Source organism: Bos javanicus, chromosome 19 (assembly GCF_032452875.1).
Source record: "Bos javanicus breed banteng chromosome 19, ARS-OSU_banteng_1.0, whole genome shotgun sequence".
NCBI classification, from domain to species: domain Eukaryota; kingdom Metazoa; phylum Chordata; class Mammalia; order Artiodactyla; family Bovidae; genus Bos; species Bos javanicus.
Genome location: NC_083886.1, coordinates 40,466,381 through 40,607,353, shown reverse-complemented (window position 1 = coordinate 40,607,353; position 140,973 = coordinate 40,466,381). Strand labels below are relative to the sequence as shown.

The window sequence follows — 140,973 nt, the reverse complement described above, 5'->3', positions numbered from 1 at the left end:
GAGGGCTGGTGAGAGCAGACACAGTGGGGTCACCTGGGCTGCTCAGACCTCGTCTGGACAATTGGAGCCGTTCTGAAGGCCACCAGCTAACAGGAGTGGTGACAACATGAGGCTGACCCAGCAGACGGCAGTGCAGGTAGCCCAGGGCTGAAGCAAGCCCACAGATGGAGGGACTTGAGGTGTCGGGCTGAGGGAGAAGATTTGGGTTCAGGAGCCTTCATTCTGGCCCCAAGGGAGAAGTCATGACCCACCCCCGGTCCCTCTGAGGGCCGTGGGCACAGACTCTGGCTCACTTTAAGGAAGGAGGGGTCCCACAAGGTATCTGGTGCCTTAGACATAATGAGGTCTCTGTTTCTGGAGGTATCCAAGTCCCGGCTGGATTGCATTCCTGAAATATGGAGGACTTGCAGTTTGGTGTTGGCACAGCCTGTGGCAGGGGCTGGGGGGGTGTGTCTGCACCAAATTGAGGTATAGGGGAGGGCTGTGGAAAAGTGGAACCTCCTTCCCATCCTGGGCTTCAGGGGCCCTGGGGCTGTCCTGCTCCCTGCCCCTCATCCTCTTTCAGCCCTGTCCTGGGGAAGGGTTCATGCTCTTCTGCTGTGTGGTCTCCCCAGAAAGGATGGTGTTGAGGGTCTCTGTGCTTCACTAGGGAGGGTGCTGTCCGAGTCCTCCTTCTTAGGAAGCTAGACAGACTGAGGGGATATAAGGAGTTCTGGCCCAGGGGCTGAGACGAAGACTCAGGGATGAATCAGCAGGGCATCGAGGAGGGAAGGGGGATCCCGGCTGAGAACCCCACTGTCGAGACCAGGGCTTCTCCATTTACCAGCTCTGACCGTGGGCAAGTCACCCCTTCCTGAGTCTCTGCTTTCTCGTCTGTAAAATCGGGGAGAGCAACCTCACAAGGTGTGTCTGAGCACTGAATGAAGAGTGGCTATCAGAGCCCCTTGGGGACCGCCCTGAGTGTATGCCGGTGGGAGGCTGGGTATCAGGAGTGCTGTCTTTCACGGTTGGTCCGTTTCCCCCAGAGCACCCAGCAAGCCTGGTGCTGAGTTCACATCTCGTCACTCCACACGGATGGGTGGATTTAACTGAGATGGGAGGTTGGAGTTTTCGAGTCTTTTGCAGATGGAAGGCGAGACCGTGCATTTCTTCCCTGCCTTCCAGCTCATGCGCCACCTTCCCAGATGCTGCTCTGGTGGACGGTTCAGTCTAGACACCAGGGAGAACTGAAAGATGCCCCTGGAATCTGAGCAGGCCTCCAGGTCAGTGAGGACCCAGCAGGCAGGCAGGAAACCCTGAGTCTCCTCCTGCCTTCTCAGGCTCCGCCTCTTCCATCCTCCAGAGTCTTTCCGGTACTAACCTCAGCGTCCCTGGGGAGGGAACCTGATGGGATGCACACTTGCTGTTTGTTCTCTGCGGGCCTTCAGGGCAGCAGAGTAACTACCTTGTGAGGTGAGGGCTGAAACTCGCAGTCCTGTCCTTCGCGCTCCGGCAGCAGGTGGAAGTGGGTCCAAGGCCCGCCAGCTCCTTGCAGGAGGCTGAGAACCTGTAGAGGGAGACAGGGCTGGGCGTGCCAGATCTGGAAGCGGCCTCTCGGTCCTTGGCATTGCCTGGCTGGGTAAACACTGGTGAGAGTGGAGTGGCTTTTATGTCAAGACGAAATGTAAATGCTTTCAGAGACCCTGAACTTGGCAATGCAAGAGAAGGGCCATGGAAATCGTGTCTCTGGGAAAGGGTAGCTGGATTCAGGATGGCAAATGGGGTTCCCAGTGTCTCTCAGTCCGAACTGGAGATGCCTCAGACTAACACCCGAGGGAGCTCCCACGTGCAGTGAATCTGTCAGGGGATGGTAAATGTACACGATGTGTGTGCGGGCACCGTGCCCTGTCTGCCTGCATGGCATCCAAGATGGCACAGTGGTGGGTCAGGGTGGCGGCTCTGTGGTGACCCAGAACTGGCTGGGCCCAGGCGTGCCCTTCTGTGTGTGGATGCCTGTGGTGGGTGCAGGGGAGCCCCTGTTGACTGGGCACGTGTCTGTGAGCCTGTGCTGGGCATGTCGGCCTGCACCACGGGGCACAGGCATTGACAAGTGGAAGCGTGGCCTGTGGTTGGAGACTGCAGACACCAGGACCCCGTTGTCCTGGTGGCTGAGGGAGCTGTCTGGATGCTGGGGTGTGGGGCTGGGAACAGCTCCCCGAGAGAACCTGACCCCACAAATGGCGATGTCTCAGAGGAGGATGTGGAAGGATCCAGCCGGGCTGGGGCTCCTGTCCAACATTTGTGAGACCCTCGAGGAAGCCTGGGTGTTGATGACACTTCCCTCTGGGGAGCTGGGGTGTATGGTGGGGCTTCCACTCCCTTGCCTCCAACAGATTGGGGTCCCTCTTCCTGGGAACAGGATGCCTCCCTCTGGGCTTGCTTTCAGCCCGAGGCAGCTTCAGGTCCCCTCACCCACACCCGCTGCCCAGGCCTTAGCACCCTGAGGTTCGAGTTCCCCTGCAGGGGATGGAGGGTGCTCTGGCAGCCTCCCCAGAGCAGTGGCAGAGCTGGAGCACAGGCGTCTGCTTTCCCGCCTCCCCCCACCTCCCTCCCTTCCTCCCTGCCTGTGTTCCTCTCCGCTGCCTCTCCAAGGAGATGTGGGGCTGACAGGACACCTTCCCTGGGCGCGTGATGGTGGTGGAGACGCCAGGCAGGAGTTAGCTTGTTAGCGCGGGCTGTGTGGGCACACGCCAGGGCTGTTCCCAGCTTCTCCAGCGAGGGCTTCAGACTAGGGGTGACGTGCTCCCCTCTGCATCCCTGCCCCCGCCCTTCCTGGGGAAACCAATTAGCCAGATCTTCATCAGCTAAAAATGCAACCCCCTACCATCCTGGTTGTGATAATGACTGTGGAGTGAAAGGAAATCACGGGATCGTGCAGATCAGGAAGGGCCTGTCCCCCGCCCACACCCTGGCCGATGCCTTTGTGCAGTGTACAACCTGCACACCCGTCTGAGTGTTAACAGTTTTTTAAAAAAACAAAAACAAATGAAATGACTGAGGCTCCAAGAGGCTGCTAACATTCTGAAGGTTACACAGCCAGACAGTGGCAGAGCTGGTTTGAACAGAGCTCTTTCTCCTCCAAGTCGAGGGATTTTTGGTCATGCCATAGCTTCACCTGCAGTGGGGGAGGGTTGCATATGTGAAATTCTGAGCAGGAGGCTGGCTTGTCAGCTCTTTCGCCAGGAGGGAGTCTTGTCTGAGGAGTATGATTCAGGTGCCACATGGGGACCCTGGTTTCTGTGCAGTGAGCAGCTGCTGGGCTGGGATGGGCACCTGAGGGGTGGCTGGACTGTGCCCCATGGCCTTTCTCTCTCTGGGGCCTGGGGTGCCATGGCATTTTCCTCCTTGCTGCTGATTTCTCCTAAGGAGCTTGTTAGTCTTGCCCTCCTGGGGTCTGGGGCCTGGAGAAGGGATCCCCTGGCCATTGCTTTCTGGGAAGTGGCAGAGAGGGGTGGGAAAGTCCTTGTCCCTGGGGGCCAGGATGCTCAGGTTCCATTCCTGCTCTGCTTCCAGCTCCTGTGTGACTCAGGTTCATTCTTGGTGCCTCGGTTTCCTTCCCCTTGAGAGGCATTTGGCTGGAGTGAAGGCAGGCGCAGGCAGGGCTTAGCTGAACAGTCTCGAGACATCACTCTGCTTTGCTAAGAGAGAAGAGCCGTCACCTCGCCAGGGAGAGGGCTGTCCTACGGTTGTGGGGAGTCATGGAGAGAGGGCAGCAGGTCGAAGGGGACAAGGACTCCACGGCCACGCAGAGCCAGGGCACTGGCAGAGATGGCACTGAGGCCAAGCCTGGCATCTTTGACTGTCCCCAGGCCCCACCCCACTTCTAAGGTGGCCTGTGAGTCTCTTCACCCCACCTAATTCTGTCCTGTAAGACCACCCAGTCTGGGTAGGGGAGGGGGTGCCTCTGCCTTCAAGGAGGCCCCAGTCTAAGGGGGAGACGAGGGCCTTGCCCTGAGGGAGCTTCTAATCCAAAGAGGTAAATGGGGGCCCTATCTAGTGCCCCCAAAGAGGAGGCCCAGGTCTTGGCCAGTCTAAGGGGAGACAAAGCTCTGTCCTAGGCGAGCCCCTAGTCTGATGGGGGAGACAGGGGCCCTGCTCTGGGGTGTCCCCAGTCTAAGAGGGGGACACAAAGGCTCTCAGTCTGAGGGAGGAGGCATGGGCCCTGCCCTGCGATGTGCCCAGTTGGAGGGAAGAAGCCCTGCCCTGCGGCGCTCCTGGTCTTAGCAAATGGACAGGGTCACAGGACAGAGTCGGCCTGTGGAAGGGTGGGAGGGAAGAGTTGGCTCAGGGAGCCTCTGGCTGGGGCAGTGCCCACCCCACCCCCAGGGAGTCCAACACCCTCCCTCTCTCAGATGCCCTCTCCCTGGGGAAAGTTCCAGAAGCCCTGCTGGGAGCAGCCGAGACCCAGGCAGGTGAGCTCTCCCTCCCCCAGGCCTGACAGGTCCTTTAATTAGATTCCGACTCGTTTACCAACTAAGTGGCCTTCGGTGGGTTTTAAATCTGTGCAAATTGGTTCGTGTTTTTCTGCCTGCATGAAGCTGTGACTGACGGTGCCCTACACCCGCCCCTGCCTCCTGGCTCCCTCCCGGGCAGACTCTGTGGTCCCACCCCGCTACCCCCTAGAGTCTAGATGCCCAGCTTCCCTCGGGGCTGGGGAGCGGGAGAGCAGGGTTCCCTGAGCAAGGGGTTAAAATAGTCCAGGGGGTTCACAGTCCTCTTCCTCCTCTCCCCCCAGCCTGGGGAAGGGAGTCCACATAGTTAACTCACTCAGCCTCCCCTGTCCTTGGTTTCCCTGCTGTACTGCCCAGAGAATCGACCCGATCTAGGCCCTTCTCCACGGTGGCTCTGTAGGTCAGTGCTGGGAGGTGGGGAGGGGGCATCCGTGTCTCCAGCCAAGGACCATCCTGCCTCTGATACCCTCTCGCCTTGCACCCGTCCCCCAGCACTGCCCTGCCTTGGGGAATTGGTCCATCATGGGGATGGTCTCCACCTGGCCTCTTCCCACTTCTGTGTCTCCCTTCCCAACACCTCAGGAACAAGGGAACTGCCTTCCCTGGGGGCCCAGCGATGACAGCTTGCCTGGCCTTGCCCCCGTGCTCCCGGGTCCCAGGGAGTCACCTTTATTGTCTGACCATCGCCCGCATGCTCTTAAGCCCTCTCCCTTTCCTCCCAGGCCTCTCTGCCATGGGATCCCCTCCCTCTTCTTCTTTGTCATCCCTCCTGGCCCAGGCAGAGTCTCCTGAGGAGGCCTGACCTTCAGGGGAGTGGGGCTGGGTTGGTGGGGAATGGGGCAACACGGCAGGGGCAGGTGTGAGGGTTCATGCCAGGAGCTGGACGTGAAGCCCTGTCCTTAATCCTCTCCCCCTGATGCCTGTTCCTCCCTCCGCCCGCCCCCACCTCCAAGGCTCTGGTTGGAGTGACGGGGAGACTCAACAGGGTGCTGGGCATTAGCAATTTGGGGGGATATTACACAGGAATGTTTACAGAAAGGCAATTGCCCGGAAAATGACTTTGGTTGCTGTGGTATGGGGCGGAAAAGATGGTTTTAGAAAACAGACACAGATGGGCTTCTGCTCCAAGGACCCACAGACAGACAGCTGACTGAGGGCCGTGGGCACACAGGGGGCCAGAGCCAGGGGCGCCTGGAGACTGAGGGGTCAGCTTCTTCACCAAGGAAGGGGTGGAAAGGGATGATCCCTTCACCTCACCCAGGTTCTTGAAGCCTCTGCCAAGCTTGACCTTTGTCCTTTGTCCTCTGGCCTCTGACCTCCCAGCACAGTGCTCTTCCTGACTGCGCAGCCAGCCACTCAGCAGGATGGAATTGTCAGGCACAATCGATGGTGGCAGTTGCCTCAGGGCTCCTCCTGGGTGACTTGGGCTCCTCTTGCTTTGGCTGAAGATGGTGGGACTTGTGCTGCACGTATTCAAGTGTGTGTGTGTACGCGGACGGGGCACTTTGGGGTCTGAGCCAGGCCTTCCACCTTTCTGGCAATCTCCATGCACCACCCCCACCCCCTTCCCCACTGCTTGCCCTGCCTGGCGACCTCACTGGGATCTAGTCCCAGGCCCTCTGGACTCCCTGAGCTGGTGCCCAGGCCACAGTTGGGGTCACGCTTGTGAGACCTCAGGTCCCCACGGGAGGGGACTTGTCCAGCCCTCCCAATCTCTGGGGAGAAGGACCCAGAGACCTAAACTCTGGTCCTCCCAGCAGGGGCCCCAGTGAGACCCTTCTCTTTTCTGTAGCTCCTGGCTTTGTTCTTCCCTCTATTTCCTCCCCTTCCTCTTTCTTCTTCCCTCTCCCTCCCCCCTCCCCTTCTCCACACTCTCTTCCTCTGAAGATGATGTCATGTGTAAATGTTGCCCAGTGGCAGCCAGAGGACAGAGCGATGGTGACATCTGGGGTAAAGATGCAAGGTGGGGAGGGGCTGGATGGCTTATGAGACAGTGTCACTGAAACCTTGGGATCTTAATTCTCATCATGAGTTACAGTGATCTCATGTGAAAGAATGCAGTGAGGATAAAAATAAATTGGGCTCATAAATAAACGTGGAATTTGGAATTGGTGGAGCAAATAACAATGTCGCTCTCTTCCCAAGCACCTGCGCCTTTATCCGCAGCTGGCCACTGGGGGGCGCCCACTGCTCCCTGGTCATCCCAGCCTCCAGACAGGTTCACTTCCCCATTGCCCAGGCAGGGAAGGCAGAGCTAAGGGAGGCGACAGCACCCCCCTTCTCCACTTTCCCTTTCCCCTCATACTGAGCTGGATTCCACTAGTCCTGGGCATCTTTCCTGTAGCTTGAATCTCTGACTCAAAAATTATAGCTGGCCTTGCGTACTGAGGATCCTTGGAGAGATGGCAAGACCTCCGACTTATCTCTCTGACTCCCCCAACCCCCCTGCTTCAGGGGCTGTCTGTCCCAAGGCCCCTTCCAGCAGTGTACCCCAGCTCTGCTTCCCCATCCAGGGTCACCCACTTTTCTCCTGCATCCCCTGTCTCTCCACCCTGCCCCAGTAGAATCCAGTCTGCTTACCGCCTTCAGGCCTCCCTGTCCCATCTGCCTCCACAGATCCCCCCACCCACAAGACCCTTGCCCAGATAGATCCTTCAGCAGCCTCTGCCGGTGAACAGAAGCATCGATCTGCTCAGGGCCGCTGCTACCCAGAGCCACTGCTTGCTAGATTGGAATTGATCTCCTTGGCTTTTCACCGAGCTGCTCTGTCTGGGGAGGGTCAGGGCCACTTGAGGCCTTGGTGGTGGCTGGAGCAGGCCCAGGGCAATGGGAAGGCTGCCCTGCTGTCCCACAGCCCACATGCCAGAAATGTCTTTAGTTCAAAATGTGCTTTCTCCTCATCGTCTTGCCAGCTTCTCACCCACTGCCCAGGAGGGGGGTTTAGAGATGTTGTCCCCATTTTACAGACCAGTACCCTCAGGCTCTGAGAGAGAAGAGGCTTTTAGAATGGAGAACTAAAAGAATGGCTAACCTGGGACCCCTCAGAGGAAGAGCTGACTCTAAACCCAGGAGGTCTCTGGTCTGGGCTTTTGTTCTCCCAGTGTTCCGACCTCGGGCGCCCGGGGCTGGCTCAGATAAATTCTTGCCTGAGCCCTCCGTGCCCCCAAGGGCCTCTTTATCCCCAGGCAACAGGATGGTGCCCCAACCAAGAATCCCAGGCCAGTTGTCTCAGTCTACTGGGGCCCCACAGAGCGGAGAGAACTCTGCGCAGAGCAGGGAGCTAGGACTCCTGGGTCAGCAGGTACCTCAGCTCTTTCCCTGAGTTTCTTTGTTAAAGAAAGCCAAGGATCTTGCAGGTTCTTAGTTTTCAAAAGAGCCTAAAGATTTCAAATCAAAGCCCCACCTCCCCTCAGAGACAGCCCATTGTCTCTCCTACTTCCTCCTCTCTCCCTGCCACCCTCTAGAATCCAGGTCCTGCCTCACCCATGGCCCTGCGTGCACCTGCCGGTGTTCGGGCACTTGAGGCTGAGCCCTGTGGTGGAGGAGGCAGGGAGGAGTTGGTCCTTGCTCCACTGTCTCTGGGCCTGCTCAGCGGCCTCCTCCCTACCCCAGTGCCATCCACTCCTGTGAGGATTACGGGGCTGTAGTCATCAATAGGGCTGTGGGCACACGTTCACTGTCTGGAGCCTCTGCCTCCCTGCTGCCTGCTCTGGCAGCCTGGACCCCTCCCTGCCAGCCCCACCTTGGCCCCTTTAATCGACCTGGGAGAGCCTGGGTGACCCTGGACCTCCCCACCCTCCCTGCTTCTCTCAGGCTGGCATACCGCCTGCCCTACCCCCAGGAGCCAGGGAAGGACACTGGCATAGAAGCCAGGGAAGGATGCTGGCACAGCTCCTCAGGAGCTGGCACAGAGGGTGCAGGTGGGCATGAGGAGCTCTTCTGAGTCCAGGGGCGTGGAAGGGCAGGAGAGCAGATGAGAACTGACCTTTCCCAGTGCACCTAGGTATCCAGAGCCCTAGGCGGCACGGCGAGCCTGGCTGGCTGGCACAGGCAGGGGGTGGGGGGCACCCTCTGGCTCAGGCACGCTCAAGCTGGGCTTGAAAGCTGGGCTTCCAGCAATGAGGCTGTGGGCAGAGTCCACCCCACACTGGGCAAAGGAAGATAACAAAGTATACAGGGTGCTCCACCATGGTGGGTCTCTTCCAGCTCAGTTGTGTCCCATGAGGTAGCGATCCTCCAGCTGATGGTGAGGGTGAGTGGAAGACAGAGTTTAAGGGTCATGGGAGGCAACCCCCTGACTCCAGTTGGGGCTATTTTTCCAGCACCCAGAGCAGCCCCCCATCCCGGCCATCCTTCTTCTGGATAATTTTCAGGTCACTTCTTTTCAGCCATATTCACTGGCCACCATGGGTTGCCACTAGCTCCTCAAGAGCAAGGGCTGGGTCCCCATCAAGATGGCCCTGGGGCTCCCAGCCTCAGTCAGGTGCCAGCTTCAGGAATTTCTTCACTACCAGGGAACCTTCATACTGTATTAATGCAAACTCAATTTGTTCTTTGTTAACTCACTTTGAACTTAATGCATTCACTTAAAAGGAAATCTTAGCTCACTGCCATCCCAAGGAATGATACCCATGAAATCAGGAGTTGGGCTTTCTTGTTTTTTCTTTTTTAATCCTTGAAAATAACAGTATAACTATTAAGCTCTGAAACAGCATTCCTCCCATAGTCATCTCTTGAGTGGACCTCACTTTGGGGAGCACAACCGAGGGACAGACGTCCTGGGGGAGGGAGGGACCCCAGACCCAGCGCCAGGGTAGGGAGACAGCAGATAAACAAGGAGTGTCAATGGTATCATTGTCCCATCAGCAAACAGTTGTCGTCTGGCCAGGAAGGCGTGGTGAGAAGGGGTGAGGTGACTCTAATAAATATTGGAGCCAAATCTGGCCTCTACCACTTACTGCAGCTTTGGGCATGTCATTGCCCTTCATTGACCTCAATAGTCCCATCTCTGAAATGGGATTACGGTAATACCCCCACAGCGGTGCAGCGAGGTGTGAAGGCCATGATAAGTGATCGGTCAGACCCTTGGAAACTTCAGAGCTCTGGGTCTATGGGGGCCATTCTTCCCTTGGTTTTGGTGGGAGGTGCTGGGTCGACTGGGGCTACCGGAGATGTACATGCCTCGGCCACATCCAGGGAGGAGTGTATGTGTGTGTTGGGCGAGGAGTGGCTTTCTCTGGAATATGGCTGAATGTCCTCTTGCCTCCTGCGGTGGACAGGAGGGGCCTGAGGAACAGTGGATGTGTGGAGGGAGGGGGCCAAGAGAAGTTGCACTGGAGGGAACCTGGTCGGGTCCCAGAATCCTCAGCGCCCCCCACTTGTGCCCGCTTCGGCTTCTGTGAGTTAGCCCCTGCGTTGGGCTGCCTGTGTCTGCTATGGTGCTTGATGCTTCCCGACCGAGGCTACCCTGAGGGTTTCACCTTTGAGACTAGTGGATTGTGAGGCTGGGGGTATGCCGGGAAAACCGTATTTGTCTGCTAAGTGGGTGATTTCTGGAAACGAGGGAGGGCAAATGCGTGTTATGACCAGGAATATGGCTCAAGTAAGCCCCAGCAGGTCCTCCCATCCCTGGTGTGGGTGACACCTTGGAACCACCGTCCCTGCTGGGCTATGGGAAGGTCAGCATGGAGGCTGGAGGGTGCGAGACTGCAGAACTGGGCCTGCGGAGGCCAGGGGAGGACTCAGGGCTGGTGGGCAAGTAGGGACGGGCTTCAGAGTTCTGCATGGAGACCTCAACCCCCGGCCTTCTCTTTCTTTCGCTTCTGTACTGTCCTTTGTCCCCTGTGCGTCCCTTATAGGTCTTGGACTTGTGTGTGTTGGGAGGGAGACTGAAGGAAGGGCGGGGAGGGGAGGGTCCCAGCGGGGAAAGCTTGAGCTGTTCTGTCTGCTTTCTTTGAGTTTGTCCCCAGTCCATCTCTCACTGTCTTCTCTGTGCCCAGCCTCTCCTGTCTGTCTGTCTGTCTGTCTCGGGGTGGGCGGGGAAGGGGGTCCCCAGCCCCAGACCCTGGACCTGCATCTTCTTGGAAGTGTGATTTTTGCCCTCACTCCCCCTGCCCCATTGTTCCCTCGTCCTGGCCCTTTTCCAAGCCAACCCCCAGCCTAAAGACTCGTGTGTCCTAGACATGCTAGTCTGAGGGAGGAGGTTGGCCTCCACCCCACTCCCAGGAGGATGCTCTTGAAAGAAAGACAGTACAGGCTCCTTTCCACAGTTTGCAGGAAGCATCTGAAAGGAACCCTGCTTCCCTCCCCTGTTCACCCCAGCTTAAGGAAGGAGGAAGGGGATGTGTGGCTGGAGAGGTGCCCAGGACCCCTGCTCCCAACCCCTCCTTGGCTCCTAAGGCCAGCCCCTAACCCGCATCATTATCCTCCAAACCCTGCAGAAGAGCAGGAAGCTGGACACTGCCTTTGCCCTCCAGCCTTCTTGGAGCCCCCGTTCTGCCTTTTCTGTTCCTAGTGCCTGTCGGGCAGCCCCTGCTTCACCCCAGGTGCCTCTTGCCGCCCCCCTTAGGTCAGCCCCTCCTCGCAGTGACCCCAGTGAGGGATGGGCAGTCCCAGGACGAGCATGCACCGTGACCCCGCCGAACCCCCTCTCCCCCCTCGCAGATCCAGAGCGGAGCAGCCCCCCCATGCTGTCTGCAGACGATGCCGAGTACCCGCGGGAGTACCGGACCCTGGGGGGCGGGGGCGGCGGGGGCAGCGGGGGCCGGCGCTTCTCCAACGTGGGGCTGGTGCACACGTCCGAGCGGCGGCACACGGTGATCGCCGCCCAGAGCCTGGAGGCGCTCAGCGGGCTCCAGAAGGCCGATGCCGACCGCAAGCGCGATGCCTTCATGGATCACCTGAAGAGCAAGTACCCGCAGCATGCCCTAGCCCTTCGGGGTCAGCAAGACAGGATGCGGGAGCAGGTGAGTGGGGCCGGCCGCGGGCTGGGGAGGGGGTCTGCCTTGTGCGGTCCTGCCGCCAGGCTCATCCTGATTCTGAGACGCCTCTGGGGCAGAGGGAGGGACGCCGAAATCTGCTGGTTGGCTCTTGGGAGCCTGAGGAGGAAAGGGATGGGGGCTCAGGGCCCAGACCTCTGCCTGCAGTCTTGGAATTTGGAGCATGGGACTGGGCAGAGAAAGCCCAGCCTCCAACTGGGGCTGGTAGGCTGAGCAGAGGAAGGCTGTCTGGGAGGTCAAGAGAGTGGTGGGGAGGAAGAGGGGACAGCCTCCAGGACTGACTGTTCTGAGCCTGAGGGTCCATCTGGCGCTGCAGTACCTTGGGGTGGGCACCTCTGTGATATGGCTCCTAAGGGAAGGTCAGACCTTGGGAGGAGTTTCAGAAGGCTGGGTGGGCTGTGCCCCAACAGAGCCCAGAATTCCTGGCGCCTTTCCCTCCTCCCCCATTCTTCACCCTGTTCCTTCCTCCAAGACTTGCTGTGTGAGTTTGAGCTAGAGGACTCCCCACTCTGTGCCTTGTTTCTCTCCTGTCATCAGTAAATCTTAGAGGGGAGTCAGGACTCCAGCTTCCCTGGTCCAGGACTTGCCTCCTTCTATATGAGGTGCGATGCTTCCTTTGTAAAGCTCTCCCAGATCCTTGGTTTCTGGATGCATCTCTGCATCCGAGTAAAGCCTTCTTGTCTGCAAGTAAGGCCTGTCTTGTCTTGGCCTTCTACTTACAGTCCCACATCAGTGTGGGGCCTCGACAGCTGCTTCATGCTGGTTGTTGAGACTCAGCTGGGAAAAGGAGTGGAGGGGAGGGGAGTTGTTCCCATCAGCACACCAGCATCCTTTCAGTCAGGCCTTGGGGTGTCAGTCTCTGCTCCCACAGCCGACTAGCTCTGTCCCCCTTTCCAAGTACTGCTGGGCGTGGCTGGGTAGGAGGAAGACTGTGCCCACCTCCATCTTCACTGCAGGGAACAAGGATACATTGGAGCATATCTGGTACTTTATCTGCCTCTCATATCACCTCCAGTTCTGTCCAGCCGTTATCTTTTTCCATCTCCAGAGCCCTCCCGGGAACAGAGTTACAACTGGGATAAGGGAAAGTTGCAGATGAAGGAGATCAGGCCTTCCCCCTCAGGGGTCCCTCGCAGCGGATTCCTTCTGTTGCTCTGGCTTAGGAGGAGGGGGCAGGGCCCTTTGTGATCTAGATGGGGTGAAACTTAAATATAGGGAGCACAGTCAGTCAGAAGAGGGTTTGGAGGAAGGGAGATCAGGTGGAGAGCCCTGGTCAGGGAAGGCTTCGTGAAGGAAGAGGTACTTAAACTAGGCTTAGAAGGATGGAAAGGGTCTGAATGGTCATGGGGGAAGAGAACAGTTTTAGGAGGTAGGAAGATGGGAGGTGAGTATAGATCTGAGTTGCTTTGGGGACTGGCATAGAGGTCCAACAGGCTGATGCAGAAAGCTCAGGGTGGGAAGCCGTGGGAGGTGTGGGGGCCAGATGGTGGAGACTAGGAGGGCCATGGTTGTTTTTAGATGGTGAATAGGAGGGGGAGTGGCTGGAGGCAGGGCAGGAAAGGAGGAAGAGAGTGTATTAGGGAGGATGAAGGGAAAGGGATGGGGTGGGGCTGGGGTGGAAGGAAGATGAGCAACGCTTGTTTGCTGTCTGGACCCAGAAGGCAAAGACAGAAAAACCTGGGTGACAGGGAGATGTTGGTGGTGCTTAGAGGGAAATAAGATGGTTGGGAGGGAAACATTTGGGAGGATGAGGGACTGGAAGAGGGGAGATGAGTTAGAGGGGGCAAAGAGGTGTTTCACAGGGATGTCTGTTAGGCACTGAATATACAACTCAAGACTCTAGAAAAGGGGTTGAGGTGGGCCGAAATGGAAGTGGGACCTGGGGTAAGTGTAGTCACCAAGGCAGAATGGAGTCTGAGAAGAGAGGGCCCAGGATGGATGGGGAGAAGGGACCAGGAATGTCCTATATCCCCAAGGAAGGGGAGGAAGGCCCAGCAGGAGGGCCCCCTGCACTTCTGAAGTCTGGAAACAGCCATTGGGACCAGCCAGGATCTCTGGATCCATAGGGTATAGAGAACTCCTTTCTCGAGCTATGATGATGTAACGGCTAGTGTCAGGGATTGGAGGTGGTGAGGAAACAGGATCCTGGGCTGCAGACCTGTCTGGGGAGGTCTGGCCAGAAAAAAACATGGAGACAGACTGGATGGCAGCCTCAAGGGGCAGCAGGCCTGGGAGAGAGGATGTGGGCATGTCTAAGGGCCTCCTATGTGCCTGGCACAGTCACTGGCACAGGGCAGGCACTCAGTAAATACTTAGTAAATGAATCGAAGCACAGCCGCCCGCAGATTCATGCCTTTGTTCCTTCACTCTTTCATTCCCTGCCGTGCACGCAAGTGGGTAGGACTTACAGATGTTTCACGTGTATCTAGGGCTCAGTGCCTAAGCCTAGCTGGGGCTCTGTACATGTTTGTGGGGTGACCGAGTGAGAGGTGGATGACTTTGAGGATGCTGAGGGGGAAGAGGGCCTGGAGGAACCAGGAAGGGATGGGTTTCCAGTCTCCCGTGTGGTGTGGGAGAAGAAAGCAGCCTCCCTGAGATGGCAGGGAGGAAAGCCGTGCTGCAGGGCCAGAGGTACACTGGGGTGAGGCCCCTCCTTCCCATATCTGGCTTCAGCCAGGAGGGAGTGAAGAGCTGGAAGAGGGAAGAGGTGAGGGGCAGCTCCCTTGCAGAATGTCCAGAGAGGCAGTGAAGAATTGATGAAGAGGACTTCAGGAGTATCTGCTGGGGAAGTCTTTGACCTGGGCTCAGAGAGCCCCCAGCCTGACTGGAGAGAAAGCCCCGGAAACAGATGGAGGGGATGTAGACTTGGTAAGGGACTAGCCAGCGTCACAGGGTCTCTCTGCAGTGTGAGCTCAGTGCCAAACCTGCCCCAGGAACTTCCCTCCCCGCCCCATCACAGTCCCCCAGCGGCTCCTGCCCGCTCCCCCTAATGGGGTGTCCCCCCCTTCGCACACACAGGTTGGCGGCTGGACCGTGGACCCCGTGTGCCTCCTCAGCTCCCTCTGCTCCCACCTCCATGGCGACTCCGCCCCCTCCGGGGCTGGCCAGCCGGCCCAGGTGAGTCACCCGTCTCCTCCCACCCCCCAAACCCACGGCAGACTTGGGCTTTGGGGAGATTTTTTTCGAAAGGGGAGATCCAGGATTTTAATTTTGCACCCCTTTCTCTTATGTGGAGCCCGCATTTTCAGAAGACTCCAATGCCCTGTACTCTCCCTTGATAGTCTAATTCCTCCCGTTCCCTCCCCAAAGGAAAAGGGAAAGTGTTAGTTGCTCAGTTGTGTGTGATTCTTTGCGACCCCATGGACTGTAGCCCACCAGGCTTCTCTGTCCGTGGAATTTTCCAGGCAAGAATACTGGAGTGGGTTGCCATTTCCTTCTCCAGTTACCTCCCCGAACCTGTGCCAAAGCTTGGCTCTGGGGAAGGAATTTTTTTGAAGGGGAATAGGTTAAAAAAAAAATTTTTTTTTTAATTCTTCTCTCTTTTAAACAGAAGTATATCTCTCCTACCCTCCCCCACTGGTTTTCAGGAATCTCTTTTGCCCAATTCCCACCCCCACTGCAGACCATCTCATTTCGCTATCCCCACCCGCCCTCCATCTCTGAGTAGACCCAGCCTTTCCCTGATGTCTCATCAGCAGGAAGTCCTTCATGATGTCTCTCTCCCACCCTTCTTGCTATGTCCGATGCTTAATTTCAAAATTTGAAGACAACCTTGGCATCTAGCCACTTGTTCTGAACTGATTGCCTGGTTCTTCATCAAGCCTCAGTTTCCCCTATGGGAAGATGGACAGGGACACCCTGAGACAGTATCTTAAGGGCTCAGCCTTGCAGCTCAGCCCTGGACATTTCTGTGGGAGAAAAACAGGCATCTGAAACCCCAGAGGGGAGGAGGGACCAGACAGTCAGAGTTGCAACAGGCCACGGGCAGCCCTGAGGAGGCCTTGACTTGAGGGTTGCAGAGGAGGTACTGTGGCAGAGAATCTAAGAGGGAATCGTTTCTCTTCTTTGTGCATCCTGCTTCCTTCCCCATGGAGAAGGGCAGGAAGTCGAATTTTTCAATGAGAATGAGGAGAAGGAAAAATGTGACAGCCTAGGAAACGGTTCCAGAGCAGGGACTCTTAGCTGTGTGTAACTCAAGTCTAGCATGAGATTGGCATGCTTGGCATCATTCACAGGGCACCCAGCTCATTGCCCTTCCCAGCTCTTGGCCCAGTATTGACTGAACTTAGGGACCAGAGATGTGTCTGCCCCCAAGGCTACACAGCAAGTGGAATGGGCTCATCTAGAGTGGTCACATGTGCGATGGAGGTCAGACTGGGACAGGGATGGGGATGAGGTGTGAGCCCCAAATGGAGCAGATGAAATGTCTTGAGTTGGAGTGATGGAGGGAAGTGAGGCTGGATTTGGTGAACTTGATGTCCCAGGTTATGGGGCCCCAGGCCTGTCCGCATCTGGAATCTACTCTGTTGGAAGGAAGGGGAGAGCTTGAAGGGGTCTTCACCCCAGGGCTTTGAAGTACAGAGAATAGTGGCTGTGAACGGGATCTTGTCATCACTTTATACCTAGTCCTTATCGAACTTCTCTTTCCGAATGGCTGTGTCTGAGGCCCCTTTTTGTGAAGTGCAGGACCAGAGACGTTCAGCAAATGCCAGAGTCACACAGTCGGGCAGGATCAGACGTCACCGAGGACATTTAGGCACCCTAGGTCGCCCAGGCTTGGCTGGGAATTGAATCACTGGAGAAGTAGAAGGGTCACGGTGCACCGCGGAGACCCTGGTGGGGAGAGGCTGTAAGCTCAGAGGGTGGCGGGTCCGGAGACGGGCCACTCTCCTCCCCGCTACCATAGGCCAGATCGTTAGGGGTGGAGGCCTGAAGACGACCCTGGAAGGGGACCGAAGGCCGGACTCCAAGTCGCAGCCCCTCCCCCGCTTCCACTAAGCTGTCTAACCTCCCTCTCTCCTGCTGCAACCCGAGTCCCGGGCGGCGGGCCGGCGTATCGGGTGACCGCGGCGACGCAGCCACCAGCCTCCGCCGTTCCTCGGCGGGGCTGCGCCGGCGGGGCCGCGCCGGGGAGGGGGCCGGAGAGAGGATGTGCACGGCGGCGCGCCGTGCCGCGCCAGGTGGAGTCGCGGTTACCGGGGCGACCGGGGCCCGGGCCGGCTCGGCGGCGGCGGCTCTCGCATTGCAGCAAAGGGCACCGGCGGCGGCGGCTGCGGAGGCGGCCGGGGGAGGGGAGAGTCCGGGTGGGTGGGAGTAGGGGACCGCCCTCCCTCCCCTCGTCCGACGCGCGACCTGGGGCTGGGGGCCCCCGCGCATACACCTGTGGCCGCAGGTAAGGGGGAGCGGCTGCGGGGGCCGGGGTCGCCGCCTCGGGTTCCGCGGGGCGGGGGCGCGGAGACCGGAAGCCCTCCCACCCGGTTCGGAGGGGTGGTCTGGGGCTGGGGGCGTGCAGGCCGCTGAGGTTCCCGATCCCTGAGAAACGCCCCCTCCCCTCTGCCATCGCGTTCACCGCTTTCCGCAGGGGACCGGCCCCTACCCCGAAATGCGGCTGGCGCCGCCTCCCCCAGCCTCAGAAAGTCATGACCTTTTCGGGGTGCTCCCTCGCCTCCGGCTCAGCGCCGGTCCCGCAGCACCACCTCCCCCGCCCCCCACCCACACTCTGCACCGGGAAGGGGTAGGAGGCCGCCGGGTTCACAGGGGAGTCGGGCACGTGCGTCGCGGTGAGAGGCTGGAGACCTCGGGGGGGGCGTTAAGGAGCCCCAGCCTGGGGCGGAGTCGGGGGGCAAGTGTTTACGCGGACGCGAGTTCACTGGAGTTGAGAGGTGGGTGTGTGCGCTGCACGGAGGATCCAAGGGACTGGAACTAGGGTGCGACCCATAGGGTCCCATCCCTCTCCGGAGGCTGCGTCGTCGTCGGGGCTTGAGGTCAGGGAGGGGTCATGTACTCACCTAGCCTACAGGGGACGTCTGCCCAGGGGAGGGGAGAGACCTCAGCTGGCAGGGCTGAGGCTCCCAGGGGACACGGCCCCGCCCTCCCAGGGCAAGAGATGGGGAGAAAGGACCAGCTGCAGGGGGAGGGAAGAACCACTCCCCCCCAAGGGTGCCTAGGGTGGAGGAGGCAGGGTGTTAACTCCTTAGCTCCCCACCTTCTCCCCCCCCCACCCCCGCAGGAAAGAAGTTGGTTCCTCTTCTCACCTGGGAGTTTGAGGACCCCCTGGCACTGCTTCTTGGGTCTCCAGGAAGCTCCCATCCCATATTACTGAAAGCCTGGTCCCTACAGAGTAGATGGTTGACTTCCATGTTATCCTCATAGAGCCCTTCTCACGACCCTCAAGTGGTTTTCCTATGCAGCCCTTTTTCCCACAGTCTCACTGTCCTCTGGAAAGGTGAGACACCCCCTTTCTGAGTCTGGGGGAGGGAGACAGCTTTACCCTTGGGTTGGGGAGCCAGATCTTCCTGGGCCCTTCCTGCCCTCTGTCCTCGTTCCAGGGGTTTCTGGTGCTGGGCAATTCCCAGGGAAAAGACCTAGAAGGCTGAGCAGTGCAGAGTGCCAGGAGATGGAGAGTGGTGCCAGGGAAGAGTACGCAGAGATACACCACCCCACCCCCCTGCCCATGGCTGGTCCTGAGTTCTTGGCAATGATTTGTGGCCAAATATTTGTTGAGAGGCCCTCTTATACCAGGCACCCTATGGGCCAGGGCAGGAGGAGCTGACAGCCAGGAAGAGGGTGAAGAGGAAAGGGTGCTGGTGACTGGACAAGGAGAGCCCTACTTTTGCAAAGGAGCTGCCTCTGCTCCTCTCAGTCACCCAAGGCTGTCCCAGGGGTTTATACCCTGGAAAGAGCCAGACAGGGATGCACGACATCCCCAAGGCCCTCTCCCTACCACGGTTTTCCTCTCCAAGGACACTGAGTTGCCAGGAGACTGTGTCTCACCCTGGTGGGCACAACCTGAGAGGGCCATCCTCCCCACTCTCCAGAGGTGACAGAGGGGCAGCATTCTGCGTGCCCTACCAGCCAGCGCCCCGAGTCCCGGGACTCTGGTCCCAGCCTCACTCCAAGTTCACCAAGCACAAAGACAGCAACTCTTCCCTCTACCCGCTAGTGGGGCTTGGCTGGCCCGTCCTGTGGCACTGGTGCCACCCAGTCCTCTCCCCTGGCCCAGCTAGTGATCTCTCCAGGTCTGAGTGCCCCAGGGATGTGCCTAGCATAGCCTGAGGCAGGCCCATGTTGGGGGCACAGCTAGCATGGCTGTAGCCAGGACCCATCCCTCTTCTGCTCCCAGAGATGTGAGGTGGGCACCAGTTGCATACTGAGCCTGGTATGTTGACTTTTGGGGCTGGGTGGGGGAGGGGCATTTTCTGCTTCTTTTGAATCAGGACACATGATTGTCCTACCTGACACATGATATCTGGGACATCATAGGCCTGGTACAGTGGCTGAGGTGGTCAGAGGCACCATGACCCAGCTAGTTGGGGGAGGGAGGCATGTGACTCTCTTTGTGTGTGTGCATAGTATGTGTGTGTGTGTGTGTGCGCACGTTGCTTTGTGTGTCTCTGCAGTCGCTGTGTATGCGTATGCATATGTGTGAGTGGGCATCCATGTCTCTGTGTGTTTCTGTGACTTCCTAGGGGCTAGGGCTGGGGGGGGTGCCTCTGTGATTCTGCTTGTAGAAATGTGTGTGAGCAGGTCAGTGTCTGGTGTGGGGTGGGGGTGGGAATAGGCGGTGCATGTTTGTATGGATGGGGTTGGTCCACCTATGGGTATCTCTGTCTCTGAGTTTCTGTTTGTTTCTGACTGTGGCCGGCCCTTCTCCAAGTGTTTGTGTCCCTTTGTGGGTGTGTCTGTTGCTCTGGGTGTGTTTGTGGTGATGTCCTCATGGGAGGTTGTCTGAGAGTCTGTGCGCAGCTCCGTGGGTGGTCTGCACACGGGGGACGTGCAGCTGGATGAGGGACGGCGGCCTTCTCTGCAGAGCCGTCCATCACCACTGGGGCTGCAGACATGACTCTCATCATAAACCTTCCCCTGCCCTCTGCCTGGCTCTGCCTCCCCGCCCCAGTCTTGATCACATGTCCACTCCCTCTGCTCCTCCTTCCCTTCCCCAGGCCACAGGCAGCTGTGGCTAGAGCCTGTTACTCCAGCCCTTCGCCCCCACCTCCACTCAACACCCATGGGTGGCATGTGTCCATAGATGGTTCTAGATATTGGCTAGGGCACAGACTTCGTTGTCCCCTTCCTCTGCCAGGCATGTGATTATTTTTTTGCATCTCTTGGAGGCAATGCTGGGGGGAAGGGTGGGGGTGTGGCCCAAATGGGATGGTTCTGGTGAGTAACCCTCTTCATCCCAGCCCTAGTGGCATCATCCCCACCCTAAAGGTCAGAAGCCTCCTCCCAGCAGGATCCCTCTCCAGCTCCTCCCTGCCTTAAAGTATTCAGGTCCACAGGACACCCCACCGTGGTGCCCTCTGCCATCAGGGACCCTTGGTGTCCCTCTCCTCTGCCAGCGGCTCTGAGGCCTAGGGAATCTCATCTGCTGGTGCCAGGCACCCCAGGGCCAGGCCATCTGCTGCCTCTGTCTCCCTGCTGAGGCTGGCACCGGTCAGCAGGGTGTCCTCAGCTTTGCCAAGAACCAGCCCAGCCTCCGGGCCACTCCTCCCTTGTCCTTAGCCGTCTGGAGAGGCCTTCTGGTCTCCGGAGAAGGCAGGGTGACTCTAGGTTATTGTGAATGAGGAGAAACCTAACACACCCATTCTGGGGGAGCAAGGAGCCCTACTCTCTCATCTGTCCGTCCACAGGACATCGCCGACGATCCCTTGCTGCCCGTGGCTTCCCATCCATTGCCCAGGGCTGTGGGTTGATGGGCATCTGTCCACTTTCCCTGAAACCTGGGTCCATCATGTCACACAGGCCTCCTTGCCCTGGCCTTGGCTCCCTGCCTCCCTCTTCCAGTCCCTGCCCCGTCAACCTTCCTGCGGTCCACTTCCCATCCCACCTGGGTTCACTCAAATGCTTTCTGCTTGTCCACCTCGTTAAGTCTAAATTCTTTCGCTCAGCATTTAAGGGTGCCCTTCTAGCCCCAGCCCCTTTGCAGCTTAATATGCTACTTTCCCGGGCTCTGCCCCAACCAAACTGGACTGTCTCCTCAACACACCCAGCACATGCCTGCCCCAGGCCCTCTGCCCATGCCCTTCCTCCCAACCTCCAGCTGCTCATTTAAGCCCCAGCTCCAATGCCACCTCTTTCGGGAAGTTTCCCCTCAGCTGGCACAACCAGATGCCATTTCTCTCATCCCGCAGCTCTGATTCATCTCTGCCAGCATCTCACGTGCTCTCATATCATGGTCATCTGCATCTTTTCCTGCCTGTAACTCTCTGAGGACTGTTACCGTGACTAGATTGCGTGACTTAGAAACATCTGGACTGGTTCTCCCCTCCCCCACTAGCAGGCCTGGAGCCTGCTCAGGGCCATCCCTGGTCTCCAAAGAGAGTGGGATGTACTAGGCATGGCTGCCTTCCTGTTCCTGGGAGGGTGGAGGGCCCAGGGCTGAATGCTGAGTGCCAAGGATCTCTAACCTACCCCTGGCCCTACTCTCCCCTCCCAGCCCCCACATAACCATCTCTTCTCTTATTTCCATCAGCAGCCAAACTACTGGAGTTTCAAGGTCAGTGGTGGTGCTTCTGCTTCCGTGACAACTGCATGTGCTGTCCTGCCCTCCCCCCTCCCTGCACATGCTTTGCACAGGGGTGTGCGTCTGCAGGGGGCCGTCTGGTGTGGGTGGTGGGCCTTGGGGCTGCAGGCTGCGGCTGCTGCTTTGAGAGAGCCTGGGTTTGCCTGCCAGGGGCTTGTGGAGCCAGTGTGGCAGTTTGGGCCACCCCTACTGGGAATCTGGGTGGGGGGTGCTCAGGCTTACCCTGAGACACAAGGGCATTTGGGAATGAGATAGGTATTTCCCCCTGCTTGGAGAGACAGCTGGCTCCGAGGGAGGGCCTTGGATCCCATGATCTTATTGAGGGCCTTGTCTTCTGAACTCAGACTTCATTTTCCAAGCCTGGAGGAGGAAGGCCCCTCCAGACGGGAGGCCCCGTGACTACAATAGGTCCCTCATCCCTTTCTTACTTTCCACTATGGAGAGAGCTGGTCATGCCAGGCAAGAGACTCACAGCCCTGCACCGCCCCCCCCAAACCTGTTGCCCAAGTGGAGGACTGAGCTCAAGGATGGTGCTCTCCTGCCTCCTCTGGAGAGTTCGGACCATGCACAGCTGGAAATCTGTGCCCTCCAAGGACATCCTGCTGACCCCTGGGGGAGCACACTCTGGGACCTCCCCATCTTCTTTGGCACCAGAGTTAGAACTGAACTATGTTAGCCTGCTGCTTGCATCCTGGAGTCCCCAGTTCCTCAAATCCTGGGCATCATGACAGGGGTGGGAGGTATACATTCCAGACTCTCCCAGTGCCATCTTGCTCCAAACATCTTGTTTGCATGCATCCTCCCAAAGGGAAGTTCTTGAATCAGAGAACCACAGAAGTGTAGATTCGTGGGGTCAGGCATTATAGGCTTTTTGTAGGAAGCAGTAGCGCATAGTGGCTCAGTGCATGTGGCCGAGGGCCAAACTGCCGGGTGGTGAATTCCAGTCTGCTACTAACTAGCTGAGTGACCTGGGCAAGTTACATAAATTCCCTGAGCCTTGGTTTCTCTTCCATAAAATGGAGCAGTATCTACGTCATAGAGTTGATGTAAAGTGAAGGGACAAGAGACTGCATGTCCTAAATACAATGCCTGGCTCATGGGGAGCCTTACTTTGTTAGCTGTTAGCATCATGGATGCTGACATGATTCTCCACTCAGAATCACCTTGGGAACCTGTCAAAAACCTCGAACCCCAGGCTCTAACCTCCAGAGATTCAGATTCAGTGAATGTGAGCCCTGGAGAGAGTGTTTTTAAAAGCTCCCAAGTGATTCTGCCCCCATATGTGGACAGCCTTTGGGAACCTCAGATCCTGGTCTGATCACCCCTGCTCAAGGTTCCCTCCGTCTGATGTCTGACTAGGAGTCATCAGGTCCTCCCTGGAGCATCTCCAAGGACCAGTGCTCACTGCTTCCCATCTTTGGGAAGCCCTTTCCTGTCTTTGCGGAGCTCTGTTTGAATTACTATTTTGTTCTCTTCCCATCTCCCTTGTAGTCAGGAAGTCCTTCTGGATGTCTCACTTTTTCTCTGCTCTGTTGTCCCGGCTCAGGGCTGGAGAGAAGCGCTATTGCACTTTCTCTTTTCTCAAGAGTGTTTTCTACAAAGGCTGTGAGAATGGAATAAGAGCCCAGAAGACCAGGATGGAGACTGGAACTGGTGGGGCAGGGAATGTGGGTGTGTCTTCTCCCAGGGTTCCCTGGGCAAGGGGCTGCCTTCTCAGTCCCTAGGATCCCTACTCCCCTTCATTCTGGCTCCTGTTCCATCTTCTTATTGGCAACTCATTTGTGTCCCCCTGAGGTGCTGTGGCCACCCCCTACTCTTCATCCTCGCTAGCTGCCTCATCTTGCCTGAATTCTGTAGCCCCTCATCCACACTAGCCTGGCAACCACTGACCTTCCAGTTGCCTGGCAACCTCATGACCACCAGACCAGGCCTGGTTCCCCACACTGTGAGGAAAGAGAGGGGCACAGGCCAGCCCTGGTGATCAGCCTAGAACTGGACTGCAGACTCCAAAGTCTGGGCCCAGGCATCCCCCAAGTGGGCCCAGTTCCTACGCAGCCTCCCTCCTCCCCAGACCCATGCCCACCCACTGATCAAAGCATTATGCTTGAAGCTGGATGCCCACTAATGTCCCCATATCTGACCTGCAGCATCCCCAAGCTCTGAGGCCACTTTGGGGACCGCTGGGCACATTGCTCATCAGAAGAAGATGCTTTCTCTTTTGAGAGTGCTAATCCGATTGGAACATTAAATTGAGTTAATAGGAAGATGGAGATGAATTAGGGGTTAATCAGGATTTACGGAAGGGGGGAGCTGAGGAGGAGAATAATTCCTTTTTAGAGACACTTTTACTGTTTGTTTGTTTTTATAAAAATGAGGGCTTCCCTGGTGGTACAGTGGTTGAGAATCCACCTTCCATTGCAGGGGACGCAGGTCTGATCCCTGGTTGGGGAACTAAGATCCTGCCTGCTGCAGGGCAAGTAAGCGGGCATGCCGCAACTACTGAGCCCAAGAGCTGTAACTAGAGAGCTCCAAGCGCTGTAATGAGAGATACCCCATGCTGCAAAGACCCAACACAGCCAAATAAATAAATATTTTTAAAAGACACTAGAATTATAAAAAACAAAAAATATAAAAATTATATATTCTGATTGTATAAAGTTCACACAGCCAGGCAATGTATAAAGTAAAGAGAAAGGTGTGTCTCAGCCCCAAGATAACCAGTGTTAATGGTTTTGAATGATTTGTGGTTGTTAAAAATTATTTTATAAAAAGAATACAACTGGGCAACACGGTCTTTTTCTTGATAACATGTATATGCGATACGTCTCATATATATATAATGTTGCATAACAGAATGATGTAGATCTGATTCATTATCTTTCTCCCTTAAATAAATGAGTTTCTGACAGCAACCAGGTTTGAGGGGAGGAGCTGGGGCAGACTGGAAGGAGCTGTGGCTGAATGAGAGCTCCAGCCCTTCAGCCAAAAGTAGATTCTTGAAGTACAATTGAAATCAGGGTGTCCCCTCTCCTAAAGAGAGGGTATCGAACTGTCCCTGGGGCAGGGGATGGTCATTGGGTGACACCCTTCCCTAGCCCCAGGCAGATATCACCCTCGGCTGTAGCTTCAGGACAAGGGCTGCTATGATGAACTGGAGGAGGCCTTTCTGGGCGGCTAGCCAGGCACGTTGGCCATGTGGCAGCATGTGCCATGCAGGGAGGGGCTGAGGCCTGACACTTAGGCCATGTGCTTGTGTGGGCTGAGCATGTGCACTGCATGTACTAAGCAGGTAGTCTGAAACTGGGGTCCAACTGGTTTGGGGGGTTTTGGGGTGGTTCTTCCAGTCACCCTAGGTCGAGGACATTGTGCCCAGCTCTGTGAGGGGCCATGCCTCCCAGAACTGGGATCCCAGGGCCCCTAGCTCTCTGCTTTCTTCCTGGACCCTGTTTCCCACCCCCACCCCAACCCTCTGAACTCCATGAAGGATAAATTCATCACTCACAAAACCGCCGCTTAATTAATGTCTGGAACTAATGCCCCAATTTGCTCAACGATTCTGCTGCTCACCTCGGTGACAAATTTGTGTTGTTGTTCTTTGGAAGCTTAAAATAGCAGGCGTGCCCATGGCTCCCTGCTCAGATGGTTTCTTGTCTGGCTTCCCAGGGTGCCTGAGTCCTTTGCCCAGTCCTTACCTGCTGGGTATCCTGGGGAGACCAAGGCCCCAGGAGTTTGGGGAACTCTCCTGCAGTCACACAAGTCTGAAATCCAGGAGACTCTCCTGTGTGTGTGTGTGTGTCTCTCTCTGGCTAGTTGGGGCTCCCCAGGCCGGGATGGGGGCAATGGGCAGAGCAAAAGGGGCTCATGCCTGCTTTGTCTCGCCCCACCCCATCCCCGCAGACCCGCAGCTCACGCCACACTCAGGGAGCCCAGCCTGGGCTGGCCGACCAGGCGGCCAAGCTGTCGTACGCCTCGGCCGAGTCACTGGAGACCATGTCAGAGGCCGAGCTCCCCCTAGGCTTCAGTAGGATGAACCGCTTCCGACAGAGCCTGCCCCTCTCCCGCTCAGCCAGCCAGACCAAGCTGCGCTCACCAGGTACTGCCTGTCCATCTTCCCTCCTGGCCACTGGCTCCTCCCTCTGTTCTGCTCATCCCGGCATCCTCTCCCTCCCCTTGACCGCTTCATCTCTCCTCAACCACCTTTCTAGGGAGACTCTGGCTCCCCTCCCCCATCCCCATCTTCCCGCCCACCCCTCCTCCTCCAATCTCCTCCCCTCAGGGCCTCTCCCTCCTCAGCTGCTCTCTCACCCGCCTTCTCCACCTCTCTTCCCTCACTTCTCTCTGCCTCCGCACCCCCTTCCCTGTCCCTCTCTCCCTCTCTAAGCCTCCCCTCTCCCACCCCCTTCAGCAGCCCCCCATTCCTTCATTCCCCGCTTCCCTCATCTCTCCCCCTCACTCTCAGTTTCTGCCCCAACTGCTTCGGCCCGCAATTCCATTTCCTCGCCCGGACTCCAACCTGCCTGGGGTGCCTTGAGAGGCCGGCAGCATGAGGAGTGCCTGGGTGCACCTGCACTCCGGGGCGGCGTCCGGCCTCAGACCCTGCCTCTGCGGGACCAGCGGGACTCCCGAAGGTTCCCCGAGCCGCCGGGGTGGTGGCGGTGGCGGCCCCGACACCAAGGGTGGCGTCTCCTTTGCAGGGGTGCTGTTCCTGCAGTTCGGGGAGGAGACTCGGCGCGTGCACATCACGCACGAGGTTAGCAGCCTGGACACGCTGCACGCACTCATCGCGCACATGTTCCCGCAGAAGCTCACCATGGGCATGCTGAAGTCGCCCAACACAGCCATCCTTATCAAAGATGAGGCTCGCAACGTCTTCTACGAGCTGGAGGACGTCCGGTGGGCGTGGCCCCGGGGGGAATGGGGTGGGCTCCCCGTTACTCCTCCTCCGAGGGGGGTCTCGAAGCCACAGGTCATTCCCCAGCCGCCTCCTCACCTAGCCTCAGCCCCCTTTACCTCTCTTCCCGGAGCCCTACCAGCCCGCCCCTTCTTCGGTCATCTCGGCCCCACCGCCTTCCCTTTAACTCATCCACCCCTGCTGGTTGGCCTTGGCTTGAGCTAAACTGAAAACAGTTCGTGAGGCCGAGGTAAACGGGGTAGAAGATGCTGGTTGTGTGTTGGTGGCAGGCAGCCTGAGATCTACTGAGCAAGGAGTTAAGGGGTTGGAGCTTGCGGCCCCTCTTGCCACCCCTCTCCCCTTTGCCTGGAGGTGCCCCCTCTCATCGCAGGGCTGGGGGATGGTGACCCTCTGCACCCCTTCCTCCCCCCAGGGACATCCAGGATCGCAGTATTATCAAGATCTATAGGAAGGAGCCACTCTACGCCGCTTTCCCTGGCTCACACCTCACCAACGGGGACCTTCGGGTATGGCTGGGGTGGCCCAGGGCATGGAGGAGGTTGGGCAGATAGGTCCAGGAGCAGTCTAGCCACTTGTCACCAGGGACCAGGGCCAGCTTTGGAGAAGGGAACGTGGAGGCTGAAGCAGAGGATGGCCTTCATTAATTGTGGAGTCCTGGAGGTGTCCCTCCCCTCATCTGCCGCTTTCCCTCTGGTCAGATCAGGATTTCTCAAATCTGCCTCTAAATATCCTAGGAGACCGCTCTCAGGAACCGCCCCTTCCTTCTTTGCTTTCCATCCCCCACCATGGGGTGAGCTGGAGATTGCTCCTCTCTCTGTTGCCTGGCCCTCTGCCACTTCTTCCTCCGTCTTGGGAGCCCTGACGGGAAAGGGGTCGAAGATGCAGTAGGAGGGTGGAAAGGCAGAGAACAGAAGGGACTTCCTCAGCGTCTCGAGGGCGGGAGGAGCTGCCGGCTCCTTAAGCGGGAGGCAAGGGATCCCCTTTGTGACCGGCTCGTGGGGTTCCGGGATTGTCTTCTGCACAGAGAGAGATGGTGTATGCGTCTCGGGAGTCGTCGCCCACGCGGCGCCTCAACAACCTGTCGCCGGCGCCACACCTGGCCTCAGGCTCGCCGCCGCCGGGGCTACCATCGGGGCTGCCGTCGGGCTCGCCGTCGCGCTCGCGCCTCTCGTACGCCGGGGGGCGCCCGCCCTCCTACGCCGGCAGCCCGGTGCACCACGCGGCTGAGCGGCTGGGAGGCGCCCCCGCAGCCCCGGGAGTTAGCCCGAGCCCCAGCGCCATCCTGGAGCGGCGCGATGTGAAGCCGGACGAGGACCTGGCGGGCAAGGCGGGCGGCATGGTGCTGGTGAAGGGCGAAGGCCTCTACGCCGACCCCTACGGGCTGCTCCACGAGGGCCGCCTGAGCCTGGCCGCGGCCGCCGGCGACCCGTTCGCCTACCCGGGCGCCGGAGGCCTGTACAAGCGCGGCTCGGTGCGCTCGCTCAGCACCTACTCGGCCGCCGCGCTGCAGTCCGACCTGGAGGACTCGCTGTACAAGGCAGCGGGCGGCGGCCCGCTCTACGGCGACGGCTACGGCTTCCGCCTGCCGCCCTCGTCGCCGCAGAAGCTGGCCGACGTGACCGCTCCCCCCGGCGGGCCCCCGCCGCCGCACAGCCCCTACTCGGGGCCGCCCAGCCGCGGCTCGCCGGTGCGCCAGTCCTTCCGCAAAGACTCGGGCTCCTCGTCGGTCTTCGCCGAGAGCCCCGGAGGCAAGACCCGCAGCACCGGGGGCTCCTCGACGGCCGGAGCGCCCCCTCCTGAGCTCTTCCCCGGGCCTGGGGAGCGCCCGCTCGTTGGGTTCGGGCCGCCTGCGCCAGCCAAGGACACTGAAACCAGGTGAGGGAGCTAGCGAGGCTCGGGGCTGCACGGTGGGGAGAGGGGAGACGGCAGAGTCTGTCTGAGACCCGGGAGTCCTTCTAGACCCGGAGTATCCTTGAGGGGTCACCGGAGTATCTTGGCTGCGGCAGGGCAGGCATTTCATCTGCCAGCCCCAAGGGATCGATGAGAGGGCCCCAGACAAGGGGCCTGGAGACCTGGGTTTGCATCTGGTCCCTGAGCCTTAGTTTCCCCAACTAGAGTTGAGGCTAGAGCACAACTCTTTATTTAATGCCTTTCCTGCTCAGGCACAAAACGTGCCACCATGAGAGCTGTCCAGCACAAGGCCGGCTGAAGTCCACTGGGGAGGGGGTGCTTGTAAGAAGTGGGGATGAGAGAGGCACATTTCTTTAAGTAGCCTCCGAGTTGGGGAACTCTTGCCTATCATCCAGCTTCTTGCTAAGGGTGCAAGGCTGGAGGAGGTAACCATGGCACTGACCTGCCCCCCTCTGCCCTCAAGCAGCACCACTGAGAGGTGAGGAGAAATGATACATTCACATAGCTTTCTTGTGGCCTGTGTGCCAGGCACTGCACTGGGCACTGTTTATGCCAAATTGGGCAAACCCAGCTCCTGCCCTGTCTAGTGGGGAAGACACAGTGAAAAAAAAACAAACAAGAAAAACTTGTTCTTCCCTTGGGAGGGTGTACTCCTAAGGTAGTTGGGTACTCTGGGATGACTTCAGAGAAGAGGAAGGGAGAAGGGCGTGCCTAGCAAGGGGAATACATGTGCAGAGGTCCAGAGAGGCCTGGGTGGGGCCCATTAGGGAGCTAGTGATGAAGAGATGAGTCTGGAGAGGGAGAGGGTGACTGTCAAATGGGGAAGGGCATTTCCAAAGTTATGTGTGTGGGAGGGCTGTAGACTTGATCCTTAGGTGTTGAGGCCCTTTGAATTGTCTGTGTGCTGAGGAGGAAATGGTTTTCCTCTAATTATCAATCTTAGGAGAGGGGGACTGGGCAGGAGGGACCCCATGCCCAGCGATGGGGTTGATCAAGGCTACTGTCTTCCCTAGGGAGCGCATGGAGGCCATGGAGAAGCAAATTGCCAGCCTCACAGGCCTGGTGCAGAGTGCCCTACTGCGAGGTTCAGAGCCTGAGACCCCCAGGTGAGGTTCTTTTCCCAACACCACTGCCAAAGGCCTGTGGTTGGGGCAAGAGGAAGGGAAAGTGAGCAGCAAGAGCCCTGGGCTCAGCTCTGCCCATGTCTCATCATGGTGCTGGGGGTGAATCCCTTCCTTTCTTGGGGACGCCATCCTGAGACCAGGGGACTGGAGGAGTTTACGTTAAAGTCTTACCCAGCTTTGACGGTTGGGGCCAGCCTGGACCCCATGATGGCCATCTTTTCCCTGTACCACAGTGAGAAGATCGAAGGCTCCAATGGAGCAGCCACCCCCTCAGCACGTGAGTGACCCTTTCTCCCTCCCCCAGAGGTGCTTGCCCTCTATTAGCCTCTCTGGTCTTTCCCTAGTCTGTAAAGGGGCTACAACACCAGGCTTCAATGGGTAAATGAGTAGTCACCTTAGCCCAAGATGTCTCGCCTGGTGCTTTGCTCTCCTCAGAAAGGCTGACGACCACTGGTTGGGGCAGGGAGTCAGAGCCACGCTTCTCCCTGGGTACTGTGTGGGGCCACGAGTGGGAAAGAACTTACCCCGATCTCTCCCAGCTCACGATTTATTCCCTTTCTCCCATCTTTGTGGTCCCTGTCTGCAGCCTGTGGGTCGGGCAGCCGGAGCAGCGGGGCCACTCCAGTGTCCGGCCCTCCCCCGCCTCCGGCCAGCAGCACCCCTGCGGGGCAGCCCACTGCCATCAACCGTTTGCAGATGCAGCTGCACCTGCGTGGCCTACAAAATAGCACGAATGACCTGCGCAGCCAGCTTCAGCAATTGCGGAAGCTCCAGGTACCACCACCTCTCCGGGGCCCCGCCCCCTCAAACCCCGCCCTACCAGAACCCACCTTCTTGCCGAAACTCCTTCCCTAGAGTCTGCCCTATCCCGAGTCCCTCGCCGTTTACTGGGCTGCTCTCCGAAACCTTCCTCGAACTCCCGTCACCTCGCTGAATCTCTATTCCCTCACCAAGCCACTACCCCTGGCCCGTGTCCCCCTCAGCGTGCCCTCTTTCCCTTTCCCTGAATCCTTCCCGCCCTCCTGGAGCCCCAGCGTACCCCACTGAGCCCCCTCCTCCTGTCAGTATCCCTCAGAGCAGTCCCAGCTCCTTCCCTTCTCCGATTCTTTTTCCCCCTCCCCTCCCTTGGGCGGAAGCCTTTCCCCCAGATCCCCTCAGGGCTACCTTCCTGAGCCCATACAGCCTTCCCCAGCCTGACCTGCTTAGCAGATGGTCCTACCAGTCAGGAGCCTGGCATCCCTGTGCCCGCTCCTCGAGAGTGCCCCAGGGCCCATCAGGTGAGAATAATGAGTAGAGACAGGCTGGAGAAGGGGCAGAGAGTTGCCATCTGGGCAATGGGTAAGATCTCGGCTACCCCCACCATTGCCTCAACTCGGCCTTAGAACTAGGTTCAAGTGTTAGTTATGTTCCGGTCCCAGCCAAGGAAACTCTGTCAAACCACAGTGCTTGAGTCCTTCATCGAAGCCACAGCCCTGCAGTCCCAAGGTGGGCAGGGCCCTGTTAGGGTCATCTCTTGCCCTCAAATATCCCTTACCCCATTCTCCGGCCTCTATATTTCCCCAGAAACCTTGTCCTCTTCCCTCGACCCCTTCGCTGCAGCTAACTGCCACAGCCAAGCAGCCGCACCTTCCGCACTGCCCAACTTGGCACTCCTGTCTCCCTCCACCATCCCCAAGCCATTCTCCTCCTGCCTCTATGCTTCCCCAGAAAGTAACCCTCGGCCTGTGACCCCTACCACCCCACCCTTTCGCTGCTGCTCACGGCCGCAGCCGAGCAGCAGTATCGTTCGTGGAGTTCGCCCCGCGGTCGGGCTGTCCTCTGCCCGCCTCCTCCCAGCCCTCTCCCCGCAGCGCGCCTCCATTCTCTCCCACCCCCGTCCACCGGCCCATCTGCGTCCCGCAGCTACAGAACCTGGAGTCGCTGCGCGCGCTGCTGAAGGGCACGGAGGCGGAGCTGAGCATGCGCGTGTCGGAGGCGGCGCGGCGGCAGGAGGACCCGCTGCAGCGGCAGCGCACCCTGGTGGAGGAGGAGCGGCTGCGCTACCTCAACGACGAGGAGCTCATTACCCAGCAGCTCAAGTGAGGCTGGGCGCAGCGGCTGCGGGGAGGGCTGGGAGTGCGGCCTCGGTGGCCTGCAACCTGGTATCACTGCTGCTGCTAAGTCACTTCAGTCGTGTCCGACACGGGGAGGCACAACTCCCTTCTTTCTGACTCCCAGGTGTCGTGGCTCTGTTCTGAAGCCTGATTTTCATCTCCTCTGTGGTCTGATGTCTCTGTGACCCACAAATCTTTGACCATCTGGCAGGAGTCCTATTTTCTTTTATTCTGGCTTGATGTCTGCTTTTGCTGTGGTCTTACTCCCTAATGGTCCAAGGTCTGGCTTCCCCGTCGTCTGCAGCCTTACTCTCATGTTTCCAGATGCCCAATTTCACTTCTGTCCTCTGCCTGCTTTCGTTCTGGCCTGTGATCCTTGCATACTGATCCTCGAGTAGAGTGTTCCAGTGGGCCAGCTTGGTCACCGTTGCCACCCTCACCCGCTCTTAGACCAGATACAGCCAAGGAGAACCCTCCTCCCCTCCTACTGCTGCTGAAACAGGGCTCCAGGAACAGAGAACACCCCGCCCCCAAAGACTTAGACATGGAAGGGTTAACAGAAGACAGTCCTCTGATCCAAATTTAGTAAATAGCTGTCTGGCCAAGATTCGATTGTCTGGCACCATTGCAAGGAGAGGCTGCCTTCCGCTGTCCATCCACTGAGTGAGCAGCTCCAGCCCCCTGCAGCTTTCCCTGGTCAGTCCCTGGGTCTGAGACAGAGACCCTGCTCCTCTGCCTAGTCTCCCTCTTGGCAGCACAGGGCATGAGGGGCCCAAGCTCCAGCTCCAGCTCTGAGCAGCTGGGCAATCAGAGCAGTTTCTGCCCTTCCCCGTGCTTCAGCTTCGTCACCTGTGCCCAAGGTTAAGCTTTTCACAATTCTTTCCAGAGGGGGCTTTGGCTCCTACGGGTCAACTACTCAGAACCAAGGAAGACTGCTCAGAGGAACCCGGCTTCCTCACCAAACTCATAATTGGCTGTATCACTTGCAAGGGGCTCCTTGAGAAGGGTCCCTGCTCCTCAGCCTCGAGCCCACACAGCCTGGAGCCCACACAGCCTGGAGGTCCATGTGCATTTCAGTGATGCACAGGGCAAGATTGCCATGACCCCTTGTGGTTGAGATGAAAGAAGGGGCCATCCCACTTGGAAATAAGCTGGTGTGGCAGTCAACTGCATCACCCCTGCTGTGAAAGCTGAGTGACAGCTCCGGTCAGATCTCCAAGTAGACGGATGGCTACCACCCCCTGCCCCCGCACCCAGGGAATTCCATTTACCTAACTTACCTGTCCTCTTTTCCCCCTTTTTTATTCAGCACAGAGGAACTGGATTGGAATTTTCAAAGGGAACTGTACTGAGACATTAAAGGAAAATAAAAGGAAATATAAAAGTACAGAGGAGGCAGGAAGGATGAAAGAATGTATTTATGCTCCTGTCATATGAGTGTCTGGTCCTCAGCTTCCTGGGGCCTCAGTTCTCCAGGAATACACAGTCTCTCTATGCGTTGCCCTGCTATCAAACCCATTGCTCTGACTGCTCACTTTAGAGAGCTTGGGGGCTGATACATAGCTTCTGGCAGGGTTCTCCATCTACTTCGAAGGTGGCTTTTTGGGGGGAATCTGGACTGGTGCTGCAGTGGCTTTGGCTTGACTGGGAGGGGCCTCCCTGCCTAATTTCCTGCTGGCCCATCCTTACCCCCTCCTTAGCTTACCAGCCTCTGTCCACTTCCTCAGCTTCACTCTACCCTTTCCTTTTGCCCTGGCATCTTGCTGGAAGTTACAGCTGATTCTGTGCTCCACTCAGCTTGGTTTACTCACGTGTAGCTCTAGTCAAGCACGTTGTCTAGATGTTGCCCTTAGAGGCAGCCTCCACTGACTGAGACCTTTGACCTTTGGAGTGTAACATGGCCCAGCCCAGCACCAACTTTATAGGCATGTGACCCGTTATTCACACAGGGCACCATGCTTGTGAGGGCCCGTACTTGGTTCAATGCTCTGCTGATATTATCTTGAAATTCTTAATTTTTATACTAGGGGCAAAATCTTTATTTTGCTTTGGGCCACCCCACATTTTGTAGCTGGTTCTGCCCTGATCCTCACCTCTCAACTGTTCCAGAACTAAAGCTGGGTCTGGAAAGCCCCACCACTTTCTGATCCCAATGTCTAGACTTGCGCTGGTTTGGACTTTCTTACAGAGCCTGCTCAGGTTATGGGCCCCCAAACTTTGGCAGAGTGCACGATCAGAAGACTGAGGTGCTAATTGAGCCTAAGGGGGGCTTAGTGGCTTTCCTCCCTGCAGTCACTCAGGGACCCAGGCTAATGCCTTCCAATAAGGCACGTCTTCAATATGTGCCTTCCAAGATTACCCACAGGGTCATTTTCAGCCAACAGGAAGGGGAAACGAGTGCAGAGGAGCCTACATGGGAGGATTTTAGGATGCCAGACCTGGAAACAGCATGTACCACTTCCACTCATATTCCATTGGCTAGACCTTATTTGAATGGCACTTCTACATGCAAAGGAGGCTGGGGAATGTAGTTTAGTATCTGAGCTACTTGTTGTTTAGTTGCTAAGTTGCGTCTGACTCTTTGTGACCCCATATGCAGCACATCAGGTTTCTCTGTCTTTCACCATCTCCTGGAGTTTGCTCAAACTCATGTCCATTGAGTCGGTGATGCCATCCAACCATCTCATCCTCTGTTATCCCCTTCTCCTCCTGCCCTCAATCTTTCCCAACATCAGGGCCTCTTCCATTGAGTAGGTTCTTTGCATCAGGTGGCCAAAGGACTGGAGCTTCAGCTTCAGCATCTGTCCTTCCAATGAATATTCAGGATTGATTTCCTTTAGGATTGACTGGTTTGATCTCCTTGCAGTCTAAAGGATTCTCAAGAGTCTTCTCCAATACCACAGTTCAAAAGCATCAATTCTTCGATGCTCAGCCTTCTTTATGGTTCAACTCTCACATCCATATGTGACTACTGGAACAACCATAGCTTTGACTAGACGGACCTTGGTTGGCAAAGTGATGTCTCTGTTTTTAAATATGCTGTCTAGGTTTGTCATAGCTTTTCTTCCAAGGAGCAAGCATCTTTTAATTTCGTGGCTGCAATCACCATCCGCAATGATTTTGGAGCCAAGAAAATAAAGTCTGTCACTGTTTCCACTTTTTCTCCATCTATTTGCCATGAAGTGATGGGACCAGGTGCCATGATCTTAGTTTTTTCTATGTTGAGTTTTAAGCCAGCTTTTTCACTCTCTATCAAGGGATTCCCTGATAGCTCAGCTGGTAAAGAATCCACCTTCAATGTGGAAAACCTGGATTTGGTCCCTGTGTTGGGAAGATACTCTGGAGAAAGGAAAGGGTACCCACTCCAGTATTTTGCCCTGGAGAATTCTATGAACTGTATAGTCCAGGGGGTTGCAGAGAGTCGGACATGACTGAGTGACTTTCACTTTTCACTGTCCTCTTTTACCCTCATCAAGAGGCTCTTCACTTTCTGCCATTAGTGTGGTATCATCTGCATATCTGAGGTGTTGGTATTTCTCTCAGAAATCTTGATTCCAGCTTGTGATTCACCCAACCCAACATTTTACATGATGTATACTCTGCAAATAAGTTAAATAAGTGGGGTGACAGTATACAGCCTTGATGTACTCCTTTCCCAATTTTGAACCAGTCCATTGTTCCATGTCCAGTTCTAACTGTTTCTTCTTGGCCTGAATACAGGTTTCTCAGGAGACAGATAAGGTGGTCTGGTATTCTCATCTCTTTAAGAATTTTCCACAGTTTGTTGTGATCCATGCAATCAAAGGCTATAGTGTAGTTAATGAAGCAGAAGTAGATTTTTTTTTTAAATTCCCTTGCTTTTTCTATAATGCAGTGGATGTTGGCAGTTTGATCTCTGGTTCCTTTACCTTTTATCTGGAAGTTCTCGGTTCATGTACTGTTAACGTCTAGCATGAAGGATTTTGAGCATAACTTTGCTAACATGTGAAATGAGCTGAATCATACAGCAGTTTGAAAATTCTTTGGCATTGTCTTTCTCTGGAATTAGAGTGAAAACTGACCTTTCCCAGTCCTGTGGCCATTGGTGAGTCTTCCAAATTTGCTGGCATATTGAGTGCAGCACTTTAACAGCATCATCTTTTAGAATTTGAAATAGCCCAACTGGAGCTATTTGTTCCACTAGCTTTGTTCATAGTAATGCTTCCTAAGACCCACTTGACTTTGCACTCCAGGGTGTCTGGCTCTAGGTGAGTGCCCACACCATTGTGGTTATCTGGGTAATTAAGGCTTTTATGTATAATTCTTCTGTGTATTCTTGCCACCTCTTGTTAATCTCTTTTACTTCTGTTAGGTCTTTGCTGTTTCTGTCTTTTATTGTGTCCATCTTTGCATGAAATGTTCCTTTGGTATCTCTAGTTTTCTTGGAGAGATCTCTAGTCTTTCCCATTCTATTGTTTTCCTCTGTTTCTTACTCTGAGCTACTATTTGTATGTAAACTGGAGGTAATAATGGTTCCCACTCCCAGGATTTGTTGTGAGGATAAAGTGAGGGGCTGAATGTGCGCCTGGCACGCTGTAGGCACTTAGTACAAGATCCCTCTTTAACTGGTGGTGCTGACGCACAGGATTTTGGCCTTGGCTCCAGTGTGGTCTGTTTTTTCACCCACTAGTTGGATGAAGATATATAAAGCATGCTGATAAGATTTGTTGATGACACAGAGCTTTGAGGGGGAGCAAATCTGTTGGATGGTAGAACTGAGATTCAAAAGTTGTTCCTCCCTGGATTGTTGAGCTGATTTCCAACAGATGGGATTTGACAGGAATGTATGTGACGTCCTGCATGTGGGTCAGGGATATCAGTGACTCAGGTGCGGGACTGGGATGACCTACCTGGGCAGTAATTCCTTCTTTCACTTATTCATTCCTTCCAGAATTACTTACCAGACCTCTGTTCTGCTCCAGGCACCATGCCAGGTGCTGGGAATCAGAGATGAATCAGAAAGACAGGGTATCTTATTTTCTGCCTAGAGCTGCTTAGCCTAGCAAACAGGAGCTCCAGGCAGGAAGCAGACCCCTAACACCAAGTGTAAGGGGAGAGTTTCCCACTGGGACCTGGGGATGTGTGGGAGTTAGTCACACGTGTGCGCAGGGGGTGGGGAGGTGGTGGTAATGGAGTGTTCCGGGCAGAGGAAATGGCATTATAGAAGTCCAGGGAGAGGGACTTTCCTGGTGGTCTCGTGGATGAGGTCCACACTCCCAGTGCAGGGGGCCTGGGCTTGATCCTTGGTCAACACAACTAAGCCTGCATGCCGCAATGGAGACCTAGCGTGGCAAACAAGAATGACCAACAGGGAGAGCAGCACATACAAGGACCTCAGGGAAATTCTGGATGGTTGGAAATAGAAGCAAACCAGATGGGGAGGAAGTGGATGTGGCTAGAGAGGAAATAAGAGCAGCCCCCAGGGACTGACCCCATGCATTAGCTCATTTAATTGCTTTTAGCTCATTTAATCCTCATAGTGGCCCCAGGAGGGAGGAACTCTTACCATCCCCATTTTTGGGGGATGAGGAAGCTGAGATCTGGAGACAGTCGGTAACTTCTCCAAGATCTCTTCTGGGTCAGGCAGAGTGCGGGTTGGAATGTGGATCTGTCTGACTCCAGACCCAAATTTTCAGCTACTACCCCCATGCCCTTTGTGGCTGCACTTAAAGAGTTTGGATTTTAGCCTCAGAATGTCGAGATCCATTTCGGGTTCAACACAGGCGGTGGTGACTTGGTCTGATTTACATTTCAGAAAGATGTAGGGTGTTAAAATGACACAAGCTCAGCATAAGCCATCTGAAAATAGGAAGCAGCTTTGTCATTGAGGGAAAGAGGCTGAGTGTCTGGATCATTTGAGAAAAGGTGGACGCCTCCCCAAAAAAGCACACGCACCTGCCTCCAGTTCTTTGAAAAGCTGCCAATTTCTCTGCTGTGTCCTTGGCTAATGAGAATCAGAGGGTGTGAGTCCTAGGGAGGGAGATTCTGGCTGATACTGCTAAAGATGAGAACTTCAACACAGGGACCTGGGGCACCTGTTACGGAGTGTTTCTGAAGTCTCATCTCTGAGGTCTGGCTCTCTGATTTCACTTTGGCTTGTGGCCTGGTGGATGGCTTTTAATTTTGATCTGACCAGTGGCCTGATTTGTTTCCAGCTGTTCAGTTTCAGGGGGCTGGGCTGGGGCCAGAGGGGCTGAAAAGGTCTTTCTGTGACTGCAGTGACCTGGAGAAGTCGGTGGAGAAGATCCAGAGGGATGTGTCCCACAACCACCGACTGGTGCCCGGGCCCGAGCTGGAAGAGAAGGCGCTGGTGCTGAAGCAGCTTGGGGAGACACTGACCGAACTCAAGGGTGAGCCTGGGGGCACCCCCAGCCCCACCCCAGGCATTGCACCCCCACCCCACTGCCTGTCCTCCCAGCTGTCCAGAGCTGCTCTCTCCTCCCGCTCACTCCTTCCCTTCGCCTCAGCTCACTTCCCAGGCCTGCAAAGCAAGATGCGGGTAGTGCTGCGTGTGGAGGTGGAGGCAGTGAAGTTCCTGAAGGAGGAGCCCCAGCGCCTGGATGGGCTACTCAAGCGGTGCCGGGGGGTCACGGACACCCTGGCCCAGATCCGAAGGTCATTCTATCCCTGACCTCCTATCTCTGACCTGCGATTTCCCATGGGGTCACACACCGGGCCCAGATCCCTTATCCCAACTCCCCGCAGAGGTCAGCGGTGTGCTGGCTGGCTCTGCACTTTGACCTGTCACCCCTTGCATGTTGCAGGCTTGGCGCTCCCATTTCCCAGATGCAGTCACCCCTCCCCAGGCCCTTCCATCTGTTCGGCAAGATCCCAGAGCCCCCCTCACACCCCGCCTCCTCCATGCCAGGCTTCCCTCCCAGGGAGCCACGACCCTGCTGACCTCACAGCTGCTCCCAACTCTCCCACCCCAGGCAAGTGGACGAGGGTGTGTGGCCACCCCCCAGCAACCTCCTGAGTCAGTCCCCCAAGAAGATGACGGCTGAGACGGACTTCAACAAGAGCTTAGACTTCGAAATGCCACCCCCTAGCCCTCCGCTGAACCTCCATGAGCTGAGTGGGCCAACCGAGGGGGCCCCTCCAGCCCCCAAGGCGGGCAACCCCACCAAAGGCCTGGACACTCCTGGCAAGAGAAGCATGGACAAGGCTGTGTCTGTTGAGGTGCTGGGCGCGGGATGGGGGGGCTGGGGCTAGGCTCACACATTCTCACCACCGACCTACGTTGGCCAGTGCCGACACGTGGGACTTGTTCCTGGGGAACAAGGCAATCTGAGAAGCATACTGAGGGTGACATCAGTCCTGCTAGTCAGGGAAGCATATCATAAACCTGTGATAATCAAGGCAGTACAAGAAAAGATTATGTGCTCAATGAAACAGAATAGAATGTCTAAAAGCAGGTCTAAATTTCTCCTGAGAGTACTTGGTTATGAAGGTGGCATTCCAGGCTCGCAGCAAAGGCATGTAATACTCAAGAGAAGCCCGAGGCTCGGATCAAATGGGAGGCTTCCTTTGCATACCTTGCATGTGTGGCTGAGGCCCCAGAAGTCCAGGAGCAGGGCAGCTGCTTCAGTGCTGACTGTTGGCCCTCCTCTCAAGGCTGCTGAGCGGGACTGGGAGGAGAAGCGGGCAGCCCTGACCCAGTACAGCGCCAAGGACATCAACCGGCTGCTGGAGGAGACACAGGCGGAGCTGCTGAAGGCCATCCCTGACCTAGACTGTGCGAGCAAGGCCCACCCAGGCCCAGCCCCCACCCCGGACCACAAACCCCCCAAGACCCCCCACGGCCAGAAGGCAGCCCCCCGAACGGAGCCCAGTGGGAGGAGAGGTTCAGGTATGGGGCAGGTAGGGGGTTGCAAAGAGCCCAGAGGAGGGGAGCCCCAGCCTCAGGAACTCTCAGGTTGATGAGGGAGGTGCTTGGGAGTGAAAATCTTTGTGGGTGGGCTATTAGAGAAACGGGGTGCTGGCCTGACCCTTGGCCACTCAGGAAAGATGGGATAGTGCAGGACTGCATCCAGGGATTTTCCCACAGCTGCTGAGAGGACCACACTGGGAGGATGAGAAAGTTCAGGCAGAGGGTTGTGCCCCTGCACGTTTTGTCCAAGCATGTGTGGCAGGAGCCAGGCTGTGCTGAGATGGGGTGCAGCCCTGAGGGATGCAGATGGGGTTCCTGTGCTCCCCAAGCCTGTGAGCTCACAGGGGAAGCAGAAACCCAAATAGGAAACAGCAGATGTCACTCATTCATTTATTCATTCTTGCCACTTGTATATTTGTTAAGTGCCCATTGTGTGCCAGGGCTTTCCCCGTGGCGCTAGTGGTAAAGAACCTGCCTGCCAATGCAGAAGACATAAGAGATACAGGTTCGATCCCTGGGTCCAGAAGATCCCCTGGAGAAGGGCATGGCAACCTACTCCAGTATTCTTACCTGGAGAATCCCATAGATAGAGGATCTTGGTGGGCTACGGTCCACAGGGTTGCAAAGAGTCAGACACGATTGAAGTGACTTAGTGTGCACGCACACGTGTGCTAGGTGCTGGGGATAAGGAGATGACTACTTTCAAGGAGCTGAAAATGTAGTAGGAGAATAATACTAACATCTGTGTTTATCAGGCACTTACTTTGTGGCAAGAACAACCCCAAATGCTTTCTATGTATTAATTTTTATAATTTTGCAACAAGTCCAGAAGGTGGATATAGTAATTATTCCCATTTTACAGATGAGGACACTAAGGCTCAGTGTGGTTAAGTAATCTGTCCCAGGCCATACCCAGTGTGTAAACCAGAAACAGGAGGCAGGTGCTAAATGCTGTTCTGCAGGAGACCCTGAGAGGGCAGGAAGTCCGTCCCATGGGAGGGGGCTTTTCACTGGAGTCTTGCATTTCCCTGGCCAGTGAGAGAGGGCATTCCAGGGAGAAACATCATGTACCAATGCCTGGAGGTATGTGTTTGGTGTTGCTCAGCTGGGTCCAGGCCTGAGAGTAGCAAGCAGAGCTGAAGCTGAAAGGTTGGCAGGCACAGAGGTTTGGGGTTGTGGGGAATCACTGGGGGATCAAAGGAAGAACTGGGGGCAGGGAGAGCCTGGTGGGCAGGGTCAGACTCTTGCAATAGTACTAACTACTCTCTCTTGATGGAGGAAGGATGAAGATCTGTGCCAGGGCGGAGCTGAGGGGTGGGCGGGAAAGTGGTGGATTAGAGTAGCGATTCTCAAACTTGAATGTGCACGTGAAATCACCCAGGATCTGCTGGCATGTGGATTCTGACTCAGCAGCTCGGGTGGGGCCTGAGCTTCTGCATTTCCAACAAGCTCCCAGGTGCTTCCAGTGCTGTTGTTCCCTGGACCAGGCTTTGAGTAGAAGGGATGAGTGCTGTAAGCGGAAGAGTGACAGGGCTTGGGGCTGGATTGCACAGGGACGTAGGAGAGGAGGAGGGGCCTGTGTCCCTTCCCTGAGATTTCCCCTCTCCTCCTCCCTGGAGGAGGAAGCCAGGTTTACCCTAACCTTGGAGTCAGATGTGGCGCACAGACTCCAGGGTTATGGGTCCCCTGACCCCCAGCCCCTTGGCTGCCCGCAGATGAGCTGACAGTGCCCCGATACCGCACCGAGAAGCCCTCCAAGTCCCCACCGCCACCCCCTCCCCGCCGGAGCTTCCCCTCCTCCCATGGCCTGACCACCACACGCACTGGAGAGGTCGTGGTCACCAGCAAGAAGGATTCGGCCTTCATCAAGGTACCACCCCCCACCTTGGGTAGGGGACAGGTACATGGGGTTGAGTGGGAGGGATGCCTGAGAGGACCTCTGGAGACCCTCTGGAGTGTTCCCCTCCCTCAGAGGAAGTGGAAGGAAAAAAGGAGGCTGGCTGGTGGGGACTCTGCTTCTGGCTTGCGCTTCCTCCATGGGAAGGGGCCTGGTAGATGATGCGGAGCTGGGTGGGCAGGTGGGAGATGGTCTGGAAGGGATAGGACCTAAGAGGTGAGCTGGCTGGAGGCAGACAGAGCCTGGTCTAATGAGGCCCGGGCCTTGCAGAAGGCCGAATCCGAGGAGCTGGAGGTGCAGAAGCCCCAGGTGAAGCTGCGCCGGACTGTGTCCGAGGTGGCCCGCCCGGCCTCCACGCCCCCAATCATGGCCTCTGCCATCAAGGATGAGGACGATGAGGACCGCATCATCGCAGAGCTGGAGGTGGGTCAGGGGTCCCCAGGTCATCAGCCAGGAGCCCCCCTTTTCCCCACCATGTGGATCTCAGGGTGGGGTGCTCAGGCTAGGATGAGGGGCTGGATTCCCGGCTCGCCACTGAGGCTGGTTCCGGACTCTGTCCTTCTTGCCCCAGTTTCTTCTTCACTGTAATGGGGGAGGGGGTGTAAATCCCTCCCTGCATGTTTGAGTTTTTTATTGCAATCTCTGAGACCCCCGACTGCCCTGACGCCTCCTCTGCTCTGCGACCCCATCCCCTAGTATTCTGAGAACGAAGCTCTAACATCCTCCATCCGTGTGCCTTGAGCCCCTCTCAGCGCTGTAAGTCCCCAGACTCAAGTGTTCTCAGCGCCCCTCCCCGAGAGGCTGGAGACCTGGACGACCAGGGCCTCTGGGAAGAGATAACTCGCAGGGCAGAGTGACCAGTGGCCATGATGAGGGGTCAAGGAGTGAGGCTAGGGTCCCTGTGCCCGCCCAGGCCACCCCTCCTTCCTGTACCCCCTCCTCCAAACCTGCCCCCACCTTCTGCTCCCCAGGTGTTTGAGAGAAGCTCAGTGTCTCCCCTCCCCCCCACGCCCCGCCGCCAGCCGATCCCCACCTTGCTGTCCCCCCCGGACCTGGGCCCCCCCAGGGCCTCAGCCCCGGGCCCCACATGGAAGGTAACGGGCTGCCCCCACCTCTCACAGCGCTCTCTCTGCCTGTGCCTCCACGCTTCCTCTCCTCACTTCTCACGCTAACCCGCCAGAATGTGTCACGTGCCCGAGTCCCGCCGCTGCCACAGCCTCACCCCGTGGCCCACCCCTCCCCGCTCCAAGGACAGGACCCTTCCTTCCCTCTCGAGACTCCAGCAGCCTGGCATCTGGTGGCCCCTGGGGTCTGCATTTCCTTACAGGCTTGATTCCGAGCCTGGCCCCTGGTGGCTTGAGTATTTAATTCTGATCTACAGCCAGAGTTTTAGGTCTGGCTCGAAGCCCAGGTTCTGCGTGGGTCCAAGACTGGAGTTTGGATCTGGCTTGCTACATGACTTTAGGCCCAACTCAAAACCTGACTTCGTCTTGAACTCTTGCCCCTGCCCCCATCTCCCCACTCTGCTGCCTGTGCCAGGCGGGGGCTCTGTTTCTCCCCCTAGAATCTATGCCTTGTGCTGGGGGCCAGGACACCCAGGAGGAAGGCTCATTTACAGCCTCTCTCTCCACCCCATGGCCCCACCTGGTCACAGAGCTTGGAATGGAAGAAATCCATGCGCTTCCTTGGCTGCTGGTTCCGTCCTTCAGCATTGGGAAGTTCTACCTTCACTCTAACTCCAGTCCTTGCTGCTGTCCTGCTGCACTTATTTCCTTTTTATTCTTCCTTGGGAATTTGCGGGTGACCTGCTGTCTGCACCCCAGGGGACTTGCTTGGGGAGGGGGAGTCGGGGGGCAGTGGTCTGAGCATCTCTCCCTCTGCCCAGTCAGGTTGGAGCAGGAGGGCCTCTGGTCTGGGGAGGCACACACGTGGTCACCTGTCTTGTGTGGCTCTCTGGGCCCACAGTGCTGGCTTCCACCTGATCTCTAGCCTGGCTTGAGGCCTGGTGGTGCTTTGGCTCCCTGGCAGGGGGAGCAGATGGGCAGTGAACAGGTAGACAGGCTGTCTGGGCATGGATGGGCATGGAGCAGCCCAAGGAGCCGCCTGGGGGTGAGTGGTGTGGCAGGGCTGCGCTGGGCCAGCTGTGCCCTCAGCACCTGGGCACGCTGCACCCAGCCACTACTCCTTTCTGGCCCTGGAAGCTCCTGAAGGGGCCCAGCGGGCAGAGCCCCTCCACTGGCCCTTCGGGCTGGCTGCCCCCTGCATCCGGAGGCGCTGGCAGGCAGTGGAGCCGGGTGGGCGTGGGCCGCCCTCACTGACTTCCCACTCTGCACCTTCCACATCCAGGTAAGCAGGCGGCAGAGCTGGGTGGGTTCCCTTGGGAGGGGGGCTGGGGGGTCCCTGCTGCCCCCCACGTATCTCCCCATGGCTCATTTTAGTGGCAAGAGCACTGGACTTGGAGTCAGACTTCCTGGGTTCAAGTCCTGGCTCTGCCACTAGCTAGCTGTGGGTAAGTGACCTTGAGTAAATTACAGGACACCCCCTCACACACCTGTTTCCTCATCTGTAAAGTGGTGAAAATAGCCATTTCATGGGGAACAGAAAGGATTAAAGATGAAGGCATATGTGGCAGTTCCTGGTATAAGACTCTGCTCAGAATTAGACCAGAGTTTACTCAGCTGTGGTAGGGTGATTGGGGGCCTCTCTCTGTGCCCCCATAAAAGCCAGAGCCAGGGACGCTCACACAGAGGCGGGTGCTCTAGCTTTGCCCAAGCTGGTGCAGCAGAGGACTTGGCCGAGCCCTGCCCACTGTGGCTGTGAAGCCCTCAGAGAAAGCTCCAGAGGTAGGGGGTGGGGACGAGGAATCTCTGGCCTAAGATGAGGATGTCAGACCCGTTCTCCGAGGTCAGAGGCCAACACCCAGTCTCCACCCTCATGGGGCTGCGGGTCTCGGACATTCAGTTCTATGTAACAGATAGCTAACATCTATCAAACACGTACACCGTGCCAGGCACTGTTCCAAGCACATGCCCACGTGAGCTCATTTCATCCTCCACCAGCCTTGTGTCATTGTTACCCCATCGCATAGACGGGCAAACTCCGGGCAGTAACCATGAGACCTGCTCCCAGAATTTAACATAGCTGCTGAGAAGTAAACATGTAGAGTGGGACTTCCAGGTGGTCCTAGTGGTAAATAGCCCACCTACCAATGCAGGAAACGTAAGAAGCTTGGGTTCAATCCCTGGGTCGGGAAGATCCCCTGGAGGACGGCATGGCAACCCACTCCAGTGTTCTTGCCTGGAGAATCCTCATGGACAGAGGAGCCTGGCGGGCAACCAGTCCATAGGGCCACAAAGAGTCGAACACAACTGAAGTGACTTAGCACGCACGCATCTGTGCCTCTAAGTAAACTGGCATCTCTGCCGGGAGGTGGAGACGATAGGGTGTGGTGAAAAGAGGCCTGCGGTCTAGTCCAGCGTTGTCTCTCACTTGTTGGGTGAACTCAGTCGGAACCCTCCCCTGCCTCAGTTTCCCAATCTGCGACAGGAAGGGACTGGGCTCACCCACATGCACCCTGCTCCCAGCGCGGGGGTGTTTGGTTACAGGGATCACACCCTCCCTCATCTCTCTTCTTCCTTCAGGCTGCCGCAGGCCCGAGGCCCTTCTCTGTTCCCCGGATCGTCTTGACGGAATGTGCTCCCATCCCTCCTTCCCCACCAGAGACCAGGCTTGAGGAACCCGGGCTTAGAACAACCCCCACCCCACGACCCCGGACTCTGGCCAGCGGCCTCCTGGGCCGGGATAATCCACCGGCCCCGCCAGGGATGGTGGCTGCGGCTTCCCAGGCCTGGAACAGCCCGATGCTAGAGAAGGAAGGGGCGGCCCTGAAGACACTGGTGACAGGCGACTGCAGCCCAGAAAGGGGAGGAGCTGGGATCCCCAGTCCCTGGGGACCTGCCCCAGAGCGGACCCAAGAACCCTCCACTGCGGAGACCCCCCCAGAGGAGACCCACAAGGACTCTGGACACCACACCCCACCCTGCAGTGGGGAGCGCAAGGCTCAGTGTGCTGCCATCACCCAGCGGATGGACAGCCTGCAGGAGACACTCCAGGAGCTGGAAGCCACTCTGAGCCAGATGGGCATGGCCTCTGCCACGGGGCCCCCTGGCAGCCCCCCACCTCTGCCCCCTGGTCCCCAGGTGGCTGCCTGCCACTCCAGTCTGTCTGTCTTCAGAGCAGGAGGGAGTCGGGGGCTGCAGGAGCACCATGCCAGCCCCCCTCCTCCTACTAGCCTCTCTCAGCCCCACCGCCCTCCTGGGAGCCTGGTGCCAGGCTGGGTTTACAGGCAGAGCCCCTGGCAGGCTGGGAAGCTGGCCTGCCCGGGGATCAGCCTAACCAGCCCTGTTGGGGACCAGGGCCTCTCCCCTTTGCTCTGTATCTGTAAACCAACAAATAAAGTTCTTTCCCCCTTTTCCATCCCCACACTCCCCTCCTCCTCTCCTGTCTGACTTTCTCTGTCTCTGTGGTTTCTCTGCCTGCGCTTCTGGATCCCCAAAGCCCTTCTGGGCAGGCCTGGTCCCTGTAGTTGTTCAAGGGGGCTGGACTGGTCCATCTCTAGGGAGACTTCGCCCCTATCCTCCCATTCAAAGGAAAATGTGGGCCTGGGGCTGCCAATCCTACTTTGTTGGCAATTATAAAGACCCCTGGGCTTTCCTAATAGTGCAGTTGGTAAAGAATCCACCTGCAACGCAAGAGGCCCAAGTTCGATTCCTTGGTCGGGAAGATCTGCTGGCGAAGGGATAGGCTACCCACTCCTGTATTCTTGGGCTTCCCTTGTGGCTCAGCTGGTAAAGAATCCGCCTGCAATGCAGGAGACCTGGATTCAATCTTTGGGTTGGAAAGATCCCCTGGAGAAGGGAAAGGCTACCCACTCCAGTATTCTGGCCTGGGGAATTCCATGGACAGTATAGTCCTTGGGGTCACAAAGAGTCAGCCGCAACTGAGCAACTTTCACTTTCACTTTCATAAAGACCTCTCTCCCACATCTCGGATATGTTCTCCAGGGCCCAAGATGGAGCCCCTTGCCAGGAGTGGGAATGATGCCAGGGACCTTTACTTTAAAAACAATTCCCCCAGAAGGGCACCAGCTGCCCCTGGGCCACTCAAGGAAACCACCAAAGAGCTCTCACTTGGGAGTTCTGGGAATCTGACTGGGGTTCTGTCCTCTCCCCTGTGGGGAAGCCTTAACCCTGGCCTCAGAGAGTGGGCCTGAGTCCTGGATGGGGGTATGAAGCCGGGGAGGGCTCTCCAGGTCTCAGAGGGCCTACTGTACCTAGGGCGCCTGTGTGATCCCATCTCCAGCTCTGACCCTGTTCCTCTTCGTGCAGAGCGGCGGTGGCAGCGTGCCCCCCATGAAGGTGGTGACTCCAGGGGCCTCTCGGCTGAAGACGGCCCAGGGCCAGGCAGGCAGCCCCGACAAAGGCAAGCATGGCAAGCAGAGGGCCGAGTACATGAGGATCCAGGCCCAGCAGCAGGTAAGCCTGGGCGCCTCGGGGGCAGGGCCGCGGCCCCACGCAGCCCCCACCCCCACCTCACCTCCAGCCTCCAGCAGTCAGTTCTGTACACTCCTGCTGGGCCTGGCTGTCTCCTGCCAGTATTCCTGTGCCCACCATCCTGCGGCTGTCCAGGGAGGTCCTACCGGTCAGGACTACCCCACTGGTCCCTCAAACCATTTTCTCCTTCCTCTCTCCAGTACCAGTGCTCAGGATCTGGTTGAGAACATAGCCAGATCACTGATCACTCCTCTTGCAGAAGGCCCCTCACTCAGGGCCAGAGAGGACCATCTCCCCAGCTGCTCCTGGACAAGGCGGAGTGAGCGGACCCCAATGCCTGGGCCCTTCTAAGGCCGGTTCCCTGGGGTGTGGGAGGGGGCCTTTATTCCTGGTCTTCCTGCCACTCCTCCCCCTCCTCTGCCTCCTCCCCTCTGCTCTCAGATCCCACCTGCTCCTTGGCCCTCTGCTCTCAACTCAGCCTCCCTCTTAGTTTTTAGGCCACCTCCCAACTGAGGGAGAAGCCAGTCTTGCATCTCCTTTTCAGCCTTGTGCTTGGGTTGTAGTGGGGTGCATAGGAGTGGTGTGCCCTCTTTCAGATTAAAGGATGGTATGTAGAGGTGGCAACCTCACCCTTGGCCCACCTGTGGCCTGATCAGAAGATGCAGGGTGGTCCCCGGGCCTAGATGTCAGGAAAGACCTGTAGTTCATTCATGTGGTTCAGTATTTCCAAGCAGTTCCTATATTCTAAGTGCTGGGTGGGAGTGGGGGAAGGAAATGTCCAGATGCTATGACTTGAAGAAGGTTCTAGGCTCAGAGGTAGAAGGTTAGAGATGGGTAAATCCAGTCACCTCCTTGACAGACCAGGGGACAGCTCAGAAAAGGAAGGGAATTTCCCAAGGGCCCACAGCAAGGTGGCATCAGAGCCAGGACTGGGACCCCAGGATCTCAAAGCTCTTCCACCACACAGCTCTGCAGCCACCTTGGGCACACAGGCCTGCGGGTTCTCTCAGAGTCCAGTGGAGATGGGCCAGCCAGGCCCCTCACTAGCTCCCCGCTGGCCCGCTGTCTTCCTCGCGAGTCCCCAGACACACCCCAGCCCTTCTTCATGTCACCGCCTTGTTCCTGTGTCCTGTCCAGGCTGGTCTCTCCTCGGGGTCTAGAACCGCAGCTGACATTCTGCCAGACACACATTCGCCCACTGCACACTCCCCACTCTAAGGAAGGGCCTTATTATTCCCATTTGACAGATGAGGAAACTGACGCTTTACCCAAAGTCACACGGCTGACAAACGGTGGAGGGGGTTTCAAATCCAGACTGCCTGACACCTCTGTCTCTCACCCTCCGCCCCTCCTGCCCCTCTACCCTGACACACATTTGCCTCAGTTTCTTCAGCGGGCATCTCCCTCCTCTGTAATTAGGTTCCCCAACTCCCCCGGCACCCAGCTCCTCTGCCTGCTGCCCTCTCTCCTGCCCCTCCAGTCACTTCCATCGCCTCTCCTCCATTCATTCCTCGGCCCGGGCCCACTCTGAGCCTCATGCCTGGGCTCTGGTGGCCTCTTCATCACTCTGCAGTCTGCTCACCTCTCTGCAGCCTGTTGGGCATACAGTCTGCCCCCCACACACTCATGGGACCCTCTTCTCCTTGGCATCCCCCTCCCTTGTCAGCCCTCACCCGCCTCCTGGCTCCTTTCTGGGAGACTCTCCTGTGCCCACCTCTTCACTCCTCTGTGCCCACCTTCCTCCTCAGCTTCTTCTCACAGCACACACTCCTCTCCTTGGGCACCAGCTGCCATCTCTTCTGGCCCAGGTCTCTCTTCTGAGCTCAAGCCTGCCCCCTTGCTCTCCCCTCAGGAAAGTCACCTGCCCCAGGCATCCACCCATGCCCCGATTGAGGGGGGGGTCTCCTGAGCTACCCCCTCCCTCAGGGACACAGTGGTTCTGTCTTCCCACATGACTGGTCTGGCTGTTTATCTCTCCCTTTCACTTCTCTAGTAAATGCTTTTTCTTTTAAAAAAAAAAAAAAAAGCATCTTCTCTCTAATGAAGTATTACATGTTTCTTGTAGAGGTGTTTTAGTAAAGAGACATCATAAAGAGTCGGAAACAAATCACCCCTTGCGTCAGTATCCAGTGCAAGCCTTCCTGTTTCCTGTGAATTCTGTGACCTCTCTCCTATCCTCCCAGACCCGCGGGGTGGGGAGGGCTATTTTAAAATGCTGATTGGGTTGTATCACTGCCCCAGCTTACCACCTGTGCCCTGCAGCCCCAGCTGGATTTGAAAAAAATCAAAACTCCCTCACTGACTGCCCTGACGCTTCACCTCCGTTCGTTCCAGGGCCCTGCATCACCTGGCCTTCCGTCCTCCAGCTGGGGCACTGCTCCTCCCAGCTCCGTTTGTGACCCTGGTCAAAGTCCTCTGCCTTCTGCAGGCTCTTTTCTCATCTGTACAATGGGGACAAGAACCCAGGGGCAGTCTTCTGAGCTCCTGTAATACTGGGTGTGGAAAATAGCTTCGAAAGCCACCGAGTGCTCTCCAAAGAGAAGGAGTCACCGCTGTGCTCACCTGTACTGTCCCTTTGGCAGGGCCAGGGGCTGGGCAGAGTCCTCTCCCTCACTTGTTGTTCTAACACTAGGAGCTCCAAGCTGCCTTGGCAGTGATGAAAGGGAGAGGAATAGAAGCGCCAGGACCAGACACAGAAATTGGGGTAGAAGAGTGGAGAAAGGGGTACAACTGTGCCTGGTATTACAGAGAAATCAGGGGGAATGATTGAGGAAAAGTGCCTGGATGTCGTGCTCAAGGGAGTGGGATGGACTTTTCTGATGGTCGAGTGGTTAAGAATCTGCCTGCCGATACAGGGGACATGGGTTCGATCTCTGGTCTGGAAGATTCCACATGCCTCAGGGTGACTGAGCCCATGCTCCACAACTATTGATCTTGCACTCTAGAGCCCATGTTCCTCAACAAGAGAAACCACCTCAATGAGAAGTCCAAGCGCTGCAACTAAGAGTAGCCGTCACTCGTTGCAACTGGAGAAAGCTAGTGAGACAGACCCAGTGCTGTCTAAAATAAATACATACATTAAAAAAAAAAGATTCAGGGGTGGGATAAGAACCAGATTCCCAGGGGACGAGGATCAAGGGCTTGGTGTGGACATGAGAACTGAACACCCCTTCTTCTACTTGGGCTAAGCAGGCTGCTGAATATTGTGTATCTCCTTGGATGACTCCAGTGACGAGGCTATAATGAAGTGAACAAGAGGAGATGTTGAGGCACTCAGGGACCAGTGAGAGCTGGAAGCTGGACCTCCCTGGGGAGAGGGACCTGGGGGTGTACAGTTTAGGGAGTCCTGTGAGAGGTGAACAATAGGCGCTATAGTTACAGGGGGCACAGCATGCCTGCAACCCACACCGAGTGGGGAGGGAGTAGAGAAGAAACGTTACCCCCTCTCTCTTCCCACCCCGTCCTAACCCCCATTGGCCAAACTCAACAAGAGGCCAGTCAGCCAAGGGCTGGCCGGGTTGACCAAACTGGCTGCAGAGCAGAAATCAGATTTGGGGATGTTAAGTAAAATAGAAAATAGCACTCCTTTCCTGTACCAATTTTAAGCATGTATGTCTTATTTAATGCTCAGAACAACTTTATATCTCATATGTGTGTTAACCACTTTATCACTGCTACATCCCTACAGCACCTAGAATAGTTCTCAGCACATGCAGGCACTCAGTAAATATTTGTTGGCTAGGTGAATGAGTGGTTGGATGAATGAATGAATTTGCCAGTGATCAGGCCCAATCCAAATGGAACTAGAAAATGCAGACTTGAAATATTAATATACTGATGATATAATAATAACAGCTACCATTTATTGCCTGCGTCCTGAGTGCAGGCACTGGGTCCTGGGCTCTGTGTACAGCATCTCAACCTGATTCTGATGCTGTAGAGTCTGTTATCCTTGCTTAGCAGGTGAGAACATGAAGATCCAGGGAGATAGCTGCCAGAGGTCGCACAGTTAGGAAGTGGCAGAGCTGGGACTTAGAGCCAGAGTTGCCGGGGACAAGTCCTAATGCCGGATTTTCTGCTGCTTTGGCGGGAAGCATAACTTCGTGGGCGCCAGCAAGCCTTGGAGAGCTGCCACTCATGATGGGGATGCTGTTGACGAGAACGTCAGGGGAGCAATTTTGGCCTCACTTGTGGCAGTTTGAGTAGTTTTAGCCACAAATAATAGAAACTCCAATTCAAAATGGCTTAAACAGCAAGGAAAAGTTTTATCAGAACAAGAAGCAGGGAGGCTCCAGGGTTGGGGAATTCATATACTCAAGGACATCAGGACCTGGGTTCCTTCCGTATTTTGGTTCTGTTGGCCCATCCTTCCACCCCCCACCCCCAACACAGCTGCCTTCATTTCAGGGCTGTAAGTATACAGATCATTTCTTTTTTAAAGCTTGACTTTAAATAATTTATTTAATTTTTTTATTTTGACTGCTGGGTCTTGGTCATTGCAAGGGCTTTCTCCAGTTGCAGCGAGTCAGGGCTACTCTCTAATTGCAGTGTGCGGGCTTCTCATCGTGGTGGCTTATCTCGTTGCAGAACACGGGCTCTAGGCACATGGGCTTCAGTAGTTGTGGCACACGGGTTTAATTGCCCCGTGTCTTGTGGGATCTTCCCAGGCCAGGGATTGAACTGGTGTCCCCTGCATTACAAGGCAGATTCTCAACCATCAGACCACCAGGGAAGCCCCACAGATCATTTTAGAAACAGGAGAACCTTTCCCAGAGACTCCCAACTGATCTCCCCTCTCTTCTTATTGCCCACCCCTAGATCAGTCACTGGCTAGAAGGGAACAGCCTGAACTGCCATTGGTTCTATTCCCCCTTGGGCTAGAGGAAGCCCTGCCTCTTCTGGCAACCCAGTGCCTGATTCAGGCAAATAATAAGGAAGAAGGGCATGTGGGCCGGGGACAGTGGCACTGGGAATGACCCTGGAGGAGGCACCAACTGGGTTGGCAGCATCAAGATGATCTATTATTACAAGGGTAATGGTACTCAGTCATGTCTGACTCTTTGCCTCCATGGACTGTAGCCTATCAGGCTCCTCTGTCCATGGAATTTTCCAGGCAAGAATACCCTAGTGGGTTGCCATATCCTATTCCAGGGGATCTTCCCAACCCAGGGATCAAACCCTAGTCTATTGCATCTCCTGCACTGGCAGGCAGAATTTTTACTCTTAGCTACCTGGGAAGCCCCAAGATAACCTATACTTGCGTGGGAATCTGCGTCTCATAGCCTGGAGGGACAGGTCAGCATGCTGAGGGTGCCTGGAGAGGGCTAGACTCTGGCCCACAGGAAGGGGAGGGGTGTGGAGTTCAACCCTTTGGGTAGATCTGGCTAATGGTTCCAGTTTCCCCCAGCTAAAAGCTGACCATCTGTGTATGAGGTTTCTGCCTGTCACAAAGGCAAAGCTCTTTCTCTAGACATAATTAAGAGCAACAGGGGAAGACTGGCTGGCGACAGGGAAGCAATGAAAACCTTCAGAGGCAGCAGCTGTATCAGTTGGGAACTCTGAGCAGCACGGGACAGGGTCAGTGGGCACAGTTGGACACGTTCCCTCAGTTTCAGAAAAGTGGTGGGCACTCTCCTGGAGGGGAAGATGGCCTGAGAGGATGTTACAAAACAGATGCTCACTGAGCAAGTAGAAGAGGTGTCCATGCAAAGCAGGGGTGTCCACGTAAGCTGGTGACCGCTGCTGCTCCCTAGAGCTTAAAGGCCTTGCACCAGCTATGGGAGAACAGGGAGGGGACATCTTCCCAATGAGGACACTTCACCTGAGTGAACGCAGGAGTCAGGGGGCAGCACAAGCTGGGAGGGAGGTGTTCGAGAGACCAAAGTTTGGGACAGAGTGAAGCTCTTGACAAATGCTAAAGGGAAGGAATGGGGAAAGCTCGTAACTAGAGAGGCAAGCTGAGATCAAAGAGGACAGTCAGGAGGGAACCAACAGCTGACTTGGGACGCAGGGGGATGTGAAGAGACTCAGGAGGAAGGGGACCTGCCCCCTTGCCCACCTGGGTTAGGGAGAAAAAACTCTAAATGGTAAATGGTGGGAGAGGAGGGGCGAGACTGGAGCCTACAGTAAGTGACAAGGGAGTAATAGATCCACCCAAAAGGTTGAACCCCACACCCCTCCTCTTCCTGTGGTTGTCTTTAAATGAGTCCATCTCCAGGCCGGGGTACCGGGACCCCTCCAACACAGGCCATGCCAGGCACATGGGTTCCACAAAGGGCTGGATGATTTGAAGGATGTGGGGGCTGTGGGCCTGGAACCCTTCTGAGAAAGGAGTGAGCAGCCACAGTCAGGATAAAAGGAGATAGAAGACCCAAACAGTGAACTCATGCCTGGATTTTCATAAAGGGGAAAATGTAGACCGCAGACCACAGTGTGGTGAGCAAAATCCAGAGATAGTTCGCTGTGCACATGTGGGAAGAAATGTGATCAGCAACCTCAAGGGTAGGTTCACTGTCAGCCAGTCAGATGCCTGTGGTCACTTCCCTTCCCGGTGGCAGGGGGCACCTTGCTTTCCACCCCCACCCCCCCCACAAGGCATCTGATAGAGGCTGCCAAGCAGCCGGATAATTATGTAGGTCGAGGAGCAGTGGCGTGGCCATGCCCAGGCGGGACCTGCAGGACGTCTCTGGCAGTGTGCCACAGCTCTCTGCTTCGAGTCCTCGTCCCTCTTTTCTTTAATCAGGGCACTTTGGTTATCACACCGCTGCTGCTGCTAAGTCACTTTAGTCGTGTCCGACTCTGTGAAACCCCATAGACGGCAGCCCAGTAGTAGCTAAGGAAGGCTGGGAGGGACAGTGGATACAACCACAGGGAGAAAACCTAGTCTGTGTTACCCTAACCCAGTGATCTCAGAGTTAACTGTGCGGCAGGATCACTTGTGGCGCTGGCCTAAAATGCAGATGCCTGAGCTCACAGGACAGATGGATCCTGGGGCAGGGTCCAGGAATCTGAATTTGTAATTCATCCCCTCTAGGAGATGCAGATGGGTCTAGAACCCTCTCACATCTCCAGGACCAATGTAGGTGCCAGGGGTCTGCTGGAGGTGGGGAGGGGGCACAGCTGTTTCTAACTATCAGAGGTGACCTGTGAGTGCCAGACACGTCATGAGGGGGTGGCTCCCCATTACCCACAAGGCACAGCTCAAAGTTGGAGGAACACTTGTGGGGCAGGAGGTGGGGGTGGGCGTGGGGGTCCTGAGGGTTCCAGGAGGACAAGTTCACTCTTCAGCTTCCACCAGAAGACCTCCTGCTGAAGTTGGAAGGGGCCCTGGTTGGGCTGCTTCTCCCCTCCTGCCTCCCCTTTGGCAGCTAATGTTTCATGTCTTCCTTCCCTTCCTTGCCCTCCCCCCGTCCCCACCTGGTCTGGTTCTGCTCCCTGTCCTGCTCCCCATTCTGGTCCTGGGCTGGCCTTCCTTGTGCTTCTCTGGTCTCTCTTCTGCCTTCTGTCTTTCCTGTCAGTAACTGTGGACTTAACCACCCACCCCAGGCCCTTTGTTCCAACCCCGTGTTCCCCTTTCTACCCCTGCTCTGGCACCTTCCTCCCCTGTCTCAGAGGACCACTCTCTCCAGATGTTCCTCTGGTTTCTGGTTTTTGCAGTTAATTTTCTCTTGGATTTGTGGAAATTTTTCATTTTTTAAAACTGTAGGGTAGGATAAATTGGGAGATTGAGATTGACATATAAACACTACTATGTATTAAAGATTGGGATTCCCTGGTGGATCAGATGGTAAAGCGTCTGCCTGCAATGCGGGAGACCCGGGTTCAATCCCTGAGTCGGGAAGAAACCCTGGAGAAGGAAATGGCAACCCACTCCAGTACTCTTGCCTAGAAAATTCCATGGATAGAGGAGCCTGGTGGCCTACAGTCCATGGTGTCGCAAAGAGTTGGATACGACTGAGAGACTTCACTTTCTCTCACTTTCTATGTATAAAACAGATAACTGAGAACCTAAAACAACTAACTGGGGGCCAGCACAAAGGCTCCCCTTCTTCTCTCTGACCCCAACCTCTGCTTTTGTTCTAGGCCACTAAACCATCTAAAGAGATGAGTGGTTCGAATGAGACCTCAAGCCCAGTCTCAGAAAAGCCTTCGGCTTCCAGAACCTCCATCCCCGTATTGACTTCCTTTGGCGCGAGGAATTCTTCCATCTCCTTCTAGAAGCTTCCTTATAACCCCAGCCCAGCCTGCCCTCCTCCCCCTTCCCTGCCATATCTCTCTCTCCTCTGCTTCCCTTCGTTTCCACCTCATTGTCCAGAATCTCTGAAGGGTTTGCCATGGATGCGGCCCTCTCAGCTCTCTCTGACCATCCCCTGTTGGTGTTTTTGGTTTTTTGAATGATTCACTTTTGTCTTTTTTTTTTTTTAAGGAAAGAAAAAAAAGCAAACCAGTAAAACTAAAGACCAAAACACACCACCTTCCCTTGATTTCCTATTCCAAAATGGCGCACTTCCTGTCATTGTCCTTCCCCTGTCTCTTTCCCCACACTCCCTCCCAGGTTCATCCTGAAGTTCCTGCACCCTTGCCCTCCCTTCTCACTCTCCCCCCACACTTCCCAAGAGCACTCCAAACAAACTCTGAGCCATGGAGACTTGGAGCAGCAAGACACCCCCTTTTCCCCTTTCTCAGAAACCTTCCTGGAGGAAAACCTGGACATTGGATCAACCCCAAAATCAGGCTAGAAAATTGGACGTAAGGAGACTTTGGCCCTGGAGGCGCCCCACCTGCCCACCCTCGGGACATGACTGAATTCTGCTGCTTCTCTGCTCCCATCCACTCATGCCTGGGTGGGCCTGGAGTCAAGACAGGTGGGCTGGAGGGGGAGGCCAGAGTCAGAGGGGCCTCAGGGTGGTGTGATGCCACTGAATCTGTGTGTCCCTGGAGAGGAGCTGGCTTCCCGGAACCACCTCCCTGCGGTGAGGAGCTGCCTGGCCCATGCCAGTGGGAGGAACGGGGCACCTTTGGACTGCTGGCTGTGGACGGTGGGTTGAGCAGACAGCCTGATGCTGGGGACACTGCCTTGGGAGAGGGCAGCCCCGAGGAGGGGTAAATCTGGTACTTTTAGTTTCCTAATTTAGCACTTTAAATGACATTAACTTATTTAATGGGGTGGGATGGACAAGAATGAAGGGCCTAGCAAATTAGACTTAGAGGCCTAGAGGGTGGGAAGGGTCTGGTTGTAAGGGAAGTGGGGGCAATAGAGAAGGGGTTGGTGGGGGGCAGCGAGGACAGCTCTGACCCCACAGGTGGGCTGACTTGACCTTTAACCATCCTCTCTGAGATTTGAGGGTTTTCAGGGAAGGCGTTAGAGGGTTTAAAATGGGGAGCTAGTGACCCTGGTGAGATTCTCAAGGGTCCTCGAGGCCTGACCAGCCAGCCAGTGCCCCCAACCTCCGGCCCATGGGCCCCTGCCTTGCAGAGGCTGTGGGCAGTGAGGCTTTTGGTTGGGGTCCTGAGAAGGGGAGGGAGAGATCAGTTTTGGCTTTCAGCAAACCCCGCCACCCGCAGGGCACAGTGAGGGGCCAGCAGGGAGATTCTGTGGGTGGGGGAGGAGGAGGATGGAGAGAGGTCCCCAGGGAGCAGGATTCCTGTTTGGAGCACAAAGTGGAGTAAGCACAGGGGAGGAGGGGGTTGGAATTAGTCACCCCCCGCAGAAAGCACAGAGAGGGGAGCCATTGAAGGAGCAGAACCTTCTGGGGCCTGGCGCCTGAGGAGAGCCAGGGGGAGCTGTTGAGGGTTGGGGAGGGAGGGGACACTGGGTTGTGTTACTTCATTTTCTTTTTTTGTTGTTGTTTTTGTTGGTTCATCCTTGTTTTCTAGCTTTGGATCATTTTTGTACAAAGGCAAGCAAGCCTTTTTGAAAAATAACAAAAGAAGAGGAAAAAAAAATCCCTCCCCCCAAAATAATAACCCTGGAAAATAGAAAAAAAAAAAAAGGACCTCATAAATGATGCAATTACTTTTAATTGCAGGCAACTCTTTACATTTAAGTGAAGTGTCTTAACATTTTATATTGTTTTAAAAATATATTTACATATTATATATATATATATAATATACGTAATATAAATATATATAAATATTTAAAAAAGAAAAAAAAAAAAGAAAACCACAGCACTCTCCCTGGCCGCTCTTTTGGCGGGGGAGGGGGCTGGAGGGTGGGCGCATCGGCCTGGTTTCTGTGGTCCAGTGAAATGGTTTGGTTTGATTCGGCTGTACAGAGACCCCCTGACTTAGGAGGAGAGGGGGAGTGGTGCCCCCTCCTCCCTCCACTCCATTGCCCTTTGCTTGCTACTTTTCCCTTGCCCCGCCTCCACCCTCAGCCCTGTGCCCTGAATGTTTGCCCCACCGTCATTGTCCTGAGTTGAATGTCCCTTTGTGGGGGAGGGGAAGGGGGCGTGTCCATCCATGAGGGGGCAAATGGAAGGAGTCGTGTGCCCCACCCCACCCGCTGCTAATGCGGAGCCCAGTGGAATTCGTACCTTTTACTTTGGTGCCAGCACATTTATAGGAGGAGTTGTGCGCAACTTGTGTGTGTGTGTGTGTGTGTGTGTATCCACTGGCACTAGTCCATTTATCGGTGTGCAGAGGAAAGGAAGCATGAACACGCACAGACATGACCTCCCGCATGTGTGTGCAGGGAGGCATGCCCACAGTGGTGCGTGTAACCAGCCTGGGCATTGGCACATGCGCACGTGCACCTTGGCATGGAGAAGCCTGGTGTGTAAGAACGTGTGTAGTATGTGTGTGCAGACGTGGCAGCTGTGAGACCTGTATGTGCACATGGAGGTGCGTGCGTGCATGTGTGTGTAGACCCCAAGTGTAGAAGCGCCTGAGTGTGTGTTCCCTCATCCCTGCACCACTGGTTCTGGCTCCCCTCACAAGCCCCCAGCCCCTGGGCCCTCTCAAAGTCCCCAGCACGTCAAAGCCCCCCCAGCTGCATGCGCCTCACTGCTCTGTCCATCAGTGTGTGCTTGACCAAGAAAAACCAAGACGTCTGGGGGGACCCCTGTACCTGGTCCCCCCAGCCCCTGCCCACTGTGCTGTGTTACTCGCATGGGGGGTTTCTCTCCCACCCCTTCCACAATATGCTGTTTCCCCAGGAGCCTCAGGCCTGAGGCTCTGCGAGGGGTCCCAGGTGGGACCCCCCCAGGGCGAGCCCGGCTCACACCCCACCCTGTCCCCCGTAGGGCCCATGTTGGTGTAGCAGTGATGGCTTCTGTGGGTATTCTGTGACCTCTGTCAGTGTAACTTGACAATTTCTAAATGGAAAAGGGTTGCTGTGTTTTCTCTGTCTCTTTTTTAATGTCCCTTTTCTTCCCCCACTTTCCTGCTCTCTTTCCTTTTTGGTTTTTCTAGCTGAGTGTTTGGGGCTTAAATAAAACTTGTTTCTTTTTCCTCTCCTGGATCTCCTTCCTAGAGGCTGCTGTCTCATTATTTCTCATCTTCACCCTGGAAGATGCTGGGGCGGGCGAGGGGAGGGGGAATTCCTGGCAGCCAACTGCCTTACGACTTAGCGGGCAGAAGGCTTAGCAGGCAGAGCGCAAAGTGGGAGAGGTGGAATCAGGGCCCAGGTTGGGGGGCTGTTGCTGCCCGCAAGAGCCCTTGAGAGCCAACATCTGGACGCTGGAGAGGAACACCGCTAACTCCTGGGGTGCCAGCCCTCCACCATCAGCGAGGATGCTATGGCATCACTGGCACCGGCAGGCGACAAAGCCAGGCGTGTTAGGCGTCTTCCCGACCATCATGCAGCACAGGCAGCATTGGAGTCCAGCTCTGCCTGACTCCAAAACCAATGCCTTCCCCCCAGAACTGAGTCCAGTCTGCTTACCTCCAGCTGTTCCCTGGATCGGGCCTCAGCCTCCTGCCCTTTGGGTGAGCTGACCCTTTAATGGTCTCCATCCATCCTGTCAAGAACATCAGCTTTCAAACTGTTTTTTTCAGCTGTATCTCAGTAGGAAATCCATTTTACATCTCAGTGATTTAGACATGTCCACACGTACACAAACATCCACATATTTAGTGAAATAGCACCCGCTGTATACCTCCCTGGTGGCTCAGATGGTAAAGCGTCTGTCTGCGATGCGGGAGACCCGGGTTCGATCCCTGGGTTGGGAAGATCCCTTGGAGAAGGAAATGGCAATCCACTCCAGTACTATTGCCTGGAAAATCGTAAACATTTGGTCACAGCCCACTCTGGATTTCATGACCCTTGAAAGGGTCAAAACCCACAGTTTGCAAAATACTAGTCTGAAGATTTAGCCTCAGTCACATTGCATTTCTGCTTTGTCCTCCTCAAAGGCCACTGGTTCCTCTTACACCATGGTCGCCTCTGAAATTGGAAGACCCCTGACAGGAGATTTACCCTAGATGCTGGTTGGCTGGGGTCCTGGACCCTGACCCTATAGCCAGCAAGCTGCCTGAACCCTTCCAGGCTACCACATCAGAGTCTAGCCTGCCCTGCCATCAAGTGGGCCAGCCAGCTGACCTGCTTTGGTTTTTCAGGTTTCCCTGGAATTCTGAAGGCTGTGCCACTGTCCCAGTGTATTCTAATCATCCTTGAGGTTACACTTCTAGGAATTCTCCAGCGTGGCCAAGACCTGGGGTATTATTGGGTCACCTGTACCTCCTCCCGTAAAACCATCCCTTCCATCCCATGAGATAATTACAGTGGCCTAAGAACCACCCTTTTCCAGGCCTCGCTGGAACCCAGTCACACTTAGGTTGAGGATGTGCTTGCTGTCTTCAGGGAATGCCCTCTCCCTGGGTCACCCACCTGCCATGTAGCCCTTGAGGTCTGACTGAAAGTCAGACCCCACCCCTTTTGTCCTTTTTAAAAGGCAGCAGATCTTGCCTTCTCTCTCCCATCCTATTTCCAGCAAGCTGGGCAAGTAGCCAAAATCCCTTCATCTTCCAGAATCACCCCCATTCACCAACAGTTCAAGATCAAGTCATAAATGGGACCATCAGTGCATAGCAGGAGTTAGGCCAGGCATTTCATTCGTCCTTCAAATACCTCCCAGCTGTCTACTCCTGGCTGGGCACTGCTTACTGATTCACTGGGCCTATGACTCAGCACCTAGGAGGAGACCCAGCCAAAACAGAGGTTTCTGAGCAAAATCATGACAGACAGTGAGCCGTGCCCCAGGAAGGCAAGCAGGCCTGCAAAGGCGGTGGCTGAGTAATGAAGACCACCTCTGAGAGTGTGACCAGAGGCCCTGAGGTCACACTGAGGGCAGGTCTTCAGAATCGACAAGGGGATTGTCTGGGAGCTGGTGGCTGGGTGTCCCCCACAGAAGACCCTGAGGTAGGAAGTTATCTGTGGGTTCTAGAAAATGAATGAAACCCAAGTAGATTGAGAATTGGCAAGGGGGCACAACATCACAGGAGGTCTTGGTCTTGGACAAATGTAGCAAGGAAGGTGAATTTCTTCTCAGGCCATTGAACCAATAGGAGGGTCAAGTCAGAAGGTGACATGATCTGACACTGTTTTTCAGAGTTTACCTATGGCTGTGGTGTGATGAGGTAGGGTGAGGGCGGGGTGCAGATGATGGCTACCCGAACTCATTCACAGTGAACAATCTGATGGCTGAGGGAGGGGAACTGAGTCTTAGAGACTTTGTAGCTATAGAGTGATGGAGCTAAGACTCAAACCCATGACCCATCTCTCCTGTTAGCCATGCTTTCTTGGTGCTTTTAGTACTCATCATTACACATATTACGGACTTCCCAGGTGGCTCAGTGGGTAAAGAGTCCATCTGCAATGGAGGCAATGCAGGAGACGCAGGTTCAATCCCTGGGTCGGGAAGATCCCCTGGAGACAGACATGGCAACCCTGTCTAGTATATATGCCTGGAGAATCCTATGGGCAGAGGAGCCTGGCTGGCCACAGTCCGTGGTTGCAAAGAGTTGGACACGATTAAAGCAGCTGAGCACACAAACACACGGATTAAGTGTTCATTTAATCCTTACCATATGGGCTATTGGTGTCATTACCTCCTGTCTACTGATGGGGAGAGTGACTGAGCAAAGGATTTGACTGACCTCAGGTTGGTCTCAGAGCCAGATTCTAATTGATAGTAGAAAGGGGGCTTCTTTACCAATAGGAACCTGGGAAGTCCACATATTTTCTCCCTCAGCATCTGCACATCTCTGAGTCCCCTGGGAATGTTCTTCCTCTTTGATCTCTGAGTGGCTTAGTTGTTAAGTCACTCAGTCATATCCGACTCTTTGCGACCCCGTGGACTGTAGCCCACCAGGCTCCTCCGTCCGTGGGATTCTCCAGGCAAGAATACTGGAGTGGGTTGCAATTTCCTTCTCCAGGGGATCTTCCTGACCCAGGGATCGAACCCAGGTCTCCTGCATTGCAGGCAGACGCTTTAATCTCTGAGCCACCAGGGAAGCCCCTGAGTGGCTTAAGTGACCCTAAACTCACAGGGCAGCAAAGCATCCTTTACTGTGCCAGGGCCTTGGGCCCAAGGCCACCGTACCCATTAGCTGACATAGGCTCCCTCAATATTCTCTAATGCCGACTGGTTGACAGCACTCTTAACGGCATCTGGCAAGAAGCTCCACCCCATATCCCTGGCCACGTGCCAGGAATTTCACTCAAATCCACAGACTCTGCTTCAGCTCACACCCACCACTGTAGTCCTTCCACCTGCCCATGTCAGAGAAAAATCCTTATTCCTTTAATTCAACCCAAACAGATTTGGAGTTTTCCTATGAAGTATATGCCTAGCCTCATGCCAGTAGCACAGTGTCTTGACTGGTGATAAGTTTTGAAGTTGGGAACTTTCTTTTTCAAGATTGTTTTGATAGTTCTACGTCCCTCTCATTTCCATAGGAATTTTAGGATCAGTTTGTCAATTTCTGCCCAAAAAGACCAAAAAAATGGGGATTTTAATAGGCAGTGTGTTAAATCTTCCAACTTAACAACATAAGATCTAAAACATGGAATATCCATTTATTAAGATCTTTTAAAATTTCTTTCAATGATATTTTCATTTCCTTGGTATAAGTTTTGCACTTCTTTTATTAAATCTATTCCTACGTATTTTATTATTTTTGATGCTATTATAAATAGAATTGTTTCCTTAATTTCATTTTTAGATTGTTCATCACTTATAAAGTGGGGTGAGTGATAAAGACTTCTTTATTGAGGTACAATTGACATACAACGTTGTGTCAGTTTCAGGCATACAACGTAATGATGCAATATTTGTGTATACTGTAAAACGATCCCCACAGTAAGTCTAGTTAACATCTCTCACCATCCATAGTTAGAGAAAATTTTATTCTTGTGATGAGAATTCTTAAGATTTTCTCTCTTAGTAAAGATTTACTCTTTTGCTTTCAACTATGCAGTACAACAGTATAATTAACTATAGTTGCCACACTGTACATTACATCCCCGGGACTGACTTAAAATATAACTGAAAGCTCGTACCTTTCGACTCCCTTCTCCCATCTCACCCCATTCCAACCCCCGCTTCTGTCAACCACCATTTGTTCTCTGAGATTTTTTTTCATTCCACATGTAATGAGCGCATATGGTATTTGTTGTTTCTATCTGACTTGTCTCATGCAGCACAATGTCCTCAAGATCTATCCATGTTGTGGCAAATGGCAAGATTTCTTTCTTTCTATGGCTGAATAATATTTCATTTTATGTATATACAATGATTTATCTATTTATGGTATTTGGGCTATTTCCACCTTTTGGTTATGATGAACAATACTGCTATAAACATTCAGGCACAAGTTTCTGTTGGGACATATGTTTTCATTCCTATTGAGTATAAAGTTGGATGTGGAATTGCTGGATCATATGGTAATTTTATGTTTAATGTTTTGAGGAACCACCAAACTAGTTTTCATAGTAGCTGTATGTTTTGCACTGCCTCCAGCAATGTTCCAGGGTTCCGATTTCTCCATATCTTCAGCAACACTTGTTATTTTCTATTTTCTTGATTTAATCTATCCTGGTGAGTGTGAAATGGTATCTCATTGTGGTTGTGATTTGCATTTTTTAAATGACAAATGAAAATAGAAAAAAAGAAAATTAATTAAAAATTATAAAACTAGAAGTTAGTTATTGGAAAAGATTGACAAAACTGATAAATACCTAGTTAGACTGACCAAGAAAAAAAACTAAATATTTGTCAGTTTTGTTCCTGGTGGGCCAGTGGGCGGTGAATTCTGAGGTTTGGGGGAGAAAGGCTGAGCGGCCTGTGTTTTATCAAGAGGCCATCCTGCGTAGGCCGCTCTTCTGGGCCCCGGGGTTGGGGAGAGTCTGCGTGGTGGAGAAAAGCCTGGGCCCTAGAGTTCTTGAGAATCTTGGAACCTAAAGAGAAAGAGGGGTACAGATCCCTCTAACAGTGACCAGGAGAAGGCAGTGGCACCCCACTCCAGTACTCTTGCCTGGAAAATCCCATGGACGGAGGAGCCTGGTAGGCTGCAGTCCATGGGGTTGCGGAGAGTCGGACACGACTGAGCGACTTCACTTTCACTTTCACTCCAAGAACCAGCTTTTAGTTTTATTGGTTTTCTCTTTTTTTAAATATTTTCTGCTTCATTTATTTCCATTCTTTATTATTTCCACCCTTTGGCTTGTTTTGGGTTTAGTTTGCTTTTCTTTTTCTAGTTTCTTAAGATGCAAGGTTACGGTGTTGATTTGAAATCTCTCTTTGCCAGTATGACATTTACAGCTATAAAGTTCCCTTACAGAGCTAATTTAGCTGCATCCCGTAAGCTTTGACATGCTGTGCTTTTGCTTTCATTTATCTTAAAGTATTTCTAATTTTCCCTGTGATTTCTTGTTTGACTCATTAGATATTTAAGAGTGTGCTTTTATATTGCCACGTTTGTGAACTTCCCCAAACCTTCTGTTGCTAACTTCTAACTTAATTCCCTTGTGTTTGGAGAACAAACTCTGTGTGATTTCAATCCTTTTAAATTCATTAAAATTTAAATTGTAATTTAAATGTTCTGGGCATGTTTTATGGCCTAGCTTTTGGTCTATCCTGAAGAATGTTCCATGCACACTTGAGGAAAATGTATATTCTGTTGTTGTTGGGTGGAAGCTTCTTTGGAGATTGTTAGATCTAGTTGATTCATAGTATTGTTCACATTTTCTACTTCCTTATTGATCTTCTGTCCAGTTGTTCTAGTCATTATTGAAAGCAACAATGTCCGACTATTCTTTTGATTTTTGTTTGCTTGTTGGTCATGCCACACAACTTGAGGGGCCAAGGACTGAACCTGTGCCCTTGGCAGTGAAAGCATGGAGCTCTAACCACTGGAATTTTCTCCAACTATTGCTTCGAATTGTCTACTTTCCTTTCAATTCTGTTAGTTTCTGCTTCAGGTTCTGTTGTTAGAAGCATATATTGTTGTTGTTCAGTCACTCAGTCATGTCCCAGTCTTTGCGACCCCATGGACTGCAGCATCCCAGGCTTCCCTGTCCTTCACCATCTCCCAGAGCTTGCTCAAACTTATGTCCATTGAGTCGGTGATGCCCTCCAACCATCTCATCCTCTGTTGTCCCCTTCTCCTCTCACCTTCAATCTTTTCCAGCATCAGGGTCTTTTCTAATGAGTCAACTCTTTGCCTCAGGTGGCCAAAGTACTGGAGCTTCAGCTTCAGTATCAGTCCTTCAAATGAATATTCAGGATTGATTTCCTTTAGGACTGACTGGTTTCATCTCCTTGCAGTCCAAGGGACTCTCAAGAGTCTTCTCCAATGCCACAGTTCAAAAACATTGATTCTTCGGCGTTCAGCTTTCTTCATAGTCCAACTCTCACATCCATACATGCTACTGGAAAAACCATAGATGGACTATACGGACCTTTGTTGGCAAAGTAATGTCTCTGCTTTTTAATACGCTGTCTATGTCATAGCTTTTCTTCCAAGTAGTATGCATCTCATAATTTCATGGCTGCAGTCGCCATCTGCAGTGATTTGGGAACCCAAGAAAATAAAGTCTGTCACTGCTCCCATTGTTATCATATCTATTTGTCATGAAGTGATGGGACCAGATGCCATGATCTTCATTTTTTGAAGATCATTTTTTGAAGCATATATATTTATAATCATTTTATCTTCTTGGTAGACTGACCCTTTTATTCTTATAAAACATCCTTCTTGTCTCTAGCAATGATTTTTTATCTTTAAAGCCTATTTTATCTCATACCTGTATAACCACTCTGGCTCTCCTTCATAACTCTTTTCATCATTTCGTATCTTTTTCCATTCTTTCACTTTCAACTATTTTGTGTCTTTGAATCTAAAGTAGCAGTTTTGTGAACAGCATGTAGTTGGAGCATGTTTTTTAATCAATTCTGCCAATCTCTGTCTTTTGATTAGGGTGTTTACTCCACTTACGTTCAATATAATTACTGATAAGGTAGGATTTATGCCATTTTGCTGTTTTTCATGTCTTATGTTTTTGTTGTTTTTCCAGTCCTTGAATCCTTCTCTTTTTTGTGTGAAACATATTTTCTAGTGTACCTTTTTAATTCGCTGTTTTTTCATTTATAATATTTTGAGAGAGTTATTTTCTTAGTGGTTTCCCTGGGGGTTACAATTAGTATCTTAAGTTAAAACAGATTAGATTAATACTAACTTAATTTTCATAACATGCAAAAGCTTTGCTTCGTTATAACTCCATTCCCTCCTGACTCCTTTATGCTTTTATTATCATAAAAATTTGATCTTTATACATTATAAGCCTGTCAAAACAGTTTTGTAATTATCATCTTATGCAACTACCTTTAAACAATAGGGAGTTAAGGACAAACAATAGAAGAATTACAAATAAAGATGTTTATGGGAATTCCCTGGCAGTCCAGTGGTTAGGACTTCCTGCGGAGTCCTCCAATGGAAATTGTACAGGGCATAAATTCGATCCCTAGTTGGGGAACTAAAATTCCACAAGCCATGTGACATGGCCAAAAAATAAATAAATTAATTAATTAAAATGTTTATACTGCCTTTTATAATGCCTACATGTTCCCTTTAATGGTGTCCTTTATGTTTTCGTATGGATTCAAGTTACCATCTAGTGTATTTCATTTCAGCTCACCGGACTCCATTATTTCTCATAGGGCAGACCTGCTAATGAGAAATTGCCTGCTTTTCTACTGGAGATGTCTTCATTTCTCTCTGGTTTTGAAGGAAAGCACAGGGTTTTGATCTGTCATTGTTTAGTTGCTAAGTCGTGTCCGACTCTTTTGTGACCCTCTGCTCGTGGGATTTTCCAGGCAAGAATGCTGGAGTGGGTTGCCATTTCCTTCTCCAGGAGATCCTCCTGGCCCAGCGACCAAAGCTGTCTCCTGCATTGGCAGGCGGATTCTTTACCACGGAGCCACCAGAGAAACCCGGTTTTCGATCTATTCTCCCGCAAAGCCTACTATAGCATGAAGGAAGCCCAGTGGGCAGCAACCCTGACCTTATGGCTTTCTGGGCTTAGATTTATCCTGCCTTTACCGCTTATTAGCTGTGTGACCCTGGACAAGTATGTCATCTCTCTCTGTCTAAAGTTTCCTCACATATACAAATGGAGACAACAGTGTTGTGACCATAGCTCCAAAGAGTTTTGGAGGATTAATTAAGGACATATAAAGCCCTTGGGGGCTGGTGTGGGCCCACAATAATACTAGCTCTTAGCCCATGTGCCAATCAAAAACAACCTCTGGGACAGAGGTGGAAGAAGGAAGCAGATTTCAGTGAGCCACTAAGCTCTTCCCAGTTCCAAGGCTCCTCCCTAGGTTCTCTTTGATGACTGGCATCTGTTTTTCCTACAGATGGCTACTAGCATCATCAGAGGCAGCCTGAAGCTGGCAGGAGCAACTATAGAGACATGACATGGAAGAAAGCCCATCCCAGGTTGTAAGCTTACATATGTGAATAAGACAAAGGGCGATGACAGCTGGCCAGCAGGGAGGACCCTGGGCTTTCCCAAAGCCTCCTCTCTGCTGGCCAGCACCTGTGGACCATTCTGAAGGTCCAGACAGCCCTGAGAAGGAAGGTGCCTGTGCCCTTCCTGGTCTCTGCAGGAAAAGAGAGCAGGTGCGTGAAAATCTTCTGCAGTGATGAGGGTCAGCACCCTTCCGTCTTATCTTCTGTGCCCAAGTCATTGCTCAAGCCAGTCTTCCAGGACACCTCCAAGCTACCAGGAAGCAGAGGTTTGTCTCCACTAAGTCACCACCTGGCCCGGCCCCACTGCCCCCGCTCCGTGGGCCAGGTACCTCACTTTCAACCCCTCCCAGCCCCACTCTGTCCCTCTCCTCCCTCCCAAACAAGTGAGACAGCTGACTCGTGCCTCAAGGAAGGCCATTTATTTCCAAGATATAGACTATACTGTTCAGACAGGACTTTTCAGAAGCAGGAAATCTTAGTTGTTGCCTAGAGAGGTGTGTCAAGGACACAGTGAAAGGAGACATGCGGACGTCGGGCGGAGGCTTATTCAACACTGTTACAACACTTTTTTAAATGAGCAAAACATCTTTAAAAATCCTTATAAATTCTTTATAATATGTTACACATTTAGAGACAATATTTACAATAAAGGATGAGGGAGGGAGGATCAAGAAATCTACTTTACAGCAAATCTTTGCATAAAACAAGAGGACCGATAGATGTGGCAGTGGGTTCACAACCCCCTGGGCTTCCCTGGGATGAGTGAGGACGTGGGTGGAGAGGCCTGTGATCTGAGATCTATTTACAGCTGTTGGGGGAAGAGAGCGCTGGGTCCTGCCCTTCCTGAAGGAGCAGCCCAGCGCAGATCCCATCCATCTATCTGTGTGTGTGTGAGTGAGTGAATGAGAGTGTGAGAGACAGACAGACACCAAGGATGTTTTCTACCCTCCCTCTTAAAGGGAAGAAGGTGGGGCCCGTGTGCCTGAGCTGTGGAAGGAGCAGGCACAGCTGGAAGAACAAAAAGCGGCAAGAGGTCTAGCAGGGGGACTCTGGACCCTCCCCATGGTCTGGGGCACAGGCAGCTCCCCACGGTCGTAATGTAAAGATTGGGAAAAGGTTGGTGTGGGGAGTAACCCTGGTGTCAGTCCTGCCTCTGTGGAAGGGCCCCACCCGCCTTCTCTGGCTCTGACAAGCAGCAGGGGAGCAGGATCCCGTGTGCAGGGAAGACAGGGAGCCCTGATGGGGGCGGGGGAGGAAAGGGGCAGGAGTGGCAGGAGTTGCTACTGGAAACACTTGGACAATGAGAACACACACTCGCACACACCACCCCGCCCCCACGGACACTACCGCCCCACCTCATCTCCCCCAATATACATACACACGCACCCCGCCTTAGCTGGCAGCTAGGGGCTAATGCGGGCGGGGAGGACAGAGGAAAGGCGTGAGGAGCCAGCATCACCCAGTGTCTTCTCCTTAGTCTGAGCCTTAGGGGCTCCCTATCCACACCCCATGGGCCGATAAGGGTCCCTAAGTGCAGACACAAGGGCCCAGAAGGGCACACTTATCCAGGGGACAGAGACCCTCACAGCCCTGCACGGAGTCCCAGTGGCCTAACCCTTCTCGGTCTCCTCAGGCTCGGAGCCCCTGCCTTCCACTCACACTCCGTGTCCAGCCCCGGCTTCTCCTCTGGCCACTCCCGACCAATTCCAGCGCACAAACCAGAGACACGGCCTCAGCGCCCCCCACTTGCACCCGGATGCTCCCATGGGCGACTAGAGAAGGGGTGCAGGCAAAGACGACTCCTGGGAAACCGGGGCGGGGAGGGGGGTGACCGGCGCGGGCGGTGTCACAGACACTGATGGAGGCGGGAGGCGGCCGAGCGCCGCGGGGGCTGGCTCTGCGGGGCTCCCGGGTCCCCGGGCGCGGGCGGCAGAGAGGCGGCGGTCGACGGGGCCCGCGCCTTGGTGGACTCCAGGCTGCTGAGGCCCGAGTCCTTGTTGTCGCTGTGCGCCCGCGGGCCCGCGGACACCGGAGGACCCCCGCCTCCCAGCTCCTTCCACTCGTTGAAGTTGAGGTCGGTCAGGGGGCTCTGCACAACCACTGTGTGGCGGCGCCAGCTGCTCCGGCGCCGCCGCGTCTCGGGGGACAGCGGCCGCCGCAGCCGCACGGCCAGCATGTCGTCGGCGGTGCCGCGGAGGCGCAGCCGCAGCGCCTCGAGGCGCGAGGGCCGCGAGCCCAGAGCCGCCGCCGCCGCCACGGCCGCCGGGGGGCGCAGCGACTCCTGGCTGCTAGAGGAGGCGGAGCCCGGCAGCCCGGCGGCCGCGCCCGCGCCCTCGCCGTCCGCGCGGCTCCGGGCCAGGCGGCGCCGCGCCAGGGTGTCGCCGGGCATCAGGTGGTGCGAGCTGAACGAGGGCCGGCGCGCCGGGCGCCCCCCGGACCCCACGCCGCCCTCCGTGTCCGTCTCCACGTGGCTCAGCTCGCTGCGCTCGTCGTCCGCCTCGTCCCCCGCGCCCGCCCGCCGGCCCCCGTTGCCCGAGCACACGCTGCGGTCCATGGTAGACAGGGTGGAGTAGCCCGAGACGATCGAGCGCGTGTCCGCGGCCGGCCGCTCCTCCGGCGCCGCCGGGGGCTGAGGCGTCCGGGGGCCTCGGGGGCGGCGGCTCCCGGCCGCTGCCCCTCCGGCCGGTCCTGGGCCCGCGGCGCCGGCGCCCCCGCCTCAGGCTTGTGCGCTTCCTGCTCCGAGTCGTCGTCTGTGCTGCTGCCCAGTCCCCGCGCCTCCCGCCGCTTCTTCCGCTTGCGGTTGACCGCCGAGATGAAGGAGATCGCCAGCATCTCCCGGGTGTACGGCTCCTTCTTGGGGGCCCATGAGCCCTGTGCGGGAGACAGGTCAATGTGCCGGGGGCGGCCTCCAAGCTCCAGACCCTACATCCCGACCCCCCACCACAGCACCTAATCTTGACAGGGCCAAGCCAAGCCCAGCCCAGCACCCGCACCGTCTGCTGTTCCCCGCCCCGGCCCCCAACCCCGGACGGAGGTCCCAACCAGATCCGCTCTAGAGCCTACCACCCCCGCCCCCTCAACTCTGAAGCCTCCTTGGCGCCTCCTCTGGTCTTAATCCAGACTCGGCTTTTTCCTGCGAGCTGGGGGCTGGTTTCTCACCTCGCCCCAACTTTCATTCCATTCTCCACATCCAGTGTGGCATAAATCCTTTTAAACTCAAGCTCTACTAATAACAGACTCTAAACAGCAAAATTACACTTGACAGTTTGAACCCATTTCACGTATACTATCCTGGGTTATGATACCAGAGCCTGCACCTTTCTCTGACCATAACTCTTCCTTCCCTTCCTCTCCACTCAGTCTCACCAGGAAACCTGCCTTTCCACCTACTCAGTAGGAACAGCCTCTCTGTGGCAACCCACCCAAGTTCATGTCCCTTCCCACCACACCCTAAGCATTTCTGTGGTCCCACCAGCACCCCGCTGGTGGCTCAGATGGTAAAGAATCTGCCTGCGATGCAGGAGACCCAGGTTGGATCCCTGGGTCAGGAAGATCCCCTGGAAAAGGGAATGGCACCCACTCCAGTATTCTTGCCTGGAGAATTCCACAAACAGAGGGCTACAGTCCATGGAGTCACAAAAAGTCGGAAAGGACTGAGTGACTAACATTTTCACTTTTTTTCCCCACCAGCTCTCCACCTCCACAATCCCCAACTCCAGATCAATCCAACCACCAGTTCTGCTGCCAAAAGTGGCTTAAGAATCCTGCACAACCTGATGGTTTGGATTGAAGCCACTTCCAAATTGTGATTTACAGCTGCAACGTGGGCAACTTTCTGCCACTGTTCTCACTGCTGAGCCTGTGGGTGGTTTTTGGTCCTGGCCTTCCATGATCCCCTAGCAGAGCCCAAGCTGCCCATCACTGCCTCCTCCACCTGGTTTTTAATCCTGCCTTTCTGGCCTCTCCTCTGTCTCCTGGGAGGCTCGTTTTCCTCTTCCTACCCCTTAAGAAGCCATGCTCTCAGGGCTCTGTTCTCAGCCCCTTTTTTCTTCTCTCTCCCTGGGAATATCCTGCCCCCGAGGTCTCCCTCTCCAACACCAAATTCTTTATTTCTCGAGCTCCATCCAGAACTCCTCTTCTAACTGCAAATCTGCCTCTACCAAGGGGTCTGCCAACACCTGAAACTCACCTACCTGGAGCCACATTACATTCCCTACCCCTGCCCTAGACTGCCAACATTCATGTCCTTACCTCAGGTGACTCTGACTCCTCCTTCTCCCCTCCTCCCTCTAGATTCTCCAGAAATGACTCCCAAAGTGGTTCATCCCATTATCCTGTGTTCAGACCCTCACTCTGCCTTTTCTAGACCTTTCTGCCCTCTCCAAAGAGGATTCCCTGCCTCCACCCTTGCCTCATCCTAGCTCCTCCTCCTCAAGAGCAGTCAGTCCTTCTAAGGCAAGGCAAGAATCTGACTGCCTCCGGCCTCTGCAGGACGAGACCCCCATGAGGATAAAGCACAGACACAGGGCCCTCACAACCTGCCTGAGGCCCCTCTGCCCTGACCCCAACTGAACACAGCCGTCACTCAGGCGGTTCAGACCCTTCCCTTGATAGGTCTTGCACTTTAACACTGGCAGCCCTTAGTTGTGCCCCGCTCCCCACCCTATTTATGGGATGAACTCTTAAGTCCACCTACTAGGCGCAGTGCAAACACAGCATCCTCTGTACAGCAGCCTCCCACCCAGCTCTCCCTTTGGCTGAGCTGGGAAATCCCTTCTCTACCTGTTACATAGACCTTTGAAAATACACATACAGCAGCTCTTTCTCACATCAGAATAGCTTTGTTTCCACATCATCTGTATCAAACCCTGAGTCCTTTGAGAGCAAGGTCGCGTGGCTCATGTTTGCATCCATGACTCCTAGTACAGTGCCTGTCACATAAGAGGCACTCGAGAAATGTTAAGTGATTAAACAAATAGGTGAACGAACGTAGGAAGCTCAGTAGAAGCAGATGCTGGGACTGGTCCCCTGCTGGGCTGGAATGAATGACCTGCCCTGCCACCCGTCTCACAGGCCACCTTCTGTTGCAGCCACAGTATAACAGGCACACCTCAGAGATACTGCAGACTCAGTTCCAGACTGCAGCAATAAGGCAAATACCTCAATAAAGCGAGTCACATGAATTTTTTGGTTTCGCAAAGCATATGAAAGTTATGTTCACACAGCAGTCTATTAAGTGTGCACTAGCACCATGTCTAAAAAAGTGTACGTAGCTTAATTTAAAAATACTTCATTGCTGAAAAACACTAAACAATACCTGTGCCTTCAGGGAGTCATAATCTTTTTGGAAAAGTAACATCAAAGATCACTGATCACAGAACACCATAACGAATATAATTACCATGAAAAAGTTTGAAACAGCACAAGAATTATCCAAGTGTGAACAGAGACACAAAGTGAGCAAATACTGTTGGAAAAATGGTGTCAACAGACTTGCTCAACATAGTGTTGCCACAAACGTTCAATCTGTTTTAAAAAAAAAATAAGTGTAGTAGCCGTAAAGCACAAAGGAAAGTGTAAGAAAATGAGGTCAGCCTGCAGGGGACGGAGACACAGCGCTGCCTCCCATGACCGCCGCCCTCTCTCATATCAGTTAGCTCTGAGAAAACCGGAGTCTGTCAGGGATTCAGGATTCACAGGCCTGCGGCTCCTGGGCCGCGGCTGCCCACATTGTGTGACTCTAGAAGGCACCGCCTAAAGCTGTGTGAGTTGCAGCACTGCTACAACCAGCGTGAGGCGCGTGGGGGCCTCTTCCCTGGCCTTCCTTCCTGGCCTGTGCTCTCTGGGAGACGTGAGAGACCGCTGGGCTCATCTGATCAAATTACACTCTCATCCTGGCGAGTTACAGAAGCAATGAGGTCAGAACGGCCACTTCTAGGGAATACAGAGGTCAGGAGGTTCACATATAGGTTGAGGGGTCAGTCCAAAAGAGGCTACAGGAAACCAGGGGTCTGGCATGAGCAAGGGGTGGAGGTGACAAGGAACTAAATTCAGGTCACTATAATTAATTTGCTCCCTGCCATAGAAGTCTTGTGATGGAGTGAGCTCCCTGTCGCCAGAGGTGTGTAAGCAGAGGCTCTATGGAGAGGTTACAGTGGACTTCTGCACTAGACTAGAGCAGCCTTCCTTCCTTCTGGGCTTTCATCTGACATATAATGAACTAATGAATATTTATTATAAATAATGAATATATAATATATGTATATATATGTTGATATATAATGAATATAATGATTAGATAACATAATGTGCTTGGTGTCAGGCACACTGATTTTTCTGGGACTCAGCCAGTGCTTAGAGATCCAGAAAGAAATAAGCCCAGTTTGACCAGACAACATTTAGCTGATTTCACCGACTACTATGGACAGAACTGTTCCCCACCCCCAAATTCATATGTTGAAGCCCTAAGCCCCCAGTGTTATGGTACTTGGGGCATTGGGGAGGTAATTTTATATGCGGTCATGAGGGTGGGGCCCTTATGGCTGCATTAGTGCCCTTATAAGCAGAGAAACCAGAGAGCTTGCTCTTCGTCTCACATGCACACCTGTTCACTTTCTCTTTGCCATATGAGTACATGGTGAGAAAGCAGCCATCTACGAGCCAGTTCTCACCAGAAACTGACCGTGCTAACACCTTGATCTTGGACTTCTAGTCTCCAGAACTGTGAGAAAATAAATTTGTTTACACACCCCTGGCCTTCAAGCTCTAACCTAACAGTTGAGCAGGGCTCATCTGGGGCAGGCATCCTTGCCCTACTGGGCAGGCTCTGGAACAGGCAACTAGCTGCCTATGAGACCTGGTTCAGAGAACCAGCTTAGGCTTCATTGTTTTAAATGTCATTGATTTCTGTTCTTATCTTTATTATTTCCCTTCATTTGCTTTGGGCTCTGCAAAGACCTTAAAAACAATCATTATATAACTCATAGTTGTTGTTAACCCCATTTACGAGGGTAGGTATTATCCTCATAAATAGTATGAGGAAGCTGAGGATCTTAAAGAAGTTAAACCACTTGCCTAATGTCCCAAAGCTACCAAGTGGTGGAGCCAGGACATGGGCCCACAACTGTCTGTGCTCCTAACCAGTAGGCAACACTGCCTCGGGCCACCAAACTCCCAAGCCAGAGCCTCTACTTCATCAATTATCTCCCCAAGCACTGCCAAGGTGAGCGAACTCAGCTTACCCTGGACACTCAGGTGTTTCCCACCTTCCTTCCCAGTGACTAGCAATCTTCTTCAAGTTTCTAATCACAACTCTCCCAATTGTTGTGACCAAAAAGCAAGTGGGCTGGCTTGTACAGGGACATAACTTTCAGAATTGCTGTGGCACTTACCTTAGACTTGGCTGAACTACAGGTGGTGGAACCTGTTGGTAAGAAACAAAGGAAAAATGAAAGTTGGATTGGGCAAGAGAAGGCTGATTCTTGTGAACACAATTCCCTCTCCTCAACGGCTTCAGAAACCAGGGAGTTCAGAACCCTGAGCTCTCCCCAGGTCCTGGGAGCGCGGTGGACTTCTGATGTCATTTCCTGGGGGATAAGGATGGAGTGGAGAAGGATGTCAATCACCACTTCCTTTTGAAGCAGGAAGTGACATCAGGCCCCTGGACCTGCATTTGCCCAGGGTTAAGGGCAAGGCGGACTTTTCTTTGGCCTCTCCCCTCCCCTCCTGTCCCTGTTACTCTGAAGCACTAGAGAGAAAACGCCAAACATCAGATGCAGTTCACAGAAACCACCACAATACACAGCAAATCACAGATGCTCTGGAAAAATGGAGACCACACAGTGCACAGAGAGGGGCGCTCTATACCTACCCTCACCCCCCGACTTCAGGGACATGAGAGGGCAGAGGGACCATGTGAATGATGGGGCACAGGGCAGACAGGAAATGGGCAGGGCAGGAGGTAGGGAGGGCTGGTGATTACAGCCTGGAAAGCGTCTACCTCCAGACCAGAGGTCAGGCTGTCCTCAGGGGCAAAGGCCCTGTTTACTATCAGAGTTATGAAGGAATGTGGGTTCCAGTCCCTTATTAACACTGGGGTGGGGAAGGACCCAGAAATAAGTCTTGCAGTGCAGTCCCCAGGACTGGGGAAGGAGCAGGCCCACCCAAGGATCTCTGGGGGTCTGAAGGGGGGCAGGTGCGGTTAATCCACACTCTCCAGCAAGCAAGTTAGATGCCTCCTCCCCAGCCCTCCCCTGCACACAGTGAGAGCAGATGGGCTGACCACACAGCGACACACACGGGCAGGAGAGTGGCAGCAGGTGATTAGAAGAGACGGGGGGCTCCTCTCGGCCATCCCCACCCCCACGTCCTCTGGCCCCCTCCCCAGCCTGCCTCTTGCAACTAGGGGTGCTGTGGTATGCCTCTGTCAGAGACGCAAGGGGGGAGGTCACCCACAGAGTGGGGAGTTAGTGGCTAGAGCCAGAAGGCTACCCTCTTGTCCCTGGACTCCTCTACTATGACAGCCAGACCCCTGGGAGCAGGACTAGGGGCTGAGTGACCAGGGGCTCTGATTTCGGGAGCAGGAAGAGCCAGCCTTCAGAGGCGGCCGATGCAGGAGCTATAGATGCAGAGAGGCTTCTGGGGTGGCATCACTGAAGTCTGGAGATGCTGGGTCCCACTACCAGCCAAGCCTACTCCACCCAGATAATCAGAAGTGGCCAAGCTCAGCACAGAGAGAAAGCCATAGAGTAGGAGGGCCGGGGGGCTGTGGAGGGCAGCCATGTGGTGCCCAGGCTTCCTGGCAAGGGGCCCCGACTTGGCTCTAACAAGTGCTTCCTTCCTCCTGAGAAGGGGCTTTCCGATGGGAGGCCGGTACGCTGTTAACAAGCGTGGGGAGCTGGACTGTAGGGGAGAGGTCCTCACCGCCCTGGACAGCTCTGCCTGTCCCTTGCCCCATGCCTGCCCAGCCTTCTTATAATCACCCGCCACTGTTAGTGACCGAGGTCGCAATGCCACACTGTACCCTTTAAATCTCCAACAGGTCCGCTGGAGGAAGGAAGGGAGGAGAAGAGAAGAGCAGGATCCAGGGGATGGGGGGAGAGCACAGGGAGAAGAGGGAAGAGGGGAGGAGGGGTGCAAGGAGAAAAGGAAGAAAAATTAAAAAGAGGCACGTGCCCAGGACACAGCCCTCAAGAAACAAAAAGCTCAGGAAAGAAACCGGTGAAAACAAAGGTCCTACCCAACCCAGGGCAGCCGAGGAGGCGGAAGCCCCCGCCACAGCCCAGCCCAGTGGTGGGGCAGGGAGGGGCCCCGTGGGGCAGGAGCAGGGCAGCTGGGCGCCTGGCCAGGCATCTGGGACCCTCAGGAATGCAGATCCCATGGCCTCTTCACCCCTTCCTGGGCCCGTGCTCTCACCTGAGCCTGGCTCTCCAGGTGGCACTGTCCTGCCAATGTTAGGCAGGAGGTACTCGATGTTTGGCACTGACTGAGGCTCCTTGTCATCCACGGGAGTCTGCAAACAGGAGAAGGGTCAGGCCCACAGCCTCAGATGGGTGACTGCAAACCCCTTGGAACGGGAAACCCTGAAGACAGGGCGCAGGTCTCCTCCATCAGACTGGGGCTCACCGGCTCAGGGAGTGTTCCCTCATCAGCCAGGGACTCCAGGGCAGTCCTACATGTCCCCGCCTTCCCAGCACCTTGGCTGAACCCTAAAGGCCCAGCTGCTCCCTCCACTGAGGGTAGGATCTGTGTCTCCTCCATTAGACTGGACCTTCCTAAGCCCTCTGTCCTCCTCATAAGATTGGAGGGCAGGGTCTGTCTTTGCTACTGGACTCAGATTCCTTAGGGCATGGCCTCCATCTCCCCCTCAGACTTGGGGCTCATGAAAGTGAGGGCTATATCTCTCATCAGACTGGAGGCTCCTGAGGAGAGGGCCTATGCTTCCTCCAACAGACTGGGATGTCCTAAGGGCAGGAACCTTCTCCTGCTTCAGACTTCCTGCCCACCCCACCCACCTGGGATGAGGGCCCACCACCAACCTGACCCCACCCCACGGCCCCTCTGCATCACTCACTCTCTCTCCCTTGTCCTCGCTGTCGCTGAAGAACCAGTCTGACTGCAGAGGAGACAAAAGGAAGTGATGGAATCAGCGTGGGAAGGAGCTGAGGGAAGACAGGGAGACAAGAGCTCCCAAACTGCTCGGTTCAGAGGACCCACTCAGGCACCTGATGGAAAAGTTGGGACCCAGTGTGGAAAGGAAACACAGCCTGGACTGGGAGAGGGTCCGAGTACAGAGAGATGCCCGGCTCAGGACAGCTTCTCTCTGCCTGTTTTTCACCACGCACAGTCCCTGCGCATCACCACAGCCACTCCCTATGGCAAACCAGAAGAGAGGGGTGCAGCAGCGCCATCTAGTGCCAGCGAGTTCCGCTGCAGGGAGAAGGCCAGCCCCCGCGGCTGTAGCTGTGTGTATCCCACCCCAGGCTGGGGTGGGTGCCCCAACCCCAGATAAGGGTGCCCCAGATAACAGGGTTGGTGCCCCCAACCCCAGATAAGGCAAGTGCCTACAGTGAGGTGTCAGGAGGTTCCCCGAGGGTCAGGCAGGCAAGGGTGTTCTCATACATGCCAAACAGAATAGAAAATAAAAATCCCACTCAAATATATTTTGATGATAACACCCTAAAAGTTTTCTGAAAACCAAAAACATTGCTTACATGTGAACAGGTATCAGCCTTAACTAGAACTTTCAGCAGCAACAGATACAAGATGACATGAAAGTAATATTTTTTGATGTGTTTCTGAACTAAAATTTAAGAGATTTTTAATCTAGAATTTTATATCTTGCTAAACTCTCATTTAAATTTGAGTGTGAAATAAAGCTATTCTAACATCAGAAAGTTTGCTACATGAAGATTCTCTTAGCTGACCTCATGAGCAAGTAAATAAATAAATCCAGGAAAGAATAGGAAGTTCTAAGAAGTAAAGATGGATAATAGTGTAGAAAAGTCAATTGTTATCAAACTAAGCAATGATTGCACACATACATATACAAACAGGCACCAAGTATACCCGTGACAATGTGGACTTCAAATTCATAGGGAGGAACTAGTGACAGGTGAAAATATACTAAGATACTCGACTCTTAGATGTGGTGGAAGGAAGACGTGGACACTGATAAACTTTAGAAATTGATAGTAAAAATTCAACATGACTACAGGCTTTTTGCAATTGTATCATTCAACATAAGTATGGGTTTTATAAATTGTGTGAGTTTTATATCAGGAAAATAAAATCAACCCATACAAAGGTAGGAAAGACCCAAAAAAGCAAATAAAATGAAAATGTAGTAGACAGGAGATGCCATTTAAGATGGCAGAAATAAGTCCTGACAGTACAGAAATTACAAAAAGTAAATGAGCTAAGCTCACTAACTGAAAGTTAAAACACAGGGAGTATTATTTATATTTATGGATATCTTTATACTTAAAATTAGCATGTAGAAGGTGGATTGAAAAGACATGTGTTAGCCTATTTTAGAGTGGTAATTATTGGGGGCTGCAGAGTGGGCTTTGGAATGAAGGGAGGAAACAAGGAGACTTGCAAAGTTGATTATGACCTTGGGTCACGAACTTCAGTTATTATTCATCATAATCAGGCATATGATTAACTCAAATAAGCAGCGCAGAACAGGAACAAGGAAGAGACAGAGGAAAAAAGAGATGACGAGGGGGAAACGCAAGATCTAGAGTCAGTCACTCAGGGCTCCAGTTCACCTGAGGTAAACCACCTCTCTGAGTCTACTTACTTATCTTTAAAATGGGCATGATACATGAGTATCTACTTTGAGAACTGTGCTGCGGATTAAAATAAAATACCGTATGGCCGTTATCGAAAAGACAAGAAATAACAAGTGTTGGCGAGGATGTGGCAAAAACCCTTGTGCGGTGCTGGTGGGAATGTAAAGTGGTGCAGCCACTGTGGAAAACAGTATGGAGGCTTCTCAAAGAATTACAAATAGAATTACCATATGACCCAGAAAACTCACTTCTGGGTATTTATCTGAAGGAAATGAAAACATATACGCACCTCCCTGTTTGTTGCAGCCTCATTTACCATAGCCAAGACACGGAAGCAACCTAAGTGTCCATCAATGGATGAATGCATAAAGAAAATGCAGTCTATATGCCCAGTGGAATATTATCCAACAGTAAAAAAGAAGGAAACCTTGCCATTTGAAGCAATACGGATGGACCCTGAGGGCATTACGCTAAGTGAAATTCAAAGTCAGGCAGAGAAAGACAAATACTGTAAGATCTCACTTACATGTGGAATTTGAAAAAAAATAATCCAGGCTCATAGATACAGACAACTGATTGTTGGCTGCAGGGGAAAAGGGATGGGGAGGTGACTGAAATGGGCAAAGGTGGTCAAAAGATATAAACTTCCAATTGTAAAATGAATAAATAAGTCGTGAGGATGTAATCATGGTGACTACAGCTAATAATACTGCATCGTATATTTCAAAGATGCTAAGAGAGTAGATCTTAAAAGGCTTCATCAAAGAAAAAATTTTCTATGTATGGTGTTGGACATTAGCTAGACTTTTCGTGCTGATCATTTCACAATCTATACAAATATTGAACCATCATTTTGTATACTTGAAACTAATATGTCAATACATCTCAATTTTTTAAAAAAGCAAAAAAGAAATACTGTATGTAAAGCATTTAGTACAACAAATAGTGTATAATAAATGTTAGCTATTACTAAAAGGTGCAGTCCCTAGAGACAGACTGTCTAGAAGGAGCCCTAAAAACCCAGCCTCTAACTCAGGTTTAAGAGTACCTGAAAGTGCTCTGAGAACCCGGAAGGCTACAGGAAGCTTCTGGACGTCTACGGGAAGCTGCCGGGTGGCCCGTGGTTCTCTGGAAGAATTCACACTAGCTCAGGCCACCCTGCTTTTGCACATGCCGTTCCCTCTGCCTGGAATGCTCATTTTCCCTTCTCTGCCTGGCTAACCCTAGTGCCTTTCAGGAACTCCCTGACTCTGGTTGCAGCCCTGCACCCAGGGCTGGGCTGGGTCCTTCCATGTGGCTTCCCTGGATATAGCCCAGAAGTGCTGCCTTCACTGGGCAGCATGCCTTCAGGGCAGGGTCTGAGCTCCATTCACCTCTGTGCTGCCAGCACCTGCATTTGTATCTGGTATGGAACAATGACAATGGTGGTGATGATGGCAATGGTGATCAATAAGCTAACCCTTGTATAACACTTACTACCTGCCAGGCACCATTCTAAGTGCCTTACAGATAATAACTCATGCAACCCTCACAATAACACTGCAAGACAAACAGGTGAGGAAACAGAGGCACAAAAAAGGTAACTAACTTGTCCAAGGCCCCACAGCATATAAGGGGCAGAACCAGGGTGCAACCTCAGGCAGACTGGCTCCAGGGGCAGTATCCTGAGCCCCTGCATCAGTACTTCTCAACTGGGGTGACTGTGCCCCTCCAAGGGGGCATTTGGTGACATCTGGAGACACTTTCAATTGTCACAAGTGGAGGGAGCCTACTGGCATCTGGCCAAGAGATGCCACGAAACATATTATCAGCCACAGGACAGCCCCCAACAAACAATGGTCTGGCCCCAAAGGTCACTAGTGCCGGGTTGAGAAGTTCCAGTGCACGCACAGTAGGAGTCACCACGTTTGCTGAGTGAATAAATGAACAAATGCCTCAGCATGGTCTTTGTTTCGGTTTTAGCTAGCTTAGTAATCATGAGTATGAGCTGGCTGGTGACTTGCTGCCGGGTGGCTGAACACTTAGGTTTGGTTATAACTCGGCCATATCTTGCTGTGGGACCCTGAGCAAGTCACCATTCCTCTTCAAGCCTCGGTTTCTACTCTCTGTACAATGCAAGGTCAGGTCTCATAACTTAAGGCCCCTTCCAGCTCTGCTGTCCAAAAATTCCATGGAACACAGAACCCCCGGGGCAGGGAGGCAGGGGTGGTCACAGCTGAACCTCCCAGTGGGACGGGAGGTCATGTCACCCACGAACTCCAACCACCTACTCACTGGCCAGGGGCTCAGAGCCAGAGCAACTGCTGCCACAAATTCTGCCCTGCCTGGGCTCGGGACTACACTGGGATTACCCTGGCTCAAGAGTCTCTGTGCTAGACAGACTGGCCAACTTGGGTGGGTGGGCTCAGTGGGCTCAGTGTGAATGAACAGGCAGCTCACTTTCTTGACAATTGACAATCATCCAGGGCTGATTACTTTAATGCCAACAGGGCAGAAAATGGAGAGGTACATGTTTGGTCATTCCCCAGAAATGATTTCCTCAGTGGGAATGCCCAGACTGGCATAACCTCAACAACAAATCATTCATTCATTCATTCAACCAATACTGAGGGTTCACTCTATGCCAGGCACAGGGTCAGTGCTGGGGTTACACCTATGAAGGAGACCAATGTACTCCACCTCCCCCACCCTACCCAGAAAAGATGCTGCCACTGGCTGGGGATGTCCCCCTGAGACCCTAGGGTAGGGGAAGTGGACACACTTTGGGCCTCCCATCTCCCTGAAGGTCCTGACACTCCAGCTGACCAAGGCTTTGGGCTTCTTTGGACTTTGCTAGGAGTCAGGGGGCCAGTCTCCCTCTCTTCCTCACTACCTTCCCCACCAAGCATACACTCATGGGGGCTCCATGGGTTCCTCGTTTGGAGAGCTGAACTTTTCCAAGGGAGGAAAGCTTCCCCATACCAAGGCCTCATCAGGATCTCTGACACTGCCCAGCAGCCTTGGCCTCCCCAACAGCTCTGGAGTGGGCCTCCGGGCTGGTGGTCCCAATGTTAGAGTGAGAACAGGCCTCGACACACCCTCCTATGGCTCAGAGCTCTGACACCCAGTGAAGGAAGGAAAGGAGCAGGCAAGGCCAGCCAGCATGACCAAAGTGTACCCACAGCCTCACTCGGCTAACTCTGACCACCTCGCTCACTCAAAAGCCAGCTCTAGGGTGGACCCAGGAGTCGGCCCTCCCATTCAGTGGGGAGTAAAGCAGAGGAGTTGGTCAGACAGACCTGCCTTCAAATCCTGAGGCTGCTACTTAATAGCTGTGTGATCTTGAAGAAATCGCTTTTCCTCTCTGAGCCCCAGTTTCCTCATCTGTAACAGGAGTAACATGACCTGGCTTATTCCCTTCCCTAAAGTGTCTATGAGGTGGGGGAGCTGAAGTTCCTTTCCCTTGTTTGTTGTTTGTTATGTATATGTATGTGCTCAGTTGTGTCTGACTCTTTGCAACCCCGTGGACTGTAGCCTTCCAGGCTCCTCTGTCCGTCGGATTTTCCAGGCAAGACTACTGGAGTGGGTTGCCGTTTCCTACTGCAGGGGATCTTCCTAACCGAGGAGTCGAAACCACATCTCCTGCATTGGCAGGTAGATTCTTTACTACTGAGCCACCAGGGAAGCAAACCCTTTTTTTGACCAGTTGCCCATCTTATTTCTCCTGGCAGGAGGGTTTTGATTCCATTCTTTGTGGGTTAAACCACAGGTCCCACCAAGATTTGGAAATGGAAAAATCAATGATTCATAAAAACATCTCTGAGTGCCCCTAGAAGGGGGCAGTGCTGCCCTGGGTTTGGCGCTTAAAAAAAAGAAAAAAAAAAAAAAAAAGCCTCCTGCGCCTTCTGCTGGCCATTCTGGGTTCTCATCCTGTGGTGGATAATAAGACTCCTTAGAAACCACAGGCTCTTGTGGGGCCTCCAGGCAGCCTTAAGGAGGAAGGTGACCAGCCCAAGACACGGAGACCACGCAGCCAGATCCTGCCCCAGCCCATCATCCGCCCTGCCCCATCTGCCTCCCATTCCCCAGGGAATCGCCATTTTTCCCTTAAAGTCTCAGTGGGCCTGCAGGGAGAGTGCTGTCCCATCTGTCTGCCCAGTTCTGCTTGGACATCTCTCCCGTGGGTCACCTTCTGAAGGCACCCCGCTTCTTTCAACCCTTCTGCCCTCCAACCCAGCAGCAGCTCTCCCTGACCTTTCTCCTCCCTCTGTCCCGCACACACATCCTGGAAACTCAGCGGCTCCTGGTTGTCCCGCTGGGGACAGGCATTCAGGATTCATACCTGCCTGGCCTTAAAATGCAGGCTACTGCTTCTGAAGGGCCTCCTGCACCCCTGGAGCATTTTCCACATCTTTCCCTGGGCACACCCACCCCGGCGAGCAGGAGCCAGGGCCCAGGGAGGCCGCTTACGTGCTGGATCAGCGTCTCTACAATCTTGTAGCGGTCAGGCATGTGGGTCACCATATCTGCCATGTTGTCCTCAGACGTCCTCACCAGCGTCGGCCCGAAGACCAGGGCCAAGTTCCGGGGCTCCATCTGGGCAGGGGAGGGAAGCGGATCAGTGTTAGTCTCCCTGTGAGCTTTGACCTCCAGGCCCCTGGGCCTCCCTGACTCTGGGCCCCTCTGGCCCCCAGCCCGACCACATCCTGAGCTGGTCCTGGCCTGGGGCCATGTGCCTCCTTGCTGGGCATGGAGGTGCCTGGTAAGTAGAGAATAGGCCCCACTCAACCCCAGGCCCAGCTCTCACGGGCAGTTCCCCACCTGCACACCCGTACTGTCTAGCAATGGGAGAGGCCAGAGTGAAGACCCACTGGACGTCCCAAGGGTGTTTTGGACTGGCAGGAATCCTGTATGTCCCCTCATTCTACCCCCCTGCGGAACTAGAAGATATAGGGGTTTGCTTACGAAAACGCAACGCAAGGGACCCAAGCTCAGTCAGAGGGTAGATTCCACCAGACACAGAGTCTGAGGCTCTCCGCCTCTGAAGACCCTCAGAAATTCAGGAGCCGGCTCAGGAAGAAGTACTGGCCAGTATGTGGGGGCAGCGGGACAGAAGGACCCCCTAGGTCGGAGGGCGGGGCCAGTGAAGCCTGAGGTTACCTGACCTGGAGGAGCTTACTGAATAGAATACGCTGAGGAGACCCCACTAGGCTTCCCTCCCCCACACTTCAAACTGGAGCTGGACCCACCTTGTTTTTCTCCGAGTGGTCGGCAATGGTCTTCAGATGACTCACGAGGAATTTGAGTGTTTCATAGTAGTGCCCTGGGAGATCCCGGATCTGGGTGGGAGAAGGAAGGGGCATGGGACCAGGCTGTGATGGCTTCCGCCTCCCCACTGCCCCTCAAAGGGGCTCCGCTGCCATATCTCAGGGGGTCTGGAACCCACTCTCTAACTGTCCCCCGGGGATAGACAGAGGAACTGAGGCCCTGAGGAGAGAAGGGCTTGCCGAGGTCACGGGGGAAGCTGGTGGCACTGGGCTTGGGCTGCTGGGGCCGCAGCGCTCGCCTGTCCAGTCTGCCCTTCGCCCAGCAGCAGCCCCCCTCCTTACCAGCTTCCGCAGCGTCTTCAAGCGCTCCCTCGAGTCTTCAATGCGATTGGCCTCGATGAAGTCGTTGTATTTGTCTAGAACAGTGAGGATTCTTTAGAGAGGGGGGCTTCCGGGCTGAGGAGGCCCTGCGGGGAGGTCATGTTTGTGCTGAGGTTGTTCAGCTGGTGGGAGGGGGGCTCCAGGGCCCTAAGTTCATGTGACCAAACCCACCGCAGCTGCCCTCAGGGGTGCGCCTGACCTGGAGAAGCCCAGGCGTGCTCGTTTGGGAAGAAGTGAGACCTCAGCTGCCTGTTGACCCTGGAGAAGGGGTCCCTGCCCCAGGCTCCAGGACAAGGACACCACGAGGTTAGAAGACAGGTTACCTAGAAAGAGGGAGGGCCCTTTCAGCCTCCAAACACCACTCCCCATCTGTATCAGGGTTCCCCCATCTCCCCTCAGAAGAAGTCCACGGGGAACTTTAAAAAAGGGAACGTGGTAAGTTCATCCTGAAATACACCTGGATGAGAGAATGTGCAAAGACAGCCAAGAATATTCTCCAAGGGAAGAATGATGAGGGAGGACCTGCCAGTGAGAAACTGACACGGACTAAAACCATCGTACAGCTCAGGCAACGTGACGCTGATGGAAAGGGGAAGAAGGGTCAGAACTGAAAGGAGGGAGACAGGCCCTGTGGATCTACAGGAAAAAGTGTGTCTGACTCTTCGCGACCCTCTGGACTGCAGCCCACCAGGCTCCTCTGTCCATGGGATTCTCCTGGCAAGAACACTGGAGTGGGTTGCCATGCCCTTCTCCAGGGGATCTTCAAGTCAGTGGGGAAGGATGGTGGTGTCGATAATGTCCTGCGGACTATTAGCTATCTTGTCGGGAAAATAAATCCATTTCTAGCTCATGTAATACACAAACAAATCTAACTGCATTACAGAGTCAAAAATAATACTTATTCAAGTATTGGGAAAAATAAGAAAATATTTTTATAATCATAAGGTATTCCTAAACACTCATGTTTACGTATGTATCTCAGCACAGAATCCATTAAAGGTTAATCTCCTAGTAATGACAGAAGTGAAAATGAAAACAACAGTGAGATGCCATTTCCCCTCTCTGATCAGCAAAACTTTAAAATATTAATAACATCATCCAGTGTGATGGGGACGTGGGAAAGTATCTTACACCACCAGCGGCAGTGTGAGCTTGGGTCAGCTCCTCGGCATGCAACTTGACTTTAGCTTTCAAAAATGCTTTCCAGGACTCTGACCCAGCGAGTCCATGTCTAAGAATCTACCTCTGGGATCCTGGTCCAGGCATGCAGGGACACAGTCAAGAAAAATCATTATAACGTGTATTGAAATAGCAAAAATGTGAAGGCAATCTAAATATCCATCAGTAGGAGAGTGATTGAGCTTCTCAGGTGGCTCAGTGGTAAAGAATCTGCCTGCCAAGCAGGAGACATGGGTTCGATCCCTGGGTTGGGAAGATCCCCTGGAGAAGGAAATAGCAACCCACTGCAGAATCCTTGGCTGGGAAATCCCAAGGACAGAGGAGCTTGGTGGGCTACAGTCCATGGGGTACCAAACAGTCAGACACGACTCACCAACTAAACAACAACAAGGGGAGTGATTAGACAATTTACTGTCTATTCAGGCTGGGAAACACTATGTGGTTGATTTAAAAGGAAAACAAGGTCGAGCTCTTTGTACTGACACGAATGAATCTCAAAATTAACGAGCCTCCTTCTGCTGAGAACCACGCAAGCAGCGGAGCCACTCGCTCACAGGACTCCTGACAACTGGCTGTGTCTGTCTTGTCCCAGCTCATGTCGGTGACAGCAGATTGGGATCCTGAAGCCAGCCATGGCAGGAGTATCTATACTGTAGAAACTGGAAAGTGCTATCATCGCAGCTTTATTCCTTTCAGAGCCAGATGAAACAGCTACCAGCATCACCCAACTGCAAGCCCTATGTAGGCACGTGTGTCTTTGTCACACGTGTGAGAGGAAAAAGGAAAGTGAAAGTCGCTCAGTCGTGTCCAACTCTTTGCGACCCAGGCCAGAATACTGGAGTGGGTAGCCTTTCCCTTTTCCAGGAGATCTTCCCAACCCAGGGATCGAACCCAGGTCTCCCACACTGCAGGAGGATTCTTTATCAGCTGAGTCACAAGAGAAACCCCGTGTAACAGGGTCTGGAAGCAAACACGGTGCACTGTTAACAAGGAGCTCAGCAAACGGCCAAGAGCTTGGCTCTGGGGACAGATGCCTGGGGTTGAATTCTGGCTCTGACACTTACAACCTCTGTGACCTCGGGCAAGTCACTTAACCTCTCTGTGCAGCAGCTCCCTCATCTATGGGGTGGAAATAATAGTACCTCCTCATGGATTTGTAGGGAGTAGTGCCTGGCACATGGTGAATGCCCAGAAAATGTTAGGATAACCTCTGTGGACAGGAAACGGGAAGATGACTGTGTTCACTTTATTTATATCGGTACTGATGAAGTTTTTTACAAGCATGTGTTTCTTTTGTATTAAACCCCCAAAGTAAAACCACACACTCAATTTAAAAAGCAGTCAGGATGCAGCATAGATAGGTACTCCCTCCCCCTTCCATCCTCCACGTCCGCCCCCAACTCACCATCAGTGAAAAGAGGCTCAGGTAGCTTTCGGAAGAAGGACTTGAGCAGGCTGCTGATCACGTTGAGGTCTTGCCAGCGCTGGGGAGGGGGCAAAGACATAAGGCTATAGTCAGGCCCCACCCCGGTGCCCACGTCTCCATGCTGGTCCAGCCCTAGAGCCCAGTCCAGCCTGGTTCTGGCCTTCTCTGGGATCTACTGATACCATACCCAGCTCTGCCCAGACCAAGGGTCACTGGGCTAAGAATACCCACTACAGCAGAACAGAGTCCCCAGCCAGGTCCAAGCCCCTTGAGCCCCTAGCCCCAGTGCCCCTGCTCCAGCCAGCCCAGCGGGCTTGGACATTTGTCCCTCCACAGAAAGAACATCCCTTCCCTGGTGCAGGCACTGTGGGGGACAGAAGTGAGCAAAACCCACCCCCACATGAGCCTGCCCACTGGACCTGCTGGTGCCAACTCCTGCTGGTCTAAATCACGAATTCTCAAGAAGGGACGTTGGAACTGTTTGGTTTTCACACCTGGGGCACGCCACTGGCATCGAGCGGACAGAAGCCTGGGGTGCTGCTAAACTTCCTCCAGTGCACAAGACAACCTCCCACAAGAAAAGAGTTATTCTGCCGAAGTGTCAAGGTTGAGAAACTGGGCTAAACAAATGGTTGTTGAACACAAGAATGAAGAATAGCCAGGTCAGTGTCCCTTCTGTGCACCAGGGGGCGCCAACACCCAATGCAAAGTCCTTCCTGGATAGGAACTGCTCAGAATAACACATGTTCAGAAAGCAACAAAATCCTGGAGCAAAGACACACAACTCAGCAATATAGTACTCATTACAATGGGTCCATAGCTCAACACTTTTTTCTTCTTAACTGATAGTGAATTGAATTTCCATCGACAAGCCCAGTCCAACGGGTTGCTCCATGACATCCTCTTTCCTGTCCTACACCTCAGGTCTGCCAGGGACAGATACCACCAGTCCGCAGCTCAAACTTCTGGCTCCTTTCCTACCCCTCCTTCTTCCCTCTCGTGCAGCCAAGTCCTAGAGCTGCTCCCACCCTCCTCATCCCCCTGGGACCACTGAGTCCTCCTGACCCCCTCTCCCACAAGATGGGTAATTTCTTCCCTAGACATCCTGCTCTGGGCCTCCTTAGTTTACATCCACTCAAGTGAAGTGAAAGGTCCTTAGTTGTGTCCAGCTCTTTGCGACCCCATGGACTATATAGTCCATGGAATTCTCCAGGCCAGAATACTGGAGTGGGTAGCCCTTCTCTTCTCCAGGGGAATCTTCCCAACCCAGGGATCAAACCAGGGTCTCCCACATTGCAGGCGGATTCTTCACCAGCTGAGCCACCAGAGAAGCCCACACACCTATTAGGCATACGCTAAAGCCCTGCTTCTCAAACCCTACTCTCATCTATGCCTCCCCAACTGAAGAACCATCCAAGGCTCCCCACTGTCCATTAGCTCAAGGTCAAAGGCTTTAGTGAAGCCACCAAAAGCCCTCTGTCCTCGGCCCTGGGCCTCACCCTCCCCACTGCCAAGCCCAAGAGGTGGGTCCACTCTCTGTTCTGACACTCAGATCCCTCTCTGGGATACACAATCTGGTCCCTAATGAGAACCAGCCTTTTCTCTTGTCCACTATTTCACATGCACTCATCTTGTCTCCCGAGCTCCTTCCCAAGGGCAGAAAGACTGTCTTATGTCTTCACATACAGCTTCAGAGTATGTGACTCATAGGACTTTCCTGCCCAAATTCATGGTTTTCTGAAACATCTTTTCCAGCAGAGTATCTTTTGTCCAGTAAAATGATCCAAGAAAACCCAATGTGAAAAAAATCGACATTAAAGAAAACAGACAGAAGGACTTCCCTGGTGGTCCAGTGGTGCAGAGTCCGCCTGGCCATTCGGGGGAGAGTGGGTTTGATCCCTGGTCCAGGAGGATTCCACATGACACGGGGCAACGAAGCCTGTGTGCCATGGCTGCTGAGCCCACGTGCTGCCACTACTGAAGCCAATGCTACTAAAGCCTGAATTCCCGAGGGTCCCTGCTCCGCAACGAGAGAAGCCCCTGCAACGAGAAGCCTGCATACCACAAGGAGGAGCCCCTGTTGGCGGCAACTAGGGAAAGCTCACCCAAAGCAACGAAGACCCAGCACAGCCAAAGATGAATAAAAAGAGACAGAGCAAAGCAGGTTACTCTAGTTCAGGCAGGGACGCAGGTCCTGACCTGCCCTCAGCCTCCCACAGCACCTCTGGGGAACCTTAGGATTCTGGGAAACACTGGCCCTACTGCAAACTCTTTTTTTAAATGGAAATGTTTATTTGGATATTTCCCCCAGTTTTATTGTGATATAATTGACATTTAAACTGCTGCAAACTCTTTTTTTTTTTTTTGGCTTAAACAACAGAAATTTCTTTTCTCACAACTCTGGAAGCTGGGAACTCTAAGATCCAGGTGCCGGCCCGTTCAGTTTTTGGTGAGGGCTCTCTTCCTGGTTTGCAGGCAGTCACCTTCTTGCTGTGTCCTTATGAGGTGGAGACGGTGAAGAGAGGGGCTCTTCGGTGTCTCCTTCCACAAGGACACTCACCCTATCATATCACAGCCTGACTTTATTTCCCCATAATTACCTCCCAATAGGCCCTACTCCCAATACAGTCATGTTGGCAGTTTGGGCTTCAATGTATGAATTTTGGGAGGACATAATTCAGCTCACGGCACAAGAGAAAGGGAAGATGATAGAGTAGAATTCTGGAGGAAATACCAAAACAGGATTGTGAACACAGAGACATTAATGTTTCTCTCTATAGCTGAAGAGGACAAGTTGTAATGAAAGCACAGAAACATTTTTAGACAAGACAGACATTTTGGGAGTTTGCATTAGATGGCCTTGACCTCTGGAAGGCTGCACTCTTCCTCCCCAGGCTGCTGTTACCCACCTTTCAGAGTTATTTGACATTTACTTTATATACTCTGTCCAGGATTTTTAGATGTAATCACTAGGAAAAACTGGTCAGAGTGTGCTTTCTCTATCTTAACTGAACCAGAGTCCTTCTATGTAATTTTTTTCCTGCTTTAAACACATCTTATCATGAAAATTGAGATCTAATTGATGTTCAGTATTATATAAGTTTCAGGTGTATAGCATGTGTGTGCCAAGTTGCTTCAGTCATGTCCAACTCTTCGTGACCCCATGGACTGTAGCCTACCAGGTTTCTCTGTCCATGGGATTCTCCAGGCAAGAATACTGGAGTGGGTTGCCATGCCCTCCTCCAGGGGATCTTCCTGACCCAGGGATCAAACTTTCATCTCTTACGTCTCCTGCATTGGCAGGTGGGTTCTTTACCACTAGCGCCACCTGGGAAGCCCCCAGGTGTATAGCATCAGTTCAGTCCAGTCGCTCAGCCGTGTCCGACTCTTTGCCACCCCATGAATCGCAGCACGCCAGGCCTCCCTGTCCATCACCAAATCCCGGAGTTCACTCAAATTCACATCCGTCGAGTCAGTGATGCCATCCAGCCATCTCATCCTCTGTCGCCCCCTTCTCCTCCTGCCCCCAATCCCTCCCAGCATCAGAGTCTTTTCCAATGAGTCAACTCTTCGCATGAGGTGGCCAAAGTACTGGAGTTTCAGCTTTAGCATCATTCCTTCCAAAGAAATCCCAGGGCTGATCTCCTTCAGAATGGACTGGTTGGATCTCCTTGCAGTCCAAGGGACTCTCAAGAGTCTTCTCCAACACCACAGTTCAAAAGCATCAAGTCTTCGGCGCTCAGCCTTCTTCACAGTCCAACTCTCACATCCATACATGACCACAGGAAAAACCATAGCCTTGACTAGATGGACCTTTGTTGGCAAAGTAATGTCTCTGCTTTTGAATATGCTATCTAGGTCGGTCATAACTTTCCTTCCAAGGAGTAAGCGTCTTTTAATTTCCTGGCTGCAGTCACCATCTGCAGTGACTTTGGTGTATAGCACAGTGATTCACAATTTTTGAAGGTTATATTCCATTGTTATTATAACATGCTTCAAACTCTTAAGTGTGGTTGTCAGATCCCTTCACAAGCTAGTCTTGTCTCATCTGATCAGCCACCCACATTGCTGGCCACTCCAGCAAACACCATATACTCCCTTTCTTTTAACCAGGGGTCTGCAAACCATGACCCAAATGTCAAATCCAGCCAATGACCTGTTTTTGTGTGGCCCTCGAGGTAAGAATGGGGTTTGCATTTTTAAAATGTTGTGAAGAAGGGCTTCCCTGGTGGCTCAGTGGTAAAGAATCCACCTGCCAATGCAGAAGACGTGGGTTCAACCCCTGATCCGGGACGATCCCACGTGCTGTGGTTCAAATAAACCCATGTGCCACAACTATTGAGCCTATGCTCTAGAGCCCAGGAGCTGCAATTCCTGGGCCCATGAGTCCTAGACCGTGCGACGCAACGAGAGAAGTCACACACTAAGAAGCCCACACTCCACGACTAGAAAGTAGCCCCCACTCGCTGCGACTCGAGAAGAGCCTGGGCGGCGATGAAGACCCAACACAGCCAAAAATAAGTAAATAAACAAATAAACATTGTGGAGCTGAAGAAGGAAGAGAACAAGGAGGAGGAGGGTGTACAACAGACCACATAACCAAAGCCTGGAACACCTGCCTCCTGGCCCTTTACAGAGACGGCATGGTGACTGCCAGCAAGCCTCCAGGGCCACGCCTTTCCCCAGACCATTTCCCTGCCTGGAGGGCCCTTTCCTGGCTTTCCTGAATTCTTCTTATCCTCCAGGCCCAAAAACCTGTCACCCGCCAGCCTCTGCTTCAGAGCTCCCAGGCCCTGACCGCATCCACCTGTTGGGCTGCAGCCGGGTTGAGGCCCATCCCTGCGGCTGGTCTGCAAAGGCAAGTCTCGTCATGCCCATCTTGGTGCCTTGGCCCAGTGCCAGGCACATCACAGGGTACAATGAACACACCACATTGGCCCCCTTCCATGGACCAACCCCCGAGTCAGACTCACCTCATCCTGCAGGTTGATGTCCCCGGGGCCACGGTTGAGCTGTTCCTGCAGGCTGGACACCACTGCATTGTTGCCTGGGACTCGGTAAATGCCCGTGGACTCCAGCCCCCGTGCCTCCACAATTCGACAGCACGCGGCCACGATCAAGGGGACACGCTGGAGACACAGGCAAGGCAGGGGTGTTAGGGAGGTAAGAACAGCATTCTCCGGGAAAGGATACTTGCAAATGATATGACTGATCAATGAGGGATTAACAGCCAAAATACATAAACAGCTCATACAACTCAACATCAACAATACAAACAACCTGAGAAGTCCCTAGCGGTCCAGCAGTTAGGACTCCATGCATCCCCTGCTGGGGACCCAGGTTTGATCCCTGGTTGGGGAACTAAGATCCTCCAGGCCACAGGTCAAGGCCAAAAACAATACAGATGACCCAATTAAAAAATGGGCAGAAAAACTGAACAGACATTTTTCTAAAGAGGAAATGCAAACGGCCAACAGGCACACGAAAAGATGCTCAACACCGCCAGTCATCAGGGAAATGCAAATCAAAACCACAGTGAGATACCGCCTCAGACCTGTCAGAATGGTTGCATCAAAAAGACCACAAAGGACGAAAGCTGGCGAGGATGAGAAGAAAGGGGAACCCTTGTACACTCTTGGTGGGAATGTAAATTGAAGCAGCCGTTGTGGAAAACAGCATGGAGATTTCTCAAAACACTGAAAATAGAGTTACTATACGACCCAGCGCTGAAGAATTGATGCTTTTGAACTGTGGTGTTGGAGGAGACTCTTGAGATTCCCTTGGACTGCAAGGGGATCCAACCAGTCCATCCTAAAGGAAATCAGTCCTGAATATTCATTGGAAGGACTGATGCTGAAGCTGAAACTCCAATACTTTGGCCACCTGATGCAAAGAACTAACTCATTGGAAAAGACCCTGATGCTGGGAAAGATTAAAGGCGAAGGAGAAGGGGATAACAGAGGATGAGATGGCTGGATGGCATCATCGCCTCAAAGGACATGAGTTTGAGCAAACTCTGGGATTTCGTGATGGACATGGAGACCTGGTGTACTGCAGTCCATTGCGTCACAAAGAGTCAGAGATGACTGAGCGACTGAACTGAACTGAACTGACTGATGACCCAGCAATTCCACTCCTGGATATATATCCAGAAAAAATAAACCACACTAATTTGAAAAGATACATGCACCCCAATGTTCACAGCAGCATTATTTAAAGCTGCCAAGATACGGAAGCAACCTAAATGTCCATCAACAGATGAATGGATAAAGAAGATGCGGTACATGTACACAACGTAATACTGCTGCTGCTGCTGCTAAGTCGCTTCAGTCGTGTCCGACTCTGTGCGACCCCATAGACGGCAGCCCACCTGGCTCTGCCGTCCCTGGGATTCTCCAGGCAAGAACACTGGAGTGGGCTGCCATTTCCTTCTCCACTGCGTGAAAGTGAAAAGTGAAAGTGAAGTTGCTCAGTCGCATCCGACTCATAGGGACCCCATGGACTGTAGCCTACCAGGCTCCTCCATCCATGGGATTCTCCAGGCAAGAGCCCTGGAGTGGGGTGCCATTGCCTTCTCCACTACATAGTCATAAAAAAGAATAAAATTTTGCCATTTGCAGCAATATGGATGGACTTGGAAAGCATGATGCTCTGTGAAATAAGTCAGAGAAAGGCAAGTACTGTATATCCCTTATATGTGGAATCTAAAAAATAAAATAGTGAATATAACAACAACAAAAAAGCAGGCTCAGATATGTAGAGAACAAAGCAGTGGTTATCAGTAGGGAGAGCAAAGCGGGCAGCGGCAAGACAGGGGTAGGGGATTCGAGGTACAAACTAGTGGGTATAAAATAAGCTACAAGGATATATTGCACAACACAGGGAGCATAGCCAATATTCCATAATAATGATAAATGGAGCATAACCTTAAAAAATTGTGAATCACTACATTGTACACCTATAATTTACATAATATTGTACAACAACTATACTTCAATGAAATACAATTTAAAAAAGAACAGTATTCTCCACCAGTGGGCCAGAGGTGGGAAGGACAAGATGGGGGCAGAGAAAGGGCAGAACCCCATGGAGGGTAGTTACTAAAGGCTCTCGCTGCCTCCAATCTGGGAGCCAGAAATCACACCAAAGCTTTGCCATGGTCTGGGAAGGAGCACCAGCTGGGAATCAGGGACTCTGACTCAGCTCTGTGCTCCCTCCCTGAGCGGCTTCCCCAGCTGTGTCCATAAGATGAGGTGGAGAGCTGGTTCCAAGGTCCCTGGCAGCTCTGACCCTCTGTGCCTCAGTCGCCCCACTCCCCTCTGGCCCTGGAGCACGGCAGGAGCCCACCTGGTTCTCCGTAGCTGGCTGGCACTCCTCCAGTCGGACACCAAATGCCCTGGGCGCCGCCTTCTTGTTCTTCTTGATGATGCTGATGCCCCAGGGGGTTTTGGAGGTGGAGACACTGTCATCTGGGGCTGGAGGAGGAAGAGAGCCCGGGTGAGCTAGGGGCCCAGGGAGGGGCAGCAGCCACACTCGGTCACAGACACTTGTACATCACGTTCACACACTGGACGTAAGGGGACTCCTTCAGAAAGGCAACCAGGATGCTGAGGGCTGATGGGAAATTATACTATCCCAACAGAGAAGGCCAAAGTCATGAGGGTGTTCACCCTGGGGAAGAGAGGCCTCAGAGTAATAGGGGACTTCTGTATGGGCTCAGGGGCTGACAACAAAATGGGCGCCACAGATTCTGGTACAACCAAAGAAAGAACTTTCTAATGGTCAAAAGCGTGTGAAGATGGAAAAGGCTGCCTCCTGCTCCTGAAGGACACAAGCAGAGATTGGAGGACCACCCAGCTGGGATGTCCTGGAGGGAAATCAGGCTCCAGGCCCTTCCACCCCTGAGACCCTCAGAGCCCCCAGCCCCTCACAGGCATACACACATGGGCAGATGCATGAGGATAACCACGGCACACACCCACATGCATACCACCCCCTTAGCAGCCACCTTCCTACCCTTGCTCCCTGCAGGCTGGTCCTGAGTTCTGAAGCCACGTGCCGTACTCTGTTTGAGGAACTCAGACTTGAGTCCCCCCAGGCCACGAGAGCCTTTGGGGGAAGAATCAGCTTTGGGCCCAGAGCTATGGCTGTGTAGGAAGAGGGGAGAGGTCTTCACTGGGGTGGCCCAGCATGCCACCTGCCCTGGCCTCCCATCTCTTCGGACCTCTCCTCCATCCCCAAGACCATTCCCCCTATGCCCTTCTGGGGACTGGAGGCCTCAATGCCCCTCTGCCCTCCCTGCCCCCAAGAGAGGGCGATTCAGGGCTGCCCTCAAGTCTGGAGATGGGCCAGGAGAATGACCTCTGCCTGGGGTGTCCCCCACCCCACGGCCAGGACAAGGACTGGGCCTCACCTCACTTTGCGATAATCATTAAGCTTCTTGCTGATCAGAGCTTGGTTGGCACAGCCGGGGTCCTGGAGGAAGGAAAGAGAAAGCAGACCCCATCAGTGCCCATGGCCAACCCACCAGGACTTCTCCCTGGCCCTTGCCTCAGCTTTGCCTCCCCTCTCCTCCATCTGCCAGCTGGAGGGGACAGACCCCAGAGCAAGAAAGACCAGGGCCGGACTCTCAAGCACCCCCTCACCAGCCGTGTGACCTTGGGTAATCCACTTAACCTCTCTGAGCCTCAGTCTCCTCCTTGGAGAGATAATATGGCAACCTCAGGGTTGGGGTGCAGAATTATGCATGTGGCATTCATCACAGTTCTGGCAAGGCACAGCCCAGCTGCCCCAGGAGGGGCAGCTGTTGCAATAATGCAGGGACTTGGGACCCCCAGCTCATACCCTGTTGGGGACAGCCCCAGCCAGTCCCCGCAGAGAAGGGCCCTAAATTTCAGGTGCTTTTCTCCCTGCAGCGAGGACATTGTCCTGGGGCAGCAGAGCCTGGCTCAGTGAGATGGTGGGCCTCGGTGAGCACTAGGACCCCCTCCTGTGGTCAGAGCAGGTGAACGCTGGACCAGGGCCCAAGCCCACCATCCTCTTGGCAGAGGCCAGCCCCCAGCTCCCAGCCCAGGACCCCCACAGAACTGCAGGTGTACAGAGGCACACTTGTGCAGCCACCTGGGAGCTGGAGTGAGTCGAGGCAGATACTCCAGCCAGGCCCCTGGCGTGCAGCGCCACCGTGGAGGGGGCGCCATTTAAAACTTCTCCTGGATTCCCTGCCAAAGCCCTTGGCTCAGCCCCTGCTGCCTGCTGCCAAAGGCCAATCCCCTTGGCCTCCTCCCAAGGTCAATGTGTTTTTGCCTCTGCAGAAAGGCCAGCCCTGGCAGGGGGTCCCCTACAGCTCTGGCCCAGGGGGACCTCTTTCTGTAATACATTTCACAGGAGATCCCCCTGCCTCCCGAAGCTCCACCAAGAGGCTGAGGTTTGGCCTGGACCTGACCTCTCTGTGCCAGAGCCTGCCCAAGGCAGTCATAACAACAATGATAATAATAATAATTACTGTCACTCTGACAGCTATTATTGTTACTGCCAGTCATGGAATACTAAGGACGCCAGGCCCTCTGTGAGCCACTGGCCCATGCATCCTCTCTTCACACCAAACCCTGGGCGGGCAGAGTCGCCAGGTATACTCCTGTTGGCCCATTTTATGCAAGAGGGGACTAAGGCTCCGAGCGGGGAAGGGAGGAGCCCGGCCGGTGAGAGGGGCCCGGGGCCTGCCCTGCCCTCCCTGGCCCGCCTGGGGCCGGGCCGGGCCCTCACCTCGCCCTCGGCCCTGCTGTTCTCTCGGATCGCTCTGATCCAGCCCAGCATGTCATCCCGGTCCTCAGCCTGAAAGAGATATTCACAGAAGTCAGCGGTGGTCAGCCGGAACACGTGCCTCCTCTTGGTCTCGCTGTAGGAGATGTCCACCAGGCAGGAGCCGATGCAGACGGGCGCCGCCTCGTCCTCACCTGCGACGGCCGCCGCCGCCCCCGCCGCCGCCGGCCCGGGCTCCCGCCGCTCCTTGCTCAGCGAGAGCGAGCGCGCCCGCAGCGCGGCGTACACCCGCTTCCACTGGCGCAGGCCGCCGCCCGCTTTCTGCAGGGAGACACGGGGAGGGGGAGAGAGGGGAGGGGGGCGGGGTGAGAGGCTGGGCCTGCCCTCCCCGCCCCAGAGCCCGAGGGGGCCCTAGGAGCTGCAGGCGGTGGACAGCGGTGGGCACCCCACCCCACTGCCCGCCGGGAGCCCCCTGCTCTGCGCCACTCCCGCCGGCGCCTGGGGCGGCCTCCCGCACGCAGTCCCCCACCTCTCTCAGCCTCGCAGCGGCCGGGACACCCCTATCCATCGTTCTCAGTGCCCTCAAAGGGTCCCCAATCTTCTCTTCAAGTGCTAGCATCGGCGCTCCGGCGGCATCGGCAATGCCCCCGGAGAACCGGCAGGGGGCTCCAGAGGGCAATCAGACCCCCCACCCCACCAAGCAGGACCCACCTTCCGCACAATCCTCCTAAAGCCATTCAGGGGCCACATTCTGCTTCCCTTAGCCGGCAAAGCTTGTCAGAAGCTGTCAACCACGCTTGCTCTCCCTGCTTCTCTGCCTCTCACTCAAGACTCCACTCCCTCTCCTCTTCCTGGGAAGCTGCCCCCCAGGCCACCTGGGCTCAGTACTGCCAAAGCTTGTGGCAGCGTCCAGGCCCTTCTCAGCCCTTTGCTTGGCCTCTTGGTGGTATAGGACCCAGCCAGCAGTCATTCCTTCCCTCCCCAAACTCTCTCTTGGCATCCAGGATCCTGTGGTTTCTAGTTTTCCTCCTAATTTCACTGACTCCTTTTCTACTCCTCCACCCCGCCCCTCATCAACCAACATCCCCTACATCAGCAGTTCTCAACCAGGAGATGTTTGTCTGGAGACATTTTCAGTTGTCACGCCTGGGGAAGTGCTATGGCACCTAGTGGGCAGAGGCAGACTGAGGATGCTGCTAAGCATGCTGATGCCAGGCCAACCCCACAGCAAAAACTCATCTGGCCCAAAATGCCAACAATGCTGAGCTGAGAGTCCTTGCCCTAAAGGAGGGGGCGCTCCAGAACTTTGTCCTCGGCCCCCACCCCCTGCACACCTCCCCCATGACACCATCCACGCCCGTTTTTTAAAATCTTGTCTGTCTGCTGATGCTGATGCTCAGTCGTACCCGTGGCCCAGCATCTCCCCAGAGCCACGCTCCGGTACCTGCCACTGTCTGCTCAGTGTCTCCATCTGCATGTCCCACGGGCACTGCAGATGCTGCTTGCTCACTATGGGGCACTTGATTTTTACCTTTCCCCTTCCATCCATCTTTTTCAGCTCAGTAAATCCACCTAGTTGTCCAAAAACCTGGGAATTGCTCTTGACTCCTCCTTGTTCCTCAACCTTGACTCCAACCCATCAGGAAATCACAACTGTTCTGCTTCTAGAATATCACCTCTCTCCATCTTTCCTGCCACCACATCAACACCTCTTGCCTGGACCACTGCATGAACCTTCCCAGTTTCCACTCTCCCTCCTGCAACCCACTCTGCAAGCAGCAGCTGCAGCCATCATTTCAAAATGTAGATGAGGTCCTGGCTCCCCCTGCTTGGCACCCTCTCATGGCTTCCCATCACTGCTGGAAGCAAATCTAAGGTCTTTTGTGATCAGGTGCCTATTTCTCCTAACCCATCCCTCTTTTTTTCTCATGATGCCGAGACACAGGGGCCTTTTCTACTGAACAAGCCAAACCTTTCCTTTCTCCAGATCTGTGCACATGCTATTCCTTCTGCCCAGAGCCCCTGGTCTTTCTTCCTCATGTGGTTGCCTCCTTCTCACCCTTACGGTCTAAGCTCAAGTGTTACCAACATCACCTCCTTAGCAAAACCACCTCTAAGCGCTTCTCCCCTAATGGCAGCTCCTCCTTCCTCCCCACTTAAAGGCAATTACATCGCCCTGTTCATCTTCTCTGAATGCCCATCGCAGCCTCAGGTTACTGGCTATGGGCAGCTTTCTCCATATTGGGAAAGCTCGGAAAAGCTCCTGAGTCAGGGAACTCATCTGCCCTCTTGCCTCCACACTCGAGAGCCTAGAGCCATGCTGGCACAGGGGAAGTGCTCGTCGATATTTACTGAGTAAATGAATTTGTCGTTCTCGGAACAACACCCTGCGGGCTGGGGCTTCATCTCCCCCATTAGACTGAGGGCACCGTTCCTCTGGCTCACAGCCTACCTACGACTCTTCAGCCAGCAAGAGCCTCTGTCCTCAGAACAAACCAGATGAGGAGACTTGGAGGCTGGCAGGTGAACTCAGCTACGTCTGGCCATGAACCCTGCCCATCATCCCATACCTACTGGACCCAGGCAGGGATGTTCAAAGCAGGAAACAGCAGGGCCCTCCAAGAGAAGTTTAATGTCAGAGTGAGATGGTGACAAGGAGGCCCTTTGGGACTAAACCAGCTAGATGACCTTGGACAAGTCAGGCCCCCGCCCCTAGCATCAGTATGCCATATTGGAAAAATAAGAGGTGACCCAGCTCCAAGGTCACATCCAACTCCAGTGCTGGGTCTGGCTGCAGGGATGTCACACCCACCCATCCCATCCTCTCACTGATAGTCAGTGGCCTCCAAAGGAGCTGGGGGCCGGGGGAAGGCTGGACTTGGCTGGAGCAGACAACATCTGCCTGGCAATCTGGATCCTGGACAGACCGAAGCACCCGGGAGGGGCCAGGTCCCTTCCTTGCCCAGGAGATCCTGCTGCTGGGCTGCCAGAGGGCTCCCAGAGCAGGGGACAGCCCACTGTCAGGCAGGAGTCAGCAGCTATCACCTCCAGCCTTGGGCCAGACCATTTGTCCATACCTGCCCACTCCTCCTTGGTCTCCATTCTCCGCTTCCTCCCAAGGCCCATCCGTCTCTTGCTTTCTCCCTCAGTGTTCCTGTGCCTGTGGCTGCAGACACTTGTGTCCTCTCTGATGGACAAGCACCCTCCCCACGTGGATCTCCCTCCTGATGACGCACCCTCAGAGCCTCTGTCACCAGGACACCTCCACTGGGGGATGCGCCAGGGCCTTCGGACGCCATAGGCCCACAAAGAACCTCTTGGCTGCCTCTCCCCAGACCTGCCCCTCCGGCTGGGGGAAGGGTCCCACCATTCACTGACCCTCCAGCCCAAGCTGGGACCCCAGGAACCAACACTGCCTCCTCCACCCTCCGTCACCTCCCAGCCTGCAGCCTGCCCAGCTTTCCTTCCCCCTCACATCTCTCTAAATTGTCCCCTCTCCTCCGCCCCGCTCCCCTCGCTCACCTGGACAACAGCAATGGCCTTGTCTCCGCCTGTCACAGATGCAACACTTACCTCCTGGGCTCCCACCTCCACCCCACCCCCTCACCTGCAAAGGCTTACCCCAAGGGATGGGCCTGCGAGCGGGCAGGCACCCACCTCCACACCGGCCTTCCATCTCTTATCCCGGCTCCTAGCCGCCCAGCATCCCCTGCCACCTTCCCCCCAGACTGCCCAGGAGGGCATCTCCCCTGTCAGATCACACCCTTCCTGCTTCATAGATCCCTAGACACCCTTCACAGCTTTCCAGACACCCCCTCCCATTCCACTGAGGTCAGGGTCATAGGTTGCTACGCACTGCTCTCCTGAGTGCCCCCATCACAGCAGTCAAGCACTGTGCTTTCTCCACCCAGCATGAACCCCAGCAGGGCAGGACTGGCCTGGCTCCTTCACCCCTGAATCTGTAGAACCTCAGCAGAGAATTGGAGCTGAGTAGGGCAATGGCACCCCACTCCAGTACTCTTGCCTGGAAAATCCCATGGACAGAGGAGCCTGGTGGGCTGCAGTCCGTGGGATCGCACAGAGTCGGACATGACTGAAGCGACTTAGCAGCAGCAGGCTGTCCAGCATCATGAACAGGCCAGACAAGGGCACAGAGGAGTGCCAGCCCTGTTTGGACTACACTCTCACTTCACTTTCACATGGGCCCTTGGAGAAGAATAACACTGTCCCCATCTCACAGATCAGAAAAGTGAGATTCGGACATTAAGGGGGTTACCAGCTGCCTTGTGCCTGATAAGTGGCTGGGCAGGAATTCCAAGTGTGTCTGACTTTGAAGCTTAAGTTCCCGCCAGGTACAAGATACCCTAGAAGGCAGGATAGAAAATTCAAACAATAGCAATAAGCAGAAGAGCAGCTCCCGAGGGCCAGGCACCCAGGTAAACTCTTGCTTAGATCATCTCATTTAATCCTCAGCAAAGATGCACGATCTGGGGATTAGCATTCACTCCGCTTACAGACGAGGAAACTGGGTCATAGGTCAGCGAGCAGCCTGAGCTTCACCAGCAACTCGCAGCACAGTTAAGAGCCAAGCCCAGGTTCACGCTAACCGCTCTGCCCGGCTCTGCCTGTGCTGCAGGGAGGCACAGTAGTGGGGTGGCTCCTCCTCCCGCTTCTGCAGCCCATGGTGCTGCCTGGAGCCAGAGTTCGTGCTCCACAGATCCAGGGGCTCCACCTTTGCCCCTTGGGATCCTGCTTGTTCCCCCACCCAGGCCTAGGCCCCCTTCCTTTCTCACCTGAATCTCCAGAGCAGCTCTTACTTGGCCTCCTTACCTCCCTTTGACCCTGTCTAATTCACTCCCCACAAGAAGCCCAGTGGGAGAGGCCCCAGGGGCTTTTAGGTGCCCCTTGTTGTTCAGTCACTAAGTTATGTCTGATTCTTTGCAACCCCATGAACTACAGTCCTTAGTATAAAGCCGCCATGGCTCAGATGGTAGAGAGCCATCTTTCAATGCAGGAGACCTGGGTTTGATCCCTGGGTAGGGACGATCCCCTGGAGAAGGGAATGGCAACCCACTCCAGTATTCTTGCCTGGAGAATCCCATGGATAAAGGAGCCTGGCTGGCTACAGTCCATGGGATCTCAAAGAGTCAGACAGAACTGAGCTACTAACACTTTCCAGGATAAAGACTAAAACCTCTGATAGCCTTGGAAAGGCTGAACTCTGCTTTCTTCTGGGGCTTCAGCTCCCCTAACAGAATCACCCTGGCCTTGCTCTGTCATTTCCCATGAGCCCCAGTGGCCATTCTGGATGTGATCTGCCAACCAAGGATCAACCATGGGATAGTATTGTCAGAATTCCAAGCATAACTTGATCAGATCCACCCACAGCAAAGACCATCTCTCTGATGAACTTTTTCATGAGTTCTTTAGGATCCCTGGGAAGTTCTTCCTGGCATCTAACCTCTACCCCTCATGCAGCAGTCTTAGCTCCAGAGGCAGTGGGGTGGGTGTAGGAAAAACTGGAGAGTTCTGCTGGAGCCAGCTTCCATCCACCTCCAGCTCATTCCTCCAGCCATCTTACCTTCCCTTTCTTGGTGAGGACCTGCTTATAATACAACCAGCCTTCTCTCCTAATGTCGCTGAAGGTCGCATCTGAGAGGTCAGAGGTTGAGTGTCGCTTGGAAGGAGCGTCAGCATCTTCGGAAGTGCCCCAGCTATCCAAGGACTGCAGAGAGACAACAGAGAGCAATTTAGGGTGGCTCCCACAGTACCAGCATCTCAGAAACCCCATGGACCACTTGCAGCCCCACAGGCCTGGTGTGTACCACACTCCTCTGTGCTGTGTGGTCTCAGAGGCCTTGCTTGCCCTCTCTGATCCATCTGTGTTGCTGTCATGAGATGTATGTGATGGGGAAGCCAGAAAGGAGGAAAGGCTATGTGACCTGCCGACCACCTGCCTCAGCACATTTAACTTTATAGACTTGAAGGAATTAAGGAAACAGGGACAGTGATTGTGTCCGCATGGAGTTACATAAACAGGGGAAGTAGGAACATCAACAAAGACTGAGTTAGTGGAGCAGGTGGTCATGCCCACAAGGGGTTAACAGAGGAAGTGCCAGTGTCAGCAGGACTCCAGCAATAGCAGTGACAGGTTAGGGGAGGGTCAAGTAAGCAGAGGAAGTGAAAGGAGGAAGCCAGGTGACAGAATCATCAAGGTGTCAATAAAATCAAGATGCCAGGAGTTCCCTGGCAGTTCAGTGGTTAGGACTGCTCACTTTCATTTCTGAGCGTGCAGGTTCAACTAAGATCCTACTAAGCCACAGGGTGTGGCCAAGAAGAAGAAAACAGAAATCAAGATGCCTTTTCCAGCTCGTCTATAATCAAAAAGATTTAAGCCTGGACTTCCCTAGTGGTCCAGTAGTTAATAATCTGCCTGCCCTGTACAACACAGGGAGCCCAGCCTGGTGCTCTGACAACCTAGTGGGGGGGATGGGGGTGGTAGGCAGGAGAGAGGCTCAAGAGGGAGGGGATATATATACATATATGTAGTTACGACTGATTTATCGTACGGCAGAAACCAACACGTTGTAAATTAAATTAAAAATAAAAAAAAAGAATCTGCCTGCCAATGCAGGGGACATCGGTTCAATCCCTGGTCTGGGAAGATGCCATGTGCCGGGGGGCAATTAAACCTGTGCGCCACAACTACTCAAGCCCGAGTTCCCTACAGCCCAAGCTCTATGACAACAGGAGCCACTGCAGTAAGCCTGCGCACCACAATGAAGAGAAGCCCCTGCCCACCACAACCAGAGAAAGCCCTCACACAGCAACAAAAGACCCAGAGCTGGCAAAAATAAATACATATTTTAAAAAATAAATAAATAAAATATTAAAAAAAAAAAAAGACACCTAAGGCCATTTCAGAACTGATCCTGTGTCTCCCAAAGTCCTGAGGCTGGAAACGTTGGCCTCTCCATCACTCTCAACCCTGTGTCCCCGCCGCCCTTTCCAGGGTGTTCGCTGTCCCCTGAAGACACCACACAAATACCGACCCAGTGCCTCCCAGCATGGGCACTGTGTTAGACACCCAGTAGGGTCAAGCAGTGACTAAGACAAGTGAAACCCCTGCCCGCATGGAGCTTACATTCTAGCTGGGGAGACAGGCAAGAAAGGAGATGAGCCCATAAAGTGCTCAACAGGGGAAGTGCTCAGAGGAAAGCACGGTGGTGGGGGGAGGCATGAAAGTCAGGGCTAGGCTGAAATCTGACGGAAGGCCTAAAAAAATCTAGAGAAAAAAAGTAAATCTAGAGAAAGTGAAAAAGTGAGTCCTGCGGTTATGGAGGTGGGCATGGAGAGGACCTTCGAGACGAGAGGTGGGGGCTTGGCAGGACAGTGCAAAGGCCTTGGGAGGGGGGCCCACGGTGTCTTTAGGGGATGACAGAGCCCCCAGAGAGGGTGGGTCTCATGGCTGGCACAAAGTGAGTGTGGGGAGAGCCAAGGTAGGAAGGAGACAGGAATCCGGGTGACCCATTTGGGATCATAGGAGTCCCAGGCCAGGCCCTGCTGCCAAGGCTAGGCTCCAGAGCTGAGGCGTGGGACACCCCAGCCCTCCGACACCCTCACCAGCTCACATCACACGGGCCACTCACCCCATCAGTGAAGAAGCTTCGAAGCATCCGCAGGCTGGGCACGCGGTTCGGCAGGCGCCTAGGCGGTGAGGATCAAGGATGAGGCATATGCGAGGCACCGCTTGGACCTCCCACAAGTCCCAAGGATCAAAGGTCCTGCAGTGGGAAGCCCACTGCCCCCGCGTGTAGAAGACCCAAGGGCCAAGAGCCCTGCCACACCCGGTCCTCACCGCAGAGCCCGGCCCTCGTCCCGGAAGGTGTTGAGCCCGTCGTCGCAGGACTTGGAGCGCTCAGTGGTGATGGCCAACAAGTAGGAAGAACGGCGGCCGGCCTTGATGCTGCCTGCAAAGCCGCCCAGATCAGCGGGGCAGCGGAGGGGGCTTCCCCAGAGCCCTCCCATCCAGGCAGGGCCCGGGGACCTGGTCCCCAGGGGACCCCAGGAGAAGCAGAAGCCAGTCGGGGGAGGCCAGCCATCAGGCAGTGGGCCCAACAGGGACCAGTGGGACCAGGCAGCAAGGGAGCGGCTGGGGTTGGGGTTGCGGGAAGCACTCACTGCAGTCCTGGGAGTAATGGCGGCCGAGGGCAAAGGTGAAGGTTGGGGAGGATGGGCTGGTGCCCAGGACAGGGGCGGAGTTCATGGCGCTGGAGACCACAGCAGAAGCAGGGACGTGCTTGGCTTGGAGGTCAATGCTGGGGCTGGTGGGCTCGTCTGCGAGAGCAGAGGGAGCGGTGGGTGAAGGTCCCAGAAGCCTGAACCTGCCTGCCACCCCAGGGCCCCAGCCTCATAGCCAGGCTGGGACCATATCCCCAGACTCCAAAAGCCCTCCAGGGCCCTCCTGGCAACACGCCCACTGCCAAGGGAACTGAGCCACCACTGTGGTCATGCAAGCTCAGCTTCAGCCTCCTCCATCACACTGAGGGCACCCAGGAGTGGGGGCAAGTCACCCCTCTTAGACCTGGCTCCTAGAGGCAGGAACTGTGTCTGCCCCACCAGACTGACGGCTCTCTGAGGCCATGGAGTGTGTCTCCCCCATCAGACTGGGAGCTTCTAGAGGATAAGGACCATCTATCTCCCCCACCAACTGGGGGCTCCTTGAAGTGGGTGCCACATCACCCCCTTGGACTGGAACTACCTCCTAACTTCATATTGGGAGCTTACTGAGACGAAAGGCTGTGTCTGCCCTATTAGACAAGGCTGGCTCAGCGGACTTGGGGGCTGGGGTGCGGGGGGCAGGTCGTGCCTCCTCTCCTGGCCTGGGGATCTTCCCCAGGGTCACTCCCATGGCTGCCCTTGGGTGAGCTCACCACCCTCAGGTCCGGTTACCACCTCTGGGCTCCAGTTCCATGATCTTGCAGGCCAGTCTTCCCAAGCCCCCAGACCCAGCCCAGCTGATCACGCTCCCTCATGAGCACCTCTTATTCAGCAAACCCGAAATCTTTTCCCGTCTCGTTCCTTTTCTTTCCTGATACAGAGGTGAGGCTCTACCCTCCAGGAAGGCCAGAAACCTGGGAATCACCAACCCTTCCGCTGTCCCATCTCCCCTTTACGCATCCATTCCTAACAAGTTTTCAGTATTCCCTCTGCTCTCAAAGTGAAGTCCGAACTCCTCATCAACTAATAGGCCCCTCCCAACCCATGCAGTGACCTGGAAGGACATCCTAACTCACACTTCAGGGTCTTTGCACATTCTCGTCTCTCTCCCTGAACTTTCTTCCCCTGACTAACTCATTCGTCTTAGCCACAATCTCCTTTCTCTCCTTGGCCACTGTGCCCCAGCCCAGCCCTTCTCTGTCTCTCAGCGCTCCCCGACTCCTATTACACACCCGTTCACCTGGATCGTTCTCGTCTGATCATACATTCCCATGGACCATGAGCTCCAGGAGAAGACAGAGCCTAGCACAGTGCCTTGCACAACTCGGTGCTGGATGCATGGAAGGATGGAGGACGGATGGAAAGAAGAAAGAGTGAACGGAACAAAGGAAAGATAGAGAAAGAGTGGAAGGAAGAGTGAAAAGAAAGAAGAGGGGAAGAACAGGACAAAGGAGGCCAGAGACGGGGAGGGAAAGAAGGAAGGAAGGAAGGGAAGGAGAGACAGGGGAAGTAAAGGTGGATGGAAAGAAGACTGGACGCGTCAACGAGTGGAGGAGGGATGACGGGATGATGGGAGAAAGATGGATGGACGAATGGATGGATGGCCACAGAAATGAGTTGATCCCATCAGCACCCACCCCAGAGTTTCGCTTGGGTGGCAGGTAGGTGGAGGACAACAGGGACACGGAAAAGCAAGTCTCCCAAGACAAGCCACCCGCACCATCACTCACCGATGAAGGGAATGGAAGCCAGAGAGTCTTCAGTAGTGGCCAAAGGGGCCACCTTCCTGGCCGGGCGTTCCCCTCGCCCACTGGCCTCTGGCTCTGGGGACTCGTCACCAAACCCAAGGTTCATCTGTCTTGCGGGGGGCAGCTGGACCTTGCGGCCCGTGGGAGGCTTCTGCCTCAGGATCACTTCATCACGGCGATCCTCGGCGGGAGGCTCCGAGGCCCGGGTGCTGGGTTCTGGTCGGACAACTCTTGGTGGTTCAGAGGCCTCTGGTGGGAACGGTGCGGGGGACTGGGCCAAGTTGAAGGTGGGCAGCCCCCCAAAGGGGGAGTCCCGGAAGGAGAGCGCCTGCAGGAGGCCAGTCCGGCGCTGGAATGATGGGCTGTAGCTCCGGTACCCGATGTACCCAAGGTCGTCCAGGCCCTGCAGGCCAGGAGGGGCTGGGGCCTGGGGCCCGGGCAGGTCCCTGGGTGCGCAGGCAGGGGTGCGGGCAGACGGTCGCTGGGAAGCCCAGCCGCAGCGCTCGAAGCGGGGTGACAGCAGCGCTCCTGGCCCCAGCGCCTCGGCAGAGCGGGTGGCCCGGCTCAGGTAGTCGTCTGAGCGTGCTCGGTGCCAGCCCTCCTGGCCCAGCTGGCTCAAGGCACCCTGGGAGGTGGAGCAGGGCCAAGGGCGATGGGCAGTCACCTCCTCCAGTCGGTCCTGGGAGGCACTACGGGCCCGGGGGGGCATGGCGGGGCACCGTCTCTCCCCCGCCCTGCGGGGTACCTGGTTCGACAGCCAGTTTGACAAGGCCTGCTGGCACTCCAGTCTGCTGGGGGGTGCCCGGCTGCCAGGCTCCGGGAAGGCACGAGGCGTCCGGGGCTCTGGGGGGAGGCGGGGGAAGGCACCAGGGCTGGGGCGGGGCTGGCTCATCCCCAAGGAAGGGTGGTCCGGATGGGAGCGGGCGGTAGACGGGATGCGGGGCCCCGGGTCACTCCAGGCAGCAGGACTCCGGGGGTCACCGGGCAGTGCTGAGAGCGGCTCAGGAACCATAGCGGCCCAGGTGGACACCCGGGCTGGCGGGGCGTAGGTCTTTCGAGGGTAGCAGATCGGGGGTGGCTCTGGGATGCTCCGGGCCTCTCCAGAATACGGCTCGTTCCCCTTCAGGTAGGCGTCCTGGGAGTAGGCCTGCCCGGGGACACAAAGGCAGGTGAGCAGGGCTGAACAGACCCCACAGGGCAGGGTTACAGCAGCCCCCGGAGGTCAAGGCCCTCCAGAAAGGGGCCTGAAGGAAGGGGACCAAGCTTTGGGGGTGGTCCTGAGAGGGCGGGGGTGAGAAGGCATGCTCCAAAGAGAGTCAAGGGGAGGACAAAGAAATAAGAGGCCTTTGAGTCTTACACACACATACACACATACACACACACACATTCACTCGAGAAAGAGCCAGGATTTTTCTAAGGCTTATGACAAGGACTGCCTTTAGCCACAAACATTCCAACATCTGTTTTCTGGGGTCCTCCCCTCATGCTGGCCTCAGCCGCCTCCCTGCTTGCTTGTGTCCCATGGTGCCCACAGACCCTCGGGTGGAGCTGGGAAACCCCACCAGAGACCAGTCAAGGTGGCAGATGACAGGGGAGGGAGCCGCCTAAGGGGTGTGTCCAGGGTGGGGTGGGCGGGGGCTGGGAGAGCCCAGCTGTCCCTCCATCCCCCTGGACGGGAAGCTGAGGGCCTGGCTCCTGGGCCACTGGGGGGCGGGGGAGGGACTTGCTCACCCCCTGCTTCTCTGGACCAGGCTTGAGGGAGAGGCCAGACTGGTTGAGGGACCTTGCGCCACCTTCTGCCACCCCAGCCCTGGAATTTGGCGCTGGGAGCTGAGGCTGACGCTGCATTGCTGAGGAGTGGCAGGGCCAGCGCCCAGGCCCGGCCAAAAAAGGAGGCAGCCCCCAGGGACAGCGGCCTTGTGGCCCTGGCCTAGCCTGGCCCCTGAGGGGCTACCCAGGGGCCTAGCTCAGCATGAAGTATCAAAGAGGGAGGGTGAAACCAAACCACACACACACACACACACACACACACACATCACAAGGAGACCCAGGAAAATACACACCCAGAGACACTCACACACACACAGAGAAGCACAATGAGACACACACACACACACAGTTAACTACAGCTCCAGTCCCGGGCACACACATCACGTGACGAGGGTGAGTAAACCACACCCCGTACTCAGCCCCCTTAGGACCCACACACCAGCCAGGACACTCACGTACCTCTCCCTCCTGCCATCCTGCCGGCTCCCCGGACTCCCCGCATCACAGCCGCTGTGGTGGCATCCCGGCCCCCTCCACCCTCCCCGCCCCCGCCAGCCCCCGCTGACCACTGTGCCAGCCCTGGCCTCGGGGCCCCCCAGCCTGCCCTCCCGGCGACTGCCCTAGGCCCCCACCGACTCTCTCTCGCAGGCGGGAGGAGGAGGGAGGGGAGGATGGGTGTGGAGGGGCCTCGCCGCGTCGGCGGTGGCGTCAGCAGCTGCCGCAGCGCCATTGGCCTCCAGCCTTGGCTCCCAACCACAGGAATGCCTGGGCCCCACCCTCCAGCTAGCCAGGGAGAGGGGGGCCGGCGGAGGCCCCCAGATGCTGACAGCTGGGGCTGCTTGCCCACCCGAGCTGGGGCAGCAGAGCTCAAAGCTGTTGCCCCACCCTGCCCAGAGGAGAGAGCACCGCCCTAGGTCCCGCCCGGTCACACACAGTCCCCCACCCCACCACAGCACGCCTGCCTCTGCCTGGAAAAGGTGCACACGGGCAGGGCCTTTGAGACTTGGGAAAAGCCGTCCACCTACCTCTCTGGGCCCCCATCCATCCCTGCCTCCCCCTCCCCAGGAAGGGCAAGGGGACTATCGAGGTCATGGGGTGGAGGTTCCCAGAGGGGCATGGTGCCAAGCATGGCACTGAGATTACAGTGATTGTGAGCACACATCCAGGGCAGAGGCCAGCACGGCGGCTCCCAAGGCCTCCAGGATTGGCCCGCAGCCCTCTCCTGGGGGGCAGTGACCTTGGGGGCAAGCAAGCTGGCTTCTGGCTGGCACTCATGAGACCAGGGAACTGGGCACTGGGCAGAGAGGACTGCTCTGGGCTCTGGGTCAGAGCTGGGAGGGAACAGAGAGGCAGCGTGTGTGTTTGTGTGTGTGCACACGTCAGGCATGGAGTGTGTGGCATAAACGGGTACACACGTGAGTGCAGGGCACATTGCGTGCCTCGTCTATGGTGCCTGCTCTGTGGGCAGTGGGGTGAAGGAAGGGGCGTCTGCACCGCGTATCATGATTGGGGAAGTTCATGTGGTTGTCGCACTGCTGAGCACACACGCCAGGGCTGGGATGGAGCAGGCTGGGATGTCTGTGGGCACATGTGTTCTGACAGCAGCAAGCATTCGTGATGTCCTAAATATTCGTGCCACAGGGGTGAGAACCCCGAGTGTGTGCTGTGACACACTGGTGGCGTGCTGTGGGGATCCGAGATGCTGAGGAGTGTGTGGTATGCTGTGATGCCCGTGGTCATGCGTGTGGGGTGGTGCCTACGTACTGAGGGGTTGTGTGTGTGGTGTGTTGTGTCTGGGATGCGTTATCACATAGGACAGGCTAGATGAAGGGTGGGCCACGGGCTGTGTGGTGTGGCTGTGTACCGAGCGTGTCTGCTTGAGCATGGGGTGGTCCGTGGTATGCCGTGTGAATGGGAGCACACAACAGTATTTTGTGTGTGTGTGTCTGTGTGTGTATGTATCTACAGGAGACGTGCTCACACGAGGCCAGGTGGGGAGAGGGCGGCGAACAGACATCTTACAGGAGCCACAGGAACGTGCCAGTCTGGCAGGGCCTGCTGGGCCACCTTCCTCCCAGACACCCTGGCAGGAATCCTGCTGGTCAAAGCCAGTGCCCGCCTCCCCCAACACAGCGCAGCCCTGAATGAAGCAGCCAGCAGCCCCAGCCCGGGGACGGGCCTGGCATCCCCAGTGGGGCAGTGCCGGGCTGGTGGTGCCCCCACACTCTCTCCTCTGCTTCCTAGAGGGGCCAACATGGGAGAGAGGCCAAGGAGAAGGGCTGTATCCCGCCCCGCACCCAGGGTCCTCCACCTCAGAGAGCCGGGAGGACTCACCAGCTGGAGGATGTCCTCGTCCTTGGGCATGATGGAGAGTTCCAGAGTGTCATCGCTACAGAGACAGGGCAGGGGGTCAGGCCAGGCTGAGGCAACAGGGTCTGGGAGAACAGGGATCCTGGTCGCCAGGGCACCACCAGGGCCGAGGGGGAGGGTGTGGAGGGACTCAGGGAGTGGGCTGGGGGCTCTGATGGGAGAAGGGAGGCAGGGGTGCTCACCTATTCTGGATCAGAGCTATGACCTGGGAGTAGGTCTTCCCAATGACGCTCTCCCCATTCACCTTCACCAGCCGGTCTCCTGGGAACCAGGGGCATGGCCACAGGTGAGCAGGTCAAAGGGTGTCAGTAGCCCCACCCGAGACCCCCTGCATCACATATGAATGACAATGAGCCAGGTAACTGGGACAGCTCACCTGTGCGAAGGCCCGCCCTATGGGCGGGGCCATCATCCTTCACGTTCTTGACAAAGATGGTGTCCATGGGCTCCAGGCGGTGCCGGGGGGAGGATCCTGTTGAGCATCAGTCAGGTTAGCTGGGGATGGCTACTGAAGGTCACACCCATGCACAGCTACACACACGGGGGACACACACTCAGAGAATGAGCACACTCACACGGACACAAAACAGAGCCACACATCCACAGGGACACGGACACACAGGATCAGAAAAAACACACTGCTGGGAGGATGAAAAGCTACACGGGCGCATGGAGCCACCCCTTAAATGGCTCCTGTGTCCTAGCACCATGCTAGAAAGTAGACCTCAGAGGAAGCACGGACGTGGCCCCTGCCCTTCCCGAGCTCATTGTCTAGTGCGGCAGACAGACAGGCATGCACACACGCACACACACAAACATCACAAGACAAAAGAAGGGTGCCCTAAAAGGCCAGTGGGGAGAGACACCCGCACGCTCAGAGAGTGTCCACATCCAGACCCAGGGAGAGCTGAGCAAGGCCCTGAGGCTCACAGACACCCTGACCTCCCACCCCACTCCCTTCCCCAGGGTCAGGGCTGCAGAGGCCCGCAATCCCAGGACTGGCACTCCCTCCTTGATGACATCACTACATCCCAGCATTACTCCTCTGCTAAGTGCTGTATCCATCAGAGAAACAGGCCTGCACTAGGCCGGCTGGCTCCTCCCCCATCACAGGCCTCTGCAGTGGGGATTCAGAAAGACAGAGTCCCCACGTGCGCCCAGTAGAAGCCTCAGCGGCAGACGGGGAAGCCTGCCTGTTCAAGGAGGTCTGCCCTGAATACCCTGGGAAGCCATTTGGGAGAGCAAGGCTGACAGCCAGGGGAGTTAGTCTCACGTCTGGAAACAGAAGGACCTCAGGGCCGCCCTTATACCCCGAGAACCCTCGTGTCTCTGCCCCCAAGGACAGCCCTCAATCAGCCTTCCCACCCCCAGGGCCCTGCAGGTCCCGCCTGAGCTTCCATCTAGGCTGGGAGTAACTCTAGGGCAGGGGCCAGGGCTTAGAAACCCATCTGCTCCCCAGAACACCACCCCCAGCATGAAATGGACAGGTCCGAGGAAGACAAATGTGGAGAAAAGAGAGGGCGCAGAGAGTAAGCATATGTGCAAGTGGATACACAGGAAACAGCAGACAGGGGCTGCAGTCAAGGGCAAGGGTGCAGCAGAATCCACGCCGACCTGCAGGAGAGGGCCAGACACAGAGCGGGCCCCCAGCCCAGCCCAGCCCCGTCCACTCCTTACCTCCTCCTCGGCCTCCATTCTCTTCCTCCTGCAGGGGACAGAGGTGGGTGTGGGCCCTCGGCAGCACAGGGGGAGGCCCAGCTTTGCCGGGGTGCGCCCCTTCAAGCTCCCCCACCCATCAGCCTCCCCTCTTATCATCCTTCAAGTAGCCCAGAAGCCAGAGGGGGAGGGAAGGGTGTCCACGGGGAGGTCACATCCCAGGCAATGTCCCCCGGTCACAGGAGCCCTCTCTCATGCCTGCTAGTCCTACCACATCAGCAACTCAGCCATCTGAAAGCCATCAACCCAATGGGGGACTCAGGACCCCTTCCCTTGGAGAGCTCGAAGCCCAGTGGAGGAGGGGTCAAACCCATGACACACAGACAGGACCCAGGCAGACACAGATAAGCAGGCATGACAAGTGCAAACAGTGGCTATCAGCTCTCAGAGAATGGGGAGGAGAGGCCTGATTAGTCCCTCTGGGAGGGGGCGGTTTAAGGCAAGTTTCAGGCCAGCTGAAAGAAGGCATTGGGGTGAGGTGAGCAGAGGACGCAGGCACTCAGTGGCAGAAATAGGACTGAGTCAGCTGAGCTGAAGCAGAAAGAGAGTCAACACCAGCAAGTGACAAGAGTCAGACTCAAGCTTTCAGGTCTGAAAGGAAAGAACGAGGGAGCCAGTGAAGTTCTTGAGTGGGAGAGAGTAGATATGAAAATGTTTCCAGCATCTAGGTACAGGGCTAAGAAATGGCCTCAAGGAGACCCACGAGGGAGGTCTCTGGGCTCATCCCTGTGAGTGAGGAGGGAAGGGCACTGCATTTGGGGAGAAATCGGAAAAAGGCAAGAAGAAATCAGAGAGACAGGCCAGGCCAGCGGGGTGCAGCATTTTCCAACTGGATAGGACCTTTGGGGTCATCTTGTCTAATCTGTTCCACAGATCACCACTTTACAGATGACAGGGTGTGATTTGTCCAGGGCCACTCAGAGACAACAGAGCAGCCAGTGCTAGACCCCAGGAGTCTGGGGCACCTCAGCCAGGACAGGAAGCCGCGGGGCTCTGCTGGAGCACAGTCCCTTGGCACCCGCCTTCCTGAGCGGGGCGCGTGCCCACTGATATGAGCTGACAGCACTGTGAGCAGTGGCAGCAGCAGATGGATGCATCTAGACGGGTGAGTGCCCTGCAGGCTCCCAGCCCTGGGCATGTTCTGGAAAGGGACGGAGCCCGTCTCTGGCTTGCCCTGGGGTCTTCCACGTTAGCAAGGTCTCTCTGAGACACAGGCCAACCACCCAGCCTAGACCACTTGAGCTGCATCTGCAGGGCCACCCTCCGGAGGTCCCCTGAGAGAAGGAGGAAGGTCCAGAAAGGGGGGACATTCTGGGGAAGGAAGGACCGGAGGTTCCTGGGAACTGGGAGGCTGGTGTCCTCGGGCATAAGGGGTGAGGCAGTGCCCCTACCACACACCATCAGCCCCTCTTACAGCCAATGAGAAGATCTGGCTCACACCCAGACTCAAACACGGGTGTGAGAGCTATGCAGCGACACGCACACATGAAGCGTATATATAGACACATGTCTAGATATACACACACGTGTGTACATGACTAGCATACCATGCACGCATGTGTGCATACAAAGAAACACGAGCAGGCACACGGACCCAGGCAGAGAAATCCAATGCCTTGGTTCTCTGGCAGGTGGGACTAAGCTCCCTGTCCCTCAACAGCTGTGCAGGCTGGTCCCAGCCCTGGTGGAGGGGAGAAACAGGTTCATGGGCCCCAAAATAAATCGTTCTCCCCTCCTGCTGGGAGAGAGGAGGGGAAGGGAATTGGGCCCTCCTGGGGAGTCCTGGTTCCTGCCTAGGCCCCCCACATGCTTTCCGGTCAGGGACCACCCCCTGCCCCCAGCTCATACCGTGGCTCAGTTTGAGTAGCCCCAGTTCCTGTACTCAGAGAACCTGATATTTATATTAGACCTGGAAGGGTTCCTCGGAGTCAAATAGATAAATGCCCTCAGGTGACAGCAGCAGACATGAAGCCCAGAAAGAGCGAGAGTACCCAAGATCCACCGTGAGTTAGGAGTTGTACCAGCACTGGGGCCCAGGTCCCCAGCCCAGCACAGGGCTCTTTTAGGCCCAGAGCTGAGGCCAGCAAGGGCCGGGGGGCGCTCTGGGAGGGGCCCCGGAGGTGTGTGAGGACGACTGCCCTAAAGCTCAGGCTGGGGAGGGTCAACTAACCCAGCTCAGAAGTGGCAGGTAGACAAAGGGTCCTTGGAAGCCCATCTCCTGAGAAGCTGTTCACCTTCCAGAGGCCGAGAGTCCCGGGGTTGGGGGAGCATCCTGACTCCCCCACCTCTAGCTCCTTGCCCCAAACCAACCACCCCATTCTCCTTAGAAGACTGAGCCCAGAGCGGATCGGGGGCTTGTCATGCCACACAGGTGACCCAGCCAGGGCTGCCCCTGCCTCTCGGTGACCCTCTTCCCCAGGCACAGAAGCACCCGGAGGACAGCACAAAGGAGTTGCCCTGAAGCTCCCTCAGGGCGGGCGGGGGTGCGGGCCTACCTTTAGGCTGCAGTGCACGGCGGACTCGGGCGGGTACACGATGAAGTGCCGCAGGGTGAAGCCGAAGCCATCCTGGAGGCTTTTGCGCAGGAGCAGCGTCCGTGGGCCCTGCCAGGGGAGGGGGCGCGCAGGAGAGCACCCATCTCTCGGGCCCAGGGGCAGCTGCGGGAGCAGAGCGAGCAAGGGTGAGATGCCAGTCCACACACAGCCTCCTGCAGCCTGCAGGACCTGGGGGGACGGCCGGGGCGCACCGACCCGGCTGTGCCCAGACCCCTGCTCCCCTCTCCCTTCCTCTCCCACACTCATCAGCCCAACAGCTTCCTTTTCCTTTTTTTCCTCAGTCCCCTTAAGACACCTATGCATCCAGGGAAATGAGTGCAGCAAGTCAGGTGTCCGTTCTGTTCAGTTCAGCCGAAGCTCACCGACTCTGGACACACAGCCTTCCTGCCTGGGAAGTGCCCGCTGCACAATCTCACACACACACACGTGCACGTGGACACGAGCACAGACACACCCACACGCACTCACGTAGACGGGACACACCACAAACACCCAGACAAGAATGCTCGTGTGCAAAGGTGCAGACACACCGAGGAGCACACACATGCTCACGGAGACACAGACATGCGCACACACACACATAGGCACAGACAGACTGACACACACATGCATCCTTCAAGAGCAGCAGTAAGAAGACGCGAGGGACCATGAGTCCCAAGGGACAGTCCGCTGAAGGGACGGAGCCCAGTCCTGGCTGGCTCACCAGAACTGAGTGGAGAGCCGGGTTGGGGAGACACTCCGCTACCCTCTGGCCACCCCACCTGAGTACTTGGGATTCCCCGAGATGGCAGGGCAGAGGGTGTCTGAAGAGGGTTTGGGGGCACATGGGTGTGTTTATGGGGCAAGAGGGAGAGAAGGAGGTTAGTGCCTGAGAGGAGGCTCCCTTCAGTTGCCCTGCTCAGACACAGAGGGAAAGTGGGTGACAGGAGGGCGCCAAAGTGAAGGGCAGTCTGCCTGCTGAAGCCAGGACAGCTCCCTCAGGGGTTCACTAACCCCTGATCTCGGGCAGCCTAACCTACCTGGCGCCCCTAATCCAAACCCTTTGGAGGGCGAGAAGCCCCTCCCCTCCCTCAACGGTCCTCATCCCCTGGCTCTTCCTTGGCACCAGGCCGGAGGGGACTTCAGCTGCAGAAGAAAGGCGCAGCTGGGTGCAGAGGGAAGAAGACTCCAGGGCAGGAATTTCGGTAGGAATTTCACTACGAAATCCCCCTTGCTCCCCACCTCGAAACTGCAACTCTAATGTACTCATCCTGAGAAGCCCCTGCCTGTAGCCAGCCACCCTCCAGGTTACACATCTGGCAGAAGGAGTGGATCCTGTGCCCAGCCCGAAGCTAGGGATTTCTGCGTGGGGTAGGGGCTGGGCTCCATGGGGTAGGAGGTTTGAGGAGGGGATATCCTCAAATCTCAAAAGATTAAAGTGCCACAGAAGTTAACAGGCTTGCTTCATACGGTTCCAGAAGACATAGCCAGGTGGGAGATTTGAGAAGGCCGAGCTAAGCTCTTAGCCAGGGAGATCATTCTAATCATATACATCTGGAAAGTGACCCAGATGGGGCTGTGAGCCCTCTGTCCTCACAAGGGCTCAAGTGAAAGCTGGACGACCCCCATCAGGGAGGCTGTAGGAGGCCTCCGCCTTTTCTGGCATCAGGCGGAAGGTCCAATGATGCCCCCTCAGCTCCTTCCACTTGTGGCTATAGCCTGGACACTCCCAATGAGCCCCACACCCCCACGGGGGTCTGAGGAGCCCAGAAGAGAAAATTCTCTGGGAATTCTGCTGAGATCTGAAAGCCCCTGGATTTCCTATCTCTGCTGGTTTGGCAAGGAACAGATGAGGAAGAGAAGAGGGCCTCCGGGGACCCTCCACTGCCCCCTCCTACCAAAATCCCTGCTCCTGCCTAGCGTGGAGTGCTTCCACTGCACGTCCTCCACTGGGCTCTGAGCTGAGGCTGTGTGCAGGGCCTATTGTTTTGCTGGTGTCCTGGATTAAGGTTTAAGCCACCAGCTGCCCCAGTGATGAGAAGTGGCTGGGACAGGTCCCCGCACGCCCCCCGCCCCTCCCCCAGCACACATCCTGCCTGGAGCTGCCAGCTGCCTGGGGGTGCCACTCCCTGGGGAGGAGGGGCCAGTAATCAAGGGCAGTGGGCATGCCTTTCTCTCTCGGGTCCTCTCCTCACCCAGGCACCACTGGCGTTCCCTCCCTTATCTCTGCCTCTCCCTTTCCTCTTTTCCTTCCTTCCAAGGCCCCTTCCCCCATCCCTGCCAACTAGGCGCCTGAGAATGTCAGTGTGGTAATCCCCCTGCCACAGTAACCACAGCCCTGCCTGAAGAGGAGCTGCTGTAGCCCCCATTAATGACCAGATTTGGCAGTCTGTGGGAAGTTCTTCCTTAGGTTTAACCTCAGTCCTTCATGCTATTGCACATGCATGTTCCCTCTGCTTTCCTCCCATCTGGGACAGCACTGAGTCTTGCTCTCATCTTGACCGGGAGGGAGGTGACAGATGAGGAAACAGAGAAGGGACCAGCAGTGGAAAGTCATTAGACTGGGAAGAGGTACAGCTCACACATACATCCCCAACTGTGCTATCTGAGGTAGGTACAGAGACAAGAGGAAGGAGAGAGGCAGGTTCAGGGGACACAGGGACATCACCAAGTAATGCCCCCTAGCCCAGATCCACTTCCAAACGCTCCCACCCTCAGGTCAGGAGAGACATCCAGAAATTCCCACTGATGGTGGGAGAAGGGCAGGTGGTCCCAGGGCCACAAATAAGACAGAACTGGACATGTGATGGGCTGGCAACACCAGGAGCTAGAACCCAGGAGTCCGGCTCCTCCCCTCCCCCAGGAGCATAAAGAGGTCATTGCGGGGAGCACAGCGTTCACGCTGGGCATGGTGCCCACTGTGACTCACACCCTGCCAGCCTGGTCGATCTCGGACCTCAGAAACACTGTCCCCACCCCCATCCCCCCACTCCAGCCATGTCAGTTCTCACCCTGAGGTCACTCATTACTTCCTTGGCCTGCTTGAAAACCTTGTGTGTCTGTGCCCAGGTCCCCTCCCAGGGAGAGGGCAGAGTTCTGAATCAGGGTCACTGTCAGCCCAAACTCTCCAGGATTCCATGCCCTGGCATCTCTTCAAACAACCCCGGTCCCTTCCATCTTTCTCCCACCTGTAAACCAAGAGGCTTGAGCCCACTGCAGGCCACCACCAGACTGGGGGTTGTCATCCAGCACCCCCAGAAAAGGTCTCAGCCACCACTCTGCCGCCCTCACCCACCTTCCAGGGCATGGGTCCCGGAAGCCTGGGCTCCCCGGCCCCGCTGACCCCCGCGGCGCTCACCCTGGCCGGACGCGCCCCCGGCGCGCGGCGGTCGCTGTGGCTGAGGCAGGGCAGCCAGAGGCAGCGCGGCTCCGGGGCGCTGCAGTCCACACCGACGGCGCGCTCCCAGCGCCAGCCCCCGGCCCCCGCGCGCTCCACGCGCCACACCGCGCTGCCCACGAGAGCCGCGGCTGGCGGGGGCCCCCGGGGCCGGCCGCCGCCGCCCCGGCCCCAGCGCGCCGCGGGCCCGTCTTCCGGAGCCCGGCGCGCCGCGCGGGGGCCGGTGGCCGCTCCTCGGCGCCCGGCGGGCGGCGTCCTCGGTCCCCTCGGCGGCGGCGGGCGGGCCCCCGAGGTCCCCCCCCCCCCCCCCGAGCCGCGGGCCCGGGGCCCTGGGGCCCCGAGGGGACGGACGGCCCGCGCGGACGGCGGCAGGACTGCTGTAGCGGCTCCGCACCTCCCACGCCTCTCCGCCGAGGGCGCCTGAGCCCGGACACGCCGGCGAGTCGCGCAGGGCAGACGCCTCCCCCTCCGGGGCGGCCCCTGTCCGCGGCCGCCCCATCCCACACCCACACCCACACACACACCCCCACACAGGAGAGGCCCTGCGCAGTGCCCCCGCAGTCACACACTGCACACCCCGTGCAGGCGCGCGCGCATGCACACACACACACACACTCACGCACACACCCCACTCACAGGAAAGCTCTCCGTACCCGCCCGCACACGCTATACTCCTTCCAGTCCAAAGCTCACGCATCTTGCTGCGCCCCAGAGAAATACATACTCGCATGGGTACACATGTAAACACACACCCAACCCACCTCACCACACACACATCTAGGCACCCCACACCCTCCTCCCACAGGCACACTCATTCTGCCTATGTCCACATGCCCCACATAGACACACACACAAGCACACTACACCCCTCATACACATGGTGTGCATGAACACCATTCTTTATGCACACACGCTTTGGACACCCCCCAAGGATATAATGGCCCCCACCTCCCACTGAGACACATTTGCAAGCATATCCACTGTGCCCTTAAAAGCACACCAGGCCCCTCCTACCCACCCATACCTACCCACACTCACACACCCCACAGGGAGACCCACAAAACCCACAAAGGCACATGCCTATAGGACTTGTACACACTACTCAGCACAGCCACTCAATGCATTGTTGCTGTGCCCCCTCAGGTCTCTCTCCCTCTCTCTCTAACACACACACTCACACTCACACTCACACGCACTGCCCTGCACAGGGAGCAGCTCTTTCTCATACCACCCCGTTTCACGTCATGTTGTACACTTCCCACCACCAGCCACGGGAACGCGTAGCCACCCCTCTTCCCTAGGGCCCCCTGCCCATTAGCTCGACCCAGAGGGGACACCAAAGCCGACAGTGGGCTCCAAGCTGGCCCCCACTTCACCCCCAGCACTCGAGTCAGACAGGAAGCCGGAGTCACGGCAGACCCTGTCCTCCGCCCCTTCCTGCTCCCTCTCTTCCCAGGCCCCTTCCCGGGTGGGGCTGGCAGAGGCCTTGGCTAGTAGGTGTCACCACCACGATTTCTATGCACTTGACTGTTCAGTGTGGTCTTGCCCCACACAGCGGCTCACTGGGGCCTGGGGCCACTGCCCTGGCCCAGTTTTCAGAGAAGGAACCAACAGAAACCCAAGAGCACCCAGTCTGTGAGGGCGGCACTGGGACTCCAAGTCCAGAGCCCCTTCTTTCCAATCTTGATCTCACCCCGAAACTCTAGCCAACACCAGGGAAGGAAGGCTGAGGGCAGCGGGGAACAGACCAGCCAAACTGCGCTCTCAGATCTAGGAGTCAGGGAGGAAGAGGCATAGGGTTGGGCCCTTGCAGGGGAAGCCACCAGAAGGGAGAACCAGGCAGAAGAGCCAGCATCCCTTCCCTCCGTCATCCGCATCACCCGCTGTCCCGGGAAAGGACAGGCCAGGATGGAGAATCACCTGGGAGGCAGAGGAGAGAGACAGAGGGGCACAGGGAGGAGGCGAAACCAAGGGGCAGAGGGAGGAGAAATAAAGGCCCTCGAGGGTGGGCAGGAGCGAGGGAGGAGGCGGAAGGGTGAGGGTGAGGCGTGTGGGGCCGGGAGCGGTTTTGTTCTCCTGTTTCCTGTTTGCTGCTAGCTGGGCCCCCAGTGCAGGAGCCAGACCCCCACCCGTTCCCTGGCGGAAGCCAGACAGGAAGAGGGAGGCTGCCATCAGCGCTGAGTCAGGAGGGCTTGGGGCAGAGCTGGAAAGGACCATCCATGGTCTGGGGGAGCAGGACTCCTGGCACCTCCATCAGCAAGCTCCCCATCATTAGAAAAGCAAGGCTTCTGGGTCAGGACCACTCTTGCCTTTGTCTTGCCCTCCAAAAGCCAGGGCCTTAGACCACTTGGACTGCCCAGATGTCCTCAGACTCTGCCACCCCAGATGAAGGGCTACGACCATACGGACGTCCTGACTCAAAGCCTGACCTGCTTTCCCAGAAGGCAGCCAGTTAGTCCCTCCAGCTGCCTGATTGCCTTTCCTCTTGCTGCAAGTCTGGTCCCTGGTTCTGAGAAAATGGGCTCACTCTCCCCTCTCATACCCCATGGAGTCTCTCGTGGCCAACAGGTGCTGACGTGTCTGTGTGTCCAGATCAAGAGCCCACCTCCTTCCCTCGAAACGGGTGAGGGTTCTGAGAGCTGTGGGCAGAGGCGAGGTGGACAAGCAGCACCAGGTTTGTGTCCCGGGCTGCAGAGACCTGGGAAATACAGGCCATCTGTGACACCCATCTCCTGGCAGGGGCAACAAGGCCCCCGAAAGCAGATAACAGCCTCCTCCAACACAAACCGACACCTTCCCCACCCCACCCTCTCCACCCAGCTGCCTCGGTAGGGATGTCAGGTGCTGGGTACACATGGTAGGGCCTAGAAACCTATACACAGCTTGAATAAATGATCCTCCAGGCCTGGGGAGCCTCTCAGCCACCTCCCCCATTTCCTTTGGGAAAGGAATGTGGGGTGGGCCCCAGAGTGCAGTCAGGGAGGGGGCCAAGGGCTGGGAAATACCAGGCGTAGCTGAGATTCTATTCCAAGCCTTCCTGCCTGGTGTGAGTCCTCCCCTACACCCTCCCGGCTTCCTCCCCCCAAATCAGGAATTACCCCGCTGAGCAGTCTTTCCCATCATCCTCTAGTTTGACCAGCTTGCAAAATCCATTCAACCTTATCTTCCTGAAGGTCCCTGGGGAAGGCTTGGGGACTACACTCCCAAAGGGAGGGCATCCAGTCTTCCTCTCTCCAGATGAGATCATCCTTTACTGTTTGAAAGCACTTTCACTTTATCTCATTTGATCCTTACCCTAAGAACTGGATATGTGAAATTGTTTTTATACCCATTTTTCAGATGTAGAAACTGAGGCTCAAAGAGGACAAATAACTAATTCAAGGCTGACTTTTACTTTTAAGCTGGGACAATCCTAGGATTCTAACTGACTCAAATCTCTTTCCATTATCCCCTTATTTATCTATTCAGGAACTTGAGTGCCTGCTGAGGGCCAGGTGCTATGCTGGGGGCTGGGACACCTTAGAACGAAAAGACAAATGCAGACCTCACCCTCAGGGCACTTACAGTGCTATCCTAGCTCCTGAAATCAGGGGGCTCCAGTTCTAGATTCAGGCCCAAGCCAGCTGCCTTCACCCCCACCAACAGAGACCCCGCCCCCCCACACACACCAAAGGAGCCCCTGTGTCAGAGATTCAAGGCTTCTCTCTGGAAGCGGACAGCTTGTTTGAGGGTGGCGTTCAGGGCCTTCCAGGTTAGCCTTTGAACCAGAGGGTGGACAGGGCTGGTGGAGGGGAAGGCTGCAGGGGCCAGCCTGACAACCGGGAGCTGGGGAGAGGAGAGCTCCTGGGGCCCAAGGGTCAGGTGAGAGGAGAAGGAGGGAACAGATACTGCTGAAAGGCATGTGGTTCAGGAAGTGAGAGAGAGGGGTCTCTGGGTCAATTCGCCTGCTTTTTCTTCCTCTGGGTTGCTTAGTGCCTCGTCCCAGAACATAGGCTCCAAACCCTGAGACAAGCAATGCAACCACCCCAAGAGAATCATGTGGAATTTCCAAAGGTCTGACTGGTTCCATACGCCCACTGCACACGACCAAACTGGGACCCACTGACACAGGCTGGGACCTGGAACCCTTTGCTGCAGTGCTTGCCCCTGGACAAAACTCTCCTCCAGCAACAAAATGCAAAGAAACTATATGGGACTAAAAATAACTGTACACTTTCACAGTTGGGGCAAAATTATGGACTAAAGATACAAAGAGACCAAAAAAACCCAATTGCCACTTTTGAAGAGCCCAGAAGAAAAGCAGGAGTTGGGGAGAAAAAGAAGGGTATTGCGAATGCCCTCTATACTCAACACCACCAGAGGGGTGGGCAAAATACCTAAGACACCCCTCCAGTCTGACTCTTGGACACACCCCTCCCCTCCCCTCATATAAGGAACAAGCCTGCCCCTTCCTCAGGTAGCAGCAAGCAAGGAGACTTGTTTGTTCTCTCTAGACCCTGCTGCAGCAGAGGCCCTAATAAGGCCTTGCCTGAATTTCTTGTCTGGCTTCTAGTCAATTTTTATTGATTGGGGAAGGCCAAGAAGCCTGGTCGGTATCACCATAACCACCTCACATACAGACAGAGCAAATCCTCTGCCAGCCGGTCCATCCCAGGCATGCCGGCAATGTGATACCAAGGCATGCCCGCCCGCCCACGCCTGGGCCTCTGACCCCTGCCCCAGTCTCCTCGCTCAAGGGCGGTCGCCCGCCCCCTCCCTCCTCCTCCACCCTTCTGCCCCACTCGGATGCCTGCTTCTCAGCACCGCTTGTGTGAGCCTGACGTGCCCCAACAGGCGAAGCTGACAAGCCGGCCAGGCAGGCCCGGGTCTCCCCAACATTCTTCAATGTGCAGATAAGCCCGCGTCACTGGGAACCTGAGGACCCCATACTCGGTCTGGCCTGCAGGCAGTTGGGGAGGTGGCTCAGAGGGTCTCTCCCTATTAAGGGTCAGTCTTGCCCTGAGTGGAGGTGTGGTGACCCTCCTCTCCCACTCTGAAACTGGGCCCCAGGAAGGCTGGGGGAGGGGAAGGTGAGAGAAAAGGGAGGAGGAAGCACCGTGATGCCAGAAATCCAGGAGGGCCCGACAGTCTCCAGAGCACCCTCAAGGAGCACCGAATCCCCGAGTTCTTCCAGTGGCAGTATGGCTCGGGCTTAGCACATGGACTCCAGGGTCCTCTGGAGTCCAGAACTTCTGGGTCTGTGTCCTGTCTCTACTACTTCCTGGCTGTGAGACCTTGGGCAAATTACTTAACCTCTTTGAGCCTCAGCTCCTCACCAATAAAAAGAGAATGACACTTAAGTTCCACCTCATAGGTTGTTGGGAAAATTAAGTCAATTAAAGGAAGTCCTGAGTAGGAATTCAATAAATGCAAGCTTTTGTTTGTTGCTTTTTCTTTTAAAAGGTTTTTTTATTGAGGTATAATTGACGTGTAACATTATATTAGTTTCAGGTATACAGCATGATTGGATGGCTATTCACATACTGGATATTCACATATATTTTGAAGTGATCACTACAAGTCTAGTTAAACATGTTACCACGCTTTGCAGATTTTTTTTTCCTGTGATGAGAACTTTTCAGATCTACTCTCTTAGCAACTTTCAAGCATGTGATACTCTTATTATTAACTATGGTCACCATGCTATACATGACATCCCCAGGACTTTACTTTTTGGCTCCTTCCACTCATTTCACCCACCCCCCACTTCTGGCAACCACCAGCCTGTGAACCTGGTTTGGGTTTTTTTTTGGTTTGTTCGGGGGGGTTTCTTTTTAGATTCCACATATAAGTGAAATCATACTTATAGTATCTGTCTTTCTCTGATTTATTTCACTTGCCCTCAATGTCAGGGCAAGATGTTTTCAGCATCTGTTGGATATTTACACTCTCACACACCCAACCACACTCACATTCAGACATACAAACAGCTCGGCCCCACGTACACAAAGACACAGTAACACGTACAGACCCAGGTGAACCTATTCACATGGGCATCACCATCATCTCCACTGCCAGCCCCCTACGTGCCCCACCGCCCCCTAATAAGCAGGGAGGACTCATCAGGAGCCCCCCCACTTTTGTAGCAGAACTTCCTCAGGCCCTGAGCCTTGTCTGTAGGCCCTTTGGGAAGGAGGAAGGGGTGGCCAACATGAGACCCCAGGACAGAGCCTGCTCCCAGCAGACAAGGAGCATGGCGAAGGTGCCAGGCTGGCAGGGCCTCCTCCCAGCAGGAGAGCCAGTGCCCTCCTCAGGGACACCAGAGGGAGGGGTCTTTCCTCATGGTGGGAAATGAGCACTTCCAGAGCAGGGTGAGTCTGGAGCCAGCCACAAAGTAAACAGCGGGGCCATTGCCCAGGCAACCGTGGCCTCGGCGTGGGCCAGGGTGCACCACAGGCCCTCTCAACCCCTGATTTACTCCACTCAGCAGCCCCTCGACTGTCTCAAGGCATGCCCTTTCGGTGGCCATTATGATCTCTGGGCCTGTCTGGGGATTCGTCAGAAGGAAGAAGCCGTGCTTTCTCCATCAGATTGGGCTCTTCGAGAGCAGGCTTGTTGTTGTTCGGCCCGTGTTAGTCCAGAGTCTCTTCCCAGCAGTCAAGGCCTGTGTCCTTCCCTCAGAGAGTGCTCCAGGGCCTGGCCTGAGTCTCTCCCACTAGACTGAGAGTTTCCTAAGGATCATAGCTACTACATTTTCAGAAATGTATTTGTACGGCTAAAGTGCTTTGTCTGTAGTAGACTCTCAAAAGCTATTTGCCAATGGTGAGAATGTGGACAAATTCAAACTCTTGCGCTTTGCTGGTGGGAATGCAAACTGGTTTATTTGCATTTGCAGAGACCGGACATGTGGACATAGAAGGTGAAGGAGAGGAGGGGATGAACTGAGAGAGTGGCGTTGACACTACCGTGTGTAAAACAGATGGCTAGCAGGGAGCTGCTGTAAAACACAGAGCGTCCAGTCCCACTGCTCCGTGATGACCAGGCGGTGGGGTGCAGGCGGTGGGAGGGAGGCGCCAGAGGAAGGGGATATGTGTATACTTATGCCTGATTTCTCTTATTGTTCATCAAAAGTCAACACAACATTGTAAAACAATTATATTCCAATTTTTAAAATTGTAGAAAACAATATGGTGGTTACGGAAAAAATTAAACACAGAATCATGATATGACCCAACAATTCCACATCTGGCCATGTACCCAAAAGAAGTGAAAGCAGGGACTCAAACAGATGTACAATGATGTTCATAGCAGCATATTTCATAAAGGTTCCCTTTATGGAAAGGTGGAAACAACCCATTACAGATGAATTGGATAAACAAAATGTGATATATACATATATATATATATATATATGTATATACACACACACACACACACACACACAATGGAATTGTATGGTCTTAAATTCTGACATATGCCACAATATGGACGATCCGTGAAGACACTGTGAATTGAAAGTGAAAGTCACTCAATCGTGTCTGTGACCCCATGGATTGTAGTCCACCAGGCTCCTCTGTCAATGGAATTCTCCAGACAAGAATACTGGAGTGGGTTGCCACTTCCTTCTCCAGGGGGGTCTTCCAGTACCAGGGATGGAACCGGGGTCTCCTGCATTGTAGGCAGATTCTTTACCATCTGAGCTACAATGACCCGTGAAGACATTATGTCCGTGAAGACATTATGCTACGTGAAATAAGCCAGATCAAAAAGACAAGTATTGGAGCTTCCCTGGTGGTCCAGTGGTTAGGGCTCCACACTTTCACTGCAGGGGGCACGGGTTTGATCCCTGCTCTGGGAACTAAGATCCCACATGCCATGTGGTATGGTCAAAAAGCACAAAAAAAAAAAAAAGAGAGAGAGAGAGAGACAACACTGCTTTAAAAAAGAAAGATAAATGTTGTATGATTCTGCTTATATGAGATACCTAGATTCACAGAGATAGGACATAGAATGGTGGCTACCAAGGGCTGGGGGAAAGGGGAATGTAAGTTATCCTTTAGTGGGTTCAGAGTTTCAGTTTGGGAAGATGAAAAGGTTCTGGAGGTTTGTGGTGGTGACGGTTGCACGGCGATGTGGATGGACTTAATGCCACTGAACCGCACACTTAAAAATGATCAATTTTGAGCTGCCTATATTTTAGCACACACCAAGAAAATGGCAAAGTCAGAATTCAAATTAAAAGTATATATATTATTGAAAGAAAATAGAACAAATGAACGGGTACTCCAATGGGGCCCAGGAGCAGGCCCTGCCCACAGTGGATGCCCAGGACAGCTGGGCACCTCCTTCGGGGAGAACCTTTCCCTCCCACCCCTTTCCATTGTGTCCTCTCAGAACCCCCATTGTCATCTCTGGGGCCCTAGTAGTCCCCATGTAGGGGGAGTTCTCAGGCCCAGGGAGTCTGAACCTCGCACACAGTCGATCCTTGGCATTGATGAGGACCTACCATATATCAGGCTTCACTGGTGGCTCAGACGGTAAAGAATCTACCTGCAATGCGGGGGAGCCAGGTTCGATCCCTGGGTTGGGAAGATCCGTTGGAGAAGGAAATCGCAACCTACTCCAGTATTCTTGCCTAGAGAATGCCATGGACAGAGGAGCCTGGTGGGCTATAATCCATAGCGTCGCAAAGAGTCGTACAGGACTAAGCGACTAACACTTTCACTTACCATCTATTAGAGGCCAGACAGACGGATGTAGTGTCTTGAAATGCCACATTCCAAGGTGCCAGGACCTTGGAAGAGCTTTTCTAGCAAAGTCAGGCTGAGTATGGGGCTCCTGATCCCCTGAGGTCCAACCCTCCCCTCAACACACACGTCTTTCCCAAGCCTATGTACATATGTTTACACACCACTTGTAACATGTACACACACACACCAGGGTGTGCACAAAGAGGCAGATCCCTCTTCTCCCATGCTCTCAGGCACACACTCCAAGAAAACCACACCCGCACGCTGAAGGATGCAGCCTTGGCAGAGACACCGGCAGGTCCCGCATGCGGCAGAGCCCCCTGCTGGCCCAGGTCTGGCACACTTATCTCCTTCACAGCCCAGAGTGGGCAGGGTGCCCTCATTCCCTCCACTCCCCTTCCCTGCTGCATTGTCCAGGCCCCTAACCAGGCCCCAGGGTCAGACTCCCCGCCTGTTACAGAGGAGCAGAAGGACAGAGCGACTGTGGACCCTTAGGAAGGGTCTCACTTTGGTTGGTCAAGGAGGCCTGGAGAGAGGCCAGAGCCCTTCCTCAGACTAGATCGTGTTAGGAACAGCCATTCCTGAAGGCCAGAGGATGCCTGCAATGACTCTTCCCCAAAGTCATCATATCCGTTCTTTGACTCCATACTGAAAAGCTCATTTCAGAGGAGACTGAGGGAGAACCCTGGGCGTGGCTCTTCCTATGGTCCCCTACACCTCTCTCCAGAAGTTCTTCCTATTGTCTGACCACCTGGGCAGAGACAACAGGTGCATCCACTGGTTTCTTTCAGGGGAGCGTTCAGTCCAAGTCAAGCTGGAACCACATCCCCTCCCAGGGCAGGTCTCAGCAGATTCTGAAAGTCTACCCAAAGGCACATGGGGCTCCCTACAGGGAGAGGTTCTCAGCTCCACCCCTGAAACCACACATCCCCTCAGCCCAGGCCCTGCTCAACCTGCCCAGGTCATCCTACGCCCAGCAAGAGCTGAACCTCTCCCTAATCCAGCCCATGTTGGCCGGAGGCAACTGGAAGGGTAGAGGGGACGGTGGCTCTGCAGGGACAAACAACCTCCCCTGGCTTCTGCCAAGGAGGGAGCCAGGATGGTTTCTGGGATGGGCTCTGTGGTCTGAAGAGGACAGACGGCATTGCTTTCTGTCCCAGATCCTCCCCCTCACCGGGTGCCGGGCTCTGCATTTGGGGACACTGTGACAGCCGCAGCAGTAATTAATATTTGTTGAGCCCTTACTATAAGCCAGGCACGCTTCACATGCATTACCTCATTTAACAGCAGAGCAGCTTCTTAGGATAAGCGAGACACACACCCACACACCATCTTGGCCTCTTGGGCCCCCCACCCAGTCTGGTACTGAACTAAATCATAGGGCACCTAAGGGCACGGGACAGAAGGCTGGTGAGAAGGAGACTTCTGGCCCAACCTTGAGAAAGCTGACCTGGAGAAAGGGTCACACTTGCCAACGGCTTTGACTCTAGTCCTTTTCTGGCTGTGTCCTTGATTTCACACAGGTTTTCTTATTTCTTCAGTTACAAAACAAAGGTAGGTATAGCAGTCTGACAAAGTTGCTGGGAAAGCATCCTGGGAACCGATAAGTGGGAGGGGTTATAGCCCTGGCCCTACATCCCACCATCCGAGAGTGGACTGTTTCCCAAACGTTTCCTGAGTCCACCCACTTCACCATGTCTACCACTCTACTCAAGTCTCCGTCACTCCTCTGGCCCCTGACAGTCCGGATGCATTGTTTTAACATGAGGACCACCAGGCCCTGTGCAATGAGCCTCTGGGTTCCATGCCCACCACACCCCCTTCCACTGTGCTCGGGTTTCCCTGGCCTCCTTCCAGTTCCTTTGAAGACTAGGCACCCTTCCAGCCTCAGGCCCTTTGCACATGCTGTTTCTGGAATGCTGTTCCCTTTTCCCCAGCTCCCTCCCTGCTTCATCAACCCACACCCTAATTAGTTCCAACCCACTCTGCAGTTCTCAGCAAAAGAGTCACTCCCCAGAGACACCTCCTCTGGCCCCCGGACCAGGTCAGATCTCACAGTACTCTCGAGATGGTGTCTATATATTTATGAGGTTATTTTGACCAACATCTCCCCCGGGGGCTGCAGGGTCTGGAAGGCTGGGACCGTGTCAGCTCCTAGCCCAGCATGGATGCTCAGCACACTTGTTTCTGAATGTTCAGGAATAAGTGAGCTTCTCAGAGAGGGTGGATGGTTGGCAAATCCCCATTCCCAGGAAAGGTCTGTCTGGGGCAGAGGCTGCTTCAGATCTCTGTCCATCTTCCTGTACTCCCCCACCCCACCCCACCCCACCCCACCCCACCCCACCCCACCAACTCCTTCCTCAGTAGGAACCAGATCCAGAAAGTGGGGGTGCCGGAAAAAGAGAGTCAGGGGTGGGGGGAAAAGGAAGCTGCTTCGTCTCTTTTGCAGGGTCCACTGTCCCCTTACCCCAGCTGGCCAAGCCCTTGTCCACTCAGCGCTGGCCCACCACACCCACAGCTCTCGCTCCCTGGAATTTAACATTTGTCTTTCCCTCCCCCACCTTCCTTTAACTTCTCCCTTACCCTCCAGGTCTCAGCTTGACTGTTTCTGAAAAGCTTCCCGGACTGCAAGCTAAGGGACATGCCAGGGAGCCACGGCTAGCAGCAGCGCAGATTCAAGCCCAGGTCTGTCTGCCGGCAGAGTCCAGGCTCTCAACCACCTCAACACACGCCTCATTACTACGTTTCCCCCTTGAGGCCCGGCTGAGAGACAAGCCCCCCTCCAGGCCTCAGTTTCCTCCCGAGGGTTCGGCTTCAGGAAAACCCCCAGACTTCAGGAAAACAGGCAGATAGAAAGTGGCGGAGGAGACACAGGGAGAAGTTCGAGGGGAGGAAAGAGGAGTGGAGGGAAGGAGGAACGCAGAGGGTGGCAACCTCGGACCAGCCAGACGTGAGTAACGCCAAGTATGCGAACTACGCCAGCCCCTGAGCTATGAATAGGGCGGTCAGGCTGGCCGCACAGGACGGCCCTTCACGCCCGCAGCCCCCGAGCCCAGCCCTGCACCAGGTCCCTAAATGGGGCGAAGGCCAAGGAGTCACGCTTAGGGGCGGAGGCTGAATGGCAGGATCCAAGAGGTGTGGTCATGCAGATGAAATGCAAATAGAGAGCAGCTGGCTTATCTGATTGGTGGGTCTCTGCCTTTCCGGAAGCGTGCTCCGGATGGGCTCTAGCGTCGCGCTGGGCTCCTGCTCACACTTGTTTTTGCCCCGGCAGTCGCGGTTCCCCAGCGGTCCTTCCGGTCACCCCTTGGATGAGTCGCAGTGATACGTGCAACCTCTCAACCTGTTCTGTCGAGGCCCTGGTAAGGCTCTGCGGTTGAGATACCATTCCCTGCCCTCCTCAGGGCCAGGTCAGCCTCTCCTCCTTGGAGCTCGTATGTCTGACAGCTGGGCTTTTGGAAAATTACAGCAGCCCATCTCTGCCTCCCCTTTTCTCATCAATGACCAAAGTGGGGAGCACACTGGACCAGGAACAGGAGACTCAGTCCCCAGCCCAGTGCAACCCCTTGTGTGCCCCCAAAAGATTCAGTCAACCTCAGAGCCTGGCTCCTCTTTCTTTCATTCCGGCATGATTGACTAGGTGTCCCCAAGGGCTAGGAGTCCAAGAGACCTAAGATCAGGTTCCAGCTGTGTGACCCCAGTCAAGTCTCTTCCCTCTCCAAGCCTCAGCTGTGAATGACGTCCCTGAGAGGGCTCAGTGTGGAGTTCTTGGCACATAGGAGGTTTTTTTTGATAAATCTTAGTTCAGTAGTTCACAAAGGATTTTTTTAAATTAATAAAACAGTTCCTGATTTTATGAAGAGACAGACATGAGATAAAATTTAAAGGCTGCAGAGCATAGTGTTTAAACATTCCTAAACAAGATTCAGAAGAATCTGGCTTTGAATCCCAACCCGTTTCTTGGTCACACTTCCTAGCTGTGTGTCCTTGGACTAGTTACTAACCTCTCTGAGCTTCTGTTTCTGCATTTATAAAATAGAGATACTGTATTCCCCATAAGGCTGTTGTACACATTAAAGAGATAATGTGTATAAAGTGCTCAGTACAGCAGTGCCTGACACTGAAATGTTCAATAAATGTTAGTTGCAACCAATACTCCTAATGTTATTATTATACGGTTTTCACAAGGCATTGTGAAGTACTATGGTAACTTTCAGTTCATCAGTCAACAATATTCATTCAATTTCACCAGGTCTAGAAGCTGGAGATAGAGTAGTGAACAAGACAAAGTCCCTACCCTCATGGGGCTTAGAGTCTAGTGCCCAGAGGAGGAAATCCCCTTATATTTGAGGAATTGGTGGCTGATACATATGTGTGTGTGTGTGTCTGTGTGTGGCAGATTTACAGAGAAGGATATTTGAACTGGATATTGAGGATAAACAGGAGTTTGAAATGGAGAAGGCAAGGCAGTTCTATCAGACAAGGGGAAGAGATGGTATGGCATGTTTCTGGGAAGGGGAAGAGGGTGACACATTCTACTCCCATCCTGTCCCCTCCATCTCCAATTCCACATTCAGCCCTCATCAACTCTCACCTGGTCTGCTTCCTCCATTTCCTGACACCTTTCCATGGCTCCACAGTATCGATGGGAGCAAGTCAAGTTCCATAATATGGCATGAAGGATCCGCCATGAGATGGAGAAGAGGACCAGAATCTGGCCCTCATTGGCCTTGACAGTCTCAATCTCTCTTTCTCTCAATCTTGCACTCACTAGCCCCATTAGAGGCCAGGCTGTTAGATACCTCCTTGCCTTTGCTCATGCTGGATCCTTCTGGCTAGAACGCCCTTCTCTCCCTTCTTTACTATCCCACTTGTCCCAGCAGGCATCTTTCAAGCCTTGGCAAGCCTCACCTCCTTGGGGAAGCTTTCTTCCCTTCAGAGCTGGAGCATCTTTAGCGGGGCAGGGACTCAGCCCACGTTTACTGACGGAGCCCTGGGGTCCTCCATACCACTCATGAGCAATCCCAGACATAGGAGGAAACCCTGTGCATGCAGGGTCACAGAGAAGCAAGACATAATCATGCTGCCTGCATCCACCACCTTTCATTCATTATGCCAGCCCCTACCTGGACTTCAAGGCTCAGCTGGGGGCAAGGAGAAGTGGCCACCTTTCCAGGATGGGGACTGTGCTCCCAGGCTCTTTCTTGTCTGGGCAAGTAGCCATGACACACGATAGCCTTAGTTAGAATTCAGAAAGACCCAGATTTAAATTTGGATGCTGGATGACCTTTGGTGGAGTAATTTAGCCTCTCAGGGTCTTGGTTCTTGTTATTTGTAAATGTACAACCACTTCACGACAGTCCTTGAAAATTGATCAGAAGAGGTTTCACCAAAGAATTCTCAACAATAGATTTGGAAAGAGGAGATGAGAGAAAGGAGATTAATCATATCACCAACTGGTTTTTAACCAATCCCTATAGAAATTCTACCCAGTGGCACTGTTTCCATCTTTAAACTCCCATCATCACTTTTGTGACCACATTTACACTGAAATGATGTCGCGGTGAAGACACCATTTGTGTCTTCTGTAGGTCTGTCTCTCTGGTTAGATCTGGCCAATTTTCAGGGCAATATTTTTTGGGGGTGGCAAGGGGTGTCTGCACTGGTGGATAGTATACGTGCACATCTCAGAACCCCTTATAAAACCTTAGTGGAGCTTTTGGCTGGTGGGGAAGCAGACAAGGAACCTCTTGAGGGCAGGACTGTTTCATACTCATCCACAGAGAGAGCCTGGAACACAAACAGTGCACAGGAAATGGCCACCAAATGAACAAAGTCCGGTCTGGTCTGTATTAAGACCTCGCCACTGCCTGATTTTCCCAGGCACTGAGCCTCCAGTTCTTGGCGTCAGGTCCTTCTCCTGCCCCAGGCTGAAATTAGGAAGAGGGACACTCTCATGCAAGCCAGGCCTGGGAATGTCCTCAGCACCCTGGGCCACACCCAGTCTCAGAGAATGCTTTCCCTACCACTGTGGGGATCTAAGCACCTGGAAACCACTGGAGGAGGAAAAGGTCCCAGTGGGACAGGGAGGGGGACCCGTTTCTCTTCCCACCAGCAATCCTGGCCTTGCTGTGTGACCCCCATTGCCTAACTCCCACTCTCTCCTCTTGGAGACACGCCATCCCCTCCTGGGCTGTGGGTCCAACCTCAGCTGCCCCCTTATCCCCTCACCCCCACCAGGTGCTGCAGGGCAGAGGGGGGGCACAGTGCCAAGGCTTTATTAGAGCTAATGAGGGCTCAGCCCTTCAGATGCCAGTGCAAGATACAGGAAAGTACCAGAACCACCCGCAGCCCCTCCATCATGGCCTGGTGCTCAGCTCCCTCCTCCCCTTCTCTTGGGGAGGAACCAGGGGCCACACCCTCGGAAGAGGAAAGGGAGATTTAGAAGTGTCTTCCCAAGTACAGAGAGTGCCATGGTGCCAGGGGAAGATGGGGATGAGGGGCCTGAACCAGAAAAGAGCCTCAAGGTGGGGGAGGGGTCTCACCTGGGCTCCGAAGGCTCCACGGTCCACAGCTCAGTCCAAAACAACCCACCAACAGACACTCGCCCCTTCCCGTTCTCCCTTTCATGGAACATAGCGGTCAGAGCTGGGGAGACCATGGGCTCTTGTCCACTCCCCTCGGGTCAGAACTGAGCAGCCTGAACCTGCTTCTCACCTGGCATCCAGCCTTCCTCTTCCTCCCACTCTTGGCTGCCCCTTCCCCTCTGCTTCTAGCCCCTCGGCCTTGGACTTTCTCTAGGCCCAGAGGTGGGGGCGGCCTCTAATATCCATTCTCTTTCAGAGAATGCTGGAAACTGCGGTGGCGGGTAGGGGTCTGCCCTGCAGCCTCCCCTTCCAGCCTTTCGGGGGCTCTCAGACACAGCCTCTAAGTCCTGCATCTACACCCAATTCTCTCCAAGGAGCTCTCACACACTTTGAGGAAATTAAAAAGGAAGAAGCTGCAGACTTAGGAGCCCACAGTCAGATAGAAATCAAGCTAGGGACTGTTGGAAACCAGGCCAAAATGAACTCTGTCCTCCCCTAATTAACCCCCACTTGGCGGCCAAGACCCTGGAGCGGCTGTCCTTCCACATGGCTCCCACATGTCCCCCCAGTCTGGCCACATTCCTCCGGCCCACACACCTCCCACCAGCCCTCCCACCCGAAGGGGCCGGCGCCGGGTCTGTTTCCATCCTTGGCTGTGGGTCTGTCATCCCCGTGCTCCGCCCCAGTTCTCTCCTCCCAGGGACTCAGGCTGAGCTTTGAAAGGGTCACTTCAAAGAGGACCTGCCTGCCGAGGGCCCAGCCAGACCCAGGGCTGGCTGCTGGGCCAGATTCCCGGTGGCCGGGGACAAAGGCCCCACTGTTCCCCCGACCCCCGGACGCCCCCAAATGCACTGGGCATGAGAAGTCTTTCTTTCCCCAGTTCTGTTCCTTGCAGGCCCCGGCTCTTTGCCACAGGGAGTGGTCCTGATCCCTCGTCCAGCTAAGTCTCGAGGGTGGGGAGGTCAGGGAACTACCCGTTTCCCACCCCCACCATTCACCCAATACCTTTGGGCAGCCAGGATGTGGAGGCAGCTTTGAGCTGACTGCAGAACCTGCGGTCCAGACACCTCACTGCCCCTCAGTCACCAAGCCCTTCCCAGGCCGCTTCTCACACCCATAGAACCATACCCTTCCTCCCAGGCCTCCTCCAGGCAGCCTTTCAGGATTCCCTTTCCTCAGAGGTGCCTCACAGCCCAAACCACAGCAGCCAACCTCTCACTCTTCTCCCCAGTTCCTGACAGCAGGGACCACATCTCACCTGCTCCTCTAATTTCTTACCACACAGCGCTGATCCCAAAGCAGGGTCCTTAGGTTTTTCTGTGTTGACTCCTCACCCAATGCCTGAATTCTCTCTAGTCCAACCTGTGCTTGCTTACCTCCACTGGTGGGGGCCTCATTACCTCCAAGGACAGCTCTTCAGATTACTCCAACCATACAGGATTCTCTTTATTGAGCCCAAAGTGTGTCATTTTCATTTCTATCCACTGATCATTGTTTGTTTAATAACAGTTTAAGCTAATAGTTGCAATTATCAAATGTCATCCACCAGGTAAAGTATTACCTCACTTAATCCTTTCAACAATTTTGAGGGATTATTTTAGGGACAAGAAAATAGAAACTAAAAACAACTAAGTGAGTTGGCCAAGGTCATACAGTTACTAAGGGGTAAAGCTGAAATTTGAAGCCCCTCAGGCTGAAGGCAAGGCCAGAGACCCAGTGTGCCTCCCAGCGCACAGAGGCCACGCCAGACCTGGGGCTCTCGTCTCCTGCGTGGCCTGTCTATATTAGAAGGCAGACCACACTCCCCACACTTCTTTTTTCTTAGTTAGCTCCCACCAGCCTTTGTCAGCAGATGAAGTGTGGCCTGCAGATAGCGACAGTTTGATGCTAATTCAAAGCAGTCCATGGGGAACAGAGGGAGTCAAAGGGGAAGAAGTCACCTGCCTAGGGGTACACAGGCTGGAGGAGGCTGGAGAAAGTGGCCTTGGGCTTCAGGTTTACAACTCGAGGTGACTGGAAACACAACACCCCTTTCCATGAGAGATGGAGAATTGTAGTTGTGCCAGGCCCTGTCCCAAACCTGCTACTCCATCCACCCTCCAACTTGAAAGGAAAGGAATCTTCCACCAAGATGGTACACTGGGCTGAACATCTCAGGGCCAGAGAGATGAAAAGGAAACAGCCATCTTTAATCCAACCTGTAGTCTTTTTCCCACCTGCCCGTTGCTTGGCACCACTCCCTTAGAACTCTGGGGGGGGAAAGGAGGGAGTGAGAGCAAGAGAGAAGTCAGAAAGCTGGGGGCCCCCAATGGCCTTGGAGGGCAGGTGTGATAGGGTGTGGGTGAGCTTTATTTTTTTGGCCATGCCACACGACTTGCAGGATCTTAGCTCCTGTCCAGGGTCGGGGGTGCAAGCTCCTAACCACTGGACTGCCTGGTAAGTCCCCAGGGTGAGCTTTCCTTTCCTCTCCAGGTCTGGCTCAGGCAGTCCTGGCACAGAGAATAAGATGATGCATCTCTAGGCTACCTTCCCAAGACTCTAACCCAGTTACTTCCAAAGGATTAGACTACAGGATTCCATGGTTTTTTCCCCACACAGTCGGTCAGTCAGTCAGTCAGTCAACAAACATTCTCAGAGCTCTGGCTGTGTACCAGGCTCTGTGGAGACCAAGATAAACACAGCACCTCTGGGGCTGCTGGAATAAGCATGGTCAACTCCCTAGCTCTGCCACTTACTAGCTGGGTGACCTCAGGAAGCCATATAATTCTTTGTGTCCATGTCTTCATCCGTCACATGGGATGGGGACAATGCACCCCCGTGGAAGTGGTGGCCGTGATTATTTTTCTTGCCCTCAAATAACTCCAGTCTGGCAGGGAGACTGATGTGTAGACCAAGCATCCCGATGCTGGGCAGAACTGGCACAGAGCACCCTAGAGGTCCAGGGGAGGGGCTGCTCCCCGGCCTGCATTTCACAAACATTTATGGAGGGCTGGCAGCTCTGTGCCAGGCACTGTGCTGGCCACTGGGCACACAGAGATGAACAGGACACATTGTCCACTTTCCCTGCTCCTCCCTGCCCTCCTTTTTCCCTCCCAGTGTCAGAACCCTGCACCAGAATGGGGCACCCAGGACAGAGCTGTGTGGGGCAAGGCACAGGCCGGGAGCATGGGAGTCAGGACCCCCGGGGTTCCCGTCCACCACTCTCGGGCTGTCTGGCCTTGGCTACTCTCCGGCCTCAGGCTCCCCACTGCTGGACAAGATGGGCCCTCTGGTCCTGACCCACTGTGACAGGTGACAAGCTCCACCCCGACAGAGATTTCAGCTGGCCCCAGAGTCCATCCCAGCCTGCTGTCCCACTGAGGCAGTGAGGAGGAGACGCCAGCCTGGCACTGACTGGCACTGCCCTGCTGACAAGCTGGCACAATTTCACATGAAAGAGGGGGGCCTGGATCTAAAGGCGGGTGTTTGAAGGGGGTGGAGGGTGCTAGGGGAAAGGCAGAGCCAGCTCCCACAGGCCCTATTCATGGCTCTCTCTGGGGAGGGAGAGAGAGCAGGATAATTAAAACCAGGCTTTGTCCAAACCCCTGACCAAGCCAATATCTCACCTTTGAACCCCTGCAGCCAACAGAGCACAGCCAATGCCCCTTTGGAAGGAAAACACCAATGAACCAAGCCACAGACCAAATGTGGTGGGTTGGCCTGGGGTGGGATGGGGGGCTGGAGGAGCAAATGAGCCGATTCTCCACCTATCAAACACAGACGGACACCTGAGGCTTGGCCATCCTGAGGCGTCTTGTCCCCGTTTCTGTCTCAGCTGAAAGACAAGCCACCAAGCTCCAATCCAGCAAGACATTGACCTTGATCTTGGCCTGTATCCAAGACAGACCCAGATTCAGGGTGGGAGTAACAGCAGACAAGTCAGGTCGTGAGACGCAGGGTAGTGGAGTGAGATCATGAACTTGGGCCAGACTGCTGGGTCCCTATCCTGGCCCTGCCACTCACTAGTAATGTGATTTTGGCCACACTATTGGTTCACTGTGCCTCAGTGTCTTCAACTGGAAAGTGGGGATAATAAAATAATAGTACCCACATCACTGTGGTTTTGTGAGGACTGGAAGAGGTAACATATAAATCCTGGCCCAGAGAAATTGCCATTATGTCTTAGCTATCAGCTCTACTATTAAAGCAACTCCTCATCCTTACAACACGGTTTTTTTTTTTTTTCCGGGCACTAATGTATATGCTCATTTGAGTATATTTGCATCTCCCATGAATCTCTCCAGATTTTTACACTGTAATCCAACATCATAGGAATCTACCTAGCCCACTACACCACAGGAAACTTCCCTGCATGATGCTCCAGGCTAGCCTGGAATGCTACAGCTTATAAACTTCTCCCTAGAAGTTCTCCCAAAGAGCTAACTGCAGTCCTTTATTTAGTAACTTATTCCATTCTCCTTTGTAGACTCTCTTTTAATCTGATACATCATGAAGTCCTTAAGTGTCTCTGCAATACAGAATGAAGCAATAGATGCCACTGCCCACTCCTGCACTCTCTGTTCTGTAACCAGCACCCTTCCTCATCCCCCACTCAAAGTGCTGCACCCACGGGGGGGCCAGTCAGGCCTCCTGCACCCCTGGCCCATGAGCTCAGAGCTGGCCTGAGGCGGGAGCACAAACGTCCCCATCCAGGCTGCCTAAACACAGGGCCTATTCCCAGGGTCCAGTCCCTTTCTGCTTGAGCTGAGATCCTCAAAAGCCTGCCCCATTCTCCATGGTATCCCAAAGCCACCTTCCTAATACTACCCGCTTCCTCAGAGTTTCATCTTGTGCCATGATTCCCGTCAGAAGATCCGGCACTATTGTATAGTCTCAGCCCCTAATATCCACCCTACCTGCTCCTGGGGCTTGGCTCTTGAGGCTTTCATATCCAGCATTGAAGGATTTATGTATTGAAATCTAGGGTGGACCCAAACACTTTCTGAGCAAGTAGAAGAGTCTGGGGCTGGTGGGGCTTTTGGGCTGTGTTTGGAGGTGAGATGACTGGTTATGTAACTGAGATTCAAACTGCATGCCAATGAGTGCATCTCAGTGAGAGCGGCCACTCTGAGGAATGGGGTTGTTGCCCTGGCAGAGGGGGAGAACCCCAGGGGATCAAATGCCATCCACCTCCAGCAGACAGGGTGGGGCTGGGGGTGGAGATAGTAGGGAGGGGGTGGGGATGAAGTAGGTGGTGGAGTGTGTGGAGGGGGCGATCCAAGGAACTCAGGGATAATGACCTCCACTTCCATCCCCTGTCCATCCTGAAATTCAAGTTTGTAATTAGGAAACACTTTTGGCTGAAAGGTAGAGGGGGAGTCGGGGATAGAGATGCAGATTAAGGGAATACTGTGCACACATCCAGCTTCTGAGGTACACACCATGCTCAGAGATTCCAAAGCACCAGACCCCAGCTCAACACTGAGCAGATGGTTGGGGAGAATAGCCCTAAATCTTCCAGCAGAGTTAAAAGAGCAAGAGACCTCTGCCCAAGCCTTGATCCCAACCTGGACCCCCTAGAGAACTTTTTTCCCCAGCTCCGAAAACCACTAACCTGTCAGTGTTCAACTCTTCAGCTTGGAAAGAGGGGGGTTGTTTTGGGGTGGTGCTCCAGCAGAACTGGGCAGTCAGGCTCAGAGGTATGGAGGGGGCTGGCCCCAATGGAGCCCGAAGGCCCCTGCTGGCCCCTCCCCAGCCTCAGCAGCTGGCAGATGAAAGAAACCAAGCAAAGCAGCCCAGCGCTGAGTAATGCCCCTGGCACCCCGTGCCCAGACCCACCCACAGCCAGCCTGAGAGGGCAGAAGGGAGGGCAGCTGCGCCTGAAGGACCAGGGGTCCCAGCCCTGTTTCTCTTCCCCAGGACCCAGTGGGGCCGTGGACCCGTGCCGGGCAGCTTGTCGGGTGGCCCGGCCCGGCAGGAGGGGAGTGTGGCCCAGGGAGGGGGTGTCCGGCCACAGTGGCCAAGGACATCCCGCTCTGGGAACCCCCTCCCCCACTCCCTCTCCCTCCAGCTGTGCCGGGGCCTCGCCAACGGAAAACGAAAACTCGGGCAGAGGAAACGGCGGCAGGCGCCCCGCCTGAAAAACCCGGACAAAAGGCGCGGGCCTCCCGCCCTCGCTGCCCGGCCGCCGGGGGCCTGGCACCGCTGCCCGGGTCGGTGCTCCTGGCCCTGGCAGCCCGGTGCGCGTCGCGACCCCCTGACTACCTTCCTCCTTCCCGTCCTTTGCTCAGGGCAGCTCCCGCTCCAGCCCCCTTCCCGACCACCAGCGGATGTTTCTGCGGCCGTGCCCCGCGGTGCCCGCGCCGTGTGCCCCAGGCTGTGCCCACGGAACAGGGACGCCGCGACCCCAGCCCTGCTGCCACCTCCCCGGCAGCGCCTGGATCCGCCCCCTTTCCTGAATCAGCGCCCTCACCTTGGGGGGCCGGGGCTCCGGGCGAGGCGGGATCCCGACCAGGCAGAAGGCGACTCCATTCATCGGGCGGCAGGGGAGGCTCTGTGGCCAGGGCACTGCTGGGGGCGCAGGCAGGGACCCGGGAGGGGCGGGACCGAAGGGGCGGGGTCGAACGCGGAGGGTGGGGCGTCTATTCGCCCCGCCCCCTGCGCGCCAGACGGGGCGCACCCTCTGCCTCTTGCTGGGTTACAGATGCGTACCGGAGGGCTAAGGTTGGGGCTGTCGCTGACAGAGCCAGCAGAAGAGAGACGGTCTCAGAGAGACAGTTCGGGCTGGCCCAGCCCAGAAAAGACGATCCAGGCAGGCCAAGCAAAGAGGATACGGGCACAGAACACCGGACTAGCTAGCACCGAGAGAGGGAGGGAGGGAGGAAGAAACGGAAAGGGAAGCAGAGAGAAACAAAGCCAGACAGAGATGATCAGAAACAGAGACGGAGAGACTCAGAAAGCAGGAGAGAGGCAGAGACAAGATAGAGACAGAGAGAGGTAGAGAAAATCAGAGACAAAGATGAAAAGACTCTGGTTGGAAGAGAGGGAGAGACAGAAAAAAGACTTAGGGAGCCTTCCATTCAGAGACGCATGGCAGTTGAGACAAGGGCAGAGATGGAGGAGGGGGAGGGGGTGAGGGTAACAGCGGAGCTTTCAGTTTTTATGCTCCTCAATCTAGGACTCCCTTCCTAGTCTCAGCTCATGCAGGCAGGGGAGAGGAAGCCATACGAGAGAAGCAGAGCTTCAGACCCCCACCCAGCCAGCCTGTGGCTCATACCCTTAGACAGCTCACAGACCCACTCTGCAATGGGTGACAATAAAAACAGAGACCCTCCAGGCCTTCCAGTCACAAGCTCCCACAGCCTCCTTTCCCAGCCTCATTCTGAGCTGGGACCAGTGAACAAACCAGGGTCCTGAGTCCATTTCTCATTTCCCTGCTCCCCAGCAGCCCATCCCCTGATGACCCTGGAAGGGACAGTCTCTCAGTCTTTAGTTTCTGCTGGAAAGTTCTTTCTGCTGTCTAATAACAT

The 140,973-nt window shown here is 54.8% G+C and overlaps 2 protein-coding genes across 10 annotated transcripts in view; one reads left to right on the top strand and one right to left on the bottom strand.

The window, feature by feature from the left end:
* The window catches only part of SRCIN1 (SRC kinase signaling inhibitor 1), a 71,949-nt gene extending 13,854 nt beyond the window's left edge, over positions 1-58,095 (top strand). For 2 of the 9 annotated variants that reach the window (XM_061391564.1, XM_061391563.1), the window contains 19 exons: positions 11,154-11,455; positions 14,507-14,605; positions 21,183-21,206; positions 25,131-25,326; positions 25,928-26,126; positions 26,558-26,651; positions 27,170-28,020; positions 29,070-29,162; positions 29,414-29,457; positions 29,767-29,954; positions 31,083-31,258; positions 37,532-37,662; positions 37,780-37,927; positions 38,245-38,491; positions 38,927-39,161; positions 40,898-41,052; positions 41,350-41,502; positions 42,051-42,173; positions 44,721-46,618. In XM_061391564.1, the coding sequence (XP_061247548.1) occupies positions 11,177-11,455; positions 14,507-14,605; positions 21,183-21,206; positions 25,131-25,326; positions 25,928-26,126; positions 26,558-26,651; positions 27,170-28,020; positions 29,070-29,162; positions 29,414-29,457; positions 29,767-29,954; positions 31,083-31,258; positions 37,532-37,662; positions 37,780-37,927; positions 38,245-38,491; positions 38,927-39,161; positions 40,898-41,052; positions 41,350-41,502; positions 42,051-42,173; positions 44,721-45,587 (4,302 nt within the window). In that variant the 5' untranslated portion in view covers positions 11,154-11,176 and the 3' untranslated portion in view covers positions 45,588-46,618. Of the gene's footprint in view, positions 1-11,153; positions 11,456-14,506; positions 14,606-14,875; positions 16,881-16,929; positions 18,867-21,182; positions 21,207-25,130; positions 25,327-25,927; positions 26,127-26,557; positions 26,652-27,169; positions 28,021-29,069; positions 29,163-29,413; positions 29,458-29,766; positions 29,955-31,082; positions 31,259-37,531; positions 37,663-37,779; positions 37,928-38,244; positions 38,492-38,926; positions 39,162-40,897; positions 41,053-41,349; positions 41,503-42,050; positions 42,174-44,720; positions 46,619-54,713 lie in introns of those variants that run through there. The other 7 variants (XM_061391570.1, XM_061391571.1, XM_061391572.1 and 4 more) reach the window with 7 other exon arrangements.
* An 8,917-nt stretch (positions 58,096-67,012) lies between these two features.
* Positions 67,013-140,024, bottom strand: ARHGAP23 (Rho GTPase activating protein 23). Its single transcript, XM_061391562.1, is given in 25 exon segments — positions 67,013-69,239; positions 69,242-69,479; positions 74,000-74,031; positions 76,023-76,119; positions 76,681-76,722; positions 82,853-82,978; positions 83,632-83,721; positions 83,992-84,065; positions 86,615-86,693; positions 91,609-91,764; positions 93,983-94,110; positions 94,652-94,782; positions 95,049-95,110; positions 96,398-96,715; positions 101,976-102,119; positions 104,044-104,101; positions 104,253-104,364; positions 104,576-104,731; positions 106,345-107,509; positions 110,467-110,521; positions 110,685-110,763; positions 110,879-110,974; positions 112,180-112,207; positions 114,714-114,875; positions 139,917-140,024. Coding segments are annotated over 25 exon segments (4,476 nt in total). The 5' UTR covers positions 139,980-140,024; the 3' UTR covers positions 67,013-68,454.
* Positions 140,025-140,973: the final 949 nt, after the last annotated feature.